The sequence below is a fragment of the Castanea sativa genome, chromosome 4 (genome assembly GCF_040712315.1).
Source record: "Castanea sativa cultivar Marrone di Chiusa Pesio chromosome 4, ASM4071231v1".
NCBI lineage: Eukaryota > Viridiplantae > Streptophyta > Magnoliopsida > Fagales > Fagaceae > Castanea > Castanea sativa.
The window spans coordinates 33,768,523-33,912,701 of NC_134016.1; the positions used below are offsets into that span (position 1 = coordinate 33,768,523).

Consider the following 144,179-nt stretch of genomic DNA (forward strand, 5'->3'; position numbering starts at 1 on the left):
GAATTTGGCATATAGTTACAAATTTTCCTGGAAAATTAGCTGACTAAGAGTTGCCATTTCCGTATTGCACATGTATGATATTCCAATTATGTGATTTTTTAGAAATTAAGATGATATTCCAATTAGTACCTCAGCATAATGAAGCGATTCTTCATTATTCCAGGGTATCACAAAAACAAACGTTGGTGTCAAACCAGATTTAGCATATGAGCATATGCATGATCTAGATATTTAGATAATTTACATACTTTTTTACAAAAGCATAGACTGTATGATAAATTGCAAACTAAATCATGTTCAAATGTGCACATCTAAATGTTGCTTTGACCATGGTGTCATTTCTCTTTCCCAAAACAATTCAAGTTAAAAAAAATGGACATTTATAAACAATTTTGTCTTGAATAAGTTTGCATTTTATAAAAGTAAATTGTTTATAAATGGAGTTTATAAAATCAAACTGTTTATTATGCAGGTTAACAATTATGAACTGCTTAGCTAACTAAATATATATTACATTATATCAATTATGAATAATGCTAGAGATACAAACTATTTTACAAAAAAAATTTACAAACTGTTGAAGTGGTGAATGATTATTGGTAAATGAAAAAATGATATTAATGATGGGCCTAAAAAAAACTAATAAGAGATTGGTCACATCGTAAAATAATTTGTAGCTGTAGCATTACTCATCAATTTTACTCCATTAGAAAAATAATTATATAATTTTGAGTTTAAGACTGATACTTATAAGTTCCATGTACTTATTTCTTCTCTCACTAAATAATAAATAAATAAAAACAACGTCGAAATTTCCCACACATCACGCAGGTTTATGGCTAGTTATTTATAATTAGCTTGCCTTAGACAAGGGCACTTTTAGAAGATTAGATGATATGGGGAAGGATGCATTTTAGTCTGTTGGCAAGGACTTTAGCAATGATTTTATAAATTACATTGCACAAATTAATGGGCCTATACTTTGTGATTTTCTCAAGAGACTTCACTTTGAGTACTAAAACAATGCAAATGAAATATATATCATGGTGCATGTGACCAATGTAAAAATTATCTATAATAGCCTTGGTGACATTATTTCCTACAACATTAAAATATTTTGGTAGATCTCTTAACTACTTAAAATTACATTTAACCCCTCCATGAGATTATCCATAGTTAAATATAGTCATTAGCATACTATCACTTTATTATCACTACAAGTCCTTGGATACCCATTTTAATCTATTAATCATTCTTATATTTTTCTAGAATATAAAAGAACAGACAATTCTGGCTCTTTGGGTTGAACATGCATGCATACATATGTTCGTGGAGATGTGTACGCATGCACAAGCATTTGTACACATGCCTACCTAGAAATGCACAACAAGCAACACAATCAAAACTACTCCTAAGTTATCCTAGCATGCTTTTATTCTACAAAATGGTAAACCTAAGCTACACAGAACATTATTAAAGAATCAACAACAATATAAACTACATAATTTAAAGGAAGGAAATGAAAGAGACAAAATTAGATCCTTACCTCAAAACAAAAGAGCTCTCGGAGCTTGATTTTGACCATTCCCCTTGGTCAATCTACAAAACAAAATACCTAGACGGTTAGTAAGTTTAACAAGAGGGATTAGACCTGAAATAGGTCCTAGCCAAAAAATCTTTGACTTTAGAATGCTTGTTGAAGTAAAAAGCTTCTCTTGAATCACTTTTTTGGAGTAGATTTGGTGTGTTCTAGGAAAAGATTCGTGAGGCCTTTTAATAGTGTTCAGTGAGAAGGAGCAAATCTTTCCATGCGGTGTGGGATTAGCTCTACCACATTTTTAATTAAAAACTTCCCTTTCATGACTTTTCTAAAACTCTAATGCATACAAATGCTCAAGCATGCATACACATGCTTAGGGTTCATGCAAGGTTTTTTCGCTTTCAAAACATCCTTCAAGTTAAAGAGTTCCTTTAGCTTGGCCCTAGATCAGTTTTAAACTCTTTTAGTGATATCGTCATCAGGGAATGGAGGCTCAAGTTGTAAGAGTTACAAAATGAGGTGTTTACACCATCGGTTAATTAATTATAATTGGTTGGACAGTATCCACCACTATTGGTGCATCAATTGGGCCATTAAATTTAAAAATACTAGCAAAGTATAGACACCCAATTTTGTAAACTTTTTTTTAACGTTAACATGGGCAAAACTATCATTTTAGGACGTAAGGAAAAAATCATAATTTTTACCATAGGATTTACAAATTCTTCAGTTTAAAGCAAATATAAAAGTCATAAAAATCAACTAGACATATCAGGTGTTTCATGATTAATTATGATTAATAATGATCCCATTGGCCTAGGCATAAAACAACAATTTTTTTTATTATTAAAAAACAACGACTGTTATACATATGTGTATTTAATTCTAATGGATAAAGTCTTAGTTTTATATTTTATTTGGAGAAATATATGCCCACAACATTTTCATAACATTTTTTACAACAAATTCTAAGTGACAGGTTGTTACTGGTTGTAATTATTGAGGCAAAAAAGTAATCTTCGTGTTAGGTTCAAATTTGAACCAATAACAACTAACCACCTGTGATTTATTGTGAAAATGTTGTAAAAAATGTTGTGGACATAGCATCTCTCTTTTATTTAAATCTCTTAGAGATAAGTGTTTAATTGAAATAAATCACATTGTAAATATCCACTAGCATTATTGAATCCTTAAATGGCTAAATTTTAAATCCCAAACTTCAATGGAACTCAAAAACTTATTAGAGAAACATCAAAATTGCAAAAAAAATAACAAAAATGTTGTTCATACTCATATTGTGGGGGCAATTTTGGCATAGTAAACCTGTATATTAGAAAAAATCTATTTCAATGAAAATTCCTTATAAGAACCTTATAGCCTTGCAGCATAAGTTTCATTGGCATGGCATGGCCAAAGAACTGGGCAAGGTTGTTTCTACTTGCCAAATGTTTCGAAGGGAAAAGGAAGTTTCAATCAATGCTAGGTTGTACGTACCTTTCTTTGCCTACTCCTAAAAAACCATGGGAAAGCATAAGCATGGATTTTATGCTGGGATTACCCCTTACTGCTAGGAGATGTGATTCAGTCTTTGTTAAAGTTGATAGATTCTCTAAGATGTCCCATTTGATTCATTGTAAGAAGGTTACAGATGCTTCCAATGTATGGTCTCTTCTTTAAGGAGATGTATAGGCTACATGGCCTCCCTAAGTCAATCATCTCTATCTAATAGGAACACTAGGTTCTTGTCCCATTCTGAAGGACTCTATGGAAAACGCTTGGTACTACTCTCAACTATTGCACTTTGTTTTATCCTCAAACAGATGGACAAACTAAGGTCACTAACCGGACCTTAGACAATTTTCTTAGGTTCCTAACTGTTGAGAATCCTAGAGAATGGGAGGCTATTCTTCCATTGGCTAAATCTGCTAACAATTCTTCCCTTCACAAGTCCATTCAACCTTGCCCTAATTGTGTATAGCACTAAAGCTACTTGCATTACAAACCTAATCTTGTTAAAGTTTAGACCCTTGTAAACTCAAATTGCTTAACCTAATTTAAAGCCAAGTTATTGCTTAGTTCAATTAAACAGACCTAGATTAAAAAAATATCAATCATATCACATGAAGCAGAAAAGTAAAGATACAAGTAATATGATGACCTAGAAAAACCAATGAAACAATCGAGCTTCAAGGTAAAAAACCCAAGGAGAATTTAACCAAAACAATTCACAAGACAACAATTCACTAATAGAATGGAAGTTTTTACAAGAGATTTAACCCTAAATCTAATGCTACCTCTTGTAGTACTTACTCACGTGACTACACGTAGCTCCGAATCCGCGAACTCTTCTATTATGAATCTGTTGCACACAAACTCTCCAGTTTATGACTTTGAGATATCCACTCAAAGGTTTAGATCATCAACAGTAGTTGATCTTGTTGCAGCATCTTATTGCCACCGGTACATCCAAATCAATCCAATTTCCGGTAGATGCTTATTGAGTTAGAAGGTTACAAAACCTCACACATCTCATATGAGTAATTCACAAAACTTGAAAAATGTGTATTATGGTTTCCCTTCTATACCTAGTAGTGTTGGACTCAAACCCTAAACGTTTTGTGGGCTTTTAGGCCTTCTTTAAAATCTGCAAAATTCATGTCTCGATCTGTCGAAGAACACACTTAATCGGTCGAGCCTTGCAGTTTTTGAATTCTTCTTCCTATATCTTGTTTGTTCTTGAAACTTGACTTAATCAACTTAAGCAATGTCTAAAATTCTTCAAATACACTAAGATCTTATACTAGACTAGTTTTTGTACTCGATTTGCCAACATACACAAATTTAGTTCCTAAAAATTAATGCTAAATATTTAAAACCTAACAATCTCCCCATTTGGCAATTCGTGACAAAACTCACATACAACATATATCACTCAAACTCAAGAACTTACCCAATACAAGTTATTGCCCTGATACAATTCAATCATAATCTACTATCTACAAGTTACAACATTAGGCAGTAGCGTCATTAAAGAATTAACCTGTAAATTCCTAAAACACTGAAGACATAACATAACTTAGTATCCCAAAACCAAAAAAAACAAGATATCCAAATGACATCATCATCAGTATAATCGTCTAGTTTGTGAAACAAGTTATAAGAAAAATAAACAACTTTCCAAAATTTCCAAAAACAAAAACAAACAAACAAACTCCAAAACAAAACAAACTAAGCAAACTCCCCCTAAATACATACATCAATTCCCATAAGTACAAAAACTCTCTCTCACTACTACTCCCCCTTTTTGTTACATACTGCCAAAGGCAAGCAACTTAATCATCTGAGGGTGGAGGTGGCTGAAAAGAGCTCGTAAACTCTCTAAACTCAACTCTCAAAGAAGCTATATCTAATAACAATGAGTCCAAAAGCTGTCCATAAGCTGCCTGAGTCGTCATGAAAGTCTCCATCATGGTATAATGTGACAACTACGTCTCATGAACTCTCTCAAGCATGGAGTGGAGAGATGGAGAAGCTTCAGAAGGCCACCACCAGCAGCAATAACATCATCATCATCATCATCATCATCAACAGCAGCTATAGGATCAATAGGCACATCCTCATGTAAAGGCTTAACTCATTGTCTCTTTCCAGTTCCTTCACTTGGTTCTATTGTCTTCTTTTTTGCATTCCACTGCTTAAGAAAAGTAGCTCCTAAAGGTGCCATCTGATGAACAAGCTCAAAAGAGGAGGGACACTCAAACTCTAGGTAGTCTAAGATCCTAAGGATAGAAACAAGAAAGTAGAGACGTTGTTTCCTAATATTATTTCTATGAACCTCAACTATAGTTTGAATGAAAAAGGAAGGGAGACACATGGAAGCTCCAGTGATAAGAGCATATAAGAATAAACATCTATCAATAGGAATTGTATGCACATGAGAAGTTCCGTCACTAACTATGACACTTTCTTTGCAAGGCAAATTGTAAGGGTGCAAAACTCTTAACCAAAGAAGATGCTAACTTTGAGGAGGCATTTGAATTATTTTGAGAAGGAGTATCTAATTTTGGACTGTATTGGGATCATGTATTAGGGTATTGGAGAGGAAGCTTAGAATTTCCTGAGAATGTACTATTTCTAAAATATGAGGATTTAAAGAACAAAGCAATGTTTTATGTAAAGAGAATGGCTGAATTTATGGGTTACTCTTTCTCCTTAGAGGAAGAAGACAAAGGAATGGTGCAAAAAATAATCATAAACCTGTGTAGTTTTGAGAATTTATCCAAATTGGAGGTGAATAGAAGTGGACAACTTCACCCTTACCTAATTAAAAAAAAAAAGCATTTTTTTAAGAAAAGGTGAGATAGGTGATTGGAAGAATTATTTGACACTTATGATGGCCGCACATTTCTATGAGTTGACTGAGAAAAAACTAAGAAGTTCTGGCTTGACACTTAATATTCCATCTAATGCATGAATTGTTATAGGGGAGGTCTGCCCTCATATCATAGCATACTTTTTCAATTACCTACCCCCCTGCACCTTATAATTTAGAGATGTAACAAATAAAATTTTGTAGTTTAAAAATAGCAAATTTAAACTTAAAGTTTCAAAAAGTACCAAATTAAACCCTATGACTTCGAGACTAACAAATTAAATTTTTAGTTTTCAAAATGTAACAAAGTAAAATTATAGGCTATGTAAGGGCCAATTTTTTGTTAAAGGCCCACTTAGAAGCCTAGTTACCAAAAAAGCCCAAGAAAAATTCAGCCCATTCCTTTATATATTTTCTCTTTCTCATCCCATGTGACCAAAGCCCACTTAGAGGTATCGCTTTTTGGGAAACTTTTGGAGGTGTTTGGAGGGTCAAAGAGAGGGTTTTTATTACACTTTGAGCCCAATGGAAGACGGAGCATGTGGGCTTGGAGCACATGCACTTTCTTGAACCCATAGGTGTTTGAAGTGAATCAAGAATCAAAGAATGGTATATTGCTGTAAACTTCCTTGTTTCACTCCTTATTTCATGCTTACATTGCCAATTAGAAGTTAACAGTAGATTCGTCACCATTAAATGCTCATTGCCCTAATCCCCCAACTCCAACAGTTTCGTTAGCCTCAAGATCTCTAAGGAAACTCAACCATGTAAAGTAACCTCCATTGGTCAAAAAAATCAACATTAAGCCAAACCAATTCATTTCTCCATCAAACCAACTCTATCAAAAAAAAAAAAAAATTCATTTCTCCATGAAACCCACAACCCAAAACCACCAAAACTCTATCAAATAAGAGCATCACTAGGGGATTTTAGGCATCCTTAAAGACCTTTATTAAAGTCAAGAGAGTGGGAATGTTAATGCAAGCTTCACCAACTTTGAACCACTTCAGTTATTATTGTTCCACAAAACACATCATTTTCATGCCAAATATGTGTGTTTTTGTATAAGGTGTTAAAAAAGGGTGTTTTAGAGTTTAAAATGGGCGATTTTTTAATTAAAAAATTATGAGGAATTGTGGTTGCAAAAAAAAATTTTGGACTTTAAAAATGATCTTTTATACTCCCAAAATGTGTAACCAAACAAAATCATCCCTACTCGTATGTGGAGAATCCTCTCTGTCTTTCTCTCTCATGTATCACATCATCCTAAATTTTCCTTTCTCCATATTTTAAGGCCAGTTGCCTTTGTTTGGTGTATTTGTACTCTTAACTCTTTTTACTTTTATATATTAGTAAGTAAAATGTTTTTTGTTCAACTCTCAAGGCAATGCTGTTGTTAAGTTTTAGACCCCTTAACACAATATGTTTAACCTAATATTAAACCAATTTGATTAACAAGTTTATGAATTAAGTCTAGGTTAAAAAAATGTGTAGAATAAATATAATGCGAAAAGTAAAGAACACAAAGATCTGATGACTCAAGAAAACCTAACTGGTAAAAAACCTGGGGAAGATTTAACATGGTTATCCTCAAGGTAAAAACAGATCTGTTGTGGACATATTTTATGTAATTGGCATATCCTTTGACAAAACGCATTTTACTTGTATTTGGGTAAATCTAAGTAGGTTCAAGATGATCATTACAAATGGTTAAATTAAAAACATGAAGATTACTCAAAAACTGATCAAGAAAAGTGCAAACTGTAGGTTTCGATACCTCCTCGACAAAAGCTCGATCTATCGAGATTCATTAAAACTCGACAGATGTCTCGATTATAGTCAGCAACGTTTTTACTCTAAAAGGCTATTTGTTTATGGGTTTGTATAATTCTTATTAGACTAGAAAAGCCCAAGGTTTGTGTAAATCTATTTGGAATAGGAGAGCCCATTAAAGCTCATATTTAAAGGATGTGGAAAAAGAAAAACCTAACCCTAGAGAGCTTCATAAGCTTTTCTTTTTGAAACTCTAGCCTCCTCCTACAGAAGAAAGAGTTCTTGCTGCGTTTCTTGTACGCCTTTAGGTTTTGTGATAAAGCAAAGTCTCTTGCACCAATATTAAAGATCTTATTGGTGTTTTTATGTGAAGCTGCTGCAAATCAACTACAACAATCAAAGGGTTGTTATGGAGTTAGTCACGTGCTAGGATTCGTGCAAAGGAGTAAGCCGCGTACTGGGATCCGCGCATCAAATTGATTAGTCACGTACTTGGGAGCCATGCATTGAAAGGAGAAATTGTCACTACAGAACAAGTCCAATTGGGTATTAGGGTAAGGATTCAACTGTAGGTTGGTAAGGTACTTGGAATTCCTTTACTTGTAACCACTTGTTGTGATAATAGTGAAATTTTGGGAGTGGTGATCTTAGAATTACCTGGTGGGGTTTTTGCCATGTAGGTTTTCCCCATTCGTAAACAAATCACCATGTTATTTATTTTCCACTGCATACTTTAGTTTATTGGTGATTTTTCAATACATTTTTGGCCCATCAAGATCCACTATGAAAGAATTAAAGTTTGTATAATAAAATTTAGACCACCAACATCCTATTGCTACCTTGTGTGGAAAACTTACTTCCACAACCAGGTGACAGCTCCAAGTTTATGGACTACTTCTTTCTTTGAACTGTAGCAACCACGAGTTCACCTACTTGTGACTTTGAGACTCCACTCAAAAGTTTAAGATCTTCTTTAAAGTTATGTAGCAACTGAAACAACTATCAAGTTCTTGATGTGAATCTTAATCTTAATAGCTCAGTGTGTGTGTGTGTGTGCATAAAGGTAAACACATCTAGATCTAACAAAAGATTCAACACACAATACAACAAAGACTTCTAAAACGTAGCTTGAGTTTTTTATTTTGTACTTAAAGTAAAACATTTAACCCTACACGTCATATAGGCTTGTGCTGGTTTGATAATATTGCAAAATTCCCTTGTTCTACAAGATTCGATCGATAGAGTCTAATTTTCGATTAATCGAGCCTTGCAGAATTTGACCATTAAATTCTTGCAATTACTCGATTCAAACCTTACATTAAACCAACCTTTAAGCAAGTCTAAACATAGATTAAATGTTTTGATCATGGTTTGCCAACATATACAAATTGAAATTCTAATACATTAGTTCCTAAAATTTTAGAACCTAACAGCTGTTATCCTTCACCATGATATATACATGTTTATGAGAGCAATAGACTCAACCCCTATTTCGAGCTCAAGTCTAAAAGTGAAATGAATCCAAACTTAACATGTGACAATGTGAGGAAAAAACCCTAACATTTTTGGGGACTCCGTTGAGGATTTTAGTAACGTTGCCTAAAGGAATTTGCCTAGTACATCATGAACTTCATGAAAGCAGGGAGTTAAATAAAAAACATGATCAACAGTTAATCAGCTAACTTCCACCGAAACATAATAATTTCGCATCACATTGCAAGCTTTTGTTAGTTTCATACAAGACTTTATTTTTTCTAGAGTATTGCAAAGTTAATTGAAGATTTGATATCACACGAAACAAAGCATCTCTCTAGTGTAATTTGAAGTGCTATGTCCAAAATATTGAGATTAGAGGTGTTGCTGGAGATTACTGCCGGATTATCATTAAAATATATCTATGTCTGTTGTTTATTTTATCTGTTGCTATTTTGTTTTGAGTATTTGAGTAATGAGGGAAATTATCCTTATCAATTAGGAAGTCTTTGAGTAGGAGTTGATAAGCACAGTGCTTAATCTTGTAGGCTTTGCAAAATAATATCAATGAAAAATTTATGATAGATGTTAGTCTTTTTGGAGGTCCTCTTTCATTTTGATACTTTTTCCTCGAATTAAAATCAAGGGTCCGGTTGATGTGTGCCCTAAGGGCACACATTAACTCATCTATTTATGGTAAAATTTCTTGGGGAATTGAAAAAACTGTCAATACTTTTTCAATTCTCAAGAAATTATTTTCCAAAAATGAATAATTATTGTGTGCCCTTGGGGCACAAATTAGCAAAATCCTAAAATCAATACACGCTGCTTTGCCAAGAAAATTACAGGTCGTAACAAAAAGTTAAAACACCACCAAAGGCAGAAAGCTACAGTTCGTAACAAAAAGTTAAAAACGCCACTAGACGCATCATTGAGATGGAAATATTGGCAGGTGAGAGGCAACCTGAAGACTGAAGATAGCAAAGGAACAACAGAAACTTGCAGTCATTTGATTATTTGGTCCCAATAATTTGTGGCGGAGGGACCAGATATGCCAAACCTTTTGAGATGAGATCTCAATTTGATTCTAATTGGGTACTCTCCTAGGCCCTCCAAGGTGAGTAATTTTCAACCAAAAAAAAACATGTGATAATTTTCACACTAGGTGACCCAATGGTGCACCACATAAGGGAACAAATTCCTTAAAAAAATAATGATAATAAAGGTCATATCTAGTACACAAATCTTTCACTTTCGCAATTGTTGTGCAAATAGCACCACGGGACTCAAATCAATAACAATAAATAAGCAGAAATTAAATAACAAGCACACACAAAGAACACAAGAATTTACGTGGTTCGGCAAACTACCTACCTCCACGGCGATGACAGAGAAATTTCACTATAAAAAATAGGGAGATACAATAGTGCACAAGAACACTCTCAAGAAACCCAAATCCCAATACACCCTAACTCTCTCTCAACCATAAGACAAAAAAACACTATTCTTCTTCTTATGCGGCTACTGCTAGATTTTTAGGAATTACTCTCATCAATTTTTTTTTTTTCCGCATATCATAAAGCGTGCGCGCACACACACACACACACACACACACACACACACATATATATGTTACTTTATCAAGTCGGCTCCTGGGATTCCAAACGCAACTTGTATTCAGTTTAGATGACCGAATTGGGCTTTGGCAATTCAATGCACATGGGCCTATCAACAACAAATCTCCACCTTGGCTTGAATTGATCAAGCTACACGAGCAAATTCCTCCATCGCCTTCACCTTAGACCTTAAGGGCTCACAAGCTATAAACACCTATCAAGTCCAAGCAGTGCTTGAACTTGTCTATTGGAACTGGCTTTGTTAACATATCAGAGGCGTTCTCACTAGTGAGAATCTTCGACAAAGAAATATTACCAGACAAAACCCATTCTCTGATCTTGTGATACCATACAACAATATGCTTTGTTCTTGCACAGTATACCTGATTCTTCGCCAAATGAATCGCACTCTAACTATCACAATGTAGCACTATGCTGTCCTGCTTGAAACCAAGCTTATTAACTAGTCCACTAAGTCAAATAGCTTCTTTTCCTGCCTCTGTCATCGCCATATATTATGCTTCTATAGTGGATAAAGCAACTACATCTTGTAGTGTAGACTTCCAGCAAATTAGGCCACCAACAAACCTAAACACATAGCCTATCATGGACTTTCTAGAATTAAGGTCCCCTGCATAGTCGGAATCCACATAACCCATAGCTTCTGTACTAGCTCTCTGATAAAATAGGATATTGAAATCACAAGTGTCTATAAGATATCTAAAGATCCACTTTACTGCATTCCAATGCTCTTTGCTTGGATCTGCCATATATCTACTAACTACACTGATTGCATGAGAAATATCAGGCCTAGTGCACACCATCAAATACATGAGACACCCAACTGCATTCTCATATGGCACTTTAGACGTATACTCTGACTCCACATCTAAACTTGGACACAACTATGGGAACAATTTAAAATAAGCAGAAAGTGGTGTAGTAACAGGTTTTGCATCAAACATACTAAACCTCTCTAACACCTTCTTAAGATATCCCTTCTAAGATAACCATAATTTACCAACCCTTCTATCTTGATGAATTTCTATCCTAAGGATCTTCTTGGCAGCTCCAAGATCCTTCACGTCAAATTCACTACTCAACAAAGACTTCAACTTCACAATTTCTTGCTTACTCTTTGCAGCTACTAACATGTCATCAACATATAGAGTAAGAAATATATAAGAGCCATTAGCAAGTACTCTAAAATGAACACAACAATCATACTCACAGGGCATGTACCCATATGTGACCATGAATGAATCAAACCGTTTGTACCATTGCTTGGGAGACTGCTTCAAGCCATATAATGATCTCTTAAACAAACAAACATAATCTTCCTTGCCAGGTTCTTTAAAGCCTTCGGGCTATTGCATGTAAATCTCCTCTTCTAAATCTCCATGGAGGAATGTGGTCTTCACATCTAACTACTCTAACTCCATGTCATGCATTGTCACAAATCCTAGAATTACTTGAATTAAGGTAAGCTTCACAACTAGTGAAAAAATCTCATTATAATCAATTCCTTCTCTCTGTGAGTAACCCTTAGCCACTAACCGTGCCTTGAATTTTTTACCTTCCTTTTCTGACAATGCTTATTTCTTGCGGAATATCCACTTGCAACCAATAGCCTTCTTTCCCTTGGGCAAATTCACTATATCTCAAGTATTATTCTTCTATAGTGACACCATCTCTTCTAACATTGCTATAAGCCATTTATCATTGTCTTTCCTATTTGTAGTCTCCTTGAAAGTGAATGGATCTCCACCACTGGTTTTAAGAGCAAAACTAACCATGTCTTCAAAGCCATATCTCTGTGGTTTTTTGTGAACTCGCTTCTCTCTACTTTTAGCAATTGAATAACACTCTTTGTGTTGTTGTTGTGGATCCATCTCAGCATCACCCTTATCACTAGGTGAACTATTTTGGTCAAACTGCACCTCAACAGTTAATTTCTCCTGTGGACTATCATCACATTTCTCTGCTTCATTCTATTTCAACATAAAGGCTTCATCAAATATGACATCTCTGCCGGTCACCGTTTTCTTTGAGATTGGATCCCAAACCTTGTAGCCTTTAACACCTTTTTCAAAACCAAGAAATACACGTTTTCTTGAATTTGAATCCAATTTAGAACACTCTCCACTCTGCACATGCACATAAGCTGGACAACCAAAGATTTTTAAACTCAAATAATCAACTGGTCTACCTAATCAAACCTCTTCTGGAATCTTGAAATCTATGACTGATGATGGAGATCTATTAATGATGAAGCTTGTTGTGTTAACTCTCTCTACCCAAAACACCTTAGGCAACCCTGCATTCAATCTCATGCATCTAGCTCATTTTGCTAAGGTTCTATTCATTCTCTCTGCAACCCCATTATGCTATGGAGTTCCTTTAACTGTGAAGTGACAAGTAATGCCTTCTAATTCACAAAATCTTATGAATTCTTTATCTCTATACTCTTGTCCATTATCTGTTCTAAGGCATTCTATTTCCTGCCAGTGTGATTCTCAACATGTGCTTTCCACTTTTTAAATATGCCAAACACATCAGACTTATACTTCATAAAATAAAGGGATAATTACACTTTACCCACCTGTGGTTTGCCTCTATTTCGATTTGCCTACCCGTGGTTTCATTTTTGACACTTTGCCCACCTGAGGTTTCCTCCGTTTATGCTCCGTAACCCACCTCTAATTTTTTTCATTACTCTAACAAGTTTCGTCAAAAATAAAATAGAAATCAGATCAAACACACCTCTCCATGCACTCTCACTTGAATCAAACAAGAAATACACCCAGAAAACTAAAACAAATCAAATCAAGCAATACCATCCAAGTTGCTCACCAAACTAAGATCCTAGATCCAAGGAAGTATTTCTCAAACTGCATTATAGCATCTAGGATTTTTGTTTTGATCTATTTTCTAGGTTTTCAATTTTTTCCCAAGAAGATCAAGATTTTCTTTCCAAATAAAGACTAAAAAATGAAAAACCAAAACAAAAATCCAAATGAAGCCAAGCACATGGAAACAAGCACAGAAATAAAGAAAGAACTCAGATAGAAATTTCTTTCCACCATTTTTTTCTCAGTATCGAAACGAAAATCCACCAGTTTTCCAACCATGAAAATCAAGCCCAACTATGAAAACCCAGCCAAGAAAGCACCATGAAAAACCCAGCCATGAAGCACCATGAAAAACCCAACTATGAAAACGAAGACCTAACCATCCTCATCGCCTCTTCTCCTCGCTATCGTGCGTCGTTGAGTCCACAATTCCCATCCTCACCGTCTCTTCTCCCTTAACATTCCTCCTGGCCAGCAATATATCACGCCCAGCCGAGGCGGAGCCGATTTTTGACCTCATTAAAGCCGTGAAGTAATCTGGGAAAGTGAGGCCAATATCAACCTTGCTCATGTACAGCATGCCCCGATCACGCCTCATCAAGATGTAGTCGTGGTTGAGTACGAGGAGGAATCCGGCAATGGCAACATGGCCGGGGAGGGCGGCGATTGTGGGCATAGGGAGGGAGAGGAGAGCGGAGACGACTGGTTTGAAGGAAGCCACCAAGTGGTGGAGTCGATCTAAATTCGTTACTATAGGAACTAGGTTTGGTGTAGATCTGGGAAATTATAAGCCATGTGTTTCTGTTTCTGTTTCTGCTTTACTTTCAAATTAAGATAAGGTTTGTTTTATATATACACATGTATTAGAAACAGAAATAGAACAAAACTCTTTTTTAGATTGGCAAAAATTTGGAGTTTGAGAGATGTGAGCTGGAAATTGGAAATGGCGGTGGAGAATGAAGATATAGATAGATCCACGGTTTTTTTTTTTTTTTTTGTTCATATATGAAGAAGAGGAGTGGTGATGTATAGAAAGAGAGAGATTGTATTAGTTAGGCTGAAAAGGTATTACTTGATTTGATTTGTATTAGTTTTCTAGGTTTATGATCTCCATGTTTATGTATGTTCTTCATGTTTGTGAATGGTGAGAAACTAATACTATATTTTAATCTTGTTTTTCGTTCTTTTTTTCTTTTTTTTTTCTTGTTATGGAAGGAGAGAAATATAAAATGGGAGGAAAAAGACTTATTTACCCTTCAAATTAACAGAGGTGGGTTACGGAGCATAAACAGAGGAAACCTCAGGTGGGCAAAGTGTCAAAAATGAAACCACGGGTAGGCAAATCGAAATAGAGGCAAACCACAGGTGGGTAAAGTGTAATTAGCCCTAAAATAAATCCATACCTTTTTAGAGTAATTATCAATGAAACTGATGAAATACTAAGCACCGTTTTGAGAAGAAACTAATACCGAACCCCAAACATCTGAATGAATGTAGTCAAGAACATTCTTACTTGTACGAGATCTTGTCTTGAAACTAACTCTATGATGCTTCCCATACACACAATACTTGCAGAAGTCTAGCTTACATGTCTTCACCCCCTTCAATAAATTTCTTTTGTGCAACTCTAACACACCACATTCACCGATATGGCCAAGTTGCATATGCCATAATTTTGTGCCATCAGTGCTGGACTCCACCGAAGTGGTGACTACAACTCTTTCCACAATTGTGTTCCCAATCAATCTGTAAAGCGTGCTTACTTTCTATCCAATCATCACCATCAAAGAACCTTTGGTAATCTTCATGATTCCACCCTTTGATGAGTAAGAATAGCCCAAATCATCCAATACTCCTAAAGAAATTAAATTCTTTCTAAGATCAAAAACATGTCTGACATTACTAAGAATTCTCACAACTCCATCAAACATCTTGATCTTCACGATACCAATCCCAATAACCAGGCATGTAGCATCATTACCCATTTGGACCATACCACCGTTGTAAGGCTTATACGTGTCAAACCAATCTTTCTTTGGAGTCATATGATATGAGCATGCTGAATCTAAAACCCATGATTCCAATAGAACATTGTTAGCTAATGAAACTGAAAGTAAATCTGCACCAACTTCACTATCATCTGATATTTCTTCAACAACACTAGCTAATTCTAAGGGCTTCTTTCCATTCTTCTTCTCCTCTAAATGCTTTTTCAACTCTTTACACTGATTCTTGTAGTGCCCTTTCTTGTGACAAAAAAAGCACTCTACATCTTTTTTTGCACATGATTTAAACTGTGATCTATTTCTATTGGAGTTTCGTCCTCTTGACCTGCTTCTACCCCTATTGCTTGACTCAAACTTTACAATAAGTCCATCAGCTTGAGAACCATCACCGTCTTGCTTCATCTTTATGTGTGACAAGAGAGCACTAGTCACCTCCTCAAGTACTATAGTCTCTTTCCCGTACATCAACATAGTCACTAGATGATCAAAAGAAGTAGGAAGCGACGCTAATAAGAGTAATGCTTTATCTTCATCCTCATAATTCACCCCAAAACTTAACAATTGGGTATTCAACATGTTAAACATGTTGAGATGCTCCAACAGATCTGAACCTTCCTTCATATACAAACTATACAGTTGCTTCTTCACGTATAACTTGTTAAAAAAATTAGTTATGATTTAACTATAAATGAGAAAAAAAAAAGTTAATTAAGTAACTCATAAACAAGTTTGAATTTGTTTCACAAGAAATAACTAAACTTGAACATGTTATTTTGACTAGTGATAATCTTGAGATCAACTCATATTATAAATAAATTAAATGAATAAACCTAAATTCATTGGATAGGCTAATATTTTATGGTGTTATGTGGTGGATGATATCTCCTTATGAAGGAAGAGAGGTGAAGTTCGGAATTATTTTAAAGCTGGAGGTAGAGACTTTGATTGGCCATGGATTTGCATTGAACATTTTAATCGTGTGCTCAATCAGTAAGACAAAGTTTGATTCTAATGGGGTGGTCTAGTTGCCTTCGTATTAGGAGAGTAATTTGTTGTTTCTCAAACCCATGCCCCTCGTGCAGGGATGGACTTAGGATTTCAAGCTAGGGGGCCGGAGAAAAAATAATTAAAAAAAATAAAAAACTAAGTAGGTGTTCATATAGTATCAACAAACTATCAACCAAGATGTCTTAATCTAATGATAAAGAGCTATCATCTAGAACGGATGCCATAAGTTATAGAACTCTCTCAAATATATATATATATATATATATATATATATATATCAATCAAGATAAATACACAAAATCATTGTTTCTTAATACATTAAGATGTAATCATCTACCAACAATGACAAAAAAACACAAAATAATATTGTTTCTTAAGAGCATTAGCTATTGCAAAAAGATATATATATATATATATATATATATATATATATATATATATATATATATATATATATATATATTTTCACAAACCAAAAATTACTTTTGCTATTTAATATAGCATTTGAAATGTCTCATACAACAGTGTTTTTAGTATTTGGTGTTCTAAATACTAAATATTTAGTATTTAGAACATCTTATGTTAATACTCTAATACTAGGCTAATTAGGATTTTTTATATAAAGTTTTGCTTTTTGTTAAAATTTTGAGTTGAGTAGTTACTAGTTGGGTTAGGCTAATTAAAATCGGAGTTCTAAGTTTTTGGAAGAGAGAGGTGCAACTTTAGAAATGAAAATATATAACCAATAAAAAAAAGTCTTCTTTTTTTTTTTTTCTCTAAGCTAGAAGGGCCAAAAATATTTTTTCTTTCTTTTCTCCCTACCCTTGTGTGGTGGGGCTAGAAAGCAACCCTTTTCGTGGGCCTTGTTTCTTGGTCCATTACTCTAGAAAATAGAGCTTTGAAAGTGCACAATGTATTAAATTGAGAGGATAGAGAACAAGAGATGATGGAAAAATAGAAAAGTTAAAAGATAGAAAATCTTTTTATCTGATTGAGAAAAAAAATGAAAATATAAAAAATATAGTTGGTATAAATTCACTCTTATACCCACTTAGATAAATAATAAATAAATAAATAAATTATATTTTTATTAAAAAATTGTGAATGAATGGACAGTTCATTATAAATAAATAAGTAGGAACAAAAGAGATAAGAAAAAAACAGATGATTTGATGAACAAGAAAAAAACCAAAACAAATGAGAAAAAGTAGAACCAAATTCTTCTCTCCCAACCAAACAACGTAAGAAATCATTTTCTTTCCTACTTTCTTCTCCTTTTACCATCCTCTTCCAAATCTCCCCAACCACCATTAAAGATTAACTCAACGTGCCGTAGTGTAACATCTTTTTCTTTGCTTGTGGGGGAGTGGGGAATACCTATCTCTAGCACAGTTGACAACATATCATCCTTAATGACTATACACTCATATCAAGACCTTCTAGCACCATATCTCTTTCGTTATCCTATTGCCCATAGCAGAGTAATAATTTTCTCTATCCATAACCAAGTTGGGGAAAGAAATAGGGCCAGGTATAGGCAGTTGACTTATAATGAACTGAGCTTTAATGGATTCAATAGATTATGTAGATTAAAATATCTAAGACAGACATAGCTAGTTATCCATACACAGTAATGCTGGCTGGGATGGGGGGGATAGGGGCTTGGGACTATTGAAAATGTATTGCTTCCCACTCCCTCTCTTTTTCATTTTGCTTAATTTTCTACCCCCCACCTCACATTATAAATATGAGTTGCCTAACATGTTCCTCATCATGGTTGTCTCTTCTTAGTAGATATAGATACACTACCAAAATATTTTGAGCTAGTTCTGCTTTCAACGATGGAATTCTCTTCTTCCAAAACGAATCATGAACCCAAAAGCAATGAGAAAGTAGGCTATAGGTCTAACGATTACAAAGAGAAAATCTCAACCTTCCCAAACCAGGTTTATAGCCGCGTTTTATGAAAAACGCAGCTATAGGTCCCACAGGGCTATTGTCGCGCAGGATAGGCTTCGTTTAAAAACGCGGCTATGGAATTAGAGTCTATAGCTGCGTTTTTTAAACGCGGCTATAGCCCTCGTTTTTGGTAGTGATACCTGTCCGATGAAGTCCACCATTACCAAGGTTTTTGGTATAATTTCTTCTACTTAGAAGGACTCATGTTAGCTCACGAACATTTCAAGCCTCCACCCAACGACATCATTCTGACTTCTGAGCAGCACTCCAAAATCAGGCACAACATGGCTTAAGGCCTTATCTTTTGCCATCGTGACACAATCCAGTTTCGATGCTTCTACGAACCCTCTGCTCACAACAATGCCACATGAGTGTGTACTCTCTCTAGAGAGTGATCTAGCACATAACTCATTCCACCGGAATCTACACTCCGCTTGTAGGTACGCATGTTCCCTACACTTCCTTACCTAAATCTATTATAGATTCTAGGTGTAAAATAAGTTATATATGTAGAGATCCTAAGGATGCATTTGTATCTCTATGGCACTTTCTTCGCAAGGCAAGTCATAAGGGTGTCGAACCATCGGCCAGAGAAGACGCAGAATTTGAAGAGGCGTTTAAGCTCTTCTGTGAAGGAGTATCTTATTTTGGACCATATTGGGATCATGTGTTTGGATATTGGAGCGCAAGCTTGCAATCTCCGGACAGGGTACTATTTTAAAAATATGAAGATTGAAAGAATAACTGTGTTTTATGCTAAAAAAATGGCTGAATTTATGAGTTATCCTTTCTCCTTGGAGGAAGAAGGCAAAGGAATAGTTCAGAAGATCGTAGACCTATGTAGTTTCAAGAATTTGGCCAAACTGGAAGTGAATAAAGGTGGACGGCTTCATGAACGCCCTTATGCAATTGAAAAAAAAATGAATTTTTTAGAAAAGGTGAGACTGGAGATTGGAAGAATCACCTTACACCTATGATGGCTGCACATCTTGACCAAATAATTGTGCAAAAACTAAGAAATTCTGGCTTGACATTGAATGCCCCATCTAATGCATGAATTAGCATGGCATATTTGCACCAAGTATTCTACTGTTTCAGCCAAAAATAAAAAAAGTGTTCTAGCTAGTGGGCATACGCTCATCATGGACAAGGAATAACTTGTTACCTTAATTTTAGTTAATAAGGTGTGGCGGCTACACACGCCATGCATGCTATGTTCGTGTTTTTTTTTCTTTTTTGGTTGTAATTTCCATGTTCCTGTACTACGTAATAGTATGATGTACCACTCATTGTTGTTAACTTTTGATTGAAATAGTAAAACCTGGAATCTCAGGGTTTTTTTTTTCTCTTTTTTTTTTGGTTTAGAGAAATTGTATAACATTGATGCATGAGATTTCTCTCACGTTGGTTTATCATTAAAGGGCAAGGATTAGGTCTAGTGTATCTATGCACTGAATCCGTTGAGATATGAACATATGGCAATTATTTGACATATGTCCAAATCTCAACAGGTTATTTCATAATTGAAATGAAATATCTAATGGATGGATATTTTGTTTACCTAAAAGTTATTTTCTAACTTGAATGAATTCAACTTCAAGGGTTCAGTAATATCTCAGAATACCTCTTGACAAAAAAATACAATAAAAAAATAAAACTAATGCAAGTAGAATCAACCTAAGAAAATGAAGAAACTGGTACTAATCCAACACTAAATTACACTATTTCTACTTGCATTAAGGTAATTAGGTAAATAAACTACGTGAGCTACAAGTACTATCATATTCCCACATGTTGACAAATCTTTGTTTGAATGGGGGGATAATCATCAAATCATGCAAAGAAAGAGACATGATGTGGGGTGGGCCGGTGGAAGATAAAGGAGAAAAGAAAGCCCAAAAAGGACTGGAAAACCTTAGATAACACCAATGAGGAAATACAAATTTCAACGTTTGTCTTGTTTTGCTAAAGTGTAATGGCTTGCATGCTATACTACCTGGGTTTGGCTTTTTAAGTTATTTTTGGCGAAAGCATGCATTCCTGAAACTTGCTTGAAAGTCTTTTTCAATTTCTTTTCTAAAGCTTAGGGATACACAAAAGGGATCATAAACCCCCACAATTTGAAAGAAGCCGGCTTAGTGTTATTTGTACCTTTCAAATGTGGTGTTTCCATGTTTAAGAACTAGTTCTGCAGCCTATCAATCTGAAATATAGATGGCAAAAGATGCTAAACCACTCGAGGGAAAAAAATAATAATAAAAATAAAATTGACGACTTTCTTTAAATCTAAAACTACAGTGGCAGCCAAGAGTCCTGTAATTCCATAACATTACACTCTCTTCTTATACAATTACGGTTCAAAACTCTCCCTCATCATTGTTGTGAACTGTGGTGGGAGCTAACTGAACATGTAACCGCTAGATAGAAAGTTGATAACAATATAGTCCCAAAATCTATATCAATACAATGAACAGAATTTCTAGTAGAAGTTACTGCTAACAAAAATACAAGAACATGAAAGGTTCTTTTTTGTTTAAATATTATTTTGGTTCAGTTACATTATAATTTAAAAAAGATGAGAGATTATTACAAAAATTGCTAACAAATAATTCTACAGCTTGTCGAAGGGGAAGAAGCAAAACCCCATTAGCCCAAAAAGAATCCTCCAAACCTGTTCACCTAGTACATTTAAACTTTCTAATGTATAAAAATTGTTCTTTTGCTTTGAAAATACTATGATGGAAAAATGAAAAAGAAAACCTTCTATCAAAGTCAAAATTTCCTACTTCTGACTCTACAATTATGCGATCACAGATTGAGAGTTTAAAAATAATGATCATCGCATAAGTAACCAGCAATCAAGAAGTAGCATATTTTAACTTGTGACACAATCTTGGAGATATGGGTGGCTTTGATTTATGTACCGTTCCCATAGAGGCTTATACCTGCCAATGGCCAACTTTAACCATGGCTTCATATTCCCATTAAAGTGAATCACCGCCGCACTCTCAATTAAACGGTTGTCAATATTTATATCATAACCCAACCCCAAAACATGCCATCTCCGATCAAGTGGCTCTGTGAGACCATAGAAAGTTAGAAGACCTGCAGGAAGAGTGCCCAGCTTCCAAAGTGTGCCGTCAGCATTCTGCTCTTGCCATTGATGATACCGTGCAGTCACATTTTCTTTCCTCCATGCAATCAAATCAAAAACATTCATACCAAATGCCCATCCACACGTTTGTGGATCAAACTTTGAACTGATAATTGAGTTTGAGAAATTGAGATATTTGTAATAACGATGAAAAGCTTCCAGACAAGTTTCCACTGCTCCATTCACATTTCCATGCAAATCTAACGAAAAAAGTGGTGTCAGATCCTTTTGGACAACAACATCATCATCAAGAAAAACTACCTTCTCAAGCTGCGGATAGATCTCTGGAATGTAAAACCGAAGGTGATTCAGCAAAGACAGGTACTTCGGGTTCCGCAGTTTTGGCTCAATCTTCAAATCTTGATCTCCCCCAAAATAGTAGGCCCGTGAATCTGGATCAAGGAGTTGTTTCACAATGGGAGCATAAGATGCATTTAACCAAGAGAATTCCTCAATGTTCCGCACTTCTATGGTGGACCCTTTGAAGTCATTATTAAGGTACCAAGCCTGCATTGCTCCATAGTTTACTCCATTTGTGACAATGTGGAAGACCAACTGCTTTGGATGATCAGCATTGGAGACAGTAGAGTTGACAACTACAGAGGTAGCCAGCACATTATCTGAAAAGATACAGAAATGGTAGAGATTGTTGTCCGTAAGGCGAGGAGAGTTTCTCTTGTCATCTGCAAGTTCTTGCAGAACTCGCTTTGTAAGCCAATCAGCTGTGAGTTTAACATTAACACAATGAAGGCTCTTAGGTAGTGCTTCAGCTGCCAATTGACCAAACACTGTGCTTTGGACTGTTGCTGCATTTGCCCGCTCTTCAAGTGCCTGAATGTGGGATTTCATTGTCATTATTGTGGTTGCAATGTCATAATGGGCGCTTTGTGCCTTAAATATGAGAAATGATAGGCTTTTAATTATTGGCTCTGCTTCCTCTAATGTGATGGGCTCCCCTCTCATGGCAGCTTTCGAAAGCAAAAGCTGGCAACTTCTGATCTTCGAGCTCAGCTCCCATGCAAGGTGAAGGTTATTGTGCTCTTTGGCAATAATGACATAAGCCTTGGCAAGTATCATTTGCTGCGCTAGTTGCCGGGAAAACGAGGTAGGACTCAATACTTCTTCAGTAAAATTCAACTCCCTGTGGGCAACCCGTTCAATTCTTGCATTTCTCTCCTAGTAAAGGGAGCTAAGTTAGTCAAACAACAAATTCAAAGTGATAAGCCATATTATATTACAACTTTGCAGTGATAGAAGTCAATTCAGAATATGAAACAATGATTTGAAAATAATTTACCTTTTGTGGCATATTATGCAAAGAGAAGGGAACCAAAAAAAAAAGTCTGGCTTGTCCACAAGCAAATCAAATAAATCAAAGATACTATATACCACACAACAATATATATGATTTTATCACTAATAGAAACTAAAAAAATGCATCTTAGGAAGACCCTCAATGTCCATCAAGGTTACAAAAAGCAGATGATGATCATGGACAGCCCATGCAAAATTGTGTCAGCCATTCATCTTTTTATCTTTCCTTTTCTGGTAGAGGTCCCTTTTAATTCATCCCAAAGATCCTTTTTCGTTATCTTTCAATTCAAAAATTATAAATTTCTGTTACAACTTGATTCAAAATCACTATTTGCATAGTTGTTTTGGCTTGACCTAAATGAAAAACCACAATATCAATAAAGGCAATTCTAGAAATAAAATATACTTAAATAAAAATAAATCCTAGAAATTGGAATTGGCTCATACCATATCCACCTTAAAGTTGAAGGTTTATTTACATTCATGATTAATTGAGGTGAAGATTATTGGTAGCAGTAACAGTTATATTTTTTTTTGATAGGTAATCAAAGAAGTAATATTAATAGGAAAAGTAGTACATGATGTTCATGATGATGAACAGAAAGATACAAAGAAAGAAAACTAAGGGAAGGAAACTCTAAGGGAAAACATAAACTCTGAAAGAGACGGAGAATCCGTAAAACCCCAACAACGAGACCACTCGAAGAGGCTTCTCTGACATAACACCTTTAACTCATCCAATGTCTTCTCCATGTTCTCAAAGGAGCGACGATTTCGTTCCAACCAAATAATCCACAATAAACACCCTGGAATCAAATTCCAAATATTCGAGTTGTGCTTTCCTAACCACTGATGCCAACAAGATAACAACCCCGACACTGATCTAGGCATAACCCAGTGGATACCAAAAGCCTGAAGCATAAGAGACCATAATGTATGAGAAACAGTACAATGAAGAAGAAGATGGTCAACCGACTCCCCATCACAACAACACATACAACACCGATTTGCCAAAGGACGCCGACCCCTAATCATGAGATTATCCAAAGTGAGAATCCGACCATGAGCGGCTGTCCACAAGAAGAAAGCTACTCGCTTAGGAACCTTTGGTTTCCAAACACCCTTCCAAGGAAACAAAAAATCCGAGGAACCCCGGATTGCTTGGTAATAAGAGCGAGTGTCGAACATACCATTGCCTTTGAGCCGCCAACAAAGAAAATCCCTCCTATCCCCCCGAGGGATATGAGGTTGGATAAAGTGAAGAAGAGAAAAAGAAGCAGCAAGCTCCCAATCTTCAAAGGCTCTAAAAAACCTTAAATTCCACACTCTAGTAGAACCTCCTTCCGGAAGCCACAAAACTTCAGAAATGCAAGCATCCTTGGCAACTGAACACACATAGAGCTCAGGGTAGAGATCTTTTAGGATATAATCCCCAATCCACCTATCATGCCAGAAGCGGATGCGAGTGCCTTCACCCACTACAAACGATAGGTGCTTAGAAAAACTCTCCCACCCTTCATGAATGCTTCTCCAAAGGCCACAACCGTGGGTCCTCCTGCACACTTTGGTGCACCACCCCATTTGACCCTCACCATATTTAGTGGATATAACTCTCCGCCAGAGATGAGTAACTTCTTGCCCAAAGCGCCACAACCATTTCCCTAAGAGAGCTTGGTTAAACGACGCCACACTCCTTATCCCCAGCCCCCCCAATTTAACAGGAGAACACACCTTATCCCAAGCCACCAAAGGATATTTGAAACTCCCCTCAACTGACCCCCAAAGAAAGTTCCTCTGAATCCTTTCCATTCTAGCAGCCACAGCTTTAGGGATAGTGAAGAGAGATAAAAAGTACGTAGGAAGACTCGATAGAGTACTTTTTAGTAAAGTGAGCCTACCACCCTTAGATAAGTAAAGACGTTTCCACCCTGAGAGTCTCTTCTCCATCTTTTCCAAAATAGGGTTCCAAATCGAAGCAGTCTTAAAAGAAGTTCCCAAAGGCATCCCCAGATATTTCATAGGCAAGCTCCCCACTCTACACTGAAGAATGCTAGCCAATGCATCTATATTATTCACCTCCCCCACAGGAACAATCTCACTTTTCCCAACATTTACCTTCAAACCCGTAAAAGCTTGAAAACAAGACATCGCCAATCTTATGGAGAGCAACTGATCCCTAGAGGCATCACAAAATAAGATAGTGTCGTCCGCAAACAACAAATGGGAGATCTGAACACCAACAGAATTCACTGCTCCCACATGAAACCCCCGAATAAGGTTATGCTCCTCTGTCTTCTTCAAAATTCTGCTTAAAACCTCCATAATCAAGCACGGGTGCGTTTCGGGATTCGGGTGCGTTTCGGGATTCGGGTGCAAGTGCGGGAGCGGGTGCGGGACTCGGCAATTTTTGAAAAAGTAGGGTGCGGGTGTGGCGGGGTGCGGTGATTAAAAAATTATTAAAAATATTTTTATTTTTATTTTTAATATATTGCTAAACAAACTTTTTTCACATTATATAAATATATACCAAATTTAAGAGCAATAGTAAATAATAACTAGAATACAGAGAATGGGAGAGAGCCTAGCTGAAGAGTGAAGGCAGAGAGTGGGAGAGAGGCGCAAGAAAAATGAAGAGGGAGAGGGCTGGATCTTGGTTTTTTTCCAAACGATGCGTTTGAACTTTTTTTTTTTTTTTTTGAATTTTGAATTTTGGCCGGTATCGGTAGATTTCATCGGTATCGGTTTGTGCTAGATACGGACCGATTCGGGCCAAATCGGCCCGATTTCGCACGCATCAGCCCGAATAGGAGCCGTATCGGCGCGTATCGCACCGAAAATAATATTTTTTTAATGTCCGACGCGGCACAGACGCGCAGGCAGCGGCATCGCCTGCGCATCCCCGTGTCGCGCCGCATCGGACGCGGGTGCGGTGGCCCAAATGCCACACCCGTGCTTCCCAGGCAGTGACAATGGTTGTCACGATCCAAAGAACTACTAATCACATCCATGCTATACCCCAAAATGATTAGTCAAGTTACAATTAAAGTTCCTCATAAGCACTTATATAGCCCTGATTAACCTAGTAAATAATGTGAGACTCGACACATGTCTGCACAACATACAATCAAATAATCGAATCTATAACATGATCCACATAATACAGAGGGCACCACAATCTCCCCCCTTAAAATTCCAACGGCTTTGTCAAAGCCCACATTACACTGCATTGCCTCAAGCCATATGATGTTATCCCATTAACTATAATACCATTTAACACAACAGGATAAAAGTGCCAACCAAAACTACACAATACCTCAAAAAAAATTATTCAAGTTACAGTTAGGGTTTAATCATGTATATAGCCCAAATCAACCTAGCAAACGATGTAAGACTCAACACACACACACCCGTGCAACCCACAATCAAATAGTCTCATCCAATCTAATCCACATAATGTCAGGCACCACAGTGGTGGTGACAGTTCATTGATATTGCTAGGATATTTAGATAGGTGGTGGTAGCAGTTGTAAAGGCAGTCACAAAATAGAGGCACTAGTGAATAGCTGCCAAAATATAGATGGGTGGTCGGGTGGCCATGTTGGTGACAAACATGTATTTTGATTTTTCTCCCTCCATAATTTTTGCTTCTCCAATTACTATAATTAGGTTTCTTATTAGAACGGGAAATGCCTTCACTCAAAGCCCCACTTCAGTTCCAGGGCTTCCCTATAGAGCAAACACTATCAAAAAAATGCACATAACATATGAAACAACATCTTTAGTTTTTGTTTGCAATGGCAGAAAGAGCAATGTCCTTACCAGCAAAATAGCTATGTGCTGGCACGAAGCATAGACGTGTCCCTCAGCTCCCAGTCTCACTTGTAAATTAAAGAGGTTTTGTGTAAATAATAATGAACAGCAGAAACCAGGTCAGATGGCGTACATAACACCACACAAATACATGTCTCCAAAGAGCAGAAAATGGCATGTAGCACAATCCAAACAGTTGGTTCAAGTTGAGAACAGCTTTTTATTTATTTATTTAAGCGAGATTGCAAACCTATATTCAGAATGATACATCCAGAAGCTTCATGGCTATATTTTGACAATCTATTGTTAAATTTTGTAAGTCTGTAAGTAACTGGGAACATTTTACAACTGGTTGTTGTATTTGGAAACATCAGTTTTTGGAATTGGATAGAAAATGAGCCACAAATTGGGACACACAATCTGAATTAATTGCCCAGGGAATAGGGTAATCAAGTATATAAGAAAATTCATAATTAAATAGACATTAGATTTGTTATTTGTTCAACATGGGAATAAGTTATGGCTAACAGTATAAAGAGTTCCGAATGGAGAGTTTTATGAGCAAAATGAGGATCATCAACTGTCTTCCTAAAACACCAACATACTAGAAATCAATACTTGAGAATATAATGTAAAACATATAACACCAGAGAGTTGGTAAATTCTTGGACATAAAAATCTTAGCTCTATGAGTCTAAGGTTTATGTCAGTATAGCCATTCATATGACCTTGTTTAAGGGATCTTCTACAAAGAGACATAGTTATGTTTTTAGGATTACAACAACTACTTTAAATCTATTGTCAATAAAACTGCTAAAGAGCTCTAAAAGCTTAGTCATTTTGCAAACACATACATGTAACAGAGGATGATTACCAATATAGGTTTCAAAAGAGCACTTTTATTTTTTATTGGTAACTTACACATGCCTGTTGGGTCTTGAACCCATAAATGCAAATTTGACCTCACAGAATGCACTTGGCCATCATCTGAGATTGTTACTGGATTGCATCCAAGAAGCCCATTGATTAGATTAAATTGCCTCCAAGTGCAAGATCAAGTGCTAAAGTTGAAACCTTTGCTAGTTATATAAGGGAGATTCATGATGACTTGCGAAGAAAGATTTTACTTAGTAAATAGCAATACAAAACTCATGCTAATATTCGAAGATGCCTGGCTGAATTTCAAGCAGATACGGTTATGGTTCAAATACAACATGAGCAGTTTCCTAAGGTGCTTACAAGAAGTTTCATTCCAAGAAAGTTGGTCCATACAAGATTGTGAAGAAGATTTTTTGATAGGTATGTCCCTGAGTTACCATTAGATGTGGGTATCGGTAAGGTGTTCAATGTTGAACTTTTAATATTGTATCTCGGACATTTTGCTACTATTCATGGGTCCCACTGCACTTTTTGCTACTATTCATGGGTTCCATCGTACTATTCAGCTAACTTTTACATTTATTTACAGTACTTTCAACAAAAAGTTTTTAGTTTCAGCTAATTAAGTTATTCACAAAAGGACACATAATATAAAATAATTTTTTTAATTTTGGGGGGGCCCAAGCTTTGCTACAGCTCTGCCCCTGAACATGGACACGACACCTGACAAGGTGAAATGGAAATTCCTACAAAATTAGGATATGATAGGTGGAGATATGATAAGTAATTAGTTAAATACACACACACACACACACACACATATCTAGATATCTTTTTATTTATTTTTAGACATATTTTATGTTTATTCTAAGTTCTCAAAATAAATAACAACTACCAAAATCTATAAAAACATGTCTAAAATGGAAGGAATTTTGTAAAATGAAAAATTACTTTTTTTTTTCTCCCAATAAACCGAAGTCACACATGCAAGACTGTCTCCTGCATGTTCATGAACAAAATGAGTAAAAAAGGACACCCAAAGCACTTATCTATTCAAACAAAATTTTGAGGAATAATAAATTTAGGTCATGAACCAATCTTTTACACCCTTCAAAAGTCTGAGCATTCCTCTCCTGCCAAAACAACACCTTACCATATCTAATAAGCTCTCGGCATAACCCAATTAATCCGAAACAATGAAAAGACCATATTCCACTCCCTAGCAACAGTGCAATGAAGAAGTAAATGATTAGCAGTCTCACCATCCTGCTTACACATGCAACACTAGCCCATCATAACTATCAAGCACCTCCACAGGTTATCTATAGTTCAAGATTTTCCCCAATGCTACTTATCAAAAAAAAAAAAATCCCCAATGCTGCTGTCGAAAGGAAAAAATTAACCATTGTTGGCACTTTAGGTTTCCACTGGCTTTTCTAAGGAAAAGATGGTTGATTTGTGGAGTGTAACAACTTATAGTAAAACCTGACTTCAAAAACCTCCCGTGAAGATGGATTCCAACATATCTTATTGACTCAACAAGATGAATTCTGACATATCTTATTGACTCCACCTCATGTTAACAGTCCAAAATAAATCAGATCCATAAAGAGGCAACCAACTCTGATTCCTAGTCTTAGACCGGTTGGACAAAACTGGCATCCCAATGGTAACTTTCCCCTGTAAAAGACAAAAGCTCCTCCACTGACGTATCCCTGTCATGTGCTATACGAGAAATTTCAGAGAAACTCTCTCGCAGAGGTAGCCCCACACACCAAGAATCATGCCAAAATTTAATACTAATAAAACGCTTAAAAGTTTCCACACCTTCCTAATATTCTTCCATAGGCAAACCACATACAGGCCGTGAACACTGTTATAGCACCCCCCCCCCCCCTCCCCAATCCCCAACATCCTGACATACTTATTAGTTATTAGTTTCCACTACCCTTCTCCACAAAGTGTTGTGTTCTGCCACAGCCATTTCCCCAGCAGAGCCTAATAAAGAATTATTTGATGCTTCTTATTGTGAAACACAGCATTGAAAAAAACAACCAGGTTTCTTACATTGACACACCATGGGATCAGTATCATAACAAGCTCAATACAAGAGAGACATATGCACTGGAAAGTTAAGCTAATAACAATCTAAAACAACTCAAAGAATGATATTTCCCGTTTGGTTTGGTAGAGCTTATTCTTTCAGCTTTTTGAAAACAGTTGTACCTAGAAAAAAAAAATTAAGGTTTAAAAAAGCTGTACTTTGAAATTGTGGAGTAATGGGGAGATAGTTGATCATCTATTGTTACACTGCTCTGTTACTCTGAATTGTGGAGTTTTGCATTATAAGATATTTTGGGATTCAATTAGTATTACCAGAAAAGGTCATTGACCTATTGTTTAGTTGGAGGAATTGGTTTGGCAGCATGCTTCAAACGTTTGGAATTTAGTCCCATTGTATTTAATGTGGAAAATTTGGTGGTAATGAAATCAACGTACTTTAGAGGACATAGAAACAACGGGAACCCTTTTGGTGGCTCTGTTTTATGGTTCTTTATTTGATTGGTCTAGAGCATGGAGATTCAGCACCACTAGTTCCATCCCAGAATTTATAGTCATTGTCCTTTGTACATAATTATATTCTTGTGTATTCTTTAGGCTACTCTATGTCCTTTCTACAAGGAGTAGTCTTTTTGCAATAAAACAAATCTTACATATCAAAAAAAAAAAAAGTTGTACTTTGAAAACGTGTGGTCTCAAAACAACATACCAAACGGGTTAATCACATTGACTACATTCAAACATATAAAACAACTTCTATGCACTTCAATTTAGATGCCTAAACATTGGTTTGAACATCCAATTGCACAGTTCATCTTAACCACAGCACCAAAGGACAGAAACCAATTCAAATCACATACAAGCTGCAAAATCAAAAAGGGTATCTTCAAAATGCACAAGATTCCTCAAAATCAAATCCATTAACCAAAGAAGCAAATGAAAGACATAGCATAGCAACATAAAAAAGGGGGTCAATACTCAAATTAGTATCCTTACCAAAGCTGTGTGTTCCACCCGATCTTCATGTTGATTATGATGAAGTACAAACAAAACGAGGCCTGCAATTGAGAACAAGCCAAGCAGCGCCCAGATCCAATACGAAAACTTCCTTCGAACCGGGCGCCGGTACTCGGCTGCCCGCCGCCGCATCTTCCGCCGATTCCTTCCACAATTCACCACCAAATCAAGGATTCCACACCAACACCGACACCCATGTAGCAAACTCAATCATAAAAAAAATTCCAGCGCCAAAAATCAAGTTTTGAAACTGACCCACATCCCAGATTCAATCAATAACCCCAAACAAAACAAGGCCTGTGCCCCTCTCTCTCTCTCTCTCTCTCTCTCTCACCTTATTAAAACTTTTCAACTTCTGGGTCACACCCAAATACACATACAACCAAGGATTGGAGGGAGTGAAAAACACTCGGAAAATCTTGTGTGTTTGCTTGAGAAATGGGTGGTGAAAATGAATCGAGCAGGGAGTGATGGTGAATCTGTGAGTGTGTGTGTGAATGTGTGAGCGCTTGGAAAAAAACAGAGGAATTGAATATTTCAATTTATTAGTAAAGAATTTAACCGAAGCTTTTATGTACGTGAAAGGAAACATTAGTAAAAGCCTTAGCACGTGAAACCATGTGTTATGAATGTATTTTTACTATTTTAGCAACCTAGTAAAACCTTTTTTTTTTTTTTTTTTGGAAATTAGCAACCTAGTAAACTAAACTATGACAGTGTGCCACTTTCTTTTTCTTGTTAGTAAACTAAATATATACGGATAAAGAGTAATGTTAAGTTTATAATATTTTTACAATAATTTTATAATAAATCTTGAATGATAAGTTATTATTGGTGGGTAAAAAATTTATGTTAATAGAGACCCATATTGAAACAGATAATAACTTATTATATAAAATTTGTTGTGAAAAGATAGTTATAAAAGAAAAAAAAAATGTTTGGAGTATACCACAATTTGGATGTCTTAGATTTTCTAGTGAAATGCGTACTTTTTTTTTTATTTTTTGACAGGTAGTGAAATGCATACTTAATAAAAAAATTGTTTGTATGTGTTTTACTTAGTTTAATCACTAAAGTTTCTTGAGTTCGAATCCCACCAACACCAATTGATATATTAACTTAATAATAATAATAAAAACAATTATTATAAAACGGACATCATAAATTCAAATTCTATCATATCTGCTTTAAAACTAAAAAAAATTGGATTGAATATGGGAGAACATTTAGTCTTAGAGAAGCAAATTATAACAAGTGAAATTACTTTTTTTTTTTTTTTTTTAGAATGAAGTGAGATTACTTTAATGCTTCATTTTTCTGTTGTGATATAATAATTTTTTATTTTTTAGTAGAATGATATAATAGTTCAGTCCATGGAAAATAGCATCCTAAGTCTAACCACTCTGCCCATACAAGGAAGTGTTGTAACTTGCAAGATTATGCAGAATTGCAGATATATTTTGGTCAACTTAAAATTTTTGAAATTTCGCAAATTTGATATTACAAATCAACAAAGTGTAACAAACACTGATCTGTACATTCAGTTAACAAAAAAAATATTGATTTGTAATCTTAATCTATTACTAGTATTTTATAGTTATTTGTAATCTTAATCTATTAGTATTTTATTGTTATTTTGTAAGTGATAGCCTAGAATTCAACGTTTTATCAAGGCATGATACTAACAAACAAAGATGGTCCCAAGAATCTCGATAATATCTCCATAAACAATCCTTTGTGCTTCCCCCAAGCAAGGATAGAGAATCTATCATGCCTTGAGACACTAGCAATGGATCTCACGATCTAAAAATAGTAGGAATAAGTGTTCTTTACCATTTAACAAAAGGAAAAATGTCAAAATTACCATTAAGACTTCTCACACATGTTACTTCAATTTCTCATTTTTCAATAGTTAATTCAATTAATAAAATCTTTTATAGTTGAATAATGAAATGATTGGATTCTAATCACACGCCTATACCGAAAAGAAAATCCAATAAGACGTTAAATTAATGGTAAAGAACAATTATTATAAAATTGATATAAGTTTCAAATCTTATCATATCTATTAAAAAAAAGCCCACATTTTGAACATGTTTAACCCAAAATTTATTTTGTGAAAAATGGAATTTCCATAGTTACAAAAAAAAAAAAAAGCAATTACCACATATAAAATTTAAGCCATGTTCAATAGAAACAAGCATCGAGACTTGCTTGATCAAAAGACCAGCCTAATAAGTAATAACCCATATCCCATATCTACTAAACCTTGTTAATAAACTTGCTAATACATTTCAACATAACAGCAGATTTGGGCATAAGATTAAGATATTTGACTTGACTTTTTACTTAAATTATTCATTGGGACCCTATGAAATTCAGATCATTGTTGTGGGACACGTCATTTACTGGTTGCTCAGGCTCTGACTAGATATCACATGTAATTGTTATATGATGCTCCCAATTTGTTCCCATATGCTTCACTCATGAGTGGGCAGTGAACATGTATATGGATATTTCATATTATAGTCCACCCACTTGGTTGGATGCACATATATGACTTGAACTTGACCTATAAAAGGACCAAAATCAAACTTTCAAGGTTAAACTAAGTTTGATTTATTTAACAATTTCTAATCTAAGTTTGTTGATCCAATTAAACAGTGCAGCCTGTAATCAAACATATAGGACCATATTCAAAGTTGTATATCATTACAGTTCTTTGTTTGGTCCCCTACAGAATATTCCATTTTTTTGACAACTTCAATCTTTCACTAAATTGTAGTAAATACTTCACTCCTCGTCAGGGGTAGTCACTCTCATGGGTTAATGTCAAACTCTATTCAGTCTATTAAACGTTTTTAATTGCTTGTCATATGGCATTTTATTTGTCCAGCAAAGAAACAAGAAACCAAACAAAAAAAATGGTCATCATCAGCCGGATATACCAAATAAGGTTTGGTATAAAGGTTTAATTTTGATTTTTAATACAAGATAGAATTACTACTTTAGCCTAATCTAAGTGTATATGTGTGTGAAACTCCCTCCTGGAGACTTGAATCCCGGCCTTTGCCCTCCACATCCCACAAGCATTTATATTTGTAGAATAACCACCACACCAAGGAGGGCGGTGGTAATTTTGATGATTCTTAATATTATTGCTTGAGCTTTTAATAATCATTTAATGCAATTATTATTATTATTATTATTATTATTATTATTATTATTATTATTATTATTATCCTCCAAATATGTTTTATCAACTCCACCAGGACAATTGATTGGGCCTGTGTTTTTTTTATATATATATATAATTCAATAATTGGTGTTAGTTTTAAATCCATGAGCAATATTTAACTATACTTTTAAGGCCAAGTTGTTAATTAAATCAATTATGAAAGCTTTAGGATAAAAAAAAATTAAGGATACATATCAAGCATAGCAGAAAAGTAAATGTGACATAAGATATGGTAACTTAGGAAACCTTATGAAACAACTTGTTCCAAATGAAAAACTTAGGGGGACTTGACTTAATCAATCCCAAAGTAAACAGTTTCATTATAAGTTGGAGATTTACAAAAATAACTTGTTCCAAAGGAAAAACCTAGGGGAATTTGACCTAATTAATCCCTATGTAAACAGTTTTACTATAAATTAGAGATTTACAATCAAAAATAACAATTTATAATAAATCTAACTTTAGTTACCGAACTAAGCTCTAGATCACACAGACTTCCTTTACAATGAATTGCTGTAATGTGAACCTCTAATCCACATATTTCAAAGAGAGGTGCTACGTCCACAACATTTTTACAATATTTTTACAACAAATCATAGGTGGTTAGTTGTTATTGGTTCAAATTTGAACCTAACACTAAGATTACTTTTTTGCCCCAACAATAACAACCAGTAACATCCTGCCACTTAGGATTTGTTGTAAAAATGTTGTGGACATATCATTTCTCTATTTCAAAATTCCATTGAAGCTTTTCTTAAACATAGACCTCCAATCTATGACTCTAAGATCACACTTGAAGATTTAGATCCAACACCTTTAATGATTGGTTTGAGACAACAACTTTTACAACACCAAATCTTGAGTTTCTTCAAAGAATATCAGTGGTAGAAGATATGAGAGAGTTTTGTGTACAAAAACCCGAGACCTAGAATAAGACACTTAAAACTTATGTTTTGCTCATGAATTGCCAACATACATAAGGCTTAACAGATAAAAATGGGGTATTTGAACTTTAAATTATTTCATTAAAAATACTAAAAGGTGTCGAATCAATTGAGTTACAAGTTTCTTAATAATGGGCGTGTTTTTACTTTCTTTTCTTTTTTTCTTTTTGTTGGTGTTTTTGCCTTTGTGGTGCAAAGCAATAAAGTGCTTTTATGGAGAAAGGCGACACAAAAAATAACTTTAATAAGTAAACAAGTTAGCTTCAAAATTCTCTCAAAAAATAGAATAAAATAAAATAGAGTTAGATTCAAACAAGCAAGTCGGCTTATTGCTCAAGCAAATATGCATTACCAAATGCACACTGACTAGATAGTACGTGAATATATATATATATACACTCAACGTCAATTTTTTTATTTATTTACTTTATATATAACATGATATATTATTGGTTGAAAATTTAATCTTATCCCTTTGTGCTCACAGTCACTGCTCGTGTCATTTAACTCTGTTTTGTTATTAATGAAGTCCTTTTTTATTATTAAAAAATTTGTAATGTGCTTTCGTTGTGACTCGTGATAAATCATAAATAAATTAAAATTAAAATAACTTTCGTTTTAAGTGAAAAAGCATGAAGGAAGGAAACAACTTACTTTTTAAGTGTTGAGAAATTTAGATCTCGATTGATAGAATTAACAAGTTTTAAACTCAAGTTGTTAATTAGATTTATTATGAATAAACTTTGTTAAAATAAACAAACAAACATCAATATCATGTCAATATCATCCATAGTGGAAAAGTAAATAAGACAAAATATAATGACCTAGGAAAACTAATGAAATAAACTAATTTCACAATAAAAAACTTGAGAAAAAACCTTCCCGAAAAGCAATTCACTATAGTAAAGACAAGTTTCAAATCTAATACAAAACATTTGTCCCTAAACTCTACAATCCCCGTAGATGAACTTACAACAGAAACCTTCTACAGCTTCAAAACCTCTGAACTCTTTAATATATGAACGCCACCCTTTTGCACGCCACCCTTTTGCACGGCTCCCAATACATGACTAACCAATAATGCATGGCTCCCGATACGTGACTAACTTACCAACTTGAAGAAGATGTTAGTTGCAAAATTCTTCACTTCATCAACAATGAAGATCAAGAAGCACTTGGTTACAAAACCCTAAGGCGCAAAGACGCAATAGCTTCTTTTAGAGAGAATAAGACATTAGGTCACTTTTACATGTATTCTCCTTGTATTCTTTTATGTGACGACCTTTAAAATAAGTTTTATATATGTCTAGGGTTGTGAGAAAAGAACCCTACACATACATGTCAGCATGAGCCGAAAATTAGATCTCGAAATCTAAATTTCGTAATTCTCTATAGATAGCTATTTATTGTGCTATCTGCTGCAAGCTATCGAATCTGCTGCAAAATTCTTCACTTTATCAACAATGAAGATCAAGAAGCACTTGGTTACAAAACCCTAAGGCGCAAAGACGCAATAGCTTCTTTTAGAGAGAATAAGACATTAGGTCACTTTTACATGTATTCTCCTTGTATTCTTTTATGTGACGACCTTTAAAATAAGTTTTATATATGTCTAGGGTTGTGAGAAAAGAACCCTACACATACATGTCAGCATGGGCCGAAAATCAGATCTGGAAATCTAAATTTCGTAATTCTCGATAGATAGCTATTTATTGAGCTATCTGTTGCGAGCTATCGAGTCTATTGCGAGCTATCGAGAGCTATCGAGATTTAATGAATCAACACTTCTTCACTTGTTTCGAGCTATCGAGATTTAATGAATCAACACTTCTTCACTTGTTTCTTAGATAGATTTGCATGGTTTCAATACTAGACTTGAACTCTTGTTCTTTGAAGTATTAAACACATCCTAGATCTACCCAATTACAAGTAAAGTGCGTTTTGTCAAAGGATTAGCCAATTACATAAAATATTGACATATGTTCTTAATCATGAATCACATATGTCTTAACAATCTCCCCCTTTGGCAATCCGTGAAAAAATCACAACAAACAAATAAACATATGAGAGAAGTCATAAATCACTCAACTCATACTCATACTTATACTCATACTCACTTGTTGAATACAATAAAGTCTATCCTAACACAAACTCTTGAAAAAAATTACAAGAAGAGAGTTCATAGCAAGAAGACTTTGACAACCTGTATTTCTGAAATAGTTTAAACAAAACTCATCAAGGTATCTTAGAGTGAAACAGAAATATAAGATTGCATACATTAAAGAAACATGTGTATAAATAGAGAAAAGAAACAACATATGTAGATATAGGTGAAACAAAAATATAAGACTCATCAAGGCATCCTGTATTTCTGAAATAGTTTAAACAAAACTCATCAAGGTATCTTAGAGTGAAACAGAAATATAAGATTGCATACATTAAAGAAACATGTGTATAAATAGAGAAAAGAAACAACATATGTAGAGATAGATGAAGAAGACATACATCATATATATGTGTGTGTGTGTGTGTGTGTGTGTGTGTGTGTGTGTGTATCAATGATAAGCACAATGTATGTAAACATGGTCACAAGACTAGTGTACAAGAATAAGAAACTCCAACAACAACAAGGAGGTAAACACTCCCCCTAACAAGATGAAACACAACTCACCCTTACAAGGGCATGTATTTCTCCCCCTAACATGTAGAATCTTTAAAAGAAATCACAAATTCTCCACAATTTCTTCCACTTTTTGTTATGATTGACAAAGGGTACAAGAAACTAAAAAACTTTACCCAAGAAACAAAAAGATGATCAAAGATGATCAAGGGAGCTCAAGGAATCCATATCAAGGAGGTAAACACTCTCCCTAACAAGATGAAGTACAACTCCCTCTTACAAGGGTATGTATTTCTCCCCCTAACATGTAGAATCTTAAAAAGAAACCACATATTCTCCACAATTTCTCCCCATTTTTGTTATAATTGACAAATGGTACAAGAAACTAAAAAGCTTTACCCAAGAAACAAAAAGATGATTGAAGATGATCAAGGGGGCACAAGGAATCCATATAAATGCATGCATACAATGAAACAAGATGTTATGGATGACAAGATAGAGGAAAGATGCAAAACATGTGAAAAACAATGCATGCAAAAGAATCTCGATGAATCGAGAGCTGTCGAGCTGCTATCGAGCCAACCTCGATGGATCGATAAGATGTCAAAGATCTATCGAACAGACAGAAACTTTCTTGATGGATTGAGAAGCTATCGAGATTGTGATAAAAAGAAACTGAAGAGCTTGATAGATAGCCTAGCTATCGAGAAGCTATCGAGATTGCTTAAAAATAGTTTTTCAAGGAAGTGAAAAACACAGATATGAATGGAATCAAGCATGCTACTTAATCAAGGATCCAAACAACATTTTAAACTCTCAAAATCATCTTTCAATCAAGGAAAATGTTAAGCACATAGATCCAAACACACACACACACACACACACTAAATAAGTCTAACCAATTTTATATTTCAAAAACATGTCAAAACAGTTTAGTGAGCATACATTAATACAAACATTCCTTGTGATGGCCAAATCACATTGTATCTGCACATGTATCAAAAGTAGCAAAGAATATTGCGTGTTGTATGTGAAAACATCGCAAGATTGCATAAGAGTCTCTATGTTATGACGATTTGAAATATGAGTAAATCAATTTAACTCACACACGATCATAACTGCTTGATGGGGACTATTACCTTCGAGGTACATCCTATAACTCTCACATCTCCTAAAATACATGCTTGCAAATCATGTTTTAAAGCAATTTGTTTTATTTGCTTTAATTTTCTTTGCATATTTTTTTTAAGCATATCATGCATAGAGAGAAAAGAAATACATAATTATGTTAAGTTTTTTGACATTGCACTTTTACTATGCTGAAGCATACCGATATCATTTCATGATTGGCGGGCAACAGTGGTAAGGCGATTATTTATGTCTTTCTCTTAAGATTTTCTTGTCCTTCCGGTCAAAAAGAGTGATACGAGTGTTAAATACAAGAGATTACTTAATCTTACTCATCACAAACAAGAGCCACAAAGCCCACTTGCTTAGTTGTGCATAGAGATGCTTATCTAAGTTACAAGCGATACAAAGTTTAGAAAACTTTGTTTCATTGGTCATTCAAGGTACACAAGTACAAATGTACACAAAACACACATTTTTTTTGTATTTTTCTGATTTTTCCTTTTTTTTTAAAAACAAAACAAAACAAAAACTAAACAACCAAACAAAAATAAACAAATAACATGAAAGCATGAAAGAAAGATGCAGATACATGAAAGTATGATTCCAAAAATAGATAAGAAATCAAGCAAAGAGGGTTCTACTTTAGATAAAAAGAATTAAAGTAGAGGACAACAGAAGAGACAATTAAATTTTAGGCTCTTTTCTCACCCACACAACATGAGTCTTTGACTGTGAAGATGAAAAGACACGTGTCCTAGTATGTCTACTAAAAGACATAGAAGAATTAAAATTCTCTTGAAATTGAGTTAAAAAGCTCAAAATTTTTAATAACTCTCCAAACAAAGGTATAAATCCTTGAGAGGAAACCTGTGACCGTTTGAACACTTACTTTTGAGGATACAACTTAAAGCAATTAAGACAAATGTGTCCAAAAACACCACAATGGTGACAAATATGAGGTTTAACAAAGGATTTAGAATTAGCCAAAACAGTTTTAGATTTCATACCTTTATCACCTTTCTCAAATTGGGGCACAATGACAGTCCTTGATCCAGAAGACGTGGAAAATGAGGGGCCGGAGAAAACAGCATATCCTAAGCTAGTCTTATCAGTACTAGGCTTTTGAGCATTCAATACCTCATCAAGTTTTGCACTAGACATCCTCTCTATTTGAGTTCTAGATTGATTAAGCTCAACTTTGAGATTCTTGACCTTCTCTTCTAATGAGGTGTTCTCCACAATAAGAGTCTCAACTAACGTTGTAGTCTCATCTAGTTTGACTAACAGATCAGCTTTTTCAGTTTTTACCTCATTAAGCTCTTTTCTACAAAGATGAGAAGCCTTTTCAGATTTTATGAATTTAGTACATAGCTTATCATAGGCTTCCTGAATGGTCAACTTCTTGAGTACTTCATTATCAGAAGAATCTTCACTATCACTAGCACTCTCCACAATCACTTTATCGGTTGAGGCAGCAAAGGCCATAACGTGACCACATGCATTCACATACTCATCAGAGGAGTCATTCTCAGTATCACTTCAGGTAGCAACCAACCCTTTATCTTTTAAATTCTTGGTGTTTTCCTTCATAATGTAGTTTGGACACTCTATCCATATATGACCAAAACCTTTGCACTCATGGCATTAGACGAGGGGTTTCCCATTCTTACCCTTCCTAGAGGATTTAGATTTCCTAAGAGGTTTGCCCTTATTCGTTTTCTTAAATTGAAGAAGCTTGATAATCTCATCAGTTATGAAGGTTAGATCCTCATCGTCATCGTCATCTTCATCTTCATCTTTAGAGCCCTCAATCTCTTCCTCTATACCCTTAAGAGCCAAGTGTTTACTCTTTCCACCTTTTCCCATTGAGTCTAAGCCCATCTCATAGGTTTGAACGTTCCCTACAAGCTCAGTCATAGGAAGTTGATCAATGTCTTTCACTTCTTCAATGACAGTGATATTGGCATGAAATCTTTCAGGTAAGGACCTAACAATTTTGGATTCTGTTATAGATTCTCTAAGGTTGAAGGTAGAATTCACAATATCCTTGAGTTTAGCATAGAACTCATCAAATGTCTCATCCTCCTCCATCCTTATTTCTTCAAAACTACTTGTGAGTCATTGAAGCTTCACATCCTTTACTGCCATGGTACCTTCATAGGTGGTCTCAAGAATGGTCCATGCTTCCTTGGCAATTTTCGTGGATGATATTTTCTTGAATTCCTTATTGGTCACCCCACAAAATAAGGCATTCAAGGCCCTACTGTTGAAATTTGCCGCTATGATTGTTGCATCATCCCAATCCACCGGCAATTCCTTTAGCTTAATCCAGCCAACTTCAACAGCTTGCCATACCTGTTCACCTAAAGCCTGCAAAAAAACTTTCATATGAACTTTCTAGTACGCATAATCAGTGCCATCAAATAAAGGAGGAATTAAAAGAGATTGTCCACGATCCATGACAACGAGGGTCAAGGATCACACTCAGGAAATTAATCCAATCAGAGTATACCTACTCTAATACCACTTGTTGAGAAATTTAGACCTCGGTTGATAGAATTAAAAAATTTTAAACCTAAGTTGTTAATTAGATTTATTATGAATAAATATTGTTAAAACAAACAAACATCAATATCATGTCAATATCATGCACAACGAAAAAGTAAATAAGACAAGATATGATGACCTAGAAAAACCAATGAAACAGACTAGTTTCACAGTAAAAAACCTAGGGGAAAACTTCCTGAAAAACAATTCACTATAATAAAGAGAAGTTTCAGATCTAGTACAAAACCTTTGTCCCTAGAATTTACCATCTCCGTAGATGAACTTACAACAGAAACCTTCTACCGCTTCAGAACCTCTGAACTCTTCAATATATGAACGTCACATTTTTGCATGGATCCTAGTACGTAACTAACCAATGATGCACGGCTCCTAATACGTGACTAACTCACCAACTTAAAGAAGATATTGGCTGCAAAGTTCTTCACTTCATCAACAATGAAGATCAAGAAGCACTTAGTTACAAAACCCTAAGGTGTAAAGACGCAATAGCTTCTTTTAGAGAGAATAAGGCATTTGGTCACTTTTGCATGTGTTCTCCTTGTATTCTCTTATGTGTCGGCCTTTAAAATAAGTCTTATATATGTCCAGGATTGTGATAAAAGAAACCCTACACATACATGTCAGCATAGGCCGAAAATCAAATCTTGAAATCTAAATTTTGTAATTCTCGATAGATAGCTATCTGTTGCAAGCTATCAAGATTTAATGAATCAGCACTTCTTCACTTGTTTCTTGGACAGATTTGCATGACTTCAATACTAGACTTGAACTCTTATTCTTTAAAGTATTAAACACATCCTAGATCTACTCAATTACAAGTTAAGTGCGTTTTGTCAAAAGATTAGCTAATTACATAAAATATTGACATATGTTCCTAATCATGAATCACATATGTCCTAACACTAAACTTTGGAAGAACTAATGGGATTGGTTGGAGGCATCCTAAAGATAAAGTTAACACAATAATTTTTAGAAACTTGGAGTGAAAAATCACAGTGATAATTGTCTTAAATGCATACCTTTTGTAATGGTTTAAGGGGGAATGAGGTATTTTGGAGTTTTGTTGGTAGAGTTGGTCATGGTATTAAAAATTGGACCATTCAAAGAATTATAAAAAGGAGAGATTCATAGTTTTCAAGGTTGGATTGAGGTCCAAACAAGGTTAGACTATGATAATGTCATAATTAATTTAATAAATAAAAATAGAAAAAATTTATAAAAATGAGCAGTCATGATTAGAAGAAGAAAAAAGATATAGAGAAATTTAATAATTTTCAAGTACATTTTCACAACTTTTATATAAAAAAATACTACACCAAAAAAAAAAAAAAAGCATTGTGGGAACCAGAGGACCAAAGATGAGAAGCACCGTTGTAGTCTTCATTTGTTCCTCTGAAAGGGGCACCCATGGCCTGAGGAGGTGGTTCGAGGATGGAACGGGAAGTGACGAGGCGTCCTTGGGGGATATAAGGGGTGCAGATGGGTGTCTTAGGGGTTGAATGAGATCTTTGTAAGAAGTTTCTTGTAAAAGTTTCACATGTTCCTTCGCATTAAATGGTTGACAATAGCTTTATAAGCTGCATTAATGAAGAAGTGACCTGAACAGTGGATCCACAGCTTAATAGCTCATTCCACCACCTTTACCAGAAGTCTAAAGGGACAAGTGTCGTAAGGAGATTTGGGAAAATTAAAGATAGAGGGCTAGGATGTAAGAGGCCATGAAGCATATAAAGGAAAGAGACTCTCAGATATGGTTGGATCTGGTGAGAATTAAGAAAGGGAGATAACAGAGAGAATAGTATCTAAGAGAGAGTGAACAGTATTTGTAACACTAAAGAATATCGTCCTCGGGCAAGCTTGTAAAGATCCATTCATATAGTAAAAACTCAAGCTTTTGATCTTTCTTTTCCTATCTGTGTCATTGGGCGAAGCCCAAACTTGTTCATCCCCACTCTCTATACAAATATCTATTGATTTGGGCCGGGTTTAGGAACTCCAATTTCACTAATATTTGGTGGGCTTGGACCACCTAACTTCGTGTTCTTACAAGCATAATTACACTTAATCCTTCAATTATAAAAAATAATTACTAAAGAAGCAAATAATTTTGATATTTCACATTAATAATGTTAAGTATATTAGTCACAAAAAAGATTTATGATTTTAATTATATGTTTTATAATGAGACCATTTGAATTTTTTTTAATATATCTAAGTTTTTGAAACTTAATCTAAAACCAATTTGTTTTCACTTTAGAGCATCAAAAGACTCGCGCACAAGTTCTAATCCTACCGTTTGAAACTTTAACCCATTTTTATAAATATTGAGCATGGTCTAAACTGTATTTGAATCCTGTCTAGTTCTAGAAATCAGCCAATTCAACTATGGTTTTGAACTGTTCATGGACTTTTAGAGTAATTTTGGATCTTGGTGATTAAAACCGACCCTTGAACAAGTTCCCAATTAACTTAACTAGACGGGGCAGTTTGGTATGGGTTTCAAAACAATGGAATTGGTCATCAATTCCTTATAAAATGGGAGAGGTCCTGACAACATTCCATCCTCTCAAGTCGATTAAGGAGACATGCTTTTAATGTATTCCCTAAAGTTGTAAAATGGTAGTTTCTATCTTGTTGCATTTAATATAAAAGGAAGGCGATTGGTGAAAGGAAATAAATGCGGATGTGATGGGGAGGTGAATTCTCCTTTGAGGTGGGGGTGGGGGGAGGGGCTTTCAACCATGAGTCTCAAGTCTTATTGGTGAGAGTTAGCCTAAGGTAGGCTTTCTACGGTCGTTGTATAGACCTTAAGAGATACTTCTCATCCACATTTCAGTATTCTAACCAATGAACTGTGTCTGAGTTCCTAATCAACATACAAGCCTTGTGTTGACAAAGGATGACACGGGGACGCTTGAGGATTCTAGCCTTTTTGTCTAAGGATGAAAATTTTGTCCCACTCTACTTGACCCGCCCCTCACCACTTCGTGCCGCGCAGGTGTTCCCCACCTCGCAAATGTGGTAAGGCAAGATTTTAGCCCCACATCACGGGAAGGGATGGGGGTGGGTTTAGACTTTTTAGACCTACATTGCCTCGTCCCGTTCCCACCCGGCCCTGCATTGACAATGGTTATAATTATAAATTTTTCATACTCTAAAAATCTACTATTTAAACAAACATATCAATATTAGCTTATTTTATTCTACCAAATGTGGCTCTCTACCTCTCTTTTCTCTCTAGCAAGGTTAGAAATAAGGTACCAATTTTGTTATGTATTAGGAGTTTGGATTATTTTGTTATGTGTTATACTATGAGATTTTTGTTTTTGTTATGATATTATTTTGTTAAACACTTAGGTAATATTATTCAATTTTTACTAAAAATTAGTTTGATTTGATGGGATAAATTTAGTTGTAATTTCATGTATATTTTTATTAATAAACAGGTTTTATTAAAAAAATTGTAATAATTGCGGAGTGGGGCGAAGATGGGGCAAAACAAAACCATGTGGAGCAAGGGTAAAGACCCCATCTTTCGGTCCCGCCCCACCCCACCCCACCCCACCCCATTGTCATCCTTACTTTTGTTCGGCTTATTTGGGCTAGTCTTGGGTTGAGTGAGCTTTCACAATGGCCCATGTACTTTGGGCCTATGAATTTTCCCACTTCCACCCAAACAATGTAGAAGATAAGTCTGGATTGCATTTTATTAGTTCCAATAACAAAAGAGTAAATGTGATGCTAATACCCAATTGGCCTAGATCCAAATACAATAAAGTTACAAATACAATAATTTTATAACAAAGCTAGGTGGCATGTTATTAATAGTAGATAAAAAAGTTGTGTTAGTAATAGGTCCAGATTGAGAACCAATAACAACTTGTTATCTAAGTTTTGTTGTGAAATTATTGTAAAATTGTTGTGTTCATATCACTACACAGCTAAATATCCAATCAATGCTTATATATATATTTATGTATGTATGTACGTATGTATGTGTATATATATATATATATATATATATATATTTATTTATTTATAATAATCAATGCTTATATTACCCACACCACAAAGTTGAACCATACAAGCCCATAATAATAATAGGGTTTTATTAACGGTACGATTAGAATATTTGTTAATTGATAATTTTAGAAAAATTTTGATACAACTTTTATAAAAAATTGTAAAAAAATTATTTACTTTTTCTTTTTTCATAAAAAATTAATTTTTTTTTTCTTAAATCAACATACTCTTTAACTTTTCCTATAGTAATAATCTATTCCGATTCCTTTTACTTTTTCTATGATAATAATCTATTCTTTCTGATGAACTAATAATAATCTATTCCGATTCTTGAAAGTTGTTTCCTTTTCATGTATCCAAATTCCAAATTCCCACCACTAAAAAAATGATTGATGTAGCGCAACTGCACAAACAAAAACAATGAAACGTGACAATATGACACGACAACTAAAAATTTTGGAATCCACTTATGGTGTGAATATTCCAATCCTCGTCCATACATTAGTGGTGGGTGAGGTGTGATTTGTGAGCCGCGAGAGCTGAGTCCCACTAAACATCCCATTTATCTCAATAACCCAACCAGCCAAGCCAAGCCAAGCCTCACCCACTTCGCCATTTTTCCTATGTCTCAAACATTTTCCAGGTTCCTCTCTCTCTCTCTCTCTCTCTCTCTCTCTCTCTCTCTCTTTAATATTATATTTCATTGTTACAACATTTGATGTCATGCCCGTTTGGTTGCTGAGAATATCTTGGATTTATTGATGAAAGTCTAGTTTTTACACTCTTTGGTTCCAATGTTTTGGGACCCGACAACCTTAAGAACCATAACATTAACTGAGTGTAGATATCTGTCTTTTTTTTTTCTTTCTTTTTTTTTGGCTTCTTTTTATCTTTCTAAATTTCTTGGGGATGAATTGGGTTTGGCTGTGCGTCACCTTGTTCAGTCACATTTACCAATTATAGAAAAATGAAATTCTCATTCTCAGGCCCAAAAGTTTTGGAGCTAAAGTTCTCAAGCCTAAAACTTGTGAACTTGTTAGGTAGCATTAAGCTGAGAGGTTGAACTTGCTATTGGGATTATATGTTTTCTTTGCTAAATTGGGCATTTGGGCTAGTGATAGAAACTAGGAAGTGTTGGTTCTGGGGTTTGACATGACTAGGAGTGTGCAATTAGGATAACGGAATGGATATTTTTGGATAGCTCATAGCTATGTGAATGTAGATTAGATGTAAAGAAGGTGTGATACAAACATTTCGTTTTTTGTTTCCATTTTTTTATATTAACTAATTTCATTTTTGTGATTATTCAATTGTTATCACAAGTGGGGGATGGAGAATTTGAACTTGTTCTTCTTATAAAGGAGACTAGACAATGCCACTGGTGAATGAATGAGATTAGCATAGAGATTCTCTGCATTGAATTTATTTGTAGAGACTGGTATGGTTTTGAAATTTTGTTGTTAATGGAAGGTCTGGTTTTTAACTGGTTGATGATTTCACAGAAGGGGCTCTTTGAAGTGGGATTTTAGAAGAATATTGGTGTAGGAATATTGATTTCCTTAAGGAGGGTTTCTATCTTTTCTGACAATTTTTTGATAAAGAGGATTATTTGAGGTGGTTAGTGCGGGGATTTAATCTAAGTCCTACAGTTCTAAGATGTTGTCGTGTTGGTGTTGATTGGACGGTCATGTCAGATTAATGTCATAGGAAATTCGATTGTGTTGACTGTAGAGAGAAAAAAGAAGAAGTTATGCTTCAGTAGTAATCTTGCATGTGATTCTAATGGGCTGCAGACTGGAAGTGCTTCTAAGTATGAGGAAGTTACTCTTACTCAATGCACCTTCTTATAATGGGTAGCTGTAAGAAATAATTTAAGGATGGTAGATATTTTTCTAAGTAGAAAGTTTATGATACATAGTACTAGTTGTATATGTAACATACTGGCAGAATTTTTAGCATATCTTGGCATGAGAGACTTGATTGTTCCTGTTTTATTTGTTTGCGGTGCATTGGGTAATGCCAAGTAGGATTTAGAAGATCCAAGATGAAATTATTCATTGATTAAAAGATTCTTCTAATTAACTTCCTCAATCCACAGATTGTACTATGATGATAGAAGTACTTTGCCAATGGCCTTTGGGCCCAATGGCACTTTTAACCCCATAAGCATGGGGTGGTGGTGAGGATGGGTATCAAATCCCCTTGGGTGTGCGAGTATATACCTAGCACATGAAGAAGAAGTCCTTTACTTTAAATTCTTTGACATAATAATTCTTTAACTCTTGAATCTTTGTTGAACTATTACCAATAACCATGACATCATTCACATATCAATAAGAGCTATAAAGTAGAATCTAGCACGCTTAAGGGAGAGAGCATGATAAGCCTGACTATGTTCATGTTGACCTGTCATATAGAACCAACAAGCCTTTAAGGTTTAACCATGCTTAAGTTGATTCTTGAAGAGTACATGGAGCTTTCTTAAGTTTAAAAATCCTGTTGGAACTTGGAAGCACTTTAGATAAAACTCTGGTGATGTCTTCATATTGACTCCCTCAATTTTAGAGAAAATTCTTGAGGAACTACAATTTACACCATCTGGTTAAGCTACTGTGATTGATTCTTTGCAAGTGAGGGAGCCCCATGTTGAAGAGTAGATGGAACTTTCTTAAGTTTAAAAATCGTGTTGGAGGCACTTTATATGAAGTTCTGGTGATGTCTTCGTATTGACTCCCACAATATTAGATAAAAACCTTGAGGAACTACATATTATGTGATTTGGTTAAATTACCATGATTGATTCTTTGCAAGCGGGAGAATTCAATGTATAAATCTGGAATGAGAATCTTATAGTAGTCTATGCCTTTGTAACAGAAAAATGCGAGCTTGGCAAAGTTTGGTTTTATTGTGGGAGAAAGGATCTGCTTAGCGTTTTGAATAATGTTAACAAAAGTACACATGAATACCCACATACACAACATTAACTATGTACATATTTTAGACCCTAGCAACTATTGTTATTCTTTCACTAGCTTGCACTGTTATGTCAGATTCTCAAAACCTTCATCTTTTAATACTTGTCATTTCCAGTAATTCTTGTACTTGCTTCCCCCCCCCCCCCCTCTTTTGGTTTACTGCTGCAGAACTAAAGCGACAAATTGAGAGATAACAGGAATGAAGACACAATCTGAGAGTTTTTCTCTAGATTTTGTATTGGGAGGCGTAGCGGCAGTGATATCAAGGAGTGCAGCTGCACCAATGGAAAGAGTGAAACTTTTGTTACAAAATCAAGGAGAGATGATAAAGAGAGGACAGCTCACGAGACCTTATATGGGTGTTGGAGATTGCTTCAAAAGGGTCTTGAGAGAGGAAGGCCTGTTATCTTTCTGGAGAGGCAACCAGGCAAATGTCATACGATATTTCCCTACTCAGGTATTTTTCTTTTCCTCTCAACATTTTGTTTGCCCTTTAAGATTTTGGGCTGGATATTGTTATTTTTAACAGTTATGGTTTTATGCGTATTTTTATTATTGACAAATTTGTATTATTGTTCCATGTAATGTGAGAGTCTTCTGGTTATTCTTTTTGTTTGTGACCTTGTTGTTACAATTATTCTTAGAATAGAGCTGATCCTGACATTGTTGTCTTAAGTTTTTTTATGTGATTAGTTTTGCCCTTTTCACAAAGACAAGTAATTCAAAAATTGGAATTTGTAAATAAAATTTCTGCAAAAGCATGTTGAAAACTGCCAACAGGATTTGTTAAAATACTATATTCTTTATTTCATAAAGAGTTTGCATTCTTTGTTTCCCATTCTGTGGAGCTTACATTTGGGGTTTTTATTACTAATGTGTATATAATCCTGGCTTAGATTTGTTAATAATAATGTTTCAATTTTCAGTTCAGAGTATAAAATCAATTTCCTGTTATTTACCCCTCCTTGGGTGTATGCGCTGGTAATCTCTTTAGGAATATGCACATTTCTTCAATTTTATTATTCTTGAAAAGTTCAGTTAAGTCCTACTTCAGACAACTGTTTCTGTAGAAATGTATATTGGGTGCTTAAGCTGGCTTGTTAGAAAGGCTTTCTACTCTCTATTGTAAAGAACTTCAGCTATTTTCCTACCTAATCACTTGAAGGTGTAGCGTTACTTAATTACATAATTATTTAAAATGTTTGTCTAGGAAAGCACGGACACTTCATTAAAGGTGTTGTATTCGTGTCGTATCGGTGTTGTACCAACTCCATTATGTTATAATTTTTCAGAAATTAATAGTGTTGTCATGTCATACCCCTGTCTATGTCTGTGCTTCCTATGATATCAATGTCCAATTTTGTAAATTTCTAGCATAGAGAATCAATAATGAACAGAGAGTAAATTTCTGCTTCGTTGTATCCATGCAAGGCCTGCGCTTATTAGATTCCAAGAACCTTACCATATATATGCAACATTCTTGTTAGAGAAGGATATTCAAATATGTATACAAAAAGGATTTTTTTGCTGTTCTAATATTTGAAAGTTGCAATTTTGTTCGCATGCTTAATGCCATTTGACAGTACATTTAAAAAATTATTAATAAAATTTATCTGCACATTACAATCCTGCCAAATGTTTTCTTTTGATAAGTGCAAACCTGCCAGATGTTTTCACCAAACAGATGTTAAATTGTCCATAGGCTTTCAACTTTGCGTTCAAAGGTTACTTCAAAAACATTTTTGGACGCTCAAAAGAGAAGGATGGATACATAAAGTGGTTTGCTGGGAATGTGGCTTCAGGAAGTGCTGCTGGAGCAACTACCTCATTGTTTCTATACCATTTGGACTATGCACGTACTCGTCTAGGCACTGATGGAAGGCAGTGCCAAGTTAATGGTCAATGCCAGTATAAAGGGATAGCAGATGTATACAGAAAAACCTTGTCAAGTGATGGAATTATTGGCCTGTACCGGGGTTTTGGGGCTTCAATCATGGGAATTACTCTGTATAGAGGCATGTATTTTGGGATCTATGATACGATGAAGCCAATTGTTTTGGTTGGGCCTTTTGAGGTAAGCCTCTATATTCAAAAATAATTTTGAGATCTTTGTTTGAATATAGAACTATGATCGCGGTCCCAGTGGGGGGAAGTCACATAGCTTCATTGTTAGTTTTCCGGATCATATGTGTCGGCTTGTAAGTCTTTGAGGACACTAATTTCTTCTATTAAATTATCTTATAAAAAGAAAACCCTGTGGGTGCGAATCTATTTAAGAGCCAGTGAATTAGCATCTTGACCTCTAACTGTATTCTGGAAGCATGATCCTTGACTACTCTCCATTGTTGATTTTTTAGATCATGTGAGTGTCCTCTTGTAATTCTTTGAGGACACTAAATTTAATAAATTATCTTACAAAATAAAAAAACCATGTGCTTGAGAATTTACTTGAGAGTGAGTGAATTAGCATCTTGACCGCTAACTGTATTCTGGAAGCATAATCCTTGACAAAGTAGACTGACATTTAAATGGTTGGCTATTTCTGTGATAACAGTAACTCATGGCCCCACGTAGGAGATAGTCAATTGGTCTGATGAATTTGAACAGCTGATATAAGGGAAGTTGTCAAATTTTCACAAAATTCTTTCATGATTATTTTCATTTCCAAATTTATCTGATCCTTGATCGTTCCATGTTCTGTTTAAATCACATGAATGACATTGTGCTTTACAAAAGTATTTCAAGTTCTTTCACGTTGTTCAAAATAAAGAAAAAAAGTTTCTTTGTGCTACACATTTTTAGACTTTGTTTTCAACCCTCCAGAGTAAACCATCCACCTTTCTGCAGGGAAATTTCTTTGCTAGTTTCCTACTGGGTTGGAGCGTCACAACAGTCTCTGGCGTCTGTGCCTACCCCTTCGACACAGTGAGACGGAGAATGATGATGACCTCTGGACAACCTGTAAAGTACCGTAATGCCATGCATGCTTTTAGAGAGATCGTTCACCAAGAGGGTTTTGCAGCATTGTTTCGTGGAGTCGCTGCAAATATGCTTCTTGGTGTGGCAGGGGCTGGGGTACTTGCGGGATATGATCAGCTTCACAAAATTGCATACAGACATGGTCATTCTTTTGAGTCACATCAAGGAGTTCTTAAGTAAATCATCGTCATTGGATTTGTATATTATTACAGATTATAAATTTTTTACCCAAGAAGGGTCCATTGAAAATTTTCATATAGTAAAGAGGGGAAAAGATGAAGGAAAGAAAGAAGAGGCTAGGAAGTAAACATGGATCTTTTGGGACAGCTTCCCCCTTGAATGCAATGTCTTTGTACAGCTAATAATTCTGCTGTTTTATTTGTGACACTTTGTACGATAATAGTTTTTATTAATAGAACTAGGTTTTTTTGGTGGTAGTACCATTCTGTCTTATTTTGGAACTGTTTCAAAGACACGAAGTGAAAATTTTGCCCAATGTCAAGTCACATAACAGGTGATGGCTTTGTCAGTTATCTTTTTTGGACTCACTAAATGTTCATGCATTTTCTTCTTTTGTTGTTTCATTTCTCCTTCGAAATGATTGTGTAGAGAACCTAAATCTTCTTGTATCATCATATTCCGCAATCTGGCCATCAATTGTGCTTTACATCCTAATTTTAGCATCGGAGGAGTGAAGAAGTCATGCCCTCAAAAATCTTCTTTCCTGTGCTGCCTAAATTCAATGCCTATGATTATGATGCATTATATTACCTTGAGCAGTAGTTATTTTACAGCCGTTGTTGTACACAACCACACACACTCCGCACTAAAATCGTGACTTGAAGTCATTATTTAAGTGCAAAGTATGTGTATATGGTTATGTACAATAATGGAGTGTGCACTAGGATTTTGTTAAATCTTTCAATTTTCAACCGAAAAATGCTTATTTTTTAATGCTTCAAAGACCAGCCCAAAATGGAGACTAATTATGTAAAAATTCCTAGAGTCCCATAGGGGTTTCATAATAGAACTTACCTTCCCCCAAAATTTTTTTTTTTCAAAATAAAATAATTAGGGTCTTAAGAATTTTATTACAAAGAAATTATAAATTGATTAGTTGCTGAGCATGGGCCCACTTACCCTGGTCTATTAGATTTTACTATTGTTGGGTTTGATTTGTGTTTTATTCTTGAGAAATATTGAAGCTACTTAACGAGGAAGAGCAAAATTTCATATTATTACCTATTTGTTGTGACATAATATGGATGACAAGAAACCCCATTATGAGGCAAAGTGAAGGAAGTTCTTGGTCCTATGGTTTTAAGTAGAAAAATTAATTATATTTATACTTCCCATATTTTATCTTGGGACTGTGCAAGTGAAGAAAAACTAAGAAGGAATGTGTGGGACCCTCCCATCCCCCTTTTATGAAAGTAAACTTTGTGCCCGTTTGTTTCAACGTTTTGAGCTCAAAAAGTCACTTTTTCAAAAAGCCAGCTTTTTATGTGTGTTTGGTTAAGCACAAAACGCAACTTTTTGAAAAAAGTTGCGTTTTGTATTTGTGAAGAAACGCGCAAGCCAATTATGGAGCTCTGGAGGTCCATAACCAAAAAGTTCATGCGCGTTCTGAAGCTATCCGTTGGGCTCTTCCAAAAATTACCAAATTACCCATGAAAAATCATCAGTTCTCACGCTAATGCTCAAGCCCTGGCCTGAGAAATTTTTTTCTAGGAATAATTCTCAAAGGTACCGAAAATTACCAAATCACTAACGTCTCTCAGCTAAGGAAAATAATAATAATAACAACTATCCAAATCCAAACACACAAAAATTTATAACAAATTCCCAAATCAGCTAAGGAAAAAAAAAATCAATCCCTTGCAAATTAGGATTCCTCAAAATGCAAAATAAAAAAACAACAGAATATACCAAAATCTTTCCAATGGAGTTCTGTGGACGGATGATTTCTTGACAACGGATGAGTAATTGGCCATCCCACACAAGGGTTTCTTGCGGTAGCTCTGTGGACAAATAAGTTTTTGCAGAGAAAAAAAAAAAAGAGAGGAAGAGGAGAGCTCTGTGGAATGTCTTGAGTAAGGACGAAGTGGCTGGAGGAAATGGCTAGGAAGAAGAGAGGAAAGAAGGAAAAAAGGAAAAGTGTAATACGTGGGTGGAGGAGAAAAAAAGAGTGGGAAAAAAAAAAGAAAAAAAAAAAAGGAAAAAAGATGTGGTGCAGTACGTGTGTGGAGGAGAAAAAAAGAGAGAAAGAAAAATGAAAAGAAGAAGAAGAAGAAAATGCTATTACAATATTTTCACAAAAAATTTTAATATAGGAGAGAAAAAAATAATTTTTTAAGAAAGAGAAAAAGAAATAATTTTAATAGTACGTTCAAATTAAAATTATTATCAATTTTTATCACAATATTTTCACAATAAATCTTAAGTGGTAAGTTATTATTAGCTAATATTGGTGAGAAAAAAATAATTTTTATAGAAAGAGAAAAAAATAATTTTAATAGTATGCTCAAATTAAAATCAGTATCAATTTTTTATCACAATATTTTCACAATAAATCTTAAGTGGTAAGTTATTATTAGCTAATATTGGTGAGAAAAAAATAATTTTTATAGAAAGAGAAAAAAATAATTTTAATAGTATGCTCAAATTAAAATCAGTATCAATTTTTTATCACAATATTTTCACAATAAATCTTAAGTGGTAAGTTATTATTAGCTAATATTGGTGAGAAAAAAATAATTTTTTTAGAAAGAGAAAAAAAGAATTGTAATAATACGTTCAAATTAAAATCAGTATCAATTATCACAATATTTTCACAATACTTTCACAATAAATCTTAAGTGGTAAGTTATTATTAGCTAATATTGGTGAGAAAAAATAATTTCACAATATTAATTTAAGTATGAAATAAACTTCCTTATATAGACATTGTCCTTTTTAGTAATTTACCTCTCAAACTACCACTTTTATAAGTGCTAGCCAAACACTCAGCTTTTTCAAAAAGCACTTTTTAACAGTTTTTACCAAACACTCAGCTTTTTGAAAAATCACTTTTTCATTATACACTTTTTAAAAACTCAACTTTTTCATTATACACTTTTTCAAAAAGCCTAACCAAACTCACCCTTTGATACAGCCGTTAGTGAGGAGAGAGCATACTTAGTAGTGGTGGGTAGAAATCATTATAAAAAAAAAGTACTATATGCTTGGGCAGAATTGACACTAGACTAAGACCCTCTAAAAGTAGAAGCTAAGGTGGCCTAATTTGTTGTAGGAAAAGTAACAAAGTTGGGTTACAAGCATGTTATTTGCAAAAGAGATGTTCTGAATGTTATTCTCCTACTTCAGAAACTGCAGTCCATGAAAGTGTGTTCCCTTAATATAATGCAAACTACAAAGATTTATAGCATAATGAGTAGATATGGGAGTGAGCATAAATTGAATGATCAAGTAAACAAAGAATATGATAGGTCAAGTAAAAGTGAAATAGGTAAGGCTGGCAGGCTGCCAACCAGTTTGCAGTAGAGTGTGGAATTCGAGAGAGGTTAGCTATCAAAGGCAGTAAGCTTCAAATTAACCTCCAAAGGAATATAAAGTCTTCCTATCCGTTCATCAAACATAACCTTTTGCCAAAAGGTTTCAATACTAGCACCGCAATAAGTATAGGGTTGATAGGTAAAGAATGTGTTGACCTTTGTGATAAATTAATTGGTTAATTAATCCAATTAACATGTAAAACGCGTTGTAGCACAAACAAATTACCAACTAAGTTAATATGCAGCGAAAAATAAAGTTGACACGGTGATTTGTTTACGAATGAAGAAAACCCCCAAGGCAAAAACTTCACAAGGTGATTTTAAGGTCACCACTTTCGAGAATTTATTATTATCACAATAAATGGTTACAAGTGTGTTCATAAAAGTGCAGTCCATCAAACTGTGTTCCCTTAATATAATGAAAACTACAAAGATCTATAGCATAATGAGTAGATATGGGAGTGAGCATAAATTGAATGATCAAGTGAACATAGAATATGATAGGTCAAGTAAAAGTGAAATAGGTAAGGTTGGCAGGCTGCCAACCAGTTTGCAGTAGAGTGTGGAATTCGAGAGAGGTTAGCTATCAAAGGCAGTAAGCTTCAAATTAACCTCCAAAGAAATAGATATAGTCTTCCTATCAGTTCATCAAACATAACCTTTTGCCAAAAGGTTTCGTTACTAGCCCCGCAATAAGTATAGGGTTGATAGGCCAAGAATGTGTTAACCTTTGTGATAAATTAATTGGTTAATTAATCCAATTAACATGCAAAACGCGTGGTAGCACAAACAAATCACCAACTAAGTTAATATACAGCGGAAAATAAAGTTGACACGATGATTTGTTTACGAATGAGGAAAGCCTCTAAGGCAAAAACCTCACCAGGTGATTTTAAGGTCACCACTCCCGAGAATCTACTATTATCACAACAAACGGTTACAAGTAAAGGAATCCCAGTATCTTATACTAACCTACAGTTGAACCCTTACCCCAATACACAATTGGACTTGTTTTGTAGTGACAATCTCTCATTTTCAATGCACGGCTCCCAGTACGTGAATAACCAATAGATACGCGGATCTCAGTATGCGCCTTAATCACCAACTTGAGAAAGATGTTGGCTGCAAAGTTCTTTAGTTCATCAACATGATGAAGATCACGAAACTTCTTGGTCACAAAACCCAACGGCGTACAAATGCAGTAGCTTCTTTAAGAGAAAGATGAATTAGGGCAAATTTTGTTTTTGATCACAATTTGCATGAACAAAATTTTGCTACACACTCACACAACTGTGCCCCTTTGACGGCCCTTAAAATAATCCTTATATATGTTTAGAGTTGTGAGAAAAGAAAACCTAAACATGTACACACGGATTGGAGTGAAATTAAATCTGAAAAACTGATTCTCATAAATTTCAATAGATAGGGTATCTATTGAGCAGCTGTCGAGCATCGAGCTAAAGTAGCCTTTTAAACCTCGATAGATGCTATTTGTCGAGCTAGCTATAGAGCTTTAAAATCCAGCACTTCTTCACTTGTTTCTTAGACAGATTTGCATGGCTTCAATACTTGGACTTGAATTCTTGTTCCTTAAAGTATTAAACACATTCTAGATCTACCCAATTACAAATAAAGTGTGTTTTGTCAAAGGATTAGCCAATTCTAAATGACATATATTCCTAACATGATTCACATATGTCCTAATAGAGGTTCATGAAGAGTGGCAATGACAAAGAAGAAATGGCAATCAATGAGATGAGATGAGATGGAGGAACTCTTTCCTAACTAGAGTGAAGAAAATATAAGGCTAATGGAGGCTCAAAATAGTGTGATGGAGCAGGATTCAACGTGCGTTAAGAGGGGTTGAAGTAGAAGCATCTGTTGAGTTAGATTCCATGATAGAAGTATTTGAAGGCTTGTGTTAAAAGGTTAATAGAAGGGTATGTGAATATAAGAGACATGACAAAGAATGGCTAGCTGATCCAGACACTAGAGAAGGTTTGGTGTTTCCAAATTTCTCATGTCAGGAGATATGTACGTCTGGCAGTAGGGTCATAGCAAAGATAACCCCTTTGAGAAAAATCCATTAACCCAAGAAGTAACATAACTAGCATTGGAAATCAAGTTTTGAATGTTCAAGGAAGGGTAATGAAACAAGCACACCAAAGACATGAACGGGGAAGTAGTCAGAGACTCTACCATGCAGAAGTTCAAACGATGATTTATTGTGAGTAATAGATGAGGGAATATGATTATTGGTGTGGACAGTAGTAAGGGCAGCCTCATCCTAAAACCCTTTAGGAACAAAGACAAAATTGAATTGGGTGCTGATTGCATTAAGAATGTGTTATGTTTTCGTTCTATGCGACTATTCTATTGAGAGTTATAGAGATTTCTGATATAGCTAGAAACATAATACCTCTCAATCCTAAAACCTCCTAAAAACTAATCCTATGCAGCCTCATTCTAAAACCTCCTTGATACCAATCAATATATTGAGAATTAATGAAATTCAATACCTCTTGATCTATCAAGCTACAAGATTTCTAATATAGACAGTAACATATTATTCTAAGTGGCTATTTGTTTATGAGTTTGTGTAACCTAATATGAGACCTATTTAAAAACCCATTAAGCTCCTATTTGATTAAGGTGGTAGAGATAGAAAACCTTAGAGCTTCCTAATTTTTCATAAGGTTTTCATATTGAAACCCAAGCCTCCACCTTTTGAACCTACTCTTGTGTGCATATGGGTTTTGTACCAAGTAAAGTCTCCAGTACCAACAATCGAAGATCTTATTGTTGTTTTTGTGTGAAGCTGCTGCATATCAACTATAACAATCAAAATGGTTGTTGTGAAGTTAGTCACATACTAGGATCCATGCAAAGGAGAAGGCTTCTACAAGATCAAATCTAATTGGAGATTGGAGTAAAGGTTTAACTATAGGTTAGTATTTTAGGATAGGACAATGGAGTAAGATTCATTATTCTTGTAATTGCTTATTTCTTGATTAGTGGGTTTTTTGAGAGTGGTGACCTAAAATTCACTTTGTAGGGTTTTTGTCTCAAAGATTTTCCCCATTGTGATCAAATCGTCATGTCAAATTTATTTTCCACTGCATTTAATTTAATATGGTGATTTGATTGTTCTTTCATGTAATTTGCATATAATTTGAATAATTAATCAACTTAGGTAATTGAATTAATTAATAGAGATCAATCTCTTTTAACATCTGACCTAGTGAGAAGGGGCTTGAAATTGGTTCTTAAGTTGTAACTTGCAACACTTTGAGGTGAGAGGATCTAATTAGAATCTCTATATGCCTGATTATTATTAAAAAAAAAAAATCTCTATATGCCTTTGCACAATTTGTTTACAATACTAAAAACATGAAAAATGTGTGAAATATGCTAACAAAAGGGTAATCAAATGGCACAAATAGTGTAGCCATATATAGAAGATAACTATTTGACACAACCACAAATTCCAACTTAAATGTTAATTATATAACATATGATATCTATATTTAGGAATTGTATCGCGTATAAGTTAAGAACCCCAAAATTTTAAAATCGTAAGAGGGTGTGAGAACAATGATAAGTTGGAATTATATATATTATTTACTTGAAAAAGTAGGATTAGACACATTTGATTTTGTAGCCATGTGCTGATGTGCATAAGGACTTTTTGAACATTAGTTTGATATGTTAAAATTTTTTTATTAATATATCCTTTTTTTTCTTCTTCTTCTTTTTTATCAAAAAACATAAATTCCATTTTTTTGAAACAAACTTTACATTTACAGACAGAACTCCCAAGCAGAGCTGGCATATATCATATATATATATATATATATGCCAAGTCTCAGACGTTCCACAGCCAAATTATCTAACACAATTATCAACAATTATATTAAGCTAAAAGCCAAAAATTCTTATGTCGCTTGGTTGTAATCAAAAACCCTCCAAGCTTCTTGCTCTTCCTCCTCACTGCAATTGTCATGCATGAAGCATTTTGAATACAGTATTCCACAACTTCGCTGCTGCGATCCCTCTTTCCTGCCCATCTCTTCACTAGGCACCATAATATAGATGATTTCTTTCTTTGTCCAATGACCAATAGTGACACTCTCTGTTGCTTTGCTTCTTCAACTATTATTGGACCCTTTTCCTTTCCTTCAAGCAAAGCCATCTCAACTTGCACCTATTCGAAACAAAGCATAGCACACACAACAAACTTCAGGAACTAACTGTGTTAATGTTTCAAGGAGAAACTTGTCATTCTCTTACGTAAAATATTTTTCTAAGAAAGCATGTCTATGTTTAATTAATGAACTATGACAATCATTGCAAAATTGCAATTATATATGTATCTCTCAGCACCTTACATATAGTTGACTTTTTACATACACAGGCACACATTGCGAGGATCAGCAACGTTAGATGTACCTTACCCAAAAGAGACAAGACATAGACACAAGACAACTCTTCTTATTATTTTTCTTCTTCTTTTTTTCATTTATTAAGCTAAAAGATGTGCACTCACATTTTAGAATACTTTTATATTGATCATGAAATTCAATTTTTTGTGCCACTGAATACAATAAGCATTCTTCACTGATAAAATACTAAAAATAAATTAAAAAACATAAACAAAGTTGACCTCTCTCTGATCGATATATACGACCAACATTGTAAGTAGAAAGATCAAAATTGAATACGAGTATACGACTTACCCCAGGCCTTCTCGTTTGACACGTATTTTTCATGGAGTGAAGAAATTCATACGCCGTTAGGTTACCCTTACCATTAGACCCTGTACCAATAACTAAAACAAATCTGTTAAGATTACTACAAATTAACATGTCACCAAAAACCAAAAAAAAAAAAATAATAATAATAATCTCACCTCGTCTGGAGGGCTTGGCTACATGAAGAAGAATAACGGTATCTTGGGTTTGGATTGTGTTAGAGAGTGCCCATTCAAGAGCTCCCTTAGCTTCAAGGCTCGAATCAACAACTACCATTATCTTGTTGCCAATCTCCGGTCCAGCTTTAAACCCTTCTGCAGGGTCATCGTGGCTAAAGTCATCCCTGCTATTGCTCGAAACCTCGGTTTTCTGATTACCACGAATGGAACCAGAGGTGGGTTTGGTTCTAAAAAATAAGGAACATATTCGAGAACAAGCCGGAGCACGGCCAAGACACACACTTTGCACTACTCTTTTCCTGCCCATATGAATGCTTGACAATGAGAAAGGGTCTTGGTGGGAAAATAGAGCCAGCTAGGTGTGTATACATATATATAAGGTCAGGCCGCAACTACTGTTTCATCTTTGTGGCACTCGTTTTCATGACTCTTCTCTATAAAGTCAATACAAATTAGTCTCTTTCTGTTTGTGTTTTTTTACCGTATTGTCGGGTTCTCCATCACCATAAACGTGCAAACCATGAAGTTTTATAATATGTGATTTCTTTTATTGGTTCTACACATTTGATAGATCAATTATTAATGAGAACATTAGAGTTTATCTCCTCTTGTATCAGAATCTAATATATGTAAATAATTTATAATTAAGCAGACAAAGTCAGCTTGTCAATTAGAGTGTTTTATTAATATTGAGCAAGATATATAAATTTCTAATAGATTAGATATTAAATAAAATCTCAAAGACTCCACGATTCAGTATATTATTCGTTAAATACATTGTATATCGTATTATAATTGTTATTTTTCATTCTTTTATTTTATTATAGTATATCTGAATCCCAAGAACAAGGCAGGCATGACACATTGCAATTGAATTAGGATCACAGCAGCTGTTTCCAGAAGTTCGGCAAAATTCCATGAATAAGAAATGACTCGAAAGTGACTTGCTTGTATTGTTTGCCACTTTTTTCAATCCTCTCGTTGACTTGCATACAAAATTAGAAATTACAATTAATGCATGCCACTGTATTGGAATAATCTCTAACTTTCAAAGGGTATAGATGAGTAATTATTCATACTCCTCCATTATCTCACAGATAATACAATTAATAGTAAATATCACTAATACACATAATAGTAAATATCACAAACATTGAAATATCTATCACATTTATGTAAGAGAAAAGATATCACCACCACTCTTCTAAGACTCTTCTAATAGTACTTAATAATTTTTCATTATGCACACGACACAAAATTATTGACCGATTTAAAAATTATAAAAAAAATAAAACGTCTCCTCCCATCCTCTTAAAACTCAAAAACAAAAAGAGCCATTTCTTTTTGGCTTCATAATCATACCATATTTTCAATCATTAACATTTAATTTACAAAAAGGATTATCTTAATTCACTTTCAATTCTCTTAAAAGCTTTGCGATATATTTGATAAAATGTATTGTTGTCAAGATTAATTATATTATCACTACTTCTACTCATTAATTATTATTATTATTATTAACATTATTTAAAATGAGAATCCTAATTTTTAAAAGAAATCGTCTTGTGTCTCGTGAACAGAACACATGACTCAATTTTTGTCTTTTTTATAAAATTTCATGAAATGGCTTGGGGTTGGGGCACCACCACAAGAAGTTTTAGGCTACCGACTTCTAGAACATTGGTGTGTGTTTTATGATTGATACGGATTAAGACAACTGTTCAATTAATGGTCATGACAGTCTGATTTTTTGATGACTGACGGCCATTTCTCATCATGGTTATAGGAAATTGGACACATCTTTGTGTGAAAACAATGAACAAGAGGTAGACTTTCGTAAGAGAGCCTCACATGCAATGCACTAGCTAGACTTCGCAAGTACTGTATAATCATCATGAACAAAAGCTGATGAAGCAGACATATTATGCACTTATGCCTAAAAAACCCATTTTGATAGCACTTGCAACTCTCCAAAGCGGTAATCTCAAAGTCTAAATCTTCTGTCCTATTTTTCCTGCTTCACTCTATACTCTATCAATAAAAACTTGTCACGTATTCACCTAATTAATTAAATACTACTATTAATTAATAACGATAGCATTAATAAGTCAATAATAGTAGTATTTAATTAATTAGGTGAACACGTGACAAGTTTTTATTGGTGAAGTATAGAGTGGAGCAGGAAAAATGGGACAGAAGATTTAGACTCGTAATCTCATGCAATTACTCGGTGGGCTACTTATGAGTTCTTGTTTGCTTGCTAATTCTAATTAGTGCATACAACGATGAATGTAACTGATTTGCATAAGCCATTAAATGATTACACGGGGCTAACAATATATCATAACTTTTTTCTTCTCTTTTTTTGTCTTTTGGGTTCTCATTTTTGCTTTCACACATTAAATTTGAAACCTTAAGTTGTCAATAATTGAAAGAGTTCAAACACTACGAAAATATCTAGGGTTCGTTTGGTAATGTTGTTCTAATAATGTTTTTTTTTTAAATACGTGTGGGTAAAAAAGTGTATAAAAAATTAAAAATACGTATAATATTGTTTAAAAACTAAAAATATATATTTAAATACATGTACGAAACAGACCACTGCTACCTTGAAAATAAAAAAAAAGCTCTCACTCTTACAAGAAGAATGGAACGCAGATTTTAGCAATTTTACTACTTGCATTCACTTGTATACAGGGGTGGACCCACTTAGAAAGGTCGGGCCATGGCCCCAAACTTTTCTAATTTTATAAAATTGCCCTTAAAGGTGGGGCCATGGACTCCCAAACTTTTCTAATTTTATAAAATTGTCCTTAAAGTTTTTTAGATTTTTCAAAAAATATATAGTTGGCCTCCAAAACTTCTCAAAAATTAGATTTTTACCCCTAAATTCACATAAAATTTTCAAAATAAACATGGTTAGCCCCCAAACTCTTCATATTTCTTATATAACACTACCAAATTGGTTCAATTTCAATTTTATATTTATTACTATTTCCCCATTTATAAAATTTTAGTTCTCCCCCCTGCTTTTATATGAACTTTATCTAATTTTTCCTTTTGTTATAACGAAAACAGCACATGCACCATGTAGTAAAACCTACATAATTTCTGATGTTACATAGAGGATATGCATGCATGTATTATATATACATTAATGGGTTTATATAGTCTGACTATATAGGCGTAACACCTATAGGCTATATTCATATAACATAAACTAAAACATGATAAAGTAATTATATAAAAGAAAAGAACTTCCACAATTTTATCTAGCTCATGATTTATGAGATAGATGTCTATGCAAGTTCTTGAGATGAAATTTTAGGTTTGATTCTCGTATGAGATTTGCTATCTAAGATAATAGCATGATCAACAAGTGGGGAGTTCACGTAGGATAACTGTATAATATGAGAGCACTCTCAAACACAAAAGATTATCATGTACACCTTTGCTCACATCTTTTCAAAATCTGAGGGAGTGTTTGGTACACGTGTTTGAAAATATGTGTTTTGTTGTTTAATTTGAATACATGTGTGAAAATACATATGAGTGAAAAAATGTATGAAAATACGTGTATTATTGTTTAAAAATTGAAAATGTGTGTTTGAGTGGGTGTACCAAACACCCTTGGAACTAATCAATTCTCAAAACACTTATCACCCTTCATCCCCATAGCTAATTATTACAAGCTCATAAAATACATTTGCAATAACATTAGTGTCCAAAGAAAGTGAGGATTAGGACCTAAAATTATTATTCTTTAACAATAACAAGGCTTACTGTTGGTGTATTTTAATAATCTAGATAAATAATAAATAATAATTTTCATACTTTTGGGCTTACAGAATTTATTGTAAATGAGAATTTTTGAAAAACTTAATTAGACCATGTGAAAAATTTTGGCCCTGTTTTTGCGGCCATTGTTTGAGATATTTATTTGTAACTTCGAATTAGAGTTTGTTGTATTGAAAAACTGTATTGTAACTGCCTTCGTAATTTTTCTTGACATGGTGAGATCACTACATCTCTGTAGACAAAGACACATTGCCAAACCACATATATCTTGTGTGATGTAATTGCTTTCTTTTCACAAATTTTCTCTATTTTTTTCATCTCACAAGATCTAATTAAATTAGGGCAGATTCCTAGCAATACACAATATAATGCCGGACTACTCTCACCAATCAGCATACACCTACCATATACAAAAACTCAGGAAGCCAAAATATGTACCATATTCATAAGAATATGCTTCATTTTTCTCAAGTTAAACATTAAATCCCGAAAATTATGCAGCTTTTTAGACATTGACACAGGTTTGTCATCCTTCCAGCACCCCATCAATGGTTGCTTTCTATTAAATTCAAGATACCTCAAGAATCTCTTTAAGATCCCTACACTAGTTTTGAGCGTTTTAGTTCAGATGTTCAGTGAAAGCAAAATCCAACTCCATGGGCTAGTAATGAAAACTAAATTTGAAAGAGCGAGATGCAGATCAGCAACTCCATGCCAACTGCCAAGGGGACAATTATACACTTCGAAGTTCAAACACAGCACTTATGAATACATAATGATAAAAGGCTCTCTCTCTCTCTTTTGGGAGGGTGGGGGTTGATAACGGTTATTACCAAGTTACTTCGCAAGTCTTTATCTATATCTAAGTACACAAAGCCACGCATAGTAACAAACATTTTGAGACTGTTCTATCAAGCATCAATACAACACAGTTTACAATGTTAAGATTCAGGATCACATCCATATCTAAGCGCACAAAGAGACATAAAAAAATTGCATAGATAGGAGCTCGAGCCCAATGGGTATATAGATATATGTATATGTCATTCTATTGATTAAGATGACGAAGCATCCAAGGGGGTAGGAGTGTATTGGCTTGATTTTGAGATGGAGTTGTTTCTTCCTCTCTTCCATTGCCACTTGCTTGGTAAGACCCGCTGCATTGCATATAGTTTCACCATCTTTAGTTTTCATATGTAATAAATCTTGAATAAGAATCAAAGTTCTGGTTCAATGCTTTGATCCTACAAAGTAAGCGATGCTCTTGATCTTTTTCTTATGGTGTTTTAGGCTTCCAAATTTTATCTAATTAGGCACATACCATGTATGACAAGAATATGCACAAAGACAACCAACTACTCACATTAGTAGCAAAGTCATATACATGAAATGTTGTCGGGTACAATGGGTATATATAATGCTCCATCACATGGGAGCAGACTACAAGCGTGAGACTTATCCCTATGTAAGAGGGTCAGATACTGACTCCATATATATACACATGTTAGATGCACACATGCACACATAAGACAATGCATGCATATATGCACATTGCAAATGAGAGAGAGAGAGAGAGAGAGAGAGAGAGAGAGAGAAACCCAATGTTCAAAGGCTGCAATGGTTGGGGAAGGACGGAGGATGATTCCAAGGTATGATTCTGCTGCTCCCATTGTTCCTGGTGGGCTATTTCTTTCTCCTTCTCCTTAACCTGAAGATTGCACAAAATGTATCATGTAACATATATTTTTTAAATTTTGAAGCCATTGGTGCTAAGAAGAATTCACATTTGTTACCATAAAAAGTTTTACCTTTTTTGCAAGCAAGTTGTTTTGCTCCTGTAATGCCTTATCCTGTCATGTAATACGTTAGGCAACCCATCAAATAACATGAATTTCAAGGTCACTCGTTAAAGTTGCGTTTGGTAAGCCTATATATAAATGTAAAAATACATTATGACCTAATACGTTCTTTTAAGACATTGGGTTTGGTATTATTCTTAAACTTTTATTGAAAAGTAATTATATTAAACATAACTGTATTAGGTTGTCATTATAGAAAATATATTTTATTTTAGATAATGATTTATTATAAAAATACTATGCAATTAATTTTTTTTTAAAAATAATAAGCATAATACAAAATAAAATATAACTTTATTCCAAACATAAGTCCAATATAATTACAGTCTCTATTTAAAAACAATTACCCTAAAAAATAAAAAGAAACTCATTCACAATGAGAACAAAAAAAGTTCTCATTGCCTATGGGATCCCACCACAAAAAAGATGTGATGAAAAAAAAATCTAAATACAAGACCCAAATGCATCAACTACCCAACAAAAAGAGAGGAAGAGCCAGCATATATGATGAATTTACAAAAGCAACATAAAATAGAAAAATTTACAATAATTATATTTAAAAAATTGAACAAATCAGATATTCAATGTTTCTGTGAACAATATGGCCATAGATGTAGAATTCATCAAAAGTGTAGAATTCATCAAAAATGCATAGGCTGACTCGGAGACTTAGGACCTTGGCTTAGCATGAATGTGTCCACCAAGCGGGACAGAGTATGAACCCTTTGCAAACGGAGGTTCTGGCTCATTTCAAGGGTTCATATCATTTGAAAAAATTTCTTGTTATATTAGTACAACTAAACTTAAATAGGATGAAATGAGCCCGTTCTCTTTGGTCTACTCGGGTAGATTAATGAATTTACATTATAAAAAAAACGATCATTGGTAAACAAAATTAACTAATTTTATCGTAAAAATTTACAAAAACTTAATTAAGGTAGCAAGTTAAAGGAGGAGGGGGGAGAGAGGGTGGGGAGAATTACTAGGAAGCATGGATACGAACATAGGTACAGGTCCAATACAATAACATAAGCCATTTTTCAAAAATTATAACATGAAACAACTGGTATGACACAAGTACGACATTGATACAACACAGATATGGCATCTTAAATGAAGTGTCTATACTTCCTAGCAAAGTTACTATAAAAACCTATTTTATAACTTAGATTGATGAAGAAAACCCAATATTGGCAGAAATCAATGACCGAAAATCAATCGGTAGAAAAATTGTTGTTGATTTTACTGTGAGCCACAGCCGTCAATTTTGCTATCAAAAATTGATAATATATCGATAAAATATTTTGTTTATTTTGTTGGGAGTCAGAGCTTGCATTGTTTACTTCATCGTGACCCACGAAACCCTTGAAAAAGCCACGAAACAAGATCATCGAAAAAAACACACACAAATTGAAGCTAAAGGAGAAAATTAAGAGGGAAAAAGAAAAGAGAAAACGAGAAAAGAAATAATAAAATAAGAGAAATACATTTTTTTTAATAGAGAAGGAGAAGTAAAGAGAAATAAAAATAAGAATCCTCAATTTTCAAAAAATATCATTTTGGATCCAGAAAATTAGAAATGAAAAAAAAAAATGAAGAACAAAGTTTGGCTATAAACTTGGCTGTAGTTTAAGGCTAGCTACAACTTCACTAAATATATTTCTATTAAATGTAAAATTTGACAAATCCATCATTAAATTACATTTTCTTGATAAATAGTTATGTTATTAATCAATTGTTTAAATTACATGTTTTTGTAGTTTAAAATTATGCATAAAAAATAAGTTTATGTATCATATAGTAAATAACATTCGATTGATATAAAATTTGACATGAATATTAAGAGCATAAAGAACATGCAATCCAATAGTTAAATTTTCAAAATGATAAAGATTAGCTACAACATTAGTTGTAACATAAGGCTACAACCTTACTTAATATCATTAACATTACTACATATTTCAAAACTCTAACCGTTGGATTGCTTGTTCTCTACGCTCTTAATAAGCATGTAAAATTTTGTATTAATCCGATATTAGTTGCTATAGGATTATATTTTATGCATAATTGATCTTTAAACAATTATATAAAAATTGGCAATTTAAACAACTGATAGATGATATAACTATTGATCTTTAATTTTTTAGAAATTTTGCAAGTACAGAGGATATAAGAAGAAAATGTAATACAACAGTAGATTTGTCAAAATTCACCTTCAATAAAAAGATATTGAGTAAGATTGTATTCTTAGACTATAACCAATTTTGTAGCTAAATTTTGTCATTTTTAAAATATGTAGCAATGTTAGTTTTTTTTTTTTAAATGAGGTTGTAGCCTAAGTTTACAACCAAGTTTATAGCCAAGTTTTGTCCAAAAATGATTTTCCTAGAAATTAAGAAACTTGTCCAAACACTATCAAAAAATGCATGAATTGAGAAAGCAAGTGAGATAAAGAGCAAGAAATAGAGAGCAGAAATAAAATTTAGTGTGTTTCAACTTGAATGCCTATGTATAGAGTAGAAAATTACAACGGATGGAGTATGTGATATATATAGGAGAAATAGTATAAGGTAATCTATAAATTATAATTGCATCGCATGTTGAATTGCAAAACTACTACCCATAGTAGTATACAGCTATGGTTTTTAAGTATTTATAGTATGACTTATTGTATTTTATTATTTCTTCAAGGGTTGTGTTAACGGGCACCGTAAGGTGCCCATTAACAACATTTTTTTACACATTTTTTTTTTTTATAATTTTTTGTAGCTTTTTGTCATTTCTGATAATTTTTTAACAATTTTTATTATTTTCTTTGGCACTCTTTTTAATAACTCTTTGTCCTTTTTTAACACAACCTATTAAGGGAAATCTTGTGGTGCTCCTTAACATTTCCCTTTGTTTAAACTCAAGGTAGAAACTTGAAGAAACCTCAGAGTTTGGAGAGTAAGACCAATATGGAAAATATAACAGAACTGGAACTTATCATATGTATAGAGGATCAGGCCTGGTATGGAATATAGAAAATGTGAGACAGTTGGCAACAACAAACGACATATGGAGACCAAAGAATGACTATTTTGGTTGAAGCAAGACTACAATACACCGATGCCTGAAGGATATTGACAAAATGACAAGGAAATAGTGACCTAAGAATGGCATATGCAAGACATCAACAAAGGACAACTTCGTGGGGAAGTACATGAGCTAGTTGGTGGAACCATACAGGAGCTTTTTCTTGTTACTATTAAAATCATTTAAGTGAATCTCTAAAGTAAGAGGGATAAATAGTAGCAAAGCGTGACTTGGTTTGGCTTAATAACCTACTTCCAAACAAGTTATACCTGATTCTCAAAAAAAAAAAAAAAAAAAAAAAAGTTATACCTTTATTGTATTGTTTTTTTTAGAATCACAACTCAATATCTTTGTTATATGTAATAGTTATTCATTAGAAATTTCTATTCCATAATCACAACTCAATTTCTATTCATTCCTCTTTAGAAGGTGTGTAATAGTTGTTGCTAAATTGCCTCAAATTTCAAATGTGACTTGGAAAGTTAAACAGATTTCCCAGTTGAAGAAGAAAAAATTAATTTCGTTATTTTTGGATATCTAATGACATGAAAAAAAAAAAAAAATATTCCTTCTAGTGAAAGAAAAACCTATTCCTTTCCATAGAAGTATTGTAGTCCTTGTCCACCAAGGAATAGAAGTTGAAGTATTATAAATAGATTGTGCTGTGAAGAATTTAATGACTTTAGCCCAAGGGTCCCCCCCTATGGGGTGAAGAAAAAAATAATAGAATTGGACATGAAACCAAGAGAAGAAAATGAATTTTTGCTTGGTAGGTAGCACAATGAGAGATACAAAAAATTTTGGGTTTTGTTGATTTTTTTTTTTTATAGAAGCGCACAAATCAAGAAGAATTTGTGGGGGGTTTTGTTCAATGATGCAAAGTGAAGAAAGACAAATATATCACAGTGTGCAGTGAGTATGTGTGAAAAGAAGAAGAAACCACAATGAGTGTGCGTGAGAGCAAAGAATATTTTTTCTTTACACAAGGAATATAAATTTGAGATTTCTTGAGAAATATATTGCAATTGATTTTATAATTGTGGATTTATGCAGAGTTTGATTGATTGAAATTGTTAGTTAATTTTAGTAATTCATACAGGACTAGATTGGGACTCAACAATATCTATTCCTTTTTTTTATTTTTTTTGAGATATAAATTCTATTTTAACCTAATCTAAGTGTATATGTATATAGAGTAGCCTTTCGTATATATATCATTCTTACTTATCAAAAAAAATATATATGTGTATGATGCTACCTCTAAGAGACTTAAACTCCGCCTATTATTCCTCCACCCCACAAGAACTTGTACTTGTAGAGTGACCATCACGTCAAGGGTGCATAGTAGCAATAATATCTATTCTTTAATATATGTAATAACTTTAGAGATTATTAGAGCATTCACAATGAAGGAGGTAAAACCTCCAAAAAGTTATTTTTAGCTCTCAACAACCAAAATACACACTACATCAATGGTGGTAAAGATTTTAAAAAAAAATTGCCACTTGCTACAGTAATTTGTTACTAGTAACATACTACTGTAGCAACTGCTACTACTTTTTCTTTCTTTCTCTCTCTCGTCTCTCCTCTTTGCTCTGACTTCTCTCTGCCGCACCCCTCTCTCTCTCTCTCTCTCTCTCTCTCTCTCTTTCTCCTCACTGCACCAGTCTTTCCCTGCCAGTTCCACTTATCTCTCTCATTGTTGTCTCTCAGTCTCTTCTCCTTCTTCTCTTTCCTCTACTCTCTATCTCTTCGCCTTACCCCTCTCTCTATTCCTCCTCTCACTACCCCTTTGCTGCCTCTTTGTTGTGACGATCGGGATTGAGATCAAAATTTAGGTATGTGTTGGGTTGTGATTGGCCTTTTGTTTTCTGTGTGTTCATATGGGTTTGGTGGTGGTGGTTGATTTTGGGTATGGGTTTCGTGGATTTTGGTTGTGGTGGTGATGGTGGTTGATTGTGGCTATAGTTGTGGGTTCCATGGGTTGGCTATGGCAATGGGTTGTGGTTATGATGGTGGGTTGTTGTGGCCGGTGGTGATGAATTGTGATTTTTTTTTTTTTTGTGGTTGGTTGTAGTTGCCCGTGGTTGTGGCAGGTGGTGGAGGTGACTATGGCCGGTTGCCATAAGTTTTTGTAGTGGTTGTTTTTTATTATTTTAATAAGTTTTTTATATTATTTTAAATTAAGTGTTAAAAAATAGAATATTTGATATTAGATGTATCGTAAAGTGATGTGGTAAAATAGATAAAGTAGATTTTTGAGGTGCAAAAAACACCATCACTATGAATGCTCTTATATTTCCAAAAATACAAACCATCTCTATATGCATAATAATTATAAAATTGTTATATTTCCAAAAATACAAAATTTTACAACCAAACATATTATAGGTATAGTTATTCCATTACATCACCTTATATTACATATCACCATTACTAACATAATTATTGTGGTGACCAAACCCCAAAACCCTGAATTTGGCCTTGGGCCCTTAATCTATTTGTTTTCTTTTGGGATGCTTTCAGCCCATGATGGGAGGTCCCAAGAGCAATTGTTAGTTACGATGGGCTAGGCCTCCAAGGTGGTTCACTAAATCTAGTTCTAAGCTTTGGCTGAGAATAAAATTCTCTGACCCAGTTGCCCCCTTCTTTTATGAGATATTAGTTCCCCAGTGTGTACCTCTCATTCCTCTCGTATTTCACTCCTCAAATTTTTCAACCCCTTCTCCTCTTACCTCCCTCCCCTTTTATACCCTCTTGTTGGAATCCCTCACATGTGTGTGGGATCCACCAAATCAAGGATCCAAGTGCCCTTATGAGTCTATGGCACTATTCCCCCTTTTCAAATTTGAGATCAACGGCAAGCCCCATTAGTCTGACCGTGTCAGACTACTTTATAACTTGTGGCTGACACTAGTCTGGATCCTCGTATGCATATTGGTGCCTAGTCAGGGTCATGGGCTCAGCATTGGGCCTTCCACAACCCATTCGTTCTTGGGCCGAGATCACATTTCTATGTGGACCACCCAATGTCCTCGACCCACCTCCAAGACGGGTTTGACACATATCCCCACAATTATCATTCAATGTACCAAACGTACCATATGTCTAGTACGGTAAAGCATAAAATCAAGGTAATATGTGTTATCACAAAACCATGGTATTAACTACGATATTATATAAAGCCATGGTTAATGTATCTATGATGTAGCTAAAAAATGTATATTGTATGTAAAGCCTTTTTTTTATTGTTGAATTACTGATTGTCCCCAAAATTTAAGGTATTAAAAAATGATGAATTTAATTATTTAACTATAATTCTGACATTCCTTAATAAGTGGGACCCAACACATGAAATTTTTAACATTTTAAATGGATGGTAGAGTAAAGTAAGGGGGGGACAAAATTTAACTACAAACTTAGTTATGTATTTTTAACATTACGATTCCCACTAAAATAATTAACATAGCTATGTACTTTGAAAATCTAATCGTTAGATTGCATAATCTTTATGTTCTTGACACATATATCAAATATAGTGTCAATCAAATATTATTAACTATTTAACCCATAAACTTATTTTTTATACATAATTTTAAACTACATAAACTTAAAATTTAAACATTTGATTGATGACTTTGGTATTGATATTTAATATTCTAAAATTTTTACAAGAATATATGAAGAAATGTAATTCAATAATATATTTATCAAAATTCACATCCAATAAAAAAGATATCAAATGGAGTGGTAGCATTAGGCTATGACCAAGTTTATAGCCAAATTTTCTCAAAGTTATGGATCAAACTCATGATTTCTGCTCTAATTTCATATTAAATTACTGATTCTCCAAATACCTATCAATTCTCTCAAAAACTTAAGCTATTAGGAAATAGTAATTTAACGTCTATATTCAAGGACATCATCAATAAGGCATCGCTTTAGGGCCATAAGGTTTTCAGCTTCATAATAGAGGACCATACAAAGTTAATAATTGTGAGGACCACATCTATGATGACTCATGAATAACAATGAAAATTGTCTGCCATTTATCAGTTAGATAAACTATGCTCATGAGTTTATCAAAAAAGAAAAAGATAACAATACTCATGAATAATAATGAAAATTGTCTGACATTTATTAGTTAGGTGGTTCTCTGCTACATCAGTTATAAAACATGAGGGTGAGGCAGCTGGGGCTTACCTTTTTCTGAAGATCTGAAATGGATTCGTGCATAAGCTGGTTCTGCAAGTGAAAGATTATTTTATTAACCATAAAAGTTTTGGCTCACACCACAACACCAAAAACTAAAAACATTTACTATTACAATGATTTTTACCTTTCTTGTCCTTATATGTTTCAGAGCAGAATCAAGCTGTTGCTCCAAACTCTGAAGCTCTTTAAGACTCAAGGAATCAAGTTCTTCTCCTCTGAAATGCCTGCAAAGAAGAGGAAGAAGGTAAACGTTTCTGCTGTTTCTTTCATTATAACAAAGTACATAACTGCCTGTATTCAAGTTTGTACTTTAGATTTCTTTGTAACACCTCCATCCTTGCTTTAAGCTTTGCATGTTCAAGGTTCCAGCTTCCCTAGAAAAAATTAATGGGTTCAGTCAACAAAAGTACCATTCTTTATACTTACTCTTTATACTCCCTGTCCAACTGGTGTGGCAGTTGCAATCTGTAATATTGATTGCCATTTTGGTTTTGAAATAGAAAAATAAGAAAACTGGTAAGCCACATCAGTCAGAAGCTAGAGTTAGCTTGTATCTAATAAGATTCTTGAATTTGAAATTTATTCAATGGATTGAAAAACACACGTTTGGTTCAAGATCATTTGCAAGAAGCTGCCTCTCTGCATATGAATATCTCTCATATCGTTCAAGGATCCTTTCCATACTGTTATCAAAGGAAATAGCATGATCATCTATTAGTTAGTTGATGAACCAAACTTCAAACACATAAAAAGGAGTTTGTAATTATGACAAATTTAAAATTTTAATTTTAATGAATAATTATTCTCAAAATGCCATAACATCATAATCCACATACACAAACTATTTTACAAACTTATGTTGTGGCCAACTTCTTACTGGTTTTCATCTAGACCTACCATTAATATCACTTTTTTCATTTACTAATAATCACTCACCACATCAGCAGTTTGTAATTTTTTTTATAACATAATTTTTGTATCTCTAGCATTACTCATCTATTTTTAATAATCCAAAAAATCCTCATAATTTAGATGATGAGATTTTTTAATCTATAATTAGATTTTAAATTATATGAGAAACTAAATAATATGAATTTTCTTTATTAGTTTGCTTGAAAATAGGATAAATAATTGAAGGAATACATAATTACATTATTAAATTACTTAAATAATAGCCTATATTAGTTTTTTTTTTCTCACTTTTTTATAATTCTGACATAATTAGTTTATATACTAAGAGTTTTTTTTTTTTTAAATGAACTTATTTTTATTGGCATATTTTGTATAAAAGATATGTCGTGTAAAAGTTCAACTATACCTTTTAAAAAGTAGTTTTTTAAAAGATGTGTGCAAGATGGTGGTGAAAGAAACTATTATTTTAAGCTAAAACAAACAGATCCTAAAATAGAATAGATATACTATTAAATTGAAATATAACAAGATATGATCTAATCTATAAATTTGTTCTTTGTGTCCTGAATTTTTCATTCAAACCGTAATGCACTTGTACATACTTTTATTCACGTTTTATTTTTATTTTTATTTTTATGCCAAATTTTTTGCATGCTTTCTGCCTTAGGTTAATTGAAATATGTAAATATCATATGTTGTACATATTTCATTCTGGACATTATTAAGAATAATAATTATATATAATAATCCTGTTTAAAAAAATTATATATAATAATCCCAAAATTATTTGATTGAGATTTGAGACGTGAATGAAGCATTTATAATCAAAGAAGAATACAAGAAAGAGAGAAATATAAAGTACAGGACTAAGATGCAACGTATGTCCCACGCGCATGTAATTTCTATTAAAAAAACTTTTGTAACTTTGTAAATTCATCAAAGTAGAAAATTTGGCTATTAGCCTAAGAGCATTTGTATCTATCAATGCAAAATAGAAAAAGTGCTCAATTTTACACATCCAAACCCCAAAATCACACACATCAGTCAAACTAAAAATGTTTAAATTTACAAAGTTGTTATAGGAATCGTGTAAATTTACATTGACACTATTTAGTTTTTAATTCTTTCTTTACATATCTTAAAGATGAAGAAAGAAAGTGAATAGTAGTTGTTATATGTGAAGAAAGAAAAACAATTAAGAAATTAAAAAAATTGATATTTTAATGCAATAAAGTGTAGAATAAATAATCTGATATGGGTGTTTTTGAAAAGTAGTCATGTAAACTAGAAAAAGTAAGCTCTTATCGTAAAATAAACAAAAAAATTTGTACGAGCTAATTAGAATGCTCTAATGCTATAACACCCTACAAAAAATTTACAAGGCTACAAATTTTGAAAATCTAATCATTGGTTTGCATGTTCTTTATATTCTTAACACACATGTCCAATTTCATGCTAATTGGATGTTATTTACTATTCAGTCTATAAACTTATTTTTTATGTACAATTTTAAGCAACAAAATTTTAAAATTTAAACATTTTATTGATAACATAACTATTGATTTTTTATTGTCTGAAAATTTAAGAATAGATGATATAAGAAGAAAATGTAATCAAATTGTGGAGTTGTCAAAATTCACATAAAAAAGAAAAAAAAAAAGTGAAGTTGTACCCTTAAGCTACAACTAGGTTTGTTGCCAAACTTTGTCTTTCATCCATTATAAGCAAAATATTGTAATTTCACTAGTCTACCAAAGAAAAAAAGGGGGTGGTATTACATGTTTCGACTATATGTATTCATGCTCTCACATAAAGGTGGACACCACACTTGTAGGACCATTCCATGTGAAATGGAGGATACATATAACCAGAACATGATAGATTTTCTCCAAGGTGAGGGTAAGGGTGTGGCTATTTCCCTAGACTATCTTAGACACACTCCACTGTGTGAGACATGGGATATGGTAGTGCAGAATAATCAAAAATAAAAATGGAAAATATCATTTTCCTCAACAAAAGTGGAGCATTATCTAACTAAAAATTGCCACTCATGATAAGTTAAAAGAAAAATATTGATTATGAGAGGAAAGTATTTCGTACATCCAATATATGCATCTCTCTTATAGCATATGAGTCTTACACAACTATGAAGTCTACATGCTAAAAAAAGAAATCATATACCAAATATATATATAAAATAATTATTGGATTATGAAGGAGGTGGCCGTAGTAAATATTGTGATAAGTAATGTATAGCACTTCAATGAAAGAGGTTTTGGGGGAGGGGGAGGGGATGCGGGTTCCAATTAGCTCAACTGGTAAAATTTCTGGTAATTAAATGAGAGATTTGAGATTCAATCTTCACATACACCAAAAACTAATTAATGACTTGGTCTAATGATAATAAGCTATCACTAGAAGTAGTCGCCACAAGGGCGACGCCACCATAAGGCCAGGGTGGTCCTAGGATCACCCTGACCTGAAATTTTTATTTTTATATATAATAATTTAAAAAAAATTTATTTGTCTACCCTTCAAAAAAAATTTGGGAACACTCAGTTTTTTTTTTTATGCTAATAAAATTAAATTTTGCTCTATAATTTGTTCTACATTCAGTGAATGAATGATTCCTTGGTTGTGTACATTGAAAGCAATGTAGCTTGTAGCATTGATAATGAAACTATCATACAACAATTTCAAAATATAAAAACTCATAAAAGACAATTGTAAACTTTATGTATTTGCGTGTTTTTTTATTGTTGTTGTTGTCAATATATGAATTTCTTTTTTATTAGATTGTATAATTTATGTTTCTAAAGAAACACCCTGAGAAAAATTCCTGGATGCGCCACTGTCGCCATAGATTAAAACTCTAAAAAAAAAAAAAAAATTTTGGGGGATGGGATTATTGACCGAAGGTATTAAAAAAATTTAAAAGTTTGGCATTAAAATGAAGATAAATAAAAAATTAAATAAATTATTATACACTGATTTTACTAACAATGTTACGAGTATAATTATTTACTAACTCTTGATTCTCAAAAAGGAAAAAGAAAATACTAACTATTGGAATAATTATGTACACAATTTTAGGTTTCATTAGTGGTAGATTCAATATTTGATTTTAAGGGGTGAAAAACTTTTATGTAAGACATACATAAATGTGCTCACAAGTACATGAGACCCATCATGATCAAAATAATAAAAAATTATTCATGTGAATACTAAATTATATTTTAATATAATATCTTTAACAGAGTAACACACAATATTGTAGTTATTATCTATGAAGGGTTTCTTCTTTTTACACCTAAATAAATTCTTTTGAGTTTTTTTTTAAAAGTCAAAATTCCACCTAGGATTCATAGGAATGGATTTTTAGTAGGCAGACAAACCTTATGTACAGTTTAACTGAGGGTGAAATCAAGGAGTGGGGTAGGAATTGCCCCTTAGCCCCACCAAAAATCTTTTATATATATATATATATATATATATATATATATATATATATATATATATATTAATGGATTTCATTTATGCATTTATTTTTTTTATATCATAACTAATGAATTATATTCTTTTCATAGTTCAAACTTCATTAAGAAAGAAAAATATTTCCTATTTTATTAATATCTTTTAAGGTTCAAGATTTATAATGGAAAATAAGGATGGGAAAAAGATTAAAGAAATGAGTATTAATTAAAAAAAGGAAAAAAAATTGTTTCTTTTCAAAATGATAACAAAATTGATAATAGGATCTCGAATTTCTTATATAATAATTAATTTTTCTTCAAAAAGTTTTATGTAAAGTAATTAATTATGAAAATAACTACATACCAAACTGCCTATTTTGATATTATTTTTTAGATTAATCTTTGAAATTTTCAGGGCAAAGAGGATCATGATATAGTTCTAAATTTATTACAATTTAGATATTTTATGAATATATATTAACCAAAATAACGCAAGTTTATTTATTTATTTACACAAATTTATATAAATAAACAAAAAATAGACACAATACAAATTTGCTATTTATTTTTTATATTTCATGTATTAAAATATCACTTAGTGTGGTTGGCTTTTATTTTCCAAGTTGCCTCATACATTAATGTGTGGATAATAAATTTTGCCTCCCTAAAATCAAATTTTAGGCTCAACCACTAATTACAACTCATGTGAATTTGTTGTTTTGGTTAAACCTTACATGTGGATTCTATACATGGTACCTATATTCATGACAAATTTCTCTTGGGATATTCTATTATTCACGTGGGTGGGGTGATTATCACTCCCAAAATCTTGAATAATTTTCTTATCTATATAATAATTTATATAAAACCAAACAATTTACTTTTGTCAGATCTTTAAAATTGTGCCACAAAAGGTTTGTTGACCTCACAATTTTAAGCTTAATTATACAATACTTTTTTTGTGCAATAATGACATATTTTTTCCTAGTACATAATAGTGGGTTCCATTAATTATTATACTGCTTGAACATTGTATTTTCTCAATTTTATGTCAATTATAATTATATTTTAATGTGTTTTTAGAGTTGTAAATATAAAGGTTTTCAAATGGTAGAATATATAATTCCATATACAAACACAATAATAGTAAATGTCTATTTATAATTATCATAGTTATCAAATTTCATATAATAGAAAAATAATTTTTTGCCCACTAATAACAATCGGTCACTTAAAATTTGTGTAAATATTGTGAACATGACATTGCTCTAAAAAATAAAATAGAGAGTATCATTTTTAGTCAAATAAAATCTTTAATTTTACTTATATAAATACAAGCATAATAAATACTTATAATAACTACTGTAATTATTGTTTAATTATTAAAATATAAAAATCACAAAATTATTGCATTGAGATAAGAATGGAACATTTATAAACAATAAAGGATAAGAAGTGTCACATCTACAACATTTTCACAACAAATTATAGGTGGTAAATTGTTAGAGCATCCACATTAGTATGTGTAAAATTTACTGTCTATTTTGCACAAAGAACCTACTTTTTTTATTTTACACAAGTAATTTGCAAAAACACTCACATCAAATCATGTATTATACACTATGTTTTCTTTAAATAATAATTTATTTTTATTATTTTATTATTTCACTTACCCATTATCCACCACCACACATGACACAGTCTCTCTCTCTCTCTCTTTATTTTTTCATCTTTCAAAACAATACTCTCTCTCTCTTCTCCACATCCCAACCACATAACCACTCCTCTCTATCTCTAAAATTGTCCCTCACAATCTTCCATAAGCAGTGGTCCTAGGCCGAGAGCGCCAAAACCTTTGCCAACACCAGTGGCAGCAAAGATCAATAGCACCACCATAAATAGTAGTCTAAACCCGATCATTGAACCATCACTAACCCAATTCGGGTGGCTAGGGTCCAACTTCACTCTCTCTTGGCAGTAGCAAACACTCCACCCAAGCTTCCATGGCAGCGACGATTCGGCGTGAGTTTTGGGTTGATTTGGTTTTTTAATGGGTTTTCCTTTTATTTTTCTTGGGTTGATTTTGTGTTGGATTTGTGATAAGTTTTCAGTTTTTTTTTTTAGTTGATTTATTGTTCTTCCTCCTTATTATTTGTTTTTTGGATTGAAGAGAGCAAGGGAATAGAGAGACTAAGAGAGTCAAGGAATTAGCTAGAGAACGGAGAGAGGAGAGAGAAAAAAAATTGATTTAATAATAAAATACAAAACTACAGTAACCGTGTAAATATGCACAGTTACTGTAGCTTTTTTGGATATGTACAGTGTTATAGACCCACTGATGTGGTTAGTTTTTTAGCAAAAATGTGTAAAATTCACCACTTTTTCTATTTTCCATGAATAGGTGCAATTGCTTTTATTGGTTCTAATTTGAAACCACAACTTAAATTACTTTTTTGCCCACCCATAACAGTCAATAACAACTTATTACATAGAATTTACTGTAAAAGTGTTATGAAAATGTTGTTGAAATGACATTTCTCATATAAAAATAAACATTAAAAAGAGTAATATAGGATTCTATCTAGGTTACTATTGGATTTAGATGCTAGGGGGCCGTTTGGATTTACTGTTTTCAAAACTCATAGCTCTGTTTCTATCATCTGTAACTCAAAATATGTGGGTCCCACGAAAAAAAGCATTGTTTGGATTTGTTTTCAAGTTTTGTTTCCATCACTTAATTTTCTGATTTTTGAGTGATGAGTTATGGAAACTGAAAACATATTTTAGGTGTTTTCAAGTTATGGAAACGGTTTCTATGGCATTTTGGTAATTAAACACGCACTGAGGGTCCCACAGTCAGACCTTTTGCTCTCTCCACACATGTTATCTTTTTTTTTTTTTTTTTTTTTTGTCTTTCACGCTAGGTTTGGGACACACTTTCTTTATTCTCTTCTTCTTCTCTTTCCTTTTCACGTTGGTTTTTGGGTTTGCTTGCAAATTTTTTTTTCCATTCCTTTTCACTGGGTTTTTAGGCTCGGGTTCTTTTTTTTTTTCTTCTTTTCTTTCCTTTTCACGTTGGTTTCTGGGTTTGATTGCAATTTTTTTTTCTTTTCTTTCCTTTTCACGTTGGTTTCTGGGTTTGGTCGCAATTTTTTTCTTTTTTCTTTTCATCGGATTGAAAAATCAATGAATCAAAGAGGAAATTACAAGCACCAAACCCATACAAAAGAAACCCATATGCCCACAGATTACAAGCACCAAACTCATTCAAAGGAAACCCATATACCCATAAATTACAGGCACCAAACCCATTCAAGGATTACAAGCACCAAACCCATTCAAGGATTACAAGCACCAAACTGATATACCCACAGATCGGCACCAAACAAAGTTATGGGTGATGAGCGGGTATGGCTGTTTTTCTTCTCCATTTCCACCGTCGGCACTGCTATGTCAGTCTTAGACCCATAAAAAAAAAATCAAGAACCAAACTTTTAATGGGTTTTCCGTTGGATTTTTTGTGGGTTGATTTTCTGTTGGATTTGTCATGAGTTTCTAGTTTTTTTTTATTTGTTGATTTGTTGTTCTTCCTCCTTATTATTTGTTTTTTGGATTGAAGAGAGCAAGGGAATAGAGAGACTGAAAGAGTCAAGGAATTAGCTAGAGAACGGAGAGATGTGAGAGAAAAAATTGATTTAATAATCAAATACAAAGCTACAGTACCGTTTAAATATGCACAGTTACTGTAGCATTTTTGGATATGTACAATGTTATAGACCCACTAATGTGGTTAGTTTTTTAGCAAAAATGTGTAAAATTCACCACTTTTTCTATTTTCCATGAACAGGTGCAATTGCTTTTATTAGTTCTAATTTGAAATCACAACTTAAATGACTTTTTTACCCACCCATAACAGTCAATAATAACTTATCACGTAGAATTTATTGTAAAAGTGTTATGAAAATGTTGTTGAAATGACATTTCTCATAAAAAAAATAAACATTAAAAAGAGCAATATAGGACTCTATCTAGGTTACTATTGGACTTAGATGCTAGGGGGCTGTTTGGATTTGCTGTTTCCATAATTCATAACTCTGTTTCCATCACCCATAACTCGAAACATGTGGGTCCCACAAAAAAAAAAAACTCTGTTTGGATTTGTTTTCAAGTTTTGTTTCCATCACTTAATTCTCTGATTTTTGAGTGATGAATTATGGAAACTGAAAACACATTTTAGGTGCTTTCAAGTTATGGAAACAGAGTTTCTATGGCATTTTGGTAATTAAATACACACTGAGGGTTCCACGGTCAAACCTTTTGCTCTCTCCACACACGCTATCTTCTTTTCTTTTCTTTTTTTCTTTTTTTTTTTTGTCTTTCACGCAGGGTCTGGGACACACCTTTCTCTATTCTCTTCTTCTTCTTCTTCTACTTTTTTTTTCTTCTTTTCTTGCCTTTTCACGTTGGTTTCTAGGTTTGCTTGCAATTTTTTTTTTTTCCATTCCTTTTCTTTGGGTTTCTGGGCTTGGGTTCTCTTTTTCTTTATCATTTTCTTTCCTTTTCACGTTGGTTTTTGGGTTTGGTTGCAATTTTTTTCTTTTCACCATATTGGAAAATCAATGAATCAAAGAGGAAATCCATACAAAGGAAACCCATATACCCACATAATACAAGCACCAAACCCATTCAAAGGAAACCCATATACCCACAGATTACAGGCACCAAACCCATTCAAAGATTACAAGCACCAAACCGATATACCCACAAATCGGCACCAAATAGAGTTATGGGTGATGAGTGGGTATTGCTGTTTTTCTTCTCCATTTTCACCGTTGGCACTGCTATGTCAGTCTTGGACCCATAAAAAAAATCAAGAACCAAACTTTTCAAACAGAACAATACCTACAAAAAATCTTTACAAATTTCACCGATAAAACTTAAGGGATCTATGAAAAATCAAGCCTTGGTGACGGTGGGTTGAGAAGGTGGGAGATCGGCGCCGCCACTACACGTTGGAGGAGATCGGCGCCGTCTTCTATCTTAGCTAGGTTTGGGTTTGTGTTGGGAGAGTAACAGGGCAATGGTGACTGGAGGGGAAGAAAATGAAATGAAAAGAGTGAGGGTAAGGCGGGTAGGCTAATAGAACTTATGACATGGTGCTCAGGTATGAGTCTCACAAAAAGCAGAAAAAATTAAGTGATGAGAAGCTGAAAACAGTGTGCCAAACGGGTGGGTTTAGGAAATTGAGATATTTTAAGTGATGAGTGAGGAGTGACAAACATTGAGTGAGGAGTAATGATTGATTGTTTTCAAAAAACCAAACAACTCCTAGATATTCCACGCTCATGCTATTGTGATTTCTATTAAAATTTACAATACAAAAATGGTAATTTTTATTGCACACACTATTCATTATTTGATTTTTAAGTTATGATTTCAGTTCAAAAACTAAAATGTATGTATGTTACATTTAATAGGCAGCCTATAGGCAAAAGGGTCCAAAAGAAGTATCACTATTTTCCTTTTATTTATTTATTTTTCTTTTTTATTACATTGGTACGAGAGATGTTGGGCATATGGTGGGATCCACTGCACACTAGGATATGAAACATGGTGGTGCTGAAGAATAAAACAAAAACACAAAAGAAAACCAGTGCATTTTCTTCTTAGAACACACACATTACTTGATTACAAAGGAGGGTGGTAATAAGGTGATCTTTGTGATAAGTAAGACATTAATCCTTCCCAAAGATCAGCTCCTAGCCAACCAAACCAACACTTAACCAAAATCACAAGTTCCCCCTTTCTATCTAGAACTGATCATCATTATGTGAACTTTTTTTTTTAATAAATAATACCGTGAACTCAACTCTGTTAAAAAGTAGCTCGGGCAAGGGAGAGGCTTATTTTCTAGTAAACATGGATACTCTATTTTTGTTCAAGTACCCAAATATGACCATATGTATCAAATTGGATATCTTTAGGATTGTCAGTTCTCATCATATGGCTCGCATACTGTTGTAACCCAACTCCTCGATAGTAAGAGATAGCTCAACAACTTATAAGGATTTTTATTTATATTTTTTATATATTAATTTCAAGAGTCTGAATTTGGTAAAGATGAGGTGTAAAACTCATATTTTATATCATTTAATTAGAGATTTCCACATCAATTATTTACTTAAAATTTTATACCTCCTACCATATCTAATAAAATCTCATTAAACTATCAGTTGAGTTGAATTTTCAGATGGGTATTAAAATTGATTGTGTGTGGTTATGCCTACTTTTTAATATGTGATAAGACGATGTGACATGTTGGGATTGAAAGGTGTAAAACTTGGGTTCTATATCACATCTTTATAGAATTTAATCTCTAATTTCAATGTTGAACACTTATCTAGTTATATTTTATTTACTCTTTTGGATATTAGTTTGTACCTTAAACATCATTTAATGACCATGGATTCACTTTATTAAGCATTATTACTCTTAAATTGATACTCCTATATGTTTAAGCACCGCACACCCTTGATACGATGGTCACTCCACAAGTATAAGTGCTTGTGGGGTGTGGGGGCAAGGGTCAGGATTCAAGTCTCCAAGAGGGAGCTTCACACACATATACACATTTAGATTAGGCTAGAGTAGAATTCTATCTTGTATAAAAAAAAAAAAAAAACAATATATGAACAGCAAAATGCTTAACAATATATAAAATTAAAAAAAAAAACATATTTAATAATTAATCAATACACGTATCTCCATCATACCCTAGTTTTTCATAAATCACTATATCTCATATCATAGTGTACCCGTTCCTTTGCTTCTTAGTTTATTTTAGGAAGAAGTAAACTTCAAACCATAACTCCTCCTATTAATCCACTGTATGACGGTTTATAAAACTAGCTATATGTATTATTTCAACAAATCACATGATTCTTTGAAAAAAGTCATGAGACAAAAACTAAATATATATAGTCATTTCAATAGCTTCAAATTGATTTAAAGTAAACTTTTTCCCTGATTTTTTTCAACGGGTTTTCATTGTTGTACTGTTTTTTGGCTGAATGAGTTAAAAATAATGCACCATTTTTTTGTTGGATGTATGCATTATTTTTTTCTCAGCAGGTTTCAAAAGTGTACTATTTTTTGGCTGAATGGGTTTCAAAATTGTACTCTTTTTTTGTCGGATTGGTTTCGAAACTGTACTCATGTCACGGGATAGCTAGATGTACCATTCAATTGTGTAACTTTGGCTCATAAGTTCATGATAGTATTACTAATTGTATGTGCCTATGCTTTTGTATTCCGGTTACAATGAATTACAATCTCATTCTTTTTTTGTTGCAGGCAAATCTTTTTTTTTGTTTTTAAGTTACATGCTTTGCTAGGGAGGAACTTTATGACTACATTTTGTTCTTGAACTTCCCCTAGAAATCGGTGCCAAGTTACAAAACCATGCTCCTATGTGTACACTCTCCGTATGTAGGTGTCAACTTTATGTCCAGTCATGGAGACAAATCAAAGTTACGGAGTGGTTCTTGTTTTTTCAGAGAAGATTTAAGGGGTTGTTTGATATTGTTGTTCTAGTAATGTTGTTTGTATATTTTAAAAATATGTAAATAAAAAATGTATAAAAATGCGTATAATATTGTTTAAAAACTAAAAATACGTATTTAAACTCCAATACCAAATGGCCATTTACTGTTTTTAATTTTCAATTTAAGAAAACTAGGCCCATTTGTAGCGTGTATAACAGTTTTTAACTTTAAAATATTTTTTTTAAAATACGTGCGGATGAAAAATTGTATGAAAATATATGTAATGTGGATTAAAAACTAAAAATTGTTGTTAAAAATCATGTAATAAACACTCTCAAAACATTGAATAAAAGTTTGTTTCTAACATTTTATTGTGTAAAGGAAAATTTTTAAATCTTATTTTCTTAAAACACAACTAAACCAACCCCTAATCTTAGGGAGAAGGAGAACAAAGAAGAGAGGACTAAGAATTTTTAAGTCAATCCCATGTACAGCGAGAAGCACCTGAAATGTGGGGAATGCTACGTTTAAACCTAACAAATCTGTCATAGATTCTCTCTCTCCCCCTCTCTCCGTAAAAAACTTAGGATAATTGTACGGAAAAGAACCCGTATGTATTATTGTATGTATCTTGTATGTCTAAAAGTAACTGTTACACAAAAAGGGTTGTTTTCACCCAAAAATCAAAAATGAAAACAAAAATCCTAAAACAACAATGGAATTAGTTTCTTTTAATCTTGAACATTTCATCAAAAAGAATAAAATTTGCACCAAGAAATGAGGGTTTATCTATCAAAAAATAACAAAAGTAGAGACCATATAGTATTGACCAAAAAAAAACAAAAAAAAGATGGTCTTTTTGTCAAGAAAGGAGGCCTCAAAGAAGACTAAAAGAGAGACTACTATATACATTGGACCAATAAGACCAAACAAAACCAAAAAAAAAAAGCTAAGACTGTATGATATGATATTCTATATTGAACACAAAAGAAGAAAAAAAAAATGAAAGCAACAGTAATAAATATTTCTCTTACCAAGAATCTGTAGAGTACTCAAAGAGCTTCCCTTTGGTAGAGAACACAATCAAGGCGACCTCAGCATCACAAAGCACAGAGATCTCATGGGCTTTCTTCAACAAACCTGACCTTCTCTTTGAGAAAGTGACTTGCCTGTTGATCTTGTTCTCGATCCTCCTCAACTGAACTCTTCCTCGCCCCATAATTTTTAGTTTCTTGACCCCAAACAGAAACCCAATAACACAAATATGGAAGAGACAAACACAGAGAAAAAAGAGAGAGAAAGAGAGAGAGTTTTTGTTTTTGTTTTTCTTGTTATTCTCTCTCTCTCTGGGAGTGAAATTTAGTTAACACAGTGCAAATATGAAAGAAGAAGGTCTCTTTTCCTATGCGTATATTTATAGAAAGTCGAAAAACCAGTTGGACCAGTGGAGGATGTGTTTGATGAGAAGGATAAGTGGGATTGGGAAAACCAGGTGGTTTCGTCAAAAACGTTGTCGATTTTTGATTGGTTTGACGTACTAACCAACAGTGTTGTACCTAATTTGTATCTCTCTCTCTCTATATATATATATATATATATATATGTATATATGTATATGGGGATCGAAGCCACATCCACATGTATCAACAGCAACAATGGTGGTCCATATGGCTTTTGGTACGTGTTATATGTTCATGCGTCCAGGGAGCTTTGTACGATATTATTATTTACACCTTTTTTTTGCTCTGATTGTGTTTTGTTTGTTCCATCTTACACTTTAATTGCTGACGGCGCCTTAACCATTGTGTATTTGAGCCAAAAAATTTTTCTCTTTTTTAAGCTATGTATATATTCTTTAGGGGGGCCATGTATACGTTGTTGGGTTGTGTTGCTTTCTGTTTCTTTTATCATTTTACTTACTGGAAATAGGGTTTTCTTTTCTTTTCTTTTTAATTTTTTTTTCCTCTGACTGAATGGTCCAGGGAAAAAATACTTATGCCCTCCAACGTGGAATTGTGTGAGAACTAGGGATCTAGCTAGCTTGCTCAGTTGTGGGACCCATTTACAAGTTACAAGGGTTTATGGACTTTCATGGTCCATGACATATATATGAATTCCCATCTCATATATGCATGGTTGTGTGCCTTGAGAGTTTTTGTAATCTTTTGTTTGTCTCAATAAAAATAACATTTTTTTTTATACGGCAATGAAGTAAAATGACTTGATTTATAAAAGACTATCCCTAGTCCTGGCATGAATTTCATTGACATTGTTGGACTCTAAAATAATCGGTTTTTGTCTTTAACCTATGGTACATGTTGCACTTTTTATCCTTAAACTAAGAGTGTCCATAAGTCAGTCTAGGTCAGATTTGTTCCCAATCCGCAACCAACCCGACCAAATCAAGTGAGAAATCTTTAGACTTGCCACCGATTGATAAAGGACTCAGGTCAGACTAGTCGGGTTCGTATTGGGTGGCAATCGATCTTCTTTGGAGTCAAGGAGGTGGAGATTTAGCTGAAATTCGCCGAATCCATCAGATATTCTGCCGAGTTTGGCCAAAATCCTCCAAATCTAAAGAGATCTCGTGAAGATCTCATCGAATTTGTCGAGATCTCACCAAATCTACATGAAATCTTGCTAGATCTTGCCAAATCTAGTAAGATCTGACCTAATAAAACTTCATATGGTGGAGAACGGCTGCTTTTGTTTGGTGGAAATTGGTCGGGTTGATTGGAATCAGATTTTGAAGTAGTGACCTGACCGATTTCCACCAACCAACCAAACAAAAACCAATTCTGGCAAGTTGGTTTTTAGAGGTCGAAACCCGCCACCAACTATCACAAGCATCGGATTGGGTGATTTTCAGGTTGGCTCGGTCAATTTGGGCGAATGGGTTTGACAGCCCTACCTTAAACTTAAATTTTTTTTTTTCCTCCCTAAAAGGTTGGAATTTTTTTTTTTGGGTCCATATGTTCATTTCTAAACTACTAAAATAAGCTATATCAATTTAGGGATGAAAAATGAAATTCATGCAAATTTTAAGTATGGAAACAATATTTTAGCCATACATATTTTTAATAAAGGTTATGGATGATTATTTCCCATCTAATTTGCATAGAAAAAAAATACCAAAACTTTATCTATCTTACAACGAGCTTATAAATTAATAACTAAGTAAGAAAGGCAATTAATGTCACTTTAAACAATAAAAAAGTGAAGAGTAGGCAAGAGTTTTGTACCTCAAATGATTGACACTTCTTGATATTTATAAATGAGATATATAGCGCTCAAATTCCCCTCTCCTTGTACTAAAATTTGCAACTTGTGTGTTTAAGTAATTTTCACTTTTTTTAACCAATATATTCTTTAGGGGATCATGTTGTTGTTGCATACTTGGGTTGTTGTCGGTTTCTTGTTCCTTTCTCATTTATTTTTCTCTATTTTTCTGGGGAAAAAATAAGGTTTAATTTTTTTTAAAATATTTTCATATGAAAGAAAAGAGTTTGGTCTGACACAATTTTATTGTACATGGAAAAGTATGTATGCCGGCATACATATTTTTCCATGGACAATAATATTGTGTCTGACCAAACTCTTTATATATTTTCATCCCAAAGAAAAGAGTTTGGTCAGACACAGTTTTATTGTACATGGAAAAGTATGTATGCCGGCATACATACTTTTCCATGTACAATAAAACTGTGTTTGAAAAAAATTAAAAATTGTGTCTGACCACATTGGAGGGAACAGCGTGGGATCTACTAGGATCTAGGACATAGCTCGTTCATGTTGTGGAACCCATTAACAAGTTTCAGACTGCACCACATTAGTACATTACACAGTTCATGGGTGTCAAAGCTGTCGTACCAAACTTGGCCCCCGTCCAATTAAGGAGCGCCACCGTGAACAAGGAAGGGAGGAGGGAAAATGAAGAGGGGAGAGACAGACGGCGGCAACCCAAACCGCCAATTTGCATTGCCCTTACTGCCACATTATCCACACTAACCATCCTTACCATCGCTCATAAGTCGGAATCCCAAGGGACTGTGCCAGAGAGAAGAGAAAAGAGACGAGGGGCTTTTTGCAAGGAAGAGGGAAGAAGATGGGGGTGTAGGTCTGTGCGTGAGAGCAGAGGCGGCTTGATGCATTTGGAGGCCTAAGACGAAAATTGGTTATCTTGTTTTATATATAAAATTATTATTAATCAACATGAACCGCATAGAAAAAAAAAAATTATAAACACAAAAAAATTTGACAGAACTTTTTACATTTGTTGATGTGACAGATTGATAGTAGTGAGTAAAATAGTGATGTCAGTGGTGAATCTAGTTGAAAACTAATAAAAGTTTGTTAATTTGACTATTGTGAAAAATGTTGTGAATTGCTTTTTTTTTTTTCCCCCTTTTAGAAGTGCTACATTCATAATATTTTTCATGACAAATTTTAGGTGTTAAGTTGCTTCTTGTTTTCTAGTTGAACCTACCACTAAAATTATTTTTTTGTTGTCAATAACAACCTTTAACAATCTGCTATTAAGATTTTTTGTAAAAATGTTGTGAAAAATGTTGTGGACATAACATTTTTTTCTCTTTTTTATTTATTTTTCATTTGATAAGAAAATATTATTTTATTTATTGGTTAATATTTTGGCTTAATTAATACTATTGGTTAAAATTTAGGGGCATTTTTTCACTTGGGGCCTTAGGCAATGGCTTATACCATTGAGCCGGCCCTGCGTGAGAGAGATATGGAAAATGTTTTACTATTGTCTTAAGGCCGTTTTTGGAACTACGAAAATCGATTTTCGAAAAACATTTCTACATTCATGGGTGTTTAGAGTAGCGGAAAATGTTGGTCAACTGAAAGTTGTTTTCCAGTTGACCATAAAATAAAGGCAATTATAACGAAAATTGGTTTACACTTTCATTTTTCATAAACCATTTTCTTCCTACCCCAAAACTTATCAATTGAACCTCTCAGCCCCCACCCACACTTCTTCCACCCAACCACCACCCCCCACTAACATCCCTATTCTTTGGTGGCCACCCACTTCCACCATTGTCGGTCACGATACATATATATATATTTTTTTAATTTTATACAAAATTTTAATTTTTATTATATGTGCTTGCATGTTTTTCATAATATTTCTAGGAATGCAGCCAATTACTTGAAAATATTTTCTAAAGTATTTTTAAGAACGCAACCAAACACTTCAAAATATTTCTTTACCAAAAAAATATTCACCTAAAAATATTTTATGATCCAAAAATATTTTCCATCAAACCAAACACAGTAGAGTAAAATATTTTACGAGTTTTTTACACACAAATTTTTAGTCAACTGAAAATATTTTCCAAGTATGACTATATTTTACAAGTAAACAAACACCTGAAAATGGGAAACTATTTTCCATAAAATATTTTACATAAAAACAAATGCAATGTTAGTTTTGCTGTAAAATGTTTTACGAAAATTATTTTCAGAATTTTACCGTGTTTGTTTCATTGTAAAACTTAGTCAAACTTGAAAAAAAAACAATTGTTGACCATAAAATCTTTTATAAAAGGTTCTAAAATATTTTACCTTTAAAAACTTGGTAAAATAATTACAAAAACACACAATAGCTTCCCCCCCCCCCCCCCCCGCGCGCGGCCATTTGATGGTTGGGTCATCAATTTTGTGGCCTAGGACGCTGGCTCTATTAGCCAGAGCCAGCAGTTCGATAGCTAGAGTCTACAATTTGATGGTTGAAGCCGTCAGTTTTGGTAATTTGTGCTTGGTAAATTTTACATATTATACCAAACACCTAAAAATGTTTTCAAATATAAAATAAATTTTTTTTTACAGTGAATCAAATGAAGCGTAAATTAAACTAAAAAAATGAGTTGGTGAAATACATAAACCCAATATTTATTTCACTTTTAATCATGACCTTTAAATATACATTTATATGAGTTCTAATCGAAGTTGTATAGAAAACAACTAAAGTTTTTTTTTTTTCAATCTTAAGGGTGAAGTTTGTGAGTGCTCCCGATGCATGGTTAATGTTGAACATGTGCCTTATCATATCTGGTCTAGTACACTACAGTCAAGCCGAATTCAATTACAAAAAACTTATAAATTTGATGTGGTAATAAATATGATTGATATTACTTTAACAACATAAAAACAAAGAGTAATGTTAGGGATACTACAAATTTTAGTGTATAATCTTTACAAAGTAATGCGTCACCAATCACATAAAAGTGATTAATTTTGACATATATTTATTAGGTTTTCAGAATCCACCAATCACATTTATGGCCACATCAATTTGTAAATATAATGGAGTAAAAATTTGACATATTTTTAGCATTTTATGAATGGAAGAAGTTTTCCTCCAAACTAATTCACATAAATCTCATTTTACCCACTACGTGGCGATTAATAAAACGATTCATGTGTATCATTTAAACAAATTGCATAACTCATTTAAAATGTCATGTGACTAAAAGTATACATGGACAATCATTTTAATTGTCACATAGTGAAGTGGAGGAATTTTCTTACAAATTGAGTTGAATGTAAACCTTTTCTTTTCCAAAAATAAATGTGTGAGTTACATCTTTGTGATTTGTAACACCTCAGTTTGTAAAGCTATATACACTAATATTCCTAATTTTCCTAACATCGCTAATGTGCAAATATGAGCTCTACCATATACCTATCAATAAATAAAAAAAATCAGAGCTCTCACAAATGTCAAATGCATTTTAAAAACATTTGTGTGCATGAATCAAATGGCAATGATCGGCAATCTACAAACTACCAAAGTAAGCAATGTTTTGGTCTAATTATTATTGAAAAATTACACTTTGCCCCTTTATATTATATTTCAATTTACACGTATCCCCTAAATTATGATAATACACACTTATTTCCTTAGAAAATTACCTATAGAATGAGATGCAAAATGTTACATGGATAATAATTTAGAAGGGTAAGTGTACATTCTCATAGTTTAAGGGAGCAAGTGTTACACGGGTAATAGTTTTTTTGGGATGGGGTGTAAGAGCATGCACATCAGTTTCTTCAAATATTTAGCTAAACTAATCCATAGAACTTTTTTTTTTTTTTAGTTTAGCTATCCTTTGTTTTTATTCACAAACATTAGCCCTAACACTATAACACTATTCCATTTAAATATTATTTTTAAACTCTATTCAAATATTTAATACCAAAAGGTCCAAATCTACCCGGCACAACCCAGTGCAGCCACAACGCAGCAAAATCCACTGGCGATCTTCCTTTGGCTCTTAGCGCCAACACCTAGCTCAATCTAGGACCGTGAATTGAATCTTAGCCTAACAAATGGGTCTTCTTAATTCGGTGAATCACATCTAGGTTGTTGATGAGGGTTTTTATGGGTTTCTTCAAGTTGGTGGATCTTTTCGGATCTGATATGAAAGCCAGCTGCATGAGGTTTCTTGTTAAATTTTTTGAGTTAGTTTGAAGAGTTTGATGCATGAGGTTTTTGATTGTTTTTTGGCAAATTTTTAACCCCAAACAGGCTGATGTGGATACCCTAACGTATTGAATGCTCTAAGTGTGTATTTTCATAATTTAGAAAAATAAGTGTAAAGAATAGTTTAGGAAGTAAAGTGTAAGTTTTTCAATTATTATGTAAGGTTTTAATCTAATTTTTTGTCAGTATATAAATTTTTTTTAAAGTAAGCAATGTAATTTTTTTTTTTTAATTCAAAAAAGGAAAGTAAAGCGGTGTAAATGTCACCTCACAAACTTTATGCACATAGCTTATCAAAAAACTTCATGCACATAAAAATGAAAAGTCAAATTGAGATAAAAAAAAAAAAATTTATTTTTTGTTTTTGAAAAATCAAATTGGTATCCCTAAAGTAGACACTAATTTCCATTTCGATGTTGAAGTGGGACTATATTTTCTATTTTACTTTTTTTTTTTTATATATAAGATAAAATTCTACTCTAGCCTAATTTAAGTGTATATGTGTGTGAAGCTCCCTCCTAGAGACTTGAACCCCGACCCTTGTCCCCACACCTTACAAACACTTATACTTGTAGAGTGACCATCACAACAAGGGTGGGTGGTGATTTTTTTCATTTTACTGTTAAGGTTGGAATTCATTCAAGATTCGTAGTCCTAAAACAGTATCACTCACTAGTCATTACGGCGCTTCTCGAAATCCATGTGGCTTGAATCACTTTATTCATATATTCTGTAGTGTTTGTTCTTCTTTATGTTCCTCTTTATGTGTAATCAGTGTCTGTTCTTCCGTATCCTGCTGTTTATATTTGAGTTTTCACAAAATCCAAACAACCCCTTCACTTCTTTTTACTCTCATTAATGTACTACTATTTCTTGAGAAAATTAAACGAACCTTCTTTTGCTAAGGTAGGACGAAATTTTAACTACAGACATTTTTTGTTGTTGAATTTAATCAAAGTTATTAAATTCTGACTTACTTTTGCGAAGCATATCTACAATTTAAAAAAAAAAAAAAATGTTACTGCTGGTAGTAGCATAATAATTAAAAATTACCCAACTTTGTACGTAGTTTTTTTTTTAACTTTTTCGATGAGTTATCATATTCGGTGTGAACGTGCTGACCTATCTCATTACTTGGTATGGTAATAAATGCTGTCGCTAGTGATTTTGGTGAATAGCTTGAAGTCGATGGCCCACTCATGCAAGCCACATTACTGCCACAGTTTTACACTTTTACCTGCTAGCTAGTGACTGTGCTATGATGGATTTAATTTTACTTGTTTCTGTCTAAAACACAGCCGGCCCGACTTTAATTCTTAACTAAAAAGGATTCTCAAAAATAGTAATCAATTTATTAGATGACGGCAAATATTTGTGGTTACGGGGTGTGAAGAGTTTTGGTGTAAAAATCAAGTCACCTTTCACTTTATTGAAACTTTGAAATAGTTACATTAAGAGGGTTCACCTTTCATGTGAGATGATTATCCCCGAAATACCTAATAAGTTTCTTATATTAAGAGAAGGTTTAAGTTGAATGACAGCCTCTTTTATGCATGACGTTGTGTGTTAAAAACTAAACATGAATATCATAAACTAATGGGAGATTGTTGTATATTTTGATACATATACGTATTTTGTGATATTAGAAGTTGGATAGCACAAAAATCCAATTGTGAAAGTGAGGATAACATTTCTACAAAATCTCGGCGGGGGGAGAGAGAGAGGGGAGAGAGAGAGAGAGAGAGAGAGAGTCTCTTTATGGGCCTTTAATTGAAATTCTAAAGAGTTGGGTTGACCGTGTTGTTAGTCGAGACTCTTTATGGGTCACTTTCTATGAGTTGCGTCAACCGAAGTGTTAGGCAGGTGATAAACAAACTTTCTAACTTTTGCATAACTCGATCGAGCAAGTATCAAGCGAGATTGAAACAATGTGTTTTTAACAAAATTTCACGAGATTTATTGATCTGTTTGATTGGTATCATGTGCCCAATTGTTAGAATCGGTTCCAACTATTTTTTGAAAGGGTATAACACATAATTAGTGTCCTTTCATTGTGCCTTTTCACTTAATCCTCACTACATCTATAAATGGAGGAGAAATTTAGTTATTTTTTGCAATTTTTCATATTTTATTGCGGAACACATTATTCATAAAAGTTTTTTGAGTATTTTCAGAATTGCTATCTAAATACTAAGGATTTGTTGTATCTTGTTGACTAATTGCTTGTAATCCTTAGCAAATTCTTTGTATTGGGGGCAATTCAACTCTTAAAGACAGCGAGTACACTTCTCAAAGCCTTTCAATATGTTCTTCCCTACCCCATTATCTCCAACATCCATTACAATTTTGTAAATGTCTAATTAATTTAACTAATTGGCATCACTAACGAGAATGTGACTCTATATATATAGACATATAATATTTTTAATTTAGACATTAGATTTAAAAAATATATATATATTGGGAGCCATGATGGTGGCTCTTCCAATGGGAAAGTTTTAGACTTAGCTTGAAGGTTTTCTTGAATTATTGTGGTAGTAGTATAAATTTGAGGTTTTAAATTTCATAGAAGCATATGCATCAAGATTCAAGAGTACCATATACCCCAGTGGTACAGGATAACCTTTTTATGTTGAAATTTTCCTTTAATGAAATAATGATATAACATGTTCAAAATTTCCTGAGTTGTTAAAATTGATATTATATAATTTTTTTTGAGGAAGAGATATTATATAATTTGAGGGGCATAAGAAGCTAGCGACGAAATAAAAGCTTTTTTGATGTTTTATATGAGGCAATTCTATTTTTGTAAAGTACCTAACATAGGCCACCTATACATGCACACTAAAACGAGCTATTTGGTGCACATTATACTGTCTTGTCTAAATGACGACCAGAGGAACAAGTAAACCCTGGTGAGAGGTTTAGTGGTAAGTCCTCGTCTGCCTCGCCATTAGTGCTCGAGTTTGAGTTGCCTTTCGCACCCAAGGCCATGAGGCCATTTAGTGCGGGATTTATTCCGTCAAGATTCAGGAAGAAAGTTTAAAAATGCAGATTTTTTGGTTGAATAAATAGTAAAAACATTAATTAGGATGCGTTGCACTGTTTTGTGTGTCATTAATACAATGTATTGGTATCCATTAATAAAACCCTTAATATTATTGATATTTTTTGTATTTTTAACACGAGCTGCAGCTCACCTCAGTCTGATCCAACCCAATCCAACTCAAGTCATTTTTTTTTTTTTTTTTTTTTAATTGAGAAAGTAAAGGTTTGAAAAAGAAAGGTTTTTTTTCAAGCTTCACTTTGTAATTGGCCAATCGAGTATAAAATTCGGTTTGAAAAAGAAAGGTCCGTACTGACATGGCAGCAAGCAACATGCCTTTCTTTATAAAGTCCAATATTCTCACCATTAAGTGCGTTAGGTCGTCGTTGATTTTTCTCGCCTGGCTGTCTTTTTTTGTCATATTGTAATTAGTGGAAGAAATAGTTTGTTGGAAGCATGAAAAAGGGTAAAAGGGTAAAAGAAGTAAGGGTCGTTTGGATGTAGGAGAAAGAGCAGAGTGAAGGAGAGTAAAATAGAATTGACTAAAAATATGCTAAATTTGAGCCAAATTTATTTTATTCTACTCTTCTCTCTTTCTCCAAATGAATCATAAGGCTTTAGGGTTGGTGTAGTATTTGATTTTTTTTTTGGTGAGAAATTACACTTTACCTATTTGTGGTTTGCCTAAAAAACACTTTACCTACTTGTGGTTTAAAAATTGACACTTTACCTACATGAGATAAGCTCTGTTTGTCTCTCATTACCTACCTCTGTTAAAAACATGGGCTAAATTTGTATTTTTGCTTATCTTTTATGTCTCTCTTCTCTTAAAACATAAAAAACTAAAAAAAATTAAGGAAAAAGAAGATCTAAAAACTACGTTTTGTAAAAAATTAAAACCTATCCTTTGTTTTGGGAAACCAGCAAGATATAATTCTTATATTCCACAAAGGAAATTGTACTTAAATCAGGGGAAACCTCAAAAGCTTCCAAGCGTTTCTCCTCCCTATCAACCAGGGGCCAATTTTTTCAACTTTTGCTTTCACTAAATCAAAGCTATAGAAAATTTTTCTCCTTCCTGCTATAATAACCTGAGACCCACGGGCAAGAAAGATGCCTTTCGAATGGGGCAATCATCAAGGAAGATACTTTGTATCTTGGTATTCTGTTTGCCATCAATCTGAAAAAAAAAAAATCTAAAAGCTTTTGATCCAATCCTGCAGCTAGTAGCAATTGTGCATTTCGATGGAACTGAACTGAATTTATTGGACCATTTGAAGGATCCTCTACATTTGCATCTACAAGTCTTGAATATTCAAGACGTCCAGGCAACAATTTAGTTCTGCTCCTCACCACAAGGTCTTCATTTGTTTGAAGGATATCTTCAATAGCTTCAACATTATTGTAATTATGGACAATCTTTTCTGATCTTAATTAAAAGTTAGGTTTTTAATTTTTACAAAACTTAGATTTTAGATCTTTTTTCTTGATTTTTTTTTAGTTTTTTATTTTTTATTTTTTTTTATGTTTTAACAACAGAGAGACATAAAAGGGTAATAAAAATACATATTTATCTCTGTTTTTAACAGAGATGGATAACGGGAGACAAACAGAGTTTACCTCAGGTGGGTAAAATATCAATTTTAAGCCACAGGTAGGCAAAATGTTTTTTGGACAAATCACAAGTAGGCAAAGTGTAATTTCCCTTTTTTTTTGGGTATTTCAAAATTTATGCATAACTAAACAATAAAAGAAATGGCCCATAATTGCTGGTGCAGCGTAAAACAGTTTTCAGAAATTGTTTTCCTTGTATTTGAGGCTGGGCTTGGCTTTTATTGCCGGAAAAATATATATGTATATAATCCGGCAAAATATGCCTCTCGCCTGGCTGGAGTGAGGGAGTAATTTTTTTTTTTTTGAGAAGGAGGGTGTAAAATGGTTGTAGGAAAAATGAAAATATAAAGCAATTTACACTCTCACCCATTCTATTTTACGGTCAAACTAAAATTGACCATATTTTTTGGTACCCAAACACCTTGTAGGTGTAAAATATTTTCCGTATATATTTTTGACTTGAAACAAACACAGCCGAGTGTTTTGGGGTATGAAAATTATTTATCGAATTAAAAAAATCTTTTTTTAGCCAAGAAAACCTAAAGCAACATGGCCAACCTACACCGGAGACACTACCCCAAACACTAGTTGGAAAGAATTTTTTTAAACAAACATTTTCAATTAATTTTTTGGTTTTTAATGTATGCACAATAATTTTACAACAAATCTTATGTGATAAGATATTATCTACCAATAATAGTTTTTTGTATAAGATTTATTTTAAAAATATTGTAAAAGTAACATTACTTTGAAAATAATTCTGGCTCCTCAAATATAATCCTAAACCCCTTAAACAAACCAAAAAAAAAAAAAACTGTTATGACATCAATAAAAATTAGTCCAAATATTCACAAAAAATCCAAACAAAAACAAGACTAGACCAAACAACAAGTGAATAAATTATTCAACAAAAAGCCTTTAAAAAAAGATAAAAATTCCTAACCATTTAAATTTGTAACTCATTCACCCATTCAATAAAAATAATCCATAATTTCATTTGTAATTGGCTCTCTCTCTCTCTCTCTCTCTCTCTCTCTCTCTCTCTCTCTCTCTCTCTCTCTCTCTCTCTCTCTCTCTCTCTATTTTTCTATTCTCTACTATTATTTCAAACTCTCTCTCACTTTTTTACTCTTAGTTCCAAGAAATTGTAATATTTTATGTATTTATGTGCGTGTGTTTTTTTAATAACGTTGATATATTCAAATTACCTCTTTATTAGATTTTATATAATATAAATTTCTTAATTATCATCCAAAAAATTTTCCAATGCCGCCATTGCACCTAGCTAACTTCCCATCTTATTTATTGATGCCTAATAATATGGGTATTCTTTAATTATTATTACTAGTTTATAATTTCATGCATATACATGGATACACTTAAAGATATACAATAAGATGCATAATATAATTCCTATATATATAATTGAAATACTATTGATAGTCATTTTTATAATTTGTTAACCCTTTAAAATAATTGTAGGGATATTATTATGTATAAAATATAAATTTTCCATGTTTTTTTTTAAATTATTGTGAAGAATTTTTTTTTTACGATTAATTGATTCTAAACTTTTTGGTTTTTGTACTTAATAACTCACATGAATGAATATTTATGATGTGATCTCACATTTGATTCTAAAAATAAGAAATAAAACTCTTTGAGAATAAATAATTTAGGACACATGACACAAAATTGGAAATCTAATTTGAAATTCTAATTTGAGTTTCTTTCAGCTTTACCTATTATTATATATATAGATTATCATTTCAAAACCCCGTACAAGCGTGGTTATATAGGTGAGAGCAATAGGGAGCATGATTTTAAAAATCAAATCGGGCATCAAACCGTTTTTTAAAAAATTTCCAGTTCAACCCTAGTTTTTGACCGGGTTTTCGGTTTTTGACCGGTTTTTGACCGGGTTTTCGGTTTTTGACCGATTTTTGGGGTTTTTACTGGACCGAATGGCTCCCGATTCTCGATTGAACCGGTTGGACCGGTTCGGTTTTTAAAACAGTGATAGGGAGTAAGTACATATAATTCAGGTTGCTCGTGACTCTTAAATAAATAATGAGGTTTAATTACGGTACTCAAGCAATGAGTATAGAGATAGAGACAAATCAATATGATGTTTATGTAGTTTTGGTTGGTTATGATGTTATATATATTGATAATCCAAATAGTTGAACACAGATTGGTGTACGCGCCGCCACCGGCCGATACATTTTACGTACCAAAACCCGTGATGATTCCAAGCCAATAACTACAATCACTTTACCCATCTGATCTACCCCATGCAATATTAATATTCCGTAGAATTCCAACTACTTTTCTCATAATGATTGAGTTTGACAAAATCATGCATAACTATCAAAGAGTGAAGGAACGAGAGCGAGCATGAATGATAGAAAAACTTGGGAGTCGTACCACTATTCTAAAAGGTAGAGAAGTCGGCAATATGAGGGATGGATAGACTACGTGCATTGCGGCACTAAAAGGAAAAGGAAGCAATACGAGGGAGGAAGGAAAATGATAAATAATTATGTGAAGGTTTTTAGGCTAACAAAGGACAAAACATATGCACAGTACTTGTGAGTTCCAGTTAGCTTAATTAGTAAAGTTTTTAATGGTTAAATAAAAGATTTAAGGTTCAATCCCTGCCTATACTAAAAACCAATTAGTGTCTTAGTCTCATAATAAAGAGCTATCGACATCATAGGTTGAAACTCTCTTAAAAAAAAACATATGTTTAGTACCTTAAAAATACACTTTCATTCCACACAAAAAAAAAAAAAAAACACATGTTTACATTTTAAAAGAAAAACCTAAAGAATAATATCTAATTACTATATCTATGTTTTGCTCATAACAAAATACGCCAACTCTGTTTTTATTGTTTAACAACCTGCTAATTAATTAATAAAATATTTTATTTTATTTTTATTATTATTATTTTGTCAACATACTTTTTATAACTTCTAGGCTCATAAAAATTGACTTCTTGAAAATTCGTATTCTGAAAATTTGCCGGTTGTTATAAATCCACTAATGAATGTATCCTAGGTATGCATTCATCATTCATGGAATCTCATTCATATTCATATCATTTACCATTACATCACACCATGTTCATATGTATATGCATGCTTAGGTTAAAGCACACCATATTCATATCCCAACCTGTGTGTGACTTTAGGGTTTTATTGGGTATTTGTCCATTTTTAAAATCTTCCAATTAAATGGTTTGCTTGGTCATGAACTATTAAAAATTGACATTTCTAGGACTTCGTCATTAAGGAACGGGGACTTAGGTCATAAGGGATATAAAATAAGGTGTTTAAAATAGCCACAATCTATCTTCGACCTTATCTTGGATTCATTGGCACCAACCTCCTCTCAACCCAATTCTTTTAGCCATAACAACCACAACCTATTTTAGGCCTCATCTCGAGCTCAACTACCTAAACCTTGGTTCTTTTGGCCTTAATAGCCATGACCTATTTTAGGCCTCTTCTCGGCCTCAACATCTCAACCTTAGTTCTTTTGCTTAATTTCAACAGCCATAACTTATCTTTGGTCTAAGCCTCAACCTCATCTCTGTAGTTCTTTTGGCCGTAGAAGCCATGGCCTATTTGTGGCTAGGGGTGTCCAAACAAAATTGGGACTCGACCCACCTGCTCAGCCCGTCCGATCCGGCCCGAGAACCGGCCGACCCGACGCCGGTGACGGGTCAGCAACGGGTCTTTGCCCCCTAAACCCGAAAATAGCAAGTCGGTTGGCGGGTCTGAGGCTGTAAAACCAATTTTCAACCGACCTGATCGTATATTAACCAAAAAGTCGTTGTTCACCATCAGTAATAGTGGTTTGTCGGTGTTTTCTGTTCTATTTGTTGAGATCCAACCTGAACTCAAAGAGATCAGGCGAGATCTCGTCGAGATATGCTGAGATCTCATCGAGATCTGGCTGCTGAGATTCAACCTGAATATTATGAATATTCAATATATTATGAATATTTTTTATATTTGGAGGTTAAAGATAACTAATCAAATTTAGCCATGTGTTTGAGTTGAATTTTAGCTAAAAGTAGTAATGTAGTTTATGTGAAATAATATGATTAAATTTCCAAATTCGTATAGAAACAGCTAAAGATTGAATGAATACTTATTTTGTCAGCATTTAGATGGTTGGAGTTTTTGAGTGTTTGTCATATGATGGATATTAAGTTTTAGTTAAAGAGCAATAGTGAGTTTTATCATTTTAAGTGTTTGTGTGATAAGAGAGACTTACCAAATGTTACCTACTAAACACTGACTCGTTAGAGTTCAAGGAGTTGGAGAAGACACGCTAAGCAACATGTTTCTTTTATCAACTTTAAACCGCTGGAGCTTTACGGAATAAATCTCTTAGTCCTCTAAACCATGACTCCCAAAGTTTCCTCGAAAAAACTCATGAGCCTGGATCATAAGTTGAAGATGAGATGACGTACCTTGGGTTTTGTTGTCATTTTGTGTAAATATGAGCTTTTGTTGGAGAAGCCACTTTCCATGAATATGAGAGAAGTAATATGTGCCATGAGTTTTGATTCATTGCATGAGTTTTGATTCATTGCTTGAGTCTGATCCATATGTTGATATTGATGATGTCGTGGATTATGATCCTAATTGATGAAGAGGAAATATGGACTATGAATCTATCTTTTGAAGTAAGGATCTTGTGGGCCATGTAAGCCTAATCTATATAGTTGGATAAGATATAAGCTTATTTTGGGCTTTAAAAGAGATTTATCCAAAATTCAATAATATGTTGATGTGGCGTGGGTTGTCAATGAAGTAAAGCTATGTGACGTGAAAAAAGAGTCTTCAACAGTCATCATAGACTGAAAACATATATGAAATTTCAAAATCCACGAAATTCGATAGATTGAGAGGTGTCAAGATAGGCATCGAGGTTCATTTAATCTCATTAGATTGAAGGTATCGAGTCAGGTGTCAAGATCTTCTGTTCCAGCTTTTTTTTGTACTGTTTCTTGAGTATTTTTCATGTCTTCAATAATATCACTTGTTACCATTTATAAAAGTACTTTGTGATGTTCTTAAACACACTAGAAACTATTCAATTACAAGTAAAATGTGTTTTTGTCAAATAATATGCCAATTACATAAAATGTGATCCTAACACTCTTTCTTGAGGCGATGACAAACTAGCAAGTCACGGAGTCCCACCAAAGCCAATCTCATACTCGTATATAAAAACCCTTACATTCTGTAGAGTGAGGTAAGCAACCCTGGGCACTGTTATTCTGCCATTTTCATATATTTTCTTCTTTTGTTGCTGTTTCATTTCTTCTCTAAAACTTTCACCCACTTACAGCTACAATAACCAAAACTAGATGACCACCTGTAAAACTTCTCATATACAGTTATGGGTGGGGCATCAATCACCAACAACTCTCCACCAGAAAAAGCACCCATTTCGGAGTAGTTAATAAAATAGTAGTAAATGCTAATTCAATGAAAAGCACTACCAAAGTCTTCGACATTTAGCTTCCATTTATGGAATGGTACTAACATGAATTTAAAAATAAATTGTGACCCAATTTCTGAATTTTCTAATCAAAATAAAATAACAATAAAGTTATTTACTGCCCTTTTTGGACTATCTGCATCTCATGTACTTTTCCAGAATTTTTGGGTTAGAACTTTTCTAATTGCCTATCATTAAAGATTGGGTTTAGGATTACATTAATTTTACTTGTGCCTAATTCTTTATATGTAATCGAAGGAAATAAATAAAGGGATCAATTTTAGAAACTTATCCACTATTTTCTAGACATTTTATTGTGTAATGAGTATGTTATCACTTTATTTTGGTAAGAAAATTCATAAATGGGGTTATCATTTGTAATGATGGTGTGATTAGTGTCGGTAAGCTTTAAAATAGATAAATACCATTGACTTTGTGGTTAACATTTGTCTAGACGACTTTGTTTGTAAGAGGATTTGATCATGCTTATGTTGGAGTCGATTACTTTGCTAAAACAATAGTTTTCCTTTCCAAAAGTGTAAAAGCGATAGAGTTAATCATTTTGCTAAAAAAGATGATTTTATTTTATTTTAATAGATTTGCTTATCTGTTCAAACGAGGATTAAGTTATAATTGTAACTAAAAAAAAAATGTGATTCAATCAATCGCTTTACAAAAGATTGTAATCCCTTGCACGCAAACTATGCAAACAATCATAAAAATTGCAAACCATCAAATCAAAGTTGCTAATAATTCAAAAGTCACAAGGATGTGCAAAGATTAGAAATAAGTTACAGGGATTGAAAGCAAATATGAAGGAGATCAAAGACATAAACAAACACAGTAAATACTAACGGATCAAGAAACACGGAAGCAATAGCCACAATGTAGGGTAATTATTGAATTTATTGTTGATTAGACTCTTAGTCTTAGAAAAGAAGACATGAAAAAGTAAAAAATGGTCATTTTGAAAGGCACGATAAAAATGAGAACTCAACACTTTATTTATTATAAATTATTTTCGAAATGCTCACACAATTGGATGAATTCTCTTTGTGAGCCCACCTTACCCCGTGCTTGATTCTTTTCTTCTTTTTATTTTCACCCTAACATTTTTAGTTTGCCTTTATAGGTTTTCAACCTAATGGGTATAGGTTTTCAACCTAATGGGTATTCTATTCAGCAAAAAAAAAAACCTAATGGGTATTCTTTCTTTTTCTTTTATTTGTCACATTTTTACTTACCTTAACTTATGCTTGGACCACCTTCGCAGGTTTAGACACCATGTTTTGCAACCTCCATTTAACCTAGCATTATCTTACCCCAAAATGGCTTAAAAAAATAATTCTCAAGTTGAATTTATCCTAAAACTTATCAAAAATCGAAAACCCAGTAAGGTTGGAGGCTCCAAGTTGGCATTTTGACACCTACACAAAGTGTTGAACAACACTCAATGCCTTAGGCCCAATTTGTTAAATTAACAATTTTTTTAAAAAGTTTTAGTTGTTAAAAAATTGTAAATTTAATCACTTAACAATAATTCTAACACAATTTTCAGCAATTATCTTCAATTTTCTTATACCAACATGCTTACATGATCTTTATCGGAGATAAGTATGAGATTAATCCAACATTGGAGATTTTGATATTCATTTAAACACAAAGGGTTTTGCGGTTGTTAGGTCTAGGAATCAGTTTGAATAGGGTGTTATGAATAAGAATAAGAGAATTAAATTAAGGCGAAAATCACATTTTTGTCCTTACATTTTCACGCGATTTTCATTTTGGTCCCTATATTTTATTTTCACAACTTTTAGTTCCTATTTAGAAAAACGCCATTCATTTTAGTCATTTCCGTCAGTTGTCTAATGACAAAGCCCTACGTGGCAGACAAAACTACTAAAATAATAATAATAAAAAATTTATTTTGGCATTAAAAGATGTCATGCCAGCATCTAAATTAAAAAAAATTAATTTTAACTAAATAAAAAATTAAAAACAAAAATCATATTAATTGAAATCTAAGTGTGTCTTGAACAAGAACAACAAGAACACAAACATAGATCTAATAACACAAAATTAAAATCCAAAAATCAAAAAATAGATCTGGATTTGATTTTTATTAAAGATTTTGCTAATGTATGCCATTAGGGCACACAATAAGTATTCATTTTTGGACAAAAATTTCTCGAGAATTGAAAAAGTATTACAGCCTTTTCAATTCTCGAGAAAATATTACCATAAATGAATGACTTAATGTGTGCCTTAAGGGCATACATTAACTGGACCATTTTATTAAGACCCAAAGTGAAAGTCTTCTCTCTTCTCTTGGAAATACATAAAGCCAAACTGAAAGGAGTATAACCCAGAAACAACTCCCTAAGGCTCCGCTTGGGAGTTCATAAGGGAAGGGAATAGAATGGAATGATCATAAGGAAATTAAATAGAATGTAATGTATTTAAGTAAGGAAAAAGAATGGAATTAAGTAACCTTGATTGGATGTTTTAAAATAAAGGAATGGAAATGAATGGAATGTAAGTAATCTTGTTTGGAAGTAACATGAAAAGAATGGAATGAAATCATTTTATGACAATATTACTATTAGATCCCTATTTTAAAATAAAGAGTTGAATATATAGGGATATTTTGGGAGTTTTAGTAAAAAATTCATTAAATCTAATTTCATTCCCTCCCATTCCTCCTAATTTCGGGGAATGAAAATTTGATATTTTAAGGGACTAGAGAGGAATGAGTGTTCCCTCATATCCATTCCATTCTCTCCCACTTAAACTCCAAAATAAGGGAATGAACTTTCCATTCTCTTTATTAAAACTACCAAACAAAGGAAGGGAATAATATTCTAAAATTATTCTTTTTATTTTATTCCATTCCATTTCATCCTTCCAAGCGGAGCCTAAAGCTAAATCGCAATGACCACAAATCAAGTAAATATCCAAATTTTATAATATAAAAAAAAAATAAAAAAAAATCCAGATTAGAAATGGCCAAAAAAAATATTAAACAGCAATTCCCATCGTGACCAGCGATTTGGGTTAGTTGGGGCCAATCTTTTTTCTTTTTTCTTTTTCATTTTCTCACGATTTCTCGGAAACCAAACGATGGGGAGAGCTTGAACCACCTGTTCCACTCTCTCTACCTTGCCACCGCCGCAATCTAACCACCGACGAGACCAAACCTCTGTCGCGCCGATCAATCGTCGCATGACTCAACAACCCAACAAGGACTGCAGAAGTTGTCGCCATTGAGGAGTTTCTTCAGGTCGTCGGAGATATACCATTGGGTTGGAGTCCATTGCCACTGCTACTGTTAGGATTGGTGAAGGCAGAAGTGATGGGTTTCTTTTAATGATGAGTTGTAGCTGCTACTGGTGATGAGTTTCATTTTGGGGTTGGAGATGGGTTGTGGCTACTATTAGTGATGGGTTTTGTTTTGAATTTCAATTCACAGATCTGGACGTGATTTTCTGGGTTGTTTGTGGAGTTTTCAAGGAGGATGTTGTGTTTGGTTACCCAGAATGTGGAAGAAAGAAAAGGAAAAAAAAAAATGAATTACAGATTTTTTTAAAGGATAAACGTTAGAAAAATGAATTAGAGATTGATTGCCAAGAAGGTGTGGTTCCCTTACTGCTCCTCGCGGTAATGGGTTAATTTTCTGTTCTTATTTTCTGGGTTTGGGATTGGTGGATTTTAATTTTGTGTTTTTAGATAAAGGGTTTGTGATATTGTTGTTCTTGTTCAAGACTACTTATATTTCAATTAATGCGCATTTTTGTTTAAAATTTTTTTATTTAGTTAAAATTAATAATTTTTTTTTTAATTTAGATATTGACATGGCATTTTTTAATGTCAAAATAAATTTGTTTATTATTATTTTAATAGTTCCGTTTGCTACGTAAGATTTTGTCATTAGAGCACTGACGGAAAGGACTAAAATGAATGACCTTTTTTTAAATAGGAACTAAAAAAGGTGAAAATAAAAGATAGAGACCAAAGTGAAAATTATGTAAAAATATAAGGATGAAAATGTAGTTTTCAGTCTGAAGAATAGGTGTATCCGAATGAATGTTGAAGAGATTCTAAGAATTGAGTCTCTGTATGTAGGCTACGAACGCATCCTACGTTTGCTTTACTTGATGAGTTTCACCTTTCTTTATAGTCCACCAATTAAGGTAAGTTTACTTTACTTGACGAGGTTGATGAGTTTGATAATGATGGTTGGTCGGTGGGCAATATTTATAGGAAGAGAGAGCTCATCTTGAATGGGTAAATGGCAAGTGAGTGTTTTCAAAGAAAATGGTGTGATGATGCATTCTTTTGCTTTTGAGTACGACTAGGTACTAGCTTATTGGTTCTTTTCAATATCTCATTAAAATTTGTAATTCTTTTGCTTGAATATCAATGGTCTTTTTTTCTTTCATTATGGGAAGTGATAGTCAAGTAACATTCTTGACTTTATGTTTGGAAGTCAAGAAAAATCCTAAGAATTTATTTTATTTAAAAATTTTAATTTATGTAAATTTTAATTTTTTTAAATTTTTTTTTGAGTTATTTAATTGACTTGACATAATTTAGTTTGCCTACCTAAAACACATGATAAGCTTAAGTGGCATATGATGGCCACCTCACGCTCGGATGCAAATGAAAAAGTAAAAATCAAACTGCTATATAATACTAGATATGGCAATTCAAATTTATAAAATTTAAAGGAAAAAATTAATATGACCTTAAGCTTTATTCTTTTCTATATTACAATGCAAGTCTTTCATCTTGAAAATTTATTAGATAGTCTTCCTTCTTACATGAGAGTGGACCCTATAGTAGGTGGAACCTACCTCTCACATACTCTCGGATGACTGATAGTAACCCTGTCGTCTTTGTCTTTTTGAACCCCAAATTTGATTCCTGCAATTTAGTTAGATTGGGCAATGTTATGCTCAACCTTTTGACAGAAACATCAAAATTACTATACATGGAAACTTTAAACGCTCACAATTCTCTATAATTGCAAGCAAATGTCACACAGACTGCTTCCTTGTTTTTATGAAACAGTAGTTGTCTTTCTATGTCCTTACAACTTACAAATACTCACTTATTGTCTTCAATGATAATTACAGGTTGCATTTAACAGCCCAATCAATTTTTATTTATTATGAAGATCCAGGCTAAAGCATCCACCCAGGAATGAACCCATGGACATTTTGTGCTGGAGCTCCAACATTCATCTCCTCTGAAGCTACTGGATTGTATCTGTTACCAATGAAATTTCAAAACAACATAAGAAGAATAGTATGGAGTATGGAAGGAATAATAATACTTAAAGAATTACTGGATATTAGGAGGGTCGAAGGTACCCAATTTGCAGCGTGGAATTGCCTCCCAAAGGTTGAAAGAACCCCTCTGATTGAGGAGGAAGCTGGCTATATTGAATGCTCTGGCCTCCAGCTTCCCATGCTTGTCGAAGGGGAACTTGTGCATTATAGATGCTAATTCAATGAAAAGCACTACCAAAGTCTTCAACGTTTAGGGCCCATTTATTTTCCCATTTCAAATTCATATTTTTACATTTTAAATAATATTACACATATTTTCACCCACATATTTAAAAAAACTATAAAAATCTCATCTTAAACTACTCTACCAAACACCTCCTTAGCTTCAATTTATGGAATGGTACTAACATGAATTTAAAAATAAATCGTGACCCAATTTCTGAATTTTCTAATCAAAATAAAATAACAATAAAGTTGTTTATTGCCCTTTTTGGACTAGCGGCATCTCATGTACTTTTCCAGAATTTTTGGGTCAGAACTTTCTAATTGCCTATCATTAAAGATTGGGTTTAGGATTACATTAATTTTACTTGTGCCTAATTCTTTATATGTAATCGAAGGAAATAAATAAATAAAGGGATCAATTTTAGAAACTTATCCACTATTTTCTAGACATTTTATTGTGTAATGAGTATGTTATCACTTCATTTTGGTAAGAAAATTCATAAATGGGGTTATCATTTGTAATGATGGTGTGATTAGCGTCGGTAAGCTTTAAATAGATAATTACCACTTTTCAAAAAAAAAAAAAAAAAAAAGATAATTACCATTAACTTTGTGGTTAACATTTGACTAGACAACTTTGTTTGTAAGAGGATTTGATCATGCTTATGCTGGAGTCGATTACATTGCTAAAACAACAGTTTTCCTTTCCAAAATTGTAAAAGCGATAGAGTTAAGTATTTTGCTAAAAAAGATGATTTTATTTTATTTTAATAGATTTGTTTATTTGTTCAAACGAGGATTAAGTTATAATTGTAACTAAAAAAAAAAAAAAAACGTGATTCAATCAATCGCTTTACAAAAGATTGTAATCCCTTGCACGCAAGCTATGCAAACAATCATAAAAATTGCAAACCATCAAATCAAAGTTGCTAATAATTCAAAAGTCACGAGGATGTGCAAAGATTAGAAATAAGTTACAGGGATTGAAAGCAAATATGAAGGAGATCAAAGACATAATCAAACACAGTAATTACTAACAGATCAAGAAACATGGAAGCATTAGCCACAATGTAGGGTAATTATTGAATTTATTGTTGATTCGACTCGACTCTTAGAAAAGAAGACATGAAAAAGTAAAAATGGGTCATTTTGAAAGGCACGATAAAAATGAGATTCAACACTTTATTTATTATAAATTATTTTCGAAATGCTCACTCAATTGGATGAATTCTCTTTGTGAGCCCACCTTACCCGTGCTTGATTCTTTCTTCTTTTTATTTTCACCCTAACATTTTTAGGTTGCCTTTATAGGTTTTCAACCTAATGGGTAATTCTATTCAGCAAAAAAAAAAAAAAAACCTAATGGGTATTCTTTCTTTTTCTTTTATTTGTCGCATTTTTACTTACCTTAACTTATGCTTGGACCACCTTTGCAGGTGTAGACACCATGTTCTGCAACCTCCATTTAACCTAGCATTATCTTACTCCAAAATGGCTTAAAAAAATAATTCTCAAGTTGAATTTATCCTAAAACTTATCAAAAATCGAAAACCCAATAAGGTTGGAGGCTCCAAGTTGGCATTTTGACACCTACACAAAGTGTTGAACGACACTCAATGCCTTAGGCCCAATTTGTTAAATTAACAATTTTTTCAAAAGTTTTAGTTATTAAAAAATGGTAAATTTAATCACTTAACTAGAATTCTAACACAATTTTCAGTAACTATCTTCAGATTTTCTTATACCAACACACTTACATGATCTTTATCGGAGATAAGTATGAGATTAATCCAACATTGAATAGGATGTTATGAATAAGAATAAGAGAATTAAATTAACTGTCTGAAGAATAGGTGTACCCCAATGAATATTGAAGAGAATCTAAGAATTGAGTCTCTATATGTAGGCTACAAACGCATCCTACGTTTGCTTTACTTGATGAGTTCCACCTTCTTTATAGGCCACCAATTAAGATAAGTTTACTTTACTTGACGAGGTCGATGAGTTTGATATTGATAGTTGGTCGGAGGGCAATATTTATAGGAAGAGAGGGAACATATAGGTTGAAACTTGAAATTGCTTATCGAAGCTTATTGGTTGAGAGGGCTCGTGTTTTAAAAGAAAATGGTGTGATGATGCTGTAGACGACTAAATTCTTATTTCGAAATAAGTTAAACAAGTAAAATAGTTTCACAAATGCGAATTTGTATTGATAAATGTGTGGTACAATTCTCTGTGATTACAAAAGAGTGATCCTCTGATTCGATCTCCTTGAAAGATTTGTTAATTGGAATTGTGGTAATATAATTTTGATTCGAACACAAGATATCCTTCAATTTGGCTGAGGAATGGACTGAAGATTTTTAAAACGGAATTAAAATGAATCTCTGGCTATGAGCTTGTTAGAAATTCTTTGTTCTTCACGTTCTTCGTGCCCTTCGTGTTCTTCGTGCGTTCTTCTTTTCTGAAGGTTTGTGGTGGAAGTTCTTCAGGACTTTAGAGGCTAGAATCCTTAGAGCTTCGCTGATTTGTGGTTTGTTGAGGTTTCTAGAGGCTTTTGAGTTTGATTCTAGTGACCTTTGAGATCTAGACAAGTAGTTTGGATGATTTTGCTTCGAATATTGTTTGTATTCGAGGTTGAAGTTTTTGAAGTTCCTGGAGGCTTCGGGGTTTGATTCCGGCAGAGCTTCAGGATTTCTGAACTCACGATATCTTTTTCTGTGTGTCCCCTAAATGTCTTAGGAAGACTTCTATTTATAGAAGTTTGGGGGTGGGTGAACGACACGTGGCGAAGTCTGATTGGTGACACATGTCATAGCCTGATTGGTCTGCTTATGTCATCGCTTATACGTGCTGGATTGCTTGTGTCATCGCTTACGCATGCTGATGCGTTTCATGCCTCTATTTCAATGACACTTGGCAAATTTCTATTGGTTTTTGAATAGTGATAGCAAAACCTAGCAGCAGTACGTGGCGCTTTGTAATTGGTTGTATTTTGTAGACTTGGTAGTATGATGTGTCAGCTTGTGATAGGTCAGGAATTTTCTCTCTCTACAAATGCATTTTTTTGCTTTTGAGCACTACTAGGTACTAGCTTATTGGTTCTTTTCAATATTTCATTAAAATTTGTAATTCTTTTGCTTCAATATCAATGGTCTTTTTTTCTTTCATTATGGGAAGTGATTGTCAACTAACATTCTTGACTTTATGTTTGGAAGCCAAGAAAAATCCTAAGAATTTATTTTATATTATATTTTTAATTTATGTAATTTTTAATTTTTTAAAAGTTTTTTTGGGTTATTTAATTGACTTGACATAATTTAGTTTGCCTAACTAAAACACATGATAAGCTTAAGTGGCATATGATGGCCATCTCACGCTCAGATGCAATTGAAAAAGTATAAATCAAACTGCCATATAATACTAGACATCGCAATTCAAAATTTTAAAATTTAAAGGAAAAAATTAAAATGATCTTAAGCTTTATTCTTTTCTATATTACAATGCAAGTCTTTCGTCTTGAAAATTTATTAGGTAGTCCAGAAGTATACTTCTTCCTTCTCACATGGGAGTGGACCCTATAGTAGGTGGAACCTATCCCCATGTGAGAGGAAGGGACTATACTCTCAGATTACTATTGGTAATCCTTTCGTCTTTGTCTTTTTGAACCCCAAATTTGATTCCTGCAATTTAGTTAGATTGGGCAATGTTATGCTCAACATTTTGATAGAAACATCAAAATTACTATACATAGAAACTTTAAACGCTCACAATTCTCTATAATCGCAAGCCAATGTCACACAGACTGCTTCCTTGTTTTTATGAAACAGTAATGGTCTTTTTATGTCCTTACAACTCACAAATACTCACTTATTGTCTTCAATGATAATTACAGGTTGCATTTAACAGCACAACCAATTTTTATTTATTATGAAGATCCAGGCTAAAGCATCCACCCAGGAATGAACCCATGGACATTTTGTGCTGGAGCTCCAACATTCATCTCCTCGGAAGCTACTGGATTGTATCTGTTACCAATGAAATTTCAAAACAATATAAGAAGAATAGTATCGAGTATAGAAGGAATAATAATACTTAAAGAATTACTGGATATTAAGAGGGTCGAAGGTACCCAATTTGCAGTGTGGAATTGCCTCCCAAAGGTTGAAAGAACCCCTCTGATTGAGGAGGAAGCTGGCTATATTGGATGCTCTGGCCTCCAGCTTCCCATGCTTGTCGAAGGGGAACCTGTGCAGTATTGCTTTCATCCAACTGTAATATAAAGAAGATTCATGGCATGCATTTTCTTTGAAAGCCTATCATATATTAGCTAGAGTGGCAAGAGATTAAGGGAGAACATAAACTGAGAAAAAATGTCGGCAGCATAGTCATACAAATTTCGAGTAGTTCAAACTGCCTAGTCATGACCTGTTATCTTGAGCTTACTATTTTCATATTTGCAAACAAAATTTAACATTGTATTGATACCTTCTTCCTGAGTGATCTGTTAGCTTCCACCAGCAGGTGTTCCTGAACCAAAATGAGGGGTAGTATATATCAAAAGCGTGAGGCATAGAAGCATATAAAAAATAGACATGTTTTGAGACACATACCCTATTTTGAAGATCAACAAGCTGATCAAGCATATATTGAGTCTGGAAAACATGTAATAACTAGTCAGAAGATCTCATCAAATGCATTACAGAACTGTAGTATCAGAAAATGTAATTTTAGATTTGAACTGAAGAAAAGACCATTTCATCATGCACCCAAACTACCAATAAGATAAATATCTAATACAAATTACCATTTGTCCCCGAGACATCCACGCTATCACAATATGGTAAATTTGATTATATAAACATTATTTTAACACTTCTTTACGCATGTAAGTTTAGATTTCCTCTTAATAAGTGATTCTCCTTTATAAATGATACTCAACATATGAAATTTTTAACTTTTCAAATGGGAGGTAAAATAGAGATAATGTTCGAACTTATGATCACCTTAATTAAATTGAGGTAACATAGAATGGATTCAGAATTCGAACTCACGATTATTTGCTTTTATACCATGATAAATTACCACTTATTCCCAAAACTTTAACTATTAGAAAATTATGACTTTAATCATTTAACAAAATATAAAATCTAGTCATTTAGGTTCACACAATGCTGACAAGAAACAGAAACTGTCCAGGGTTACATTGGAGTCCAAACCAAGCTGAACCGGCTGTCATGAGCCAACTATTCAAATCACTCAACCAAGCTGCTCAAACTGAGGTTGGTGAAGAGCAAGTAGTACAGACAAGTTTTGTAATTAAATCTACCTAAAATGTTTCCCTATTATGGTACAACAAAAAATTGACACTCAGTTGCTCGCTAAAGCAAGTCTTACACGACCAACGCAACAGAAAAGGAAATCAAAACAACCTCAGTAAAGGGAAAGGTGTCCTTATCGAATTTGGTTTTACAAGGACGACGTCATGCCAAGTGAGATTCAAGCCCATATGCGCATTAAGGGCATCTACGCTACCCAGGACCCTAAACAGATTAGGTGCACATAGGTGGGGACATATTTTATGGGCGATCAGATAGTCTCTAGTCATGTTACCCATAGGTAACGTCATTCCCCCTTCTATGAAGGCGATCATGAGAATGACGACTTCCCCCTCCTTTCTATCCGTAAGCCACTGCCCTGGGGCACAATATCGAAGGGAAACTACTGGGAGAGTGTGGTGTTTAGCCCTAAAACCCTCCATGCCGACGGTGGAATCTACAAGATGTTTGAATCTACCCATCTAAACAAACTAAAAAGAGGCAGAGGGTATGTCTAAGGAAAGAATATAGAAAAGTGAGAGCCGAGAAGACTGGCCGAGAAGAAAACAATCCAAAAGAATAAAAATTTAAACTTACTAAAGTAAGTAGAACGATGCACCTCAGAAACGTCTCGAGAACGGAAAGGGTCAGGAAACCTTGAAAGCTGAAGAGTTCGAAGGTGTGCAAAATAGGAGAAATGAATTCCCCAAGCGCTTTATATAGAAGGCGGGATTTGGGAAGGAGTTATCCCACCCAAAATTCGAGGAAAGATACTAACCATGAGATTTTCATCTCACCGTTGGATGTGGGAAACAGGGCGCCGCCTGGAGCATTAAATGAAGTGTTGCGGACTTCGAAGCGTCAAGTGCAGTATACAGGTCAGTTTTTATTATTTGTTAATTTTTTATTATATATTTTGATGTAATTTTCATATACTTACATATTATGAGTTTATTTTCTTATCTGTAATAGTATTAGGGTGCCATGGGAAGAATTTAATTACAATCAATTTAGAAGTTCTTTTACTTGGTAAAAAAGTTTTATGAAGTCTATATAGTTAGCCTTCACAAATATAATATGAAAATCATTATCAACAAATTAAATGTCTTCTAAGGTATTTTCTATTACTCTTCTTTGTGAAATTAAACATTCAAAGATTGTGTCAAGTTAAAATGAGTTTTATCCCTTTCATAGAAATCTGAAAGTGTACAAATTGCCACATTATTATAAAAATTTAAATAACGTAGCAGACTCCATGTCTTTAGATTAGTAAAATCTAAATTAAATCATAAGAGTATTCGCATTAACTTGTATAAAAATTTATGTTTATTTTAGGATAAGAGCATACTTTTTTTTTTTTTTACTCAACTACTATTTAAAAATATCCAATTCAAATGATCTATTCTAACTCTACTTCATTAAAATATCAAAATTTAAATTGAACTGTAAAAACATTCACAATAGACAAAATGGACCTTTTTTTAAATGAAGAGTTGCTCTTATGGTGCAATAATGTTATTAGTGAAAAATGTTAGGTTCTAAATATTTAGGATTAAATGTTTAGATTCTAATTTTATGTATTTTGGCAAACCAAGTACAATAACATGTTTAGTATAAGATATTTATGTCTTAGGATAGGTTTAGACATTACTCAAGTTGATTTAAGTTAAAATTCAAGAACATCCAAGCTGCAGAAAAAAGAATTCAAAAATTGTAAGGCTAGACTGATCGAGTGTGTCCTTTGACCGATCGAGACACGAATCTGTTGAATTTTAAAGAAGGCCCAAAAGCCTATGAAACGTTTAGGTTTTGAGTCCAACACTGCTAGGTATAAAAGAAAAACTCTAATACACATTTTCCAAGACTTGTGAGTTACATCTGTGAGATCTGTGAGGTTCTATAACCTTCTAACTCAACAAGCATCTACTGGAGATTAGATTGATATTGCATGAACTAGTGAAGATAAGTTGCTGCAACAAAATCAACTACTACTGATGATCTAAAACTTTGAGTGAAGATTTCAAAGTCACAAACAGGAATGTTTGTGTGCAACAAATTCAGAATAGAAGAGTCCGTGAATTCGGAACTGCGTGTGGTCACATGAGTAAATACAACAAGGTGTAGGATTAGATTTATGGTTAAATCTATTGTAAAAACTTCCACTCTATATAGTGAATTGTTGCCTTGTGGATTGTTTAGGTTAAATCTCCCCAGGTATTTTACCTTGAAATTGGACAATTTTATCAGTTTTCCTAGGTCATCATATCGCTAGTGTTCATTACTTTTCCATTGTGTATGATATGATTTATTATTTTTTAAGCTAAATTTTCATAATTGACCAAAGTAACAACTTGGCTATTATATTAGGTTAAACAAACTGTGTTTTTCAAAGCTTAAAATCCAACAAAAAAGTTGGTGAAAATATATGAGACGACATAAGTCAAGCTTTGTTCTCTTTAGATCCAATTGGTTAAAGATGCACTTCCATTTGTCGTAGCATGTGCCATTCACACGACAACATGATTTTAAATCTTACTAAAACGAATGTCCAAATATGGATTTTTTTTTTTTTTTATTGATAAGTTTACATACATATTCTATGGGTCTTGAATCACCACATTACCTTTTACCTAGGATTTACAAGGGTAAAAGATACCAGCTTAGCTAGAGTTCATCGGCCATCTTGTAAGGAAAATTTTAAAACTGAAACTCAGTAAATTTGACACATGATGGTGCACTTGTGAGTTGTGACTTCAATATGTGCATCAGCCCATCAGTAACTTTGATAGACAAGATGGTAATTATTTATTAACTGACTGAATACGTGAGCTTTATATTGTTACAAAAATTCTTTACCTTAGTTGACCTAATTTGGTTCAAGGATGTCTCCAGTTGATGCTCAAGTTGCTCCAGTTCCTTTGTGTTTAATGGGCCCAAATCTTCCCCAAGGAGATTTCTACAACGTTCGAGATCAAGAATTCAAAATAAATTCTACTCAATCTTGCTGCTTGTACAGATTGTTTGGTAAGCAAATATCAACACATAACATGTAGCTTAAGTTGAACAAAAACTTTTTCTTTGGGTTAGTAAATTGGGCACACTCAAAAGAATAATATCCAAGTAACACAATAAAAGGCATTAATCAATCTGCACAATTAACGACTGTAGATTACCTCTGAGCTCGCTGTAGAACCTCAACTTTTGCTTTTAGCCTCAAATATTCCTGGTAGCTGCTCTGCTTGGGAACATAATGAACATAATCAAGTTTTGTAATGACAAGCAAAATTTCTCCAAAAGAACATACATATGGGCCAAATGTCACATTGAATATGCATAAAAACTCATGTAAATAGCGTGCGTAAAATATGATAATTTTTGGATGAACATGTCTTATTATGGAAAAATTATCATAGGAAACTGTCTCATGTAGCCTTCCTCTCACAAAATGTAGGTCTCACACGTGTATGGAGTCTACCAAATGTGAATGACATTCTATGAGATAATATCATGCGTAGGATCCATATATTGACAATATCATCTTTAGTATGAGAGGCATGAGAGAAAACTTCAAGCTACCTGAGTCTCATTGATTGGTCGGCTGGCTTCCAATGCACTATAACTGCACTTTTGGTACTTTTCAAGTGTCTTCAACATGCTAAGATGGAAGGAAAAAAGAATCAGGATGAGTTCATTTGTTTAACAACTAGCTAAAATTACAAATCACTACAATATATAAATGAAATGAAAATACCATTTAACATCTTTAAAGCAAGACGCTCAATATATGTGTGTATAAAATTGGAATAAGAAGAATGAACTTTGTGAATAGTTATAAAGTAATCAATCAAGATGCAGAATAAACTTTGGATAAGAAGATGTCATCCTTTACCACGTCCAGTCATCCACACAACTATTACATTATAAAATGTTGAAAACTTATTAACCACTAAAAATCCCATTACTAAATCCCCATCACTTGCCTTTCATCATGATTTGTATACATATGATATGAGGTAAGATAAGGAAATTGTGAGCTTCCAACTGGACGTTGCACTGCAACCAATTGCATGCCACCATGCAATAAATATATTTCCACAAATATTCTTTTCTACTTTCTGAGGGGATCATAAAGGTTAAGTACTATTAAAACTAGCTAGCTAGCTGGGATAATAGTGGGTTTAACTTTGTATATATAGGAGTTGCTCTTCTCTAGTGCTCAAATTTAAGCCTACAACAATGAAATAAATTCTCCCAGTGTAGTCTAGTACAGTAACCTTTATTAGATACATTTGATTTTTCAAGTAAAAGTTTTTGATAGTGAAAGGTATAGGAAGTATGTACTTTCTATATGATTGAAGACTAAATTAAGGTATTGATTATTGGAGAAAATTGAGAGATTGTAATAAATCAACAAATAAATTGATAGAGGAAAATGTGGAATTGAAGCAATCAATTCAAAATTTTATAACGTTGTAGGCTAATTTGGATTTATGAATTTTCTTCAAGGGGATGCCAATTGCATTGGAGATCACAAGAACAAATTTGCATATAAATGCATATTCAGTAACAAATTAGAAAAGCTAACTGCCTAAGATATGCTTTGAAATGTCTAATATTCTCATCATTAAATGACGATGGTGCACCTTACTAGAGAAGAGGGAGAGATGGCATATATGCAATATAGGAAGGTACAATGTCAAAATGCTTATGGGTTTCTTCAAGGTTGTCTATGATATAAGGTAAGAAGTTGGAACAGATTAGAGGTGTAAATGATGAATTATAGAGTGCAACCCTAACTTCGTGGATAGGGTTATGCACACTTGGTATCTTAATTTGACCTTTTGCCAGAAAGATGCATGAAACTAACTCATCTTTGGCTGGATGCCATCTTGGCTTCGCTTAGGGAGCTTCAACTATAACTTATTAAAAGCAACTTGTCTGAGTTATCTCTAAGCACACCTTGTGATATATATGTTATTGTTTTCATGCATGTAGGTTTGTTTACATAGCATTGATATGTTGTCTCTCTTTTTTTTCCCCTATCTTTTTTGTATTTTTTAATTTGTATATCACCTACACGCTTAAAAGGCCTTAAATCAATGAGCTCAGCCTTAATCTCATTCTTTTAGGAGGAAGAAGTACTATTTGACTTAGAGCTCATTTGCTACCATAATGCCTTTTCTTCTTTTTCCAAGGAATATATATTTTAATGGTGAGGCATTTGGCTTATATATGATACATATTTAAATACATATTAATATATACCAAGTCAAATAAAGAATCTGAAAAAAAAGGTAATTAATATATATATATTTTTACTGAAGACCAAAAGTGAGTTAATAAAAAAAGAAATAATATTGAATTGCTTAATTTTAATATAGTAGTGTCTTCTAACTTATTTTAACTAACAAGTAACAAAAACTATATTGATATATATATATATATATGATGAAAAAATGTGAGCTTTTAAAAATTACATAGCAATATAAAAATGAGTCAATAAAAGATAAAAAAAAAAAATTTATTTTATCATAGGCAAACGTTAGGTTGAGTACTTTAGGTTTAGGTGTAGTGCATTAATGTTTCTTAAATAAACTGAAATTTAAAAAAAAAAAAATTTTGGTTGCATTGAACAGTAGAAAACAAATAGTGTTATTATTTTCAAAGACTAACAAGTTCAATTCAACTGCCATTTCATTCAAGTTGGAATTTTAATCCCTTTTATCTCTTCAATCATTACAAGAACTAATAAATAACTGAAGTTTTATTCGCTACAATATAGTCAAAAACACAATTATCAAGTCGGCCATATTTATGTAAGTCAATCCAACACTCATCATTACCTGTTGAGTAGGAAGGGGAAAATAATAAGAAAATGTTTATATGCATGCATATCAACCCAAGTTCTTATTATTTTAGTCATAAACCCATTTGGTGTTTTGAAATTTTCAATTCATTATCTACATGTGTACATGGAGAAAAGTTTTTAAAAAGTAAACATTGAAATAGTGAGATATAGAAATTTAATTCCTATTTCAATTATTATAAAGAAACGATTGTATCCATGTCCAATTGCAGCAACGTAACTACAAGTCTACAACTATAAAGAACCTACAAGGGCGAAATTAACTATACAGAAGAATCCAAAAAGGAACATAATCATTGTGAAGAAAATAGAAAAGAGATTGAGATATTTGTGAGGGAAATATGAAAAAAGAAATTGTAAAGGTAAATAAGTAATGATTGAATGGCTAATAAGTGGAAATAAATAACATACAAACTAAGGCCAAAATCGTCATGAAAACAAAATAAGTTAAGAAGAAACTATAAAGAGACCTATGGAGGAAGAAAGGGAATAATAAAATAAGACTATGAATAGTGAAGAAACTGTTAAATATTACTATTTTTGTGTGTGTTTCAATAAATATTATTATTTACTCAAAAAAAAAAAAGAACAAAATTATTGTTTTTTTTACAAAAAAAAAAAGAAAAAAGAAAAAAAAAAGAGACTAAGAAATTTTTTTGAAGAAAAAAAAGTAAGAAACAATAAAATAAAACTATGAAAGATAGTATGAGATGAAAGAAAAGATTATCAATATCATCAGTAAACCACAACTCTATTTTTAGTTTTAGTTTTTTTTATAGGAAGATTGTGAATTCTTTATTCATGACAAGTAAGATGGATTACATCATGAGCCAAAGCTTGCTCTATACCTCGCCTCTAAATTTGGGAGGAACTTTTACTCCAAAAATAAAGAAAATAAAAATTGAGAGCAAATCTCGGCAAAAAATCCTAGACATCATTTATTATATTTATCGTCAGGAATATGATGTGACCAATGTCTAAATACATATATACACATAGTACCACTAACAACAAAGTTAGATTATCTAATGTTAAAAAAGAAAAATTACACCAACCCATCATTCCTCTTTTCTTTTTCTTTTTTTTCATTCACTCAAATATTTAGCATAACTCTTGTGCTCATTTAGTTATTATTGAGTTCTTCTTGAATCAGTATAACTAAAATCTGTCGAAGCTTCCGACAAGCTCCATGAATGAAAAATCTAAACTTCAATCTTATTATACAAATCTAGCTTCTTGTCAACATATATACATTGTTACCTTTGAGGGTGAAGTCTAACTCGTGTAAAATATATCTATTCTTAAGCTTTAAAGGGATGAGTTAAGAATTTTTAGTTTAGCAAATTGACATCTGTCTAGTTTAGCACCAAAATTAAAACTATACATATTATCAAAAAATAAAATTCAAAACTACGACATCAATGGCTAATTAACAAATAAGGGCACGGCATCATACTGAATGCATAAGTTGAACAAAACTATCATACATCGTCTGAGAAGAAAGAAAATCTTATACTATGAAAGCCACCAACATCTTCCACCATTTAAGAAGGAACTCTTAAGAAAAAAAGTAACATTATTTAAGGTGGTGATTTGTTAGAAATTGTCTCAAACTCCTAATTTAACTTGATTTGGGTTTTTCTTGAAGTGGAAGGAAAGTCTATTATTTGTTAAAGAACTAACCAGGTATTCCATGTCCAATAAAAATTGTATTTCTAGTCAACTAAAGAAATAGATATTGAAGTCTTATATATAGACAGTAATATAGATGTAGTTGGATTTAGCCAGGAGTATTTGCATATAGGGAGATGTGAGGACTTGTAGAAGAGTATGGAGTGAGTTCCTTTGAAAAGTAACAAGTGTTTGTCTATTATTTAAGTGAGACAAGACCGTTTGTGTATTGATTTTTTAGAGTGCTATTGAATTATTAGTTTGCGAGAGTTTTAGAGTTATTTTATAACTTGAAAGTGCATTTTGATTAAACACTTTGTAACCTTCTTGATATAGTGAATTCTTCCTCTACATCCTGAGAATATTAGCTATTATCAAATCATATAAATCTTTCATGTTCATCTCTTGAGTGAGGTTGTATCTATTTTTCTTTCTACTCATCTTCATTTCTATTGTTTGCTTGTTAGATATTCTCAAGCTCATTATAGTATTCACAATCAATTGTGTGTGAGAATTCTATTTGTTGGCTCTTTTGTGCAACGTGAGATATCTTAACCATAAAGTGTTGAGTGTGTATTAACTTTGTGTATCTTATAAACTGCATTTCACCTCATGCTTCAGGATAGCTGACTGTCATCCTGTCTTACGTTCTTTAAAACATTTTCCATTGAACCAGTACCTCCATGGATCTTTGAACAAGTTCAATATATTATGTATATCAATAGCATCATAAAAAGCTCAGCGATATGAATCTTTTATAATTCATTCTTTTACAAAAATGCTTTTATGAAGTAAGATTTAATATTTAAGTTTTATTCTTGTCTACGTTAATATTAATTAAGTCTTTTAGAGTACAATGGGCTATATCGTAAACAAAGTATATAATAATGAGCTTGATTTTTTAGAGTACAATGAGCTTGAGAATGCAATGGGCTATATCATAAATATGGTATAAGAAGAAAATCTTTTTCATGTTTTCAGCTGTTTATGGTGACCTAAAATTCTGGTCTATTGAAAATATCTTTGGTTGACCAAGAAAATATGAACATTCTTTTTAATTCCATGCAAAAGTTGTATTTAAAAAAAAAAAAAAATCATACGAACTAAATGCCTAAAAATTCTTTTCGGAGCAAATTCAAGAATACATCCAAACGCTAGAAAAACAAACAAGACTCAATCCATTGTTATACGACCAACTATGCTTTATAGAACTGAATATTGGACTATTAAAAAGCAATGTAATCATAAAATAAGTATATCTGAAATGAGAATGTTAAGATAGATAGGTTAAAATATACAGAAAGATATGGTTCAAAATAATGTAATTTGCCTAAAAATAGTAGTCCCTATTGATGAAAATATAAGGAAAAGTTACTTAAGATGGTTTGGTTATGTGTAGAGGAAAACAACTTATGCACCAATAAAAAAGAATGGGTTGATCCAAGTTGAGGAAATGAAAAAAGATAGAGGAAGACCAAAAATCACATTAGTTGATATGATAAAAAATGACATATCAATTAAGGGAGTAACAAAAAATATAGCAATAGATAGAGTAGAATGAAGACAAAAAATATATATGACCAACCCTAAATAATATGTTGAAGATCTATAACCAACCCCAAAATTTTAGGATTAAGGCTTTGTTTGTTGCTTTTCTTGTTGTTGTTAATTTATTCATATAGTAAAAGAAGTTCATTAAAGCCTATATTAATTTAACTTTCTAAATCTCCATTTATTTAACGATTTTTTATTTGGCTTTATTCTACTTCAATAAGGCTTCCTCTAATTTGCTATACAAATTGAAGCTAAAACTGGTGACCCCTTACTCCTTAGACCTTGGAGCTCTTAAGAATGCAAACTAACCAATCATTGGTGAATAAATTTATTCCTATAAAACTAGCAGCATTGCCTCATAGAAAAACTATTTTAATTTTTAAAAAATTCTTTTATGGTAAAGATATAAGAATTAACTTCTGTTCTTGTCTAAGTTAATATTAACTGAGTTATTTCTTGATGTCATTTTACAATGGCAGTTGTTATTAATTATCATATAAGAATTTCAACATCCGCAAATTTAACTTGGGTTTGAATTTCGTAAAATATTTTAAGGTGATATTTTGAACATATTCATAATATCTCACACCTTAAGATTTAGACCTTCTCATGTCAAAGAAGTTAAAAGAACCTTAAATAGGAAATTTCAAATAGAGAGGATCTTAATACTTTCCATTCACATAGTGTTATGTTGTCACATAACTTCTTAAAAAGTTGCCAAAAATCTTGTAGTTCAAATAGTTTGCACCTCTTTGTATTTCTAATTAAGACATCCAGGATTCAATTCCCCCTCTCCCAACTATCAAATTATAAAATAAAATAAAATAACTTCTTAAAAAACTTTTCTCATCATTTCATTCTTTCTTCAATTTGCTATTACAATAGTTTAATAGGATTTATCCAAAAAACTGCTTATAGCAACAAAAAGTGACATTTATTTCAAGAAAACCTTACTCACAAAAAATAAATTCCAAAACTTTACTTTCATTTGAGATTTGAGAAAGAAAATACTCAAGAAAACTTTTTTTTTTTTTTACAATTCAATAGTTGGAAGATGAGGGATTTGAACCTTAAATATCTTCATAATAAACATTATAAAGTGGCAACAAATTAAGTTACAAAACTCTTGACAATACTCCAGAAAACTTGTAACCTAGTTTTAAAGCACTAAGACACATTTTTTATGACCTTTTCTTCTTAAACCTTTAACAGATTCATTGCCATATATCTCCAACATACTTGAAAGCGAGCCTCATGTGAATTTTTTTTCCTTTTTTATATTTTCTTTTTAATTTGAAAAATAAAATATCTTTGGTGACCTCATTACCTATAGCTAGATTCGTGCTATACGATCAGATGGAAGGATGACAATAGCATTATAATATGCAAATATATGCATAAAAATCCAAAGTTCAATAGCACAAAAAAGGCTATCTTTAGTTTCTCAACCAAAAAAAAAAAAAAAAAAAAATAAAAATCGTTAAACACCAAAAGTAAATAGCTCTTTTGTGTTAGAATGATTACTATTATATCATGAAAATATATGCATACACACACAGCAGCAATCAAATTAATTCCTCTTTTCTTTTCTTTTTTTAATTGTAATTCCAAGTCTTCAAGTTAAAAATTGCGCATATGGTTTTTTGAGATTTGGATTTAAGTCTAAATTTATTTGAAGAGTACAATTAATATTGGAAAAATAAAAACTAAAGTCAGCTTTATCAGCTCCTAAAATAATAATAATAATAATATTGCACATCAAATTAAACCATTCTACACTGGTTATAAGGGTTGTTTAATTTGCAACTTAAAAGCAAACAGACAGCCTTCTTTCTCAATTAAAAATTCTTTAGCTGCACCACAAAGTGCAGCATACTTACACATCAAACGTCACATCTCTGGCACCGAATCATAACAGTAAACCAGTGCTGTTAATGGTTTCTTATATACTCTAAATAATGATTATTTCAGTCAAGTTACTTACTCCTGCTTTATTCTTCATAATCAATATGTTAAACAACTTAATAAATTTAAAGGTAGGAAACAACCCTAGTTATTGAACTTGTTAAAAACAAGTTCAATCTGAGAATCAACTGATCATTTCCATTAGGGCCACTACTGATCCGATTTCATATTGAGAGAAAGATAACAGAGAGGGATTCACATCTTCACTGAAAAGGGTCTTGTGGATCTGTGAATTATTTAAGTAATCCCCTACTAAAAGCTCAAAAGATGCTTTGCTAGTATATAATTATTTTTACTAAAATATTATAATTCAAGATAAGATAGTATATGGAACAAAAAAAGTTTAGATCTTCAAGAGAGAAAATCATAAATAAAAAAAATAAAAATAAAAAACTCAACTTTCACTTGAATGCAAAATCAATCAAAGCTGACACAGAAAAACAGATCAAAACCTGAGCCAATCAATTCAATAAAATCAAAAAAGAGATAGGGTCTAGGGGAAGAGAAGGACAAGTATATATCCATAATATCATCAAGCTGCACCATGGCAATATCTAACTTCATATAAACCACAGATCTTGCAGAAAAACAAGTCACATACACCCATTAAGCATACAAAAGCCAAAGTGGAGAAATATACACATACAAACATGCATACAAACATATATCATATATATATATAAACACATTTATATGTATATCTATTTATTTAGAGAGAGAGAGGGAGAAAAAAAAAAGTTATACCTAGCACTGCTACAGAACTCATAGAGCTTGCCACGGTTGGAGAAAATGATGAGAGCAACCTCAGCATCACAGAGAACTGAGAGCTCATAAGCCTTCTTGAGCAAACCATTTCTTCTCTTAGCAAATGTCACCTGCCTGTTGATTTTGTTTTCTATCCTCTTAAGCTCAACTCTTCCTCTCCCCATGATCTCTTTTTACTTTTTTTTTTTTTTTTTTTTTTTGCCTACAAACTAAGACTAAAGAACCCTCTCTCTTTCTTTCTAGTCTTGGTTAAAGGATGAACTGACTTTCATAAAGAGTCTGTCTGTTTAGGGTACCAAATGGGATAATAAAGGAACAGTGCGAGAAATGGAAACCCTGAGAAAGGTTGTCCAAGTGTTTTTATTTTTTATTTTTTATGTTTACTTCTGATTTTATCTTTGTACTGTTCATATATACATGAGTATCTACATGTGGGTTTTGATTCGTTTCACTTTATTACATCCCATGTTTCTAACGGTATCATCCAGATATACAACTGACATGTATTTAACCACAAAAAATATATATATTAAAATTAAATTTTATTATCAATTTACTAGGTAATGACTAGGTTACTTTGTAATGTCTATTGGATGTCAACACCAACCTTAAAAGTCACATACTTTTGGTTCCACACGTGTCGACTTCTCAGTAGTGGATCTTTTATAAGGTCTTAATTGTATATTTTCCCTTTGAAGATAGCGAATGCCAACCTTTGTTCTTTCTTTATCTTGTTTTCTTCCTTTTTTTTTTTTTTAATTTCATTTTTAGGGTCAAGAATTTAATGACTTTGTTATCTTCTTTTTTATGCCTTAAAAACGTCTCAATAAACCCAAGTGAGGATTAAATTTTTTGGTTCCCAAACTCTTTTAGAATTTCTCCACAAAATCTGAATATCAGATAATGCAATTCTTAAGAAATGGGGAGAAAACTCCTTTTAAAAGGAAAGATTAGAAATGTATGGAAAAATTGAAATTTTAAGAAAGATAAACTGTTCTTGATGATGCATAAGTTTGTTGACCTAGTGGAAGACCTCCCATATTATAAGACGACTGGTAAGACAAGAAATAAGCCCCGATATCATGTTTGAACTTAGATCATATAAATGTAAAAGGAATCCACAAATCTTCCACATGAGGATCAAGCATATTTATCAACTTCAATCAAGGGCTAAAGATTAGCCATAATGTGTAAAAGAGACAATAATTAGAGGATTCATTCTGAAAGCTCAATATTCTGAAAGAACTAGAGCTTGTTTAGACCTCTAATTTTAATTGCAACTTTATTAATTTTAAGCTTAACACATTTAGGCTGAGTTTGGATACAGTGGCCAGCGTCCAGCGTCCACGATTCTGCGTTTTTTTTTTTTTTTTTTTTTCTGCTGATGCACGGGTCAGGGGGACAGCGGCTACTGTTCATGCTACTGTGCATGAACAGTAACCGCATTTGCTGACTTTTCAGCACATCTGTGGGTCCCGTGTACTGTTCACGGGACCCACAAACTTCACTTTACAGATTTTTTTTTATTAAAAATGGGTCCCACGGTACTATTCACACATTTAAAAATTATTTTGGTACAGTGTTTTTAGTTTTCAGTTTTCAGTTTTCAGCAATAAGCTCTATCCAAACGGACCCTTAATGCGAAATATACGTGATTAGCAAATTAATTAATCAAAGCACTCAACAATTACATATATGAACAAATTAGCGCAAAACAAATATGTAAAGGGTAGTAGGGAAAAGAGACTCAAACCTAAGATAATATGATGATGTGTTATCAAAGAGAAAAACCAAAGAACTGGACGTAAAAACCTCTCTGCGGTCCTCCAGACCGAAATGATCTACTAGTGAATAAGTTGGAGTACAAAGATACCAAAAAGACCCTCCAAGCCTAATTTACCCAAAGTTCTTGACCCTTTTTAGCTTTAACTACCAATGGATTTCTCGGAATCTTGTCTTCATTAGCTTCTCAGATCTTGCAATACCGTCTAATTGTACCGCCAAGCCTCACCGACTTATTTTGACAAAAACTCAATGCTTCCCAAAGTCCAAAACACTCTCTACATTCTAAATGGGTATGAGTTGTGTTTGGATACAAATCCCCTCAACGAGAGAGGGAAAGAAAAAGAGACTACAAAGGAATTCTCACTTAAAGATGAGCTCTCTCTAAAATGGTAGGTGTTGAAACCTCTCTAGGGTTTTTTTTCTGAATAGTCTCCTCACAAATTTGTAGGTAATAAGGATATATATAATATGAGTGAAGGGTATAAGAGTAATTTAAAATCTTAATTGTCAAGTCATCTCACGAGTCATCTTACAGGTTGGCCAAGTTGCGAGATGCACTGACTCTTGAACTTCCACATGTGCTTCTCACATAACCTTTTGCGGATGCTATAGCCCCAAGCCAAGTCACGAAATCAACTTCTTGAACAATCTTTACCAACTCAATACTAAACTTATTACAATTAAATCCCACAAAATAGAAAGAAATAAATTAATAAAATTACAACACTTTTTGTTATAGAATAAAACCAAAATAAATGTTATATTAATAAGGTTGAATGTTAACACATTCAACCCCATTAATTATAAGAAAAACCCGATCTCTATTCACTGAAAGTATAGAGAAACTATCTTGACTTGATTGTCAGAGGATCTTAGGATCAGCACCACACTCGTGTCACCTAATTCTTTGTATCCTGCATGATCTACCATGCAATCTTCAGTTCCAATAGAAGATTGCAAGGTAGATCATTCTAACAATGTCAAAACTCCAAAATGGAATACATACATACATATATATATACATAGATATATATATAAAAGACACATAATGCATCTTGTGTGGAGATAAGGAACACTTGAGCACCTATTAATATATTTCCCAATAACTAGAATCATATAGGCCTAGTTATCTTGGCCTAGCACTAGATTCTTTGAAATAAACTTCAATTCCATTTCAAAAGTGAGTTAAATGATCATCAACCCAACAAACAGTCAAAGAATGTTGAAAGATGAGACGAAACTTCATACTTTTTGAATCAATCGGTAGTGATACTTTTTTTAGGACGAGAACAAAGGGAATTATTAGACCGCATACATTGAAGCTCCCCAATTAATAATTTACACTGACCACTTAATTTCTTGAGAATTTGCAGGTGAAGAAAAAGCAAGAAGTTATGAATGGGACGAATATGATTGTGGAGCAAAACTCTTAAAAGCCAAAGCTCAAGCAGCCTTATTTGCAATCTCAAAAGCTAAAGAATTAGGTTATAAATTATTCTTTTGTGAAGGCGGTGCGATGAATGTGATTCCCCAACTTCAAAAGTACACTTCCAAACCCCACTAGGCTATTGACATTTTAATTACAAAACCCAGATCTTTACTAAACTCTTTTTTTTTTTTTTTTCTTTTCTGATTGGTTTGTAACCCATATACTTTTGAATAAGCTAATTTTCTTACCCATAATATTGCTAAATGGGCTCTTTTGTCAATCTTCAATAGATTGATCCTCATCTCCAGTCCTCTATCCCCTATTTTTGTTTTTTCCTGTAGGAAAGAGATAGATTAATATCAGTTCCCCCTATATTTTGGATGGTTCTTCCCTTGTAAAATACAATGTAAAGATCGAGTAATATGAATTTATAAGGGGAAATTATACTTTATTCTTCTAAATTATACTTCTTTTCACTTGTCCTCTTAAACTATGAGAATGCACATTTTAATCTTTCAAATTATACCTCATTTTACACTTTTTCCCCTAAAATATGAGAATGCACATTTTACCTTCCTAAAATATGACCATTTTTACACTTACCTCCTAAATTATGTGAATGTACAGTTACTTCTCTAAACCAAGAGTGGAATCAAGCATTTTTGTTTGGGGGGCCAAGTTGCAGCATTAATATATTTATCCAAACAACCCCCCGCACACACATACACACATGCTAATATATATAATATTTTTTTAATGAGTCAATAACTTGTTAATCGCCACATAACGGGTTGAAAAAAATAGATCTAAACATGTTTGGTGTCACGCACACACACACATATATATACACACGCGCGCTAATATATACAATATTTTTTTAATGAGTCAATGACTTGCTAATTGTCACATAACGGATTGAAAAAGATAAATCTAAACATGTTTGGTATCAAACTTTATCAAATATTTTACAGATATAAGATCATATTTTACAATAAAAAAATAAAATTATGAAAAATAAAGTTATATCTCTATAACTATTAAACCAATTATTTTTTTAAGAGCATCATTGAACTAATTTAAATACTTGAGGGGCCAACTCTTATTTTTGTAGGCTTTTGAAAATATTAAAATAATTATATATATATATATATATATATATATAAAATTTTCAAAATTTTGAAGGGGCAACCCATTTATATGGCTCCGCCCCTACCTTAAACTATTATCTATGGGACGTGGTGCAAAAAGTTATATGAGTAATATTTTATGGAGATTACTCTTATAATTTAAGGGCACAAGTATTATACAAATAATAGTTTAAAAAAGTAAAATGTAATTTTCTCCATCTATAAGGTAAAGAGTACTATCTTTACGAATTTGAAGTTAATATTATCTTAGTTAATTATTAAGAAATAGTGATAAGAAATTAATATGAATTTGAAGAATGTACAGGGTACTAACTTCAAAGTAATGATTACCCTCGTTCAAAACAAGTTTGTTGTCGGATTACACGCAATTCCTGTTAGATACGATTCATCCACCTACTAAGGACAACAATTGGTACCTTTTGAAATAAAATTAAAAAAAAAAAAAAAAAGTTTCCATTTGCACTCTGTATAAAAGTTATATTTTAAAAGTTAGTTATTTCTCTATGGAAAAAATAACCTTTTATGGATTATGATTCATTATATCTCATCTTAGTAAAATAAAATGATCATCGTTTGATTTTGATCACACATGTCCATTATTTCTTTCTCTTATTTGTTAATTGGTAAGTGTTTCTTTTACATCATATTCTCACCAAAAAAGTTTTGTAAACTTTCTAATGTCTGACTAGTCTATTTGAAATACAAATTCACCTTTCTTCCACTTTCATATCACAATCTACACTGCATTTTTTTTTTATTATCGGTTTCTGCTAATTAAACAATTGTTTGGATTGCATGGTTTCCTATTTGAGTTTTGTTAAATTCATGCTTGAGTGGAACTGTGGAAGAAGTTTATGAATGGTCACAAAAGATTAGCCAATCAAGCTACTCTTTTGTGCAACCATGTGTCAAATCTGGGGTGGCGATATGATGGGTTTCATGCCTTAAAAAAGCCATATGCACCAATAATTGGTCAATATTTTCGCAAGTTTTGGTAAAAATGAATACAAACAACAATGTGATGAGACTCGATCATCTAACAGTCTTTTTAATTTCTTTTCCTACTCACTAAAAAAAATGTCCAAATCTTGCCATTCTCTTCTCTTTGTGGAAGTGTCATTTCATGATAAACACCCGCAAGGTGAAAGTGGCCATTGCTTTTGCAACATAATCCCTATAGGATGTAAAACACTGTAAACCAGTTGACCATTCGTGGTATTAGCATTATTTTTCATGGTAAGTATACATTTCATCATTCCATTTTTGGTATTATTTACCAAAAATTCAAAACTCCATGTGAAAATTAATGGGAATGGGAATATGTTTTGTGCAAATCATCATAGACAATGGTAACTAACCGAAGAATTATATCAATGAGAAGTTGGTTCACGTGCTCATAAATTTGAATGCATCAGTTAACAAGAGTTTTGTCAAGCTTCGATTTGGTGGGTTATGAATAGGGTTGTCCATCAACCCATCAGACCCAACCCATCCATCAGATTCGATCCAACTCGAAGACCCACGGGTGGATCTGAATGATCAAACAGGTCGAGTGTGGGTCTGTTAGTGTTAAAAGTTTGAGTACAGTTCGAGTTCGAGTTCCACAACTCCTAACTCATAGAAATCGACCCAACCCATGAAACGTTTAAAAAAAGAAAAAAAAAGATTCACCCATTTAGTTTTAGCCTTTTGAAACAAAATTTTCACACACTCTCTCTCTCTCTCTCTCTCTCTAATCCCTAACCCTAACCCTCTTCTTACTACTGTTGTCGTCAAGTTGGTCGTATTGCCACCACCAACTTTGACTCTCTTAAACCCCACTCTCAAAGCCTCCTCTAATCTACTTGAAATATCATTTTGATCTGATGATGGGTCAGTAAATTTTTTTTTTTTTTTTGAATTTTGAACTAATCTTGTGATTGTGGGGGAGGGGAGTGGTGGTAGTGCCGGTTTAGTGTTATTCTCTCTTTCAAACTAATCTTGTGATGGCAAGGGGGGACTGCAGTCTCATAGATCTAAAGTCTTGTTTGTGTTATTTGCAGGGGCAGCTTGATGAATTTGGGAGCCTAAGGCGAAAATTAATTATCTTGTATTAGATGCAAAATTACTATTAATTAATATGAACTACGTAGAATTTTTTCTTTTTTTTTAGAAACTTTATAAATAGAAAAAAGTTTGACAAATTTTTTTATACTTGTTGATGTGGTAGATTGATAGTGGTAAGCAAAAAAGCGGTGTAAGTAGTAGACTTAAATGAGAACCGGTAAAAATTTGCTAACTCAACTCTTATTATTTTTTTTTTTTGAAGTGCAATATTCACAATATTTTTATAACAAATTCTAGGTTTTAAGTTGCTTTTTGTTTTCTATTTGAAAATATCACTATAATTATTTTTTTGCTATCAATAATAACCTATTACTTAACATTAGTTGTAAAAGTGTTGTGAAAAATATTGTGGACGTTGCATTTTTCTCTTTTTTTTTATTTGTTTTTCATATGGTAAAAAAATATTATTTTATTTATTTATTATAAATAACTCTATTGATTAAAATTTGGGGGCCTTTTCTTTTTGCTTGGGGACTTAGACGACCGCATTTTTTGCTCTAGCATTCAGCTGGCTCTAGTTATTTGATTTATGTAGGTTTTGTTTAGGTTTATGTCCTTTGGGTTTTGATTCTCTACTTTCTTTGGATTGATTTCTCTATGTCTCTGTTTCCTTTTGGGTTTTGATTTCTATATTCTTTAGGTTGATTTCTCAGTTTTATTCTCTTGCTTTAGACTCGAAATTACATGACAACTTAGACCCGCTCAACCGATGACCCAAGCAACTGGGTTTGACCCACACATTCGGTTGGTTGCAGGTCCATTTTCTATTCACTCGATCCAATTGGGTCAAGTGCAGGTCAACCCAAAAAACTGATTCGACCCAACCAATGGATAGCCTTAATTATGGATTTGGATGAGTTATATGATGTTGTTTCCAAAATAAGTGTGGTTCAGTATTGGCTAATATTAAGATGAACTTTAAGATTGATGGAAACTATGCTAGTAATTGTGAACTACGGAAGGAAAGTGAATTAAAATTCTAAGTTAACAAGTTCCAGGACTAAATTCTAAGTATAATCTAATGTCATTAAGTTCCAATTCCAGGAAGCCAAGTAATCCAAATTATGTAAGATTCTTTGCCAACAAACTTGATCAATGCCAAAACAATCTAAGCATAAACATATTTGTATACGCCTCATTTTGTACTGGTTAAGGTACCAACGAGGAACTTGACCTATGTCAATCAAAGTTAATTGAAATATTCTCGATAGTTCGGAGATACTCAACTCAAAAGTGCTTTGGAAATGATGTCGAAAAATAATAATTGCTCACTATTTTGCCAATATCATTTTTAATGAGATTTTTTTTTCATTGGCAATTATACTTCTAGGGCTTCAACATGGAAATAAATTTTACCCGATTTCAATTTAAAAAGAGTGAATTATATCCACTAGAAATCAATATAACAGTGATGTCAATAAAGTAGGGTTCTAGCAGAGGCTGACCCAATTTCAATTTAAAACAAGTGAATAATATCCACTTGAAATCAATATAACAGTGATGTCAATAAAGTAGGGTTCTAGGGGTGCCACCTAGATCTTTTGGAAGCTCTATAACCCTCCAAAAGGCCCCAAAAACGTTGAACATATACAAATTATCACCTGAGTGGCTCATTTCAATATCACCAAAGGATTTTAGTATGCTTTGTGAATGATGAGTTCTTCTTTATTCATGGGAGTAAAGGGCCTTGGGGATGAGTCTGGGACTCCATATGGCTTAATTTTTATGCACATTTGCAGATAGGATTGTGCAATGCAATCCAGAATCGTAAAATACACTATGAAAAATGAAAGCTGGGGGGACTCTGGAAGTTCAAGTGCTGATTTAGCACTTGAACTCGATTCCCACCTTATTTGATACTTTAAGTTTTAATTTGAAGGCTTTGACTTTTTTAGATGAGTTCTTAGAGTTCTTTTTACTTTAAATTCTAAATTTTATCACTTAAAGTGCATATTTATTTTGTATAATATTTTTCGCTTTTAAACACACATAATTAATTAGAAATAATTTATCTTTTGTTTAATTCTCATTGGCTTTATCCCTATCTCAAACTCTTAGAGTTTATAGCATGCATGCATCCTTACAATTACTTTAATGGAAATCCAATCAACTTACGCCATGTAATTAATTTCTTTAATTTTTTTATAGACCAATCATAATTAATTAGTGATTCTAACATTTCCCTTAAAAAAAATAATTAGTGATAACCATATGTGTCTCTTTATCCGACTATAATGGTTAATTTAATGATCCGATTTAAGCACACAATAACAATATATTGCTTTGATGGTTAGAATTCTGATATTTATTTTCAATTATGCATTGGAAGATATAACGGTCACAATTACAATTTTGTCCTTATGTTGTGAGATAACTATTTTGCACTTTTTCTTTTCTTTTCTTTTCTTTTCGTTTCTTTTCTTTTCTTTTTTTTATTTTTTTTTATTTTTTATGACAGCTATTTTGCACTTGGTAAGAGGGCCAAAATGGGCAAATGCCCTTTTTGCGCAAAAAAAAAAAAAAGCATTATGCCCCATTTTCCAAACTAATTAGAAAAATGTTCCTCTTTTGAAACTCGATTTTCTCAAAATCGAATTAAGCCCTATAGTAACGTTTTAAGAAGCCTATAACGGCGTTTTGTAACTCGAGCTCCATGAAAAATTCATTGAACTCGAGTTACAAAACGCCGTTATAGGTCCTTAAAACGTCGCTATAGATCCTTAAAACGTCACTATAGATCCTTAAAACGTCGCTATAGGCTCCATAAAATGCCACTATAGGGCTCTAGAAATTTTTTTTTTTAAACTCGATTTTAAGAAAATCGAATTTTAAAAGAACATTTTTCTAATTAGTTTGGGAAATGGGGTATTTGCCCATTTTTTTTGTGTGAAATGGGCATTTGCCCATTTTCACCTTGGTAAGAGGTTAAATGAAGGTGAAAAAATGGGGTGTTCATTTCGAGTCCAAATCTTCTGTCCCACTTTTCCTGCTCCACTCTATATTCCACCAATAAAAACTCACCACGTGTTCATCTAATTAATTAAATACTATCATTATTGACTTATTAATGCTACCGTTATTAATTAATAGTAGTATTTAATTAATTAGGTGACCACGTGGCGAGTTTTTATTAGTGGAGTATAGAGTAGAGTAGAAAAAATGAGACAGAAGATCTTGATTCGTTCATTTCTACTTTGATATTTAATTTGTTTTAAGACCTAATTGTTATCCACTTTCACATTGTGTCTCATATATAATCTCTTTTGATGTTTCATTAGGATAATTTTCAGGTTGTAACACCTTGTGTTTGTTCATATTCTGTACCTTATGTTTGTCGCTTTTTAGTGCTATTGGTTGTAGCTAGCTACGAGAATAAAAGAATAAATCACTCTAATGGTTATGAAAGCGCGAGAACCAAAGATGTCAAAGTAATAAACCATATGATATGACTTGTGGCATCGATTATATTCTTGTTTTTTTTTTTTTTTTTTGAGAACCGATTATATTCTTGTTAAAAGATTGATGGAGCATTTAAAATCATTTCGATTACTCTTTTTCTTTCGAAACAAGGAAATTTAATTGCTTAGATGAAAATAACAGTCTAAGGTAGTAATTAAACACCCCGTGCTTCAGCCAATAATTGACTAACCCATTTTTTTAAAAAAAAGAAAAAAAGAAAAAGAAAAAGAAGGGTTCAAATACAATTCAAAAGAATAATCCCTTCGTCTCTACTTCATGACTTCACCAAACGATTTGCGTAAACTTTCCATTCACGAGAAATTTGTCGAAGCTAAGCCACCTCAAAACGCTGCATAAGTGAAATACACTAGTGCATGGATATTCTGAGTAATGACAGAGAGGATATCCAGGTTAGTCTCCTGAGAGTTCTAGAGTGCCCAAATTCCTCTAAATGCCTCAAAATTGGAGCAGCACACGCAGTCGAGACCTAGGGAGGAGTTAATAGCCACTACACTCTGTCATGCCCCTCTAGTTTTCAAAACCACTACAATAGAGGGCTTGGCCCAGTATACTGTATTTGTAGTTTACTCATACTACTTGTACTGTACTCATACCTAGCCTATATAACACTCTCTATTATACATTATTATACACACAGAATATACAGGCAATTCAGTCTTTCTCTCTCACTTTATATTCTTAACAAGGTAACAGAGTCATTCCTTTGACTTTCTAGTTCCTATGACTTTCTAGTTCCTGTGGACATCTCCGACGTTCTTCTGTTGCCCTCACCTTCCTCCAATAGTCACTGTCAAAAGCGAGTCACTGCCGTCACGCCTACAGTCCCTGCAACTCTCAGATCTCACTGTTCTATTCATCCAACTGCCAAAGCAAAGGCATAGAGTGACAGAACAACCAATCTCGCGCAAAACCCAACCAAGAACAGCTAGAAAGGACTTGACACGCGCTCCACGCACGTAAGACCATCAGCATTTGTCCACGTCAACCCTATGTTGACGTCATTCTGCATACGTCAACGTCTACATCATACGCCTAAGTTAGCACCTCACGTCATCTGCCTACGTCAGCACACACCAGCAGTTGACTTTGACCGTTGACCATCACTGTTGTCCGTTGACTTTTTGACCAAAGTCAAAAAAATTTCAACAGGGTTTGTCTTGCTCAGTTTTTCGCGTAGATTTCGATTTTGGGCTCTGTTTCTACATTTGAGGTCTCTAAATCCCACTTTTTGGTCATTTTCTTCATTATGGCTCAACAAAATGAACAAGATGTCATACGTCCTATCACCATTATGTTGGATGGTCCTACTAACTATCATGCATGGTCTCAGAATATGACTATCTTTCTCAAGGGTCGTAAACTATGGAGATATGTGACTGGTTCAATTTCGAAACCAGTACCAAACCCTAAGTCCAAAGCCACAGCTGCTGAAGATGTCTCCAAGACTGCTGTTACAACGGATGATTATAAAGAACGCCTAGAGGAATGGGAGAGTATTTAGAGTAAGATCTTGTCTTGGTTTATCAATACCTCTATTCCCTCCATTCACATTCTTCTTCCTTGTCTTGAGACTGCTGAGGCTGCTTGGAAATTTCTGGCCGATCGCTATAATTGTACTAATGATTCAAGCCTGGAGTTCCACATTGAATCAAAGCTTTATCAAATACGCCAAGAAATAGGTCAGTCTATTTCTAATTTTTATTCTCAAACTTCTACTATGGGGGAACAACTCTCTACTGCAGAGTCTCCACTTTCTAAGGACATTGATCTCTTTGTCAAATATCGGGATCACCGTAAATTTATGTACTTTATAACGGGTTTACGTGAGGATTTTGAGCCTACTAGGGCTTCTCTGCTTAGCCAGTCTCCTACTCCTTCTCTTAATGTTGCAATTAAGGAGCTCATTTCTGAGGAGAATCGTCGGCCTACTCATAACATCTCATCATCTGATCATGTATTGGCTACACCATCTCCACAGCTTCCCATTGCTACATTCACTACTCCTCCACGAATAAACTCTGGGCGTCTCACCTCTCAGTCTTCCAAAGGTACTCGCTGCAAGTTTTCGTGCCAAATGTCATGACATCTCAGTTTGTTGCAAACTGCAGAAATCAAGAGCAAAATAAAGCTTCTCTTCCTCGGGAAACTACTATATGTCATTCAGATCCATTGGTTCCTACAGGTCCACGGCTTCCCATTGCTACATTCACTGCTCCTCCACGAATAAACTCTGGGCCTCCCACCTCTCAGTCTTCCAAAGGTACTCGCTGCAAGTTTTCGTGCCAAATGTCATGACATCTCAGTTTGTCGCAAACTGCAGAAATCAAGAGCAAAATAAAGCTTCTCTTCCTCGGGAAACTGCTATTTGTCATTTAGATCCATTGGTTCCTACAGGTCCATCTTTGGCTTCCTCACTTACTACGGGTGATATTGAGTTAGTAGTTAAACAGGTTTTATCCTGCACTCCCACTGCCCTTTCTGTCACCTCAAGTAAACAACCTTGGTTTTTTGATACTGCATGTTGTAACCATATGACTCCTGATGAATCCCAATTTTCTGATAAGGCACCCTTAGAACATCCAATCACCATTTACATTGCTGATGGAACTCCTATGCCTGTTAGTCATAAAGGAACAATCTCTTCTCCTTGTTTATTCCTTAGTGATACTTTTCATATCCCAAAGTTATCCCTCAATTTGCTTTCTGTTGGTCAACTTTGTGAATTAGGCATAGATTTTCTATTTACTAATCATGGTGTGGATGTGCAGAATCCCCGGATGGGTCAAGTGCTTGGAACAGGCCGTAAGGTTGGTCGCATGTTTGAGGTTCATGACGTGAAGATTCCTTCACAAGTTGCTTCTGCAGCTGCTACCACTGTCACCCCCTCACCTGATCTATGACATGCTCGTCTTATTCATCCATCCTTATCTCGTCTTCAGTTGTTAGCTTCTCAAGGTCATTTAAGTTCAGTTTAGTTTCAAAAATTTGATTGAACTTCCTGTCATTTTGGCAAACAAAAAAAATTGCCCTTTAATAATAGTGACTCCTTTTCTTTTGCACCATTTGATCTTATACATTCTGATATTTGGGGTCCTGCACCTATTCCCACTGAGAGGGGATCTAAATATTTTGTCATATTTGTGGATGATTTTTCTAGATATACTTGGATTTATCTGCTTCACCATAGGTCTGAACTTGTGTCTATTTACCAAACATTTCATAAAGAGATTGAAACACAGTGCAATTGCACCGTCAAAGTCTTTCGATCAGATAATGCTTAAGAATATAATGAAAAATATTTCCTATCCTTTTTAGACAGTTATGGTACCCTTCCTCGGCAGTCTTATCCTTACACCTTTCAAAAAAATGGTCGTGTAGAACAAAAACATCATCACATTCTTGATGTTGTTCGCACCCTTTTCATTTTTGCGTTTCTTCCTGAGCGCTTTTGGTGTGAGGCCGCACTCACTGCTGTATACACCATTAATCGTATTCTTTCACCAAGTATACACAACAAATCACCATTCAAGCTTCTCTATGGTCAAACTCCTGACTACTCCTCTCTTCGGGTTTTTGGTTGTGCTTGCTTTGTCTCTCTTCCTTCTCATGAACAAACAAAGCTCCAATCTCGTGCTCATCTTTGTTGTTTCCTTGGTTATGGTGTATCTCAAAAGGGGTTTCACTGCTATGATCCTATTTCTCATTGCCTTCATGTCTCCCGTCATGTTGAGTTTTGGGAATATTGTCCTTTCCTGAGTCTTCAGCAGTTTCTTGCATCCTCTTCCTCAGAGTCTTTCATTTTTACTGATCTTTTCCTCCCTCTCTATCCTAAACTTGTGGAGGATTCTTCAACATCGGCTGCCTCTCCAGACGACTCATCTCCAATTCTATCCTCGACATATGACCCGCCTATCTTGGATCCTGTGGCACCACCCTCTCCTGAGTCTCCTATTGGTTCTGAACTTCGTCATTCCACTCGGGTAAGCATTTTTCCCCCTTATCTCACTAATTATCACTTCTCTTTTGCTCTTGCCACCTTTTATGAACCTCACACCTATCGTGAGACCCATACTGATCCTCTTTGGCAGCAAGCTATGAATGAAAAACTAGATGCCCTTCATAAGAATCACACTTGGGATATGGTTAATTTGCCTCCTGGTTAGTTTGTAGTAGGTTGTAGGTGGGTTTACAAGATCAAGACCAAGGCTGATGGATCTATTAAACGGTACAAGACTCGCCTAGTTGCCAAGGGTTTTACTTAGGTGTATGGCATTGACTATAAGGAAACATTTGCTCTTGTTGCTCGCCTTACATTTGTCAGATGTCTCATTGTTGTGGCTGTTATTCACCATTGGCCTTTTTATCAAATGGATGTGAATAATGCTTTCTTTAATGGAGACCTCCAAGAAAAGTGTACATGCAGCCACCCCCTGGCTATCCACCCTCAAGCAGTCCAGTTTGTTGCCTTCGTCGTGCTTTTTGTGGCCTCAAGCAGGCTCCTCGAGCTTGGTTTGAAAATTTTAGCTCAGATGTTGCTCAGCAGGGTTTCATTTCAAGTCCTCATGACACTGCTCTCTTTGTCTGAAGATCCTTTGCTGGTATCACTCTTATTCTTCTTTATGTTGATGATATGATTATTACTGGAGATGATTCTACAGGTATCTGCTCTCTTCAGCACTTAGCATTTTGAGGTGAAAGATCTGGACACTCTCATCTATTTTTTTACGCTTGAGGTTACCTCATCCTCTGATGGATACTATCTTTCCCAAGCTAAATATGCTTCTGATCTTCTCTCCAAAGCTGGTATCACCGACAACAAGATTGTTTCCACTCCCTTGGAATATAATGCAAAGCTCACACCCTTTGATGGTGAACCTATATTCAATGCTACTCACTATCGTCAATTGGTTGGTAGTCTGATCTATCTCACTGTTACTCGTCCGAATATTTCACATGTCGTGGGTATAGTTAGTAAGTTCATGGATTCACCTTGTTCTATCCACTATGCTACCATTCTTCGGATTCTCTAATATGTCAAAGGCACACTTTATCATGGTCTCTACTTGATGTACTTACCCTTTGTTACTCTGACAAAAAGGGGAAGTAGTTTTAGATATGAGAGTAGTCATATACATAGGGGGAGAGTTAGTACTTAGGAGATTTTTGTTAGGGGGAGTGTCTATATTTTGAGGGATGTAGTGAGGACTTACGTATCTTTTTCTTTTCTTTATATTTTAGATACATTGTTCATGTACCTTTGGTCTTATGACTACTTTGTGATAGCAAACCTTGTACTTATTGATGATATATATACATTTGAGGTTGTTACTACAGTTTTTTGACCTATCTCTACATGTGTTATTTCTCTTCTCTTTATGCACATGCTTCTTATATTTTGTATGCAATCTATTATTTCTATCTCACACTAAGATGCCTTGATGAGTTTTGTTTAAGTGTTTCAGAAATACAGGTTGTCAAAGTCTTCCTTGCCATGAACTCTCTTCTTGCAAAGTTTTTCAAGAGTTTGTGTTAGGATAGATTTTATTGTATTCAACAAGTGAGTATGAGTTGAATGATTTATGATCTCTATCATATCTTCATTTGTTTGTTATGGTTTTGTCACGGATTACTAAAGGAGGAGATTGTTAAGACATATGTAAATCATGTTAGGAACATATGTCAACATTTTATGTGGTTGGCTAATCTTTTGACAAAACGCACTTTACTTGTAATTGAGCATATCTAGAATGTGTTTAATGCTTCAAGAAACAAGGTTTTAAGTTCAAGTGTTAAAGCCATGCAAGTCTGTCCAAGAATCAAGTGAAGAAGTGTTGTTCATTAAAGCTCGACAGCTAGTATCTATCGAGGCTTAAAAGACTGTTTCAGCCTGAGGCTCGACAGCTGCTCGATAAATAGGGTATCTGTCGAGATTTATGAAAAACAAATTTTAAATTTTGATTTTCATCCAATCTGTGAATGTATGTTTAGGTTTTTTTTCTCACAAACCTAAACATATATAAGGATTATTTTAAGGGTCGTCACATAGAGCACAATTACACAAGTGTGAAGCAAAGTGTTGTTCATGAAAATTGTGACCGGAAACCTAGTTTGTCCTAGTTCATCTTAAAGAAGCTGCTGTGTTTGTACATCGTAGGATTTTGTAACCAAGCAACTTCGTGATCTTCATCGTGTAATGAACTGAAGAACTTTGCAGCCAACATCCTTCTCAAGTTGGTGATTAATTCGCATACTGGGATTTGTGCATTTATTGGTTAATCACGTACTGGGAGCCGTGCATAAAAACGAGGGATTGTCACTACAAAACAAGTCCAATTGGGTATTAGGATAAGGGTTCAACTGTAGGTTGGTATAAGGTACTAAGATTCCTTTACTTGTAACTGCTTGTGATAATAGTGAATTCTCGGGAGTGGTGACCTTAAAATCATCCGGTAAAGTTTTTGCCTCGGAGGTTTTTCCCATTCGTAAACAAATCACCGTGTCAACTTTATTTTCCACTGCATTATATTTTAGTTGGTGATTTGTTTGTATTGCCACGTACATCTCATGTTAATTTGATTAATTAATAAACTTGGGTAATTAATCAATTAATTCATCACAATGGGTCAATACATTCTTGGTCTATCAGATAATGAGAGATGCTACGTCCATAACATTTTTACAATATTTTCACAACAAATCATAGGTGGTTAGTTGTTATTAGCTCAAATTTGAACCTAACATTGAAATTACTTTTTTGCCCCAACAATAACAACCAATAACAACTTGCCATTTAGAATTTTTTGTAAAAATGTTGTAGACATATCATTTCTCATTAGATAATAGAGAAAAGAAAATTGGAGAAAGAGTAATAAAAGAAATAATCATAATGTTAGAGAATAAATGTTGATAGTGTGGTAATTTCCAATATTACATATTAAAGAAATAATCATTCTACCCTCACATTTGTGATTCTTTCTCTAACTTTTTCGTCAGGTCCTCGTTTGGGTTTGTGTTTTCACAAGGCTTAAGTTTTGAGGTTGAATATTTTTTTTTCTTTAATTCTTTTATACCAGGTGTTGGAATTTATTACATTATCAAATAATGTTAGTAAAAATATCTCATGAAACAAATAATGAAGAAGTCCAAATCTTCTATCCCACTCTTCCTATTCCACTATATATTCCACAAATAAAAAATATGTCACATATCCAACTAATTCATTAAATGCTAAATTTATGCCTTCTATTATTTTAATTTTCTAAAATAAATAAATAAATAACCCATCATATTTAGGAAATTGAAATAATAGAAGGCATAAATTTAGTATTTAATAAATTAGATAGACATGTGGCATGTTTTATTTTTGGAGTATATAATGGAGTAGAAAGAGTGGGACAGAAGATTTGAACTCATAATAAAGGAGGTAAGTGTCATGAAACAAAATACAAAATAGTTCTCTAACTTTTTTTTTTTTGTAGAGATAATTAAAGGATGATATTTTTTATTTGGGAAATACTAACGGATGTCCTTAAGGTAATGGTTAATAATCAATTTAAAGAAATTTTTTATGGGAAAAAGGAAAAAAAAAACAATTAATGTTTTGACAACTTTTTCCATTTCCCATAAAAGTGGTGTCAAAACTTTTCTAAAATAGACTCTTAACTATTACCCTAAATACAGTCGTTAGCATGATCCTTTTTTTTTTATATATACTAAAGATAGTTCTACGATTTTTAAGAGTATAGTGTACCATAGGATGGTATTATTAAATTTGCCAATAGGAAATAAATTATTCACGTGTAATAGCGTTGTGAATGTGGATCTAACTTATGACAACAAGTGCAGTAATCACTATCTTACTTTTTTATCACATTAAATAAAGTGAGGGGGGGGGGGAAGAAAAAAAGTGACCTAGGGGTGTCAATATTCGACCCAACCCGCAAACACAACACAAACCCGACATGGGTTTTTGCGAGTTAGGGTTGTGCCTTAATGGATTTAGGTTATAAACGGGTCGACCCGAAAGTGACACGATAAGAAACTTGGCATAAGTGGGTCTACTCGCATACCCCGCAATAGACACGTTTAACACACTAATTTATTTATGTCAACTCAAAATGACCCACTTAACACAACCTGTTTAACTCGTATAACAAATAATATTCATTTTATTTTAGATTTGTCAAATACCTTTTATATCCGACATATATTTTAACTTTAAAAAGAAAATTAAATTATTACAAAAACTTACAAGAGATATAATTGGAAATTGAAACTTTACAAACCCTAGATCTCTAAACCCTACATACCCTAAATCTCTAAATCTTCTTATAAATATCTTATTTTATTTTATTTTTTAATTTCAGTCGTACTGCTCACTCTATTATCTTATAGTCTCATGCCCAATTCTCAAACTCAAAGTCTCAAACCGGTTATTGCTCTCTCTCTCTCTCTCTCTCTCTCTCTCTCTATGGATGATAATCGTAGTCATAGTCAGGATTACTATTTGTTCCAATTCTTTCAATATTGATACTTAGCATTTGGTGAGTTCTAAGGATATTATATTTTTGTTGAACTATGTTATTTTTGTTAAACTGTGTTATTTTGAATTTGGGTTGAAGTGTATGCACTCTTTTTAGAGTGTAAAGAACTTATTTCTAGATGAATGTTATATTTTTATTGAACTATATTATTTTAAATGTGGGTTGAAGACTTGAAGTGTATGCACTGCTTTTGGGATGTAAAAAAAAATATATATTTCTAGATGGATGTTATATTAAATATTATGCAGGTTAAAATGGGTTGTGTTACATTCGTGTCAACCCAACACAACTTGTTTATTAAGCGTGTCAAATGGGTTGGGTCAGGTCAACCCGCCTCATTAAAAAGTTGGGTTAGGGTTGAGACATTTAGTCGAATACTCCTACCTTAACACGATACGAACCCGACACGCTAACCCAAATTGACACCCTTAGAAAAAACCATGTCCTCAGCAATATTGTACATAACTATACTTTTACACATATACTAGTCTGATATTTATATTTTTTTTTTTACTAGCATTGGGCCCAAACAATGCATAATTTCATATAAGACTTAGATTTGGAATAGACAGTTCAGCTATAGCTATAACAGTGAAATTAAGTACTGGGGGTCCTATGATAACAAATAATGAAGTGGACGTCCTCCTATGAGACAAAAGAAAATTAAG

The 144,179-nt window shown here is 33.4% G+C and overlaps 5 protein-coding genes and 1 pseudogene across 6 annotated transcripts; 2 read left to right on the forward strand and 4 right to left on the reverse strand.

Annotated features, from left to right (window-relative positions):
• Window positions 1-18,736: 18,736 nt before the first annotated feature.
• LOC142632754 (flavonol 3-sulfotransferase-like) lies at window positions 18,737-19,944 on the forward strand (annotated as a pseudogene).
• Window positions 19,945-21,095: 1,151 nt separating this feature from the next.
• Window positions 21,096-31,368, reverse strand: LOC142631667 (hexosyltransferase GAUT11). Its single transcript, XM_075805898.1, has 2 exons — window positions 30,814-31,368; window positions 21,096-22,929 (listed from the first exon to the last, which is right to left on the reverse strand). The coding sequence occupies exons 1-2, from the start codon at window positions 30,964-30,966 to the stop codon at window positions 21,475-21,477; spliced, it is 1,608 nt and encodes a 535-aa protein (XP_075662013.1). The 5' UTR covers window positions 30,967-31,368; the 3' UTR covers window positions 21,096-21,474.
• Window positions 31,369-45,803: 14,435 nt separating this feature from the next.
• On the forward strand, window positions 45,804-51,749 carry LOC142633013 (ADP,ATP carrier protein ER-ANT1). Its single transcript, XM_075807304.1, has 4 exons — window positions 45,804-46,001; window positions 48,502-48,790; window positions 50,036-50,407; window positions 51,181-51,749. Exons 2-4 carry the CDS (start codon window positions 48,533-48,535, stop codon window positions 51,490-51,492), a joined length of 942 nt encoding a protein of 313 aa, XP_075663419.1. The 5' UTR covers window positions 45,804-46,001; window positions 48,502-48,532; the 3' UTR covers window positions 51,493-51,749.
• Window positions 51,750-58,565: 6,816 nt separating this feature from the next.
• LOC142632024 (uncharacterized) lies at window positions 58,566-60,129 on the reverse strand. 2 transcript variants are annotated; one of them, XM_075806448.1, is made up of 3 exons: window positions 59,776-60,129; window positions 59,603-59,682; window positions 58,566-59,070 (listed from the first exon to the last, which is right to left on the reverse strand). In XM_075806448.1, the coding sequence occupies exons 1-3, from the start codon at window positions 60,101-60,103 to the stop codon at window positions 58,780-58,782; spliced, it is 699 nt and encodes a 232-aa protein (XP_075662563.1). In that variant the 5' UTR covers window positions 60,104-60,129; the 3' UTR covers window positions 58,566-58,779. The 2 variants fall into 2 exon arrangements, with proteins under 2 accessions (XP_075662563.1, XP_075662562.1); XM_075806447.1 differs by having other exon boundaries at window positions 59,603-59,694; window positions 59,776-60,126.
• A 4,143-nt stretch (window positions 60,130-64,272) lies between these two features.
• LOC142630941 (agamous-like MADS-box protein AGL8 homolog) lies at window positions 64,273-86,050 on the reverse strand. Its single transcript, XM_075805005.1, has 8 exons — window positions 85,707-86,050; window positions 73,348-73,426; window positions 73,053-73,117; window positions 72,868-72,967; window positions 72,732-72,773; window positions 65,403-65,444; window positions 65,193-65,302; window positions 64,273-64,751 (listed from the first exon to the last, which is right to left on the reverse strand). The coding sequence occupies exons 1-8, from the start codon at window positions 85,889-85,891 to the stop codon at window positions 64,643-64,645; spliced, it is 732 nt and encodes a 243-aa protein (XP_075661120.1). The 5' UTR covers window positions 85,892-86,050; the 3' UTR covers window positions 64,273-64,642.
• A 25,597-nt stretch (window positions 86,051-111,647) lies between these two features.
• On the reverse strand, window positions 111,648-125,294 carry LOC142631906 (agamous-like MADS-box protein MADS2). The gene is made up of 8 exons (XM_075806256.1): window positions 125,000-125,294; window positions 116,776-116,854; window positions 116,373-116,434; window positions 116,056-116,155; window positions 112,495-112,536; window positions 112,370-112,411; window positions 112,014-112,153; window positions 111,648-111,909 (listed from the first exon to the last, which is right to left on the reverse strand). Exons 1-8 carry the CDS (start codon window positions 125,182-125,184, stop codon window positions 111,825-111,827), a joined length of 735 nt encoding a protein of 244 aa, XP_075662371.1. The 5' UTR covers window positions 125,185-125,294; the 3' UTR covers window positions 111,648-111,824.
• Between the last annotated feature and the right edge of the window lie 18,885 nt (window positions 125,295-144,179).

Coding starts and splice junctions, on each gene's coding strand:
- LOC142631667 (XM_075805898.1), bottom strand. CDS start 30,966: ATGCGGCGGCGGGCAGCCGAGTACCGGCGCCCGGTTCGAAGGAAGTTT. Junction 22,930..30,813: donor GGGTGGAACACACAGCTTTG/GTAAGGATACTA, acceptor TCCCTTTACTAG/GAGAGAAATGCAAGAATTGA.
- LOC142633013 (XM_075807304.1), top strand. CDS start 48,533: ATGAAGACACAATCTGAGAGTTTTTCTCTAGATTTTGTATTGGGAGGC. Junction 48,791..50,035: donor TACGATATTTCCCTACTCAG/GTATTTTTCTTT, acceptor AATTGTCCATAG/GCTTTCAACTTTGCGTTCAA. Junction 50,408..51,180: donor TTTTGGTTGGGCCTTTTGAG/GTAAGCCTCTAT, acceptor ACCTTTCTGCAG/GGAAATTTCTTTGCTAGTTT.
- LOC142632024 (XM_075806447.1), bottom strand. CDS start 60,103: ATGGGCAGGAAAAGAGTAGTGCAAAGTGTGTGTCTTGGCCGTGCTCCG. Junction 59,695..59,775: donor AGCCAAGCCCTCCAGACGAG/GTGAGATTATTA, acceptor GATTTGTTTTAG/TTATTGGTACAGGGTCTAAT. Junction 59,071..59,602: donor GTCAAACGAGAAGGCCTGGG/GTAAGTCGTATA, acceptor TGTTTCGAATAG/GTGCAAGTTGAGATGGCTTT.
- LOC142630941 (XM_075805005.1), bottom strand. CDS start 85,891: ATGGGGCGAGGAAGAGTTCAGTTGAGGAGGATCGAGAACAAGATCAAC. Junction 72,774..72,867: donor AACATATAAGGACAAGAAAG/GTAAAAATCATT, acceptor TTTCACTTGCAG/AACCAGCTTATGCACGAATC. Junction 65,303..65,402: donor ACAACTTGCTTGCAAAAAAG/GTAAAACTTTTT, acceptor TGCAATCTTCAG/GTTAAGGAGAAGGAGAAAGA.
- LOC142631906 (XM_075806256.1), bottom strand. CDS start 125,184: ATGGGGAGAGGAAGAGTTGAGCTTAAGAGGATAGAAAACAAAATCAAC. Junction 116,855..124,999: donor GAGTTCTGTAGCAGTGCTAG/GTATAACTTTTT, acceptor CTTCCATCTTAG/CATGTTGAAGACACTTGAAA. Junction 112,412..112,494: donor TTGTTGATCTTCAAAATAGG/GTATGTGTCTCA, acceptor ATTTTGGTTCAG/GAACACCTGCTGGTGGAAGC.